Consider the following 121,896-nt stretch of genomic DNA (forward strand, 5'->3'; position numbering starts at 1 on the left):
TATATTATCATGCTGTTTACAACTACATGAATGTGATTTATTACTATTACTGAAGTTCCGCGGGTCTGAACCGTAGTAAAGGACCTCTGACTAATACGTCGGTTCCGTGTTGGGCTCGTAGCCGAAAACTAGCTTTACTTTGTTGTCTGGGTCAACTTTGCTTGCGAGAGACAGAGAGAGGCGTTGAAAGGCTGCTCCAACGGAACTTATTGTTTCAGAGGAAAACACGAACACAGCGTACAGTCGAGTCTTAATAGCTTACTTACAACTGGGCTCGTCAGGCACTCTTCTTGGCTGCAGTGGTTATTTACATGCTTCCAGCTCCCGTTTTTGCTCGATGACAGCTCGTACTTTTCCACTCTCCTTTTTCTCCCTCCTCGCGCTCACAGACACATAACGTGTATGGCAGTCCATTCTCCCTGCAGCACGGACTACACTGCCCATGATGCTACATTCTTTAGAGCTATGTCTGTAGCATTCTGCCTATTAGCTTAGCACAACAAAAAGGCCTCTCTAACCCAGGAAACACGCAGAGAGAGCGTGTGTCACCATGTAACCATGGCAACCGTAGTGCTGCCGCCTGGAACAACAGAACGTAGCTGTCAAACAAAACCCAAACAGTCCTGACCCGCCACAATATGAAACAGGAAAGTACTGCTGTGTAATCCATTTATTTCAACAAAGTAACTGTATTCTAAATACCACCTTTTTAAACAGTAACTGTAACGGAATACAGTTACTCATATTTTGTACTTTAAATACGTAACGGGGGTACATGTATTCCGTTACTCCCCAATACTGGTTACACAGCAATAACTCTGTGCATTTAGGCGTGTAGATATGGTCAGCACAACCTGCTGACCTTTTGCTGGTGCCACACAGGCTGGGCTGAGTATTTCAGAAACTGCTGATCTACTGAAAAGGGGAAAATATCCAGTGATTGTCAGTTTTCTGGTGAAAGAAAATGACTTGTTAATGCCAGAGGTCAGAGGAGAATGGCCAGATTGATTTGTGCTGATAGGAAGGCAACAATAACCACTCTTTACAACCAGGGTATACAAAAGTGCATATCTGAATGCAAAGTATGTTAAACCATGAAGCAGATGGACTGAAGCCTCAGACGACTACACCAAGTGCCACTCCCCATGTCTACAATTTGTACAGGCTTATCAAAATTGACAATAGAAGATTGGACAAGTGGTTAAACAATAAATAGGAAGCAACAAACAAACATGCATGGATCCATGCGTCAGTGGTTCAGACTACTGCTGGAGGTGTGATGGTGTGGTGAATATTTTCTTGGCACTCTGGTCTCCTTAGCACCACTTTAACATTATAAGCCTACCTAAGTACTGTTGCTGACCATGTCCATCATTTATGACCACAGCGTGCCCATCTTCTGATGACTGCTTCCAGCAGGACTTGAGCTTTGTGTCCTGTGCCCCAAAGCTCAAATTTGCTGAAACTGGTTTCTTTAGCATGACGATGAGTAACCAAAGGCCTCCACAGTCACCAGTTTTCAATCCAACAGAGCACCTTTGGAATCTCTGCATAGAGTCCTGTTAAAATCTCAGTTAACTAGAAAAATTTGCATTTCCTGCGAAAATGCAGTGTGGATGCCTTAACGGCTGAAGATATCTGCTGAAAAAAGCTGAAAAAGTTGAAACAAAAAAAAAAAAAAGATGCCCTGAGCAGGATTCGAACCTGGCCCTCCTGGTCAAAGGGCAGCTATTTAGCTCACTGAGCCAAACACTTTCTCACAAAGAAAAGGTGGAGAGATTGACAATTGTGCTAGCAGAATTTGGGCAAAAAAAAGGGGGTGAAAATTCTGCTGAAAAGAGTTCAATCAGCAGAATTTCTGCTGAAAAGAGGTGACTGAGCAGAATTCTGCTGAAAAGAGGTTTTTGCTGAAAAAGAGCTGAAAAAGTTTGGATTTGTGCTGAAAAGGGGTTAAAAAAACTGAAAATTTTGCTGAAAAGGGGTGAAAAAAATGAAATTTGTGTTGAAAAGAGTTTAAAAAAAGTTTAACTGTTAAGTGAAAGAAATGTTGCCATAAGCTGGATTTGAACCCAGGCCTCCCAGTCTGAGAACGGATGCTTATCTCACTGAGGTAAAACACAGCTCAGCCCATCATGCAAAATCAGTGACCACATTGATAATGTGTTCCATTCATTTCAATGGTCAAAAGTCATAACACACATCAGCAGAAATAGCAGAATTTTTTAAAGTTTAAACATAGCATTTCTGCTAAAACTTAGTATTTATGCTAAATAATATTTTTTTCCTGCCAAATCATAGCATTTGTGCTGGAACACAGAAAGTTCCACCAAATCATACAATTTGTACTAAAACATTATTTATGATTTAGCAGAAACATTGGGACTTGGTAGAAATACTATGATTTACATAAAATACTTTGACTTAGCAGAAGTACTACAATCTAGGAAAAAAGTACTAAAGCATAGCAGAAATTCTATCATTGAGCAGAATTACTAGGATTTAGAAGAAATACTAAGATTTGGCACAAACACTGATGTGGCTCAAGAACCTTTATTATGCAGTTATACTATGATTTGGAAGAAATACTATACTTTGGCACAAATACTATGATTTGGAAGAAATACTATGTTTTAGCACAAATACTATGATTTGGCTCAAATACTATAACTATCCTCGGTCAGAAGGAGAGGCTGACATCCAGGGATTAGATTACCACGAGGTGGAGTTTATTGCGGTCAGATGGATGGTACAGGGAGGTATGGCATACAGTAGGAGGATGTGGAGAGGTGATATGGTGTGGTTTCTATGATTAAGAACAGGGTATGCATTACAACATGCATACAGATTAAAGATTAAGAAAACTGGTAACAAATTCCTCCACTACAAATCAGTCTGATGCCACTTTTTACAGGGTTCCCGTTTACTAAGGCACTACCCAAAAGGCGCCACAAGAGGGCACTCCAACACAAGAGATGACCTATTTACACTGATGCACTTAGTAAACAGCCCCTACTTAGCCACTACATAATACAGTGATATTACAGTATACAAATTCACACAAATACTATGATTTGGCAGAAATACTATGACTGAGTAGTAATACTATAACATAACAGATTTCCTAAAAAAAACTATTAAATTGCAGTAATTCTATGACTTGGCAGAGATACTACGTTTTAGCACAAATACTATAACAACGCAGAAATACTATGACTTAGTAGTAATACTATAACATAACAGTTCAATGTTCTTGCACAAATACCACAATATGGCAGAAATACTATGTTTTAGCACAAATACTGTGATTTGGTATAAATACTATGATTTGGCACACATACTATATTCCGCAGATACACTATAACATAACAGATATTCTACAACTTAGTAGTAATACTATAACATAACAGAATTATTATTTGGGCACAAATACCACGATTTGGCAAAAATACTATGATTGGGTACAAATACTATGATTTGGCAATAATACTGCATTTTAACACAACTACTGAGATTTAATTGAAATACTATGATTTAGAAGAAATACTATTACTCCATACAAATACGATACTTTGGGACAAATACTATGTTTTGGTTCCAATACTATGATGTGCAACAAATACTATGATTTGGCACAAGTACTATGATTTAGTACAAATACTATGATTTGGCAGAAATACTATGACTTAGTAGTAATACTATAACATAACAGATTTCCTAAAAAAAACTATGAAATTGCATTAATTCTATGACTTGGCAGAGATACTACGTTTTAGCACAAATACTATAACAACGCAGAAATACTATGACTTAGTAGTAATACTATAACATAACAGTTCAATGTTCTTGCACAAATACCACAATATGGCAGAAATACTATGTTTTAGCAAAAATACTGTGATTTGGTGTAAATACTACGATTTGGCACACATACTATATTCCGCAGATACACTATAACATAACAGATATTCTACGACTTAGTAGTAATACTATAACATAACAGAATCATTAATTAGACACAAATACCACGATTTGGCAAAAATACTATGATTGGGTACAAATACTATGATTTGGCAATAATACTGCATTTTAACACAACTACTGAGATTTGATTGAAATACTATGATTTAGAAGAAATACTATTACTCAATACAAATACGATGCTTTGGGACAAATACTATGTTTTGGTTCCAATACTATGATGTTCAACAAATACTATGATTTGGCACAAGTACTATGATTTAGTACAAATACTATGATTTGGCAGAAATACTATGCCTTAGTAGTAATACTATAACATAAGAGATATACTATGGTTTTGCAGACATACTATGTTTTTGCACAAATACCATGATTTGGCACAAATGCTATGATTTAGCAGAAATACTATGATTGGGTACAAATACTATGATTTGGCAATAATACTGCGTTTTAACAACAACTACTGAGATTTGATTGAAATACTATGATTTAGAAGAAATACTATGACTCCATACAAATACGATGCTTTGGCACAAATACTATGATTTGGCAGAAATACTATGACTTAGTAGTAATACTATAACATAACAGATTTCCTAAAAAAAACTATGAAATTGCAGTAATTCTATGACTTGGCAGAGATACTACGTTTTAGTACAAATACTATAACAATGCAGAAATACTATGACTTAGTAGTAATACTATAACATAACAGTTCAATGTTCTTGCACAAATACCACAATATGGCAGAAATACTATGTTTTACCACAAATACTGTGATTTGGTATAAATACTGCGATTTGGCACACACACTATGATTTGGCAGAAATACTATGCCTTAGTAGTAATACTATAACATAACAGATATACTATGGTTTTGCAGACATACTATGTTTTTGCACAAATACCATGATTTGGCACAAATGCTATGATTTAGCAGAAATACTATGATTGGGTATAAATACTATGATTTGGCACAAGTACTATGATTTAGTACAAATACTATGATTGGGCAGAAGTACCATGTTTCAGTACAAATACTATGATTTGGCAGGAATACTCTGGTTTAGCAGAAATACTGTAATTTGGCATAAATACTATAATTTGGGATAAATACTATGATTTGGCACATATAATATATTCAGCACATATATTATAAAATAACAGAAATGTTTGGCCCCAAAACCATGATTTTGCACAAATACCATTATTTTGCAAAAATACTATGAATTGGCAGAAATACTATGATTTAGCAGAAGTACTAAGACTTGAAATCTATAATGATGTCAACCCGAGAAAGAGCCACTTGCCACTGACGCATTTAAATGCCGAGAATGTGTTTGCGCGTCTGTTTAGACCGTGTCACTACAAATGACGGCACCGCCTTCTCCGCACCTGATGCTTTCTCCACTAAACACTCACCGAGACTTGTGGCTATTCATCATCTTGTCAGCACCAGTAGATATCCATCATCCACTTTCACTGTGTGTCTGTAGCTCTCGCTTCCTTTCACGCGCACGTGCACAGGGCATGAGGGTAGTGAGGAGGGCCCTTCAGGCTGACACATTAACAGGGCTCCTGGGAGATTGCATGGGTATGTGTGAAGGATGAGTCGGCTAACCATCTCTGTACTGGTGTTTTCATTTCCTCTAGCCAAAGTGCTGCCTGTTTTTTTTCCTCTATATTCTAACAGGAAATAGTGGAAAGTGAATAAAATGCTGATGCCGGTGAACGGTCCACATTAGGCCTGAGTGCGCCACTAAAGCTTGGCAGGGTCTGGGTGCACCTTTATTCATTTTTCATGTTTTAATTTTAGCATAAAATATACTCTGCATCAGATGCCTTGGAGTTGGGCTAATTTGTGATTGTGTTCTCTGGGAAAGCAACTGGAGCAAGTAGGGTTCAGAATGAAAAAAGGAACAGTGTCTAACAAAGATAATGAGCTCATGAATATTCTGCAGTAGGACTTTATTTACTCATCTCTACATTGAACTGTAAACAGTATTTAGAAGTGTTTTGTTATCTGCAGTATGTTTTCCTTTTTCATGCGCATAAATTAAAAAAAAAAGGGAATGTAATTTAAGGGAATCTGTTGAAGTCAAGTTATTCTCGAATATAAGTGAGTTCCAGGAAGTTTTTACTGACACAAGATTGATTCAGTTGGAAGGACCAGAGTCATGGCTTCATCACAAAAACGTCTGAGTGAATTATGCAAAGCACAGTCTATAAAAGATTCTTTTTTTCCCCTTTTTTTTTGGAAGAAGTTCTGCAGGATAGATGAAGTTTAAAATGAGCTGTTTGGTCACAATCCCCAAAGGAGTGTTTGGGCAGTAAAAAGGTGCAGCATTTGATGAACACAGCCCCTCGCCAACTGTTAAGCAGCAGGGCGTAAATATTATGCTATGGAGTGTGTGGCTGCCAGTGGCGCAGGAAATATTACAGGTCTGAAATGAAGATGGATTCCACTAAGTTCATTCGAGAAAGTAAAAATGGAAATAAACTGGCTTCTTCTGGGCCGAAACTTACTTAAAAGTCCATCATTAGAAATCTTGCAGCGCGAAGACACCAGCAGTGACGGCAACAAGCTCTCGGCGCACATCCACATGAGGTAAAGAGACCTCACACAGAAATCCTTCAAACCGAAAGTATTATAGAAGTACTGACTGAGAAAGGTACCCAGACTTTTGCTCATGGTGTAATCTGTGCGTGTGTACGTCATCGTGTGAGGCATTTTTTAGTATTTTGGAAGATGTTTGTATGTTATTCCCCAAATAGAAAATTTACAGCTCTCTCTCTCTCTCTCTCTCTCTCTCTCTCTCTCTCTCTCTCTCTGTGCGTATGTATGTGTGTGTGTAAATACATGTTAATAATGTGTCAAACGTGTTGTTATATTCCTTAAAAGGCTTTGTTTGATTTTTTTTTTTAGACAAGTAGAGAAGTAAATGACAGTTAAAAAAAGAAAGACATTGACTCTTTTGTCTATTTAAGATTTTAATGTGAATTTCTTCAGTTTTACTCCCAATTTAAAATCAGCTTATCAGATCAGATTTGGCACACGGTATTTCAAAAATATTCGTGATATTTAAAAATGTAACAAAACATATAATAAAGGAATATATATATATATATATATATATATATATATATATATATATATATATATATATATATATATATATATATATATATATAAATTTCTTATTATTATTTATTTTTTAGTCCGTGACGCCGGTGAGGTTGTTTTCCCACAATGCACAGCGAAACAGCCACGTAAACCATCGTAGCATCAGCGCTGCCTGCGGCTTGCCTAGCTGCCTCAGCTTCCTGTATAGCTACACCTTCCAGATGTGCAGATGATGATGCAGGACGCATTTCCCAGGTATTATATTATTGCTCTGGGTTGCGGATGTGCTAACTAACTAGCTGTTAATCGCCGCGCTGATTAAACTAAGGTTGAAGTTCAATGCTGTTGGTGAACACGCTAATAGTTAGCTGCTAACCTTTGCTAGCTTGTTAAACTGTCCTGTAGATTGTAAAGTCTTGTTTCCACACAAGATAAATTGATCGTTAACACCACCGGCAAACGTTAAAAGCAACGTGTAACGTCAGGTAATCTACCAGTTTATTGTTCGCACATGTAAACATAGCCAACCATTAGCTAATGAAACACTGCTCTTAAAGTTGGGATTAAAGTAGCCGAAAGGTGAGACAGTTTGTCTCCGCAATCTAGTGTCGCTGCCTTTTTTTTTTTTAGTTAATCCAGGACTTAACGTTGTACTCGCGCCTTTTATTTGAGTTGTCTTGAAGTTCTGAGTTGTCTCGCCTTTTTCTCTGGGTGCAGTGAAAGCACTTAAAGCCTCAAATCGACTCCTCATAACCTTCATTCAGTCCGTGGAGCTGTCCATGGTTCTCACATGATGTTTATTGATTACAGAAAATTTACGTGAAGGCCATAGTTGAGTAGAAGAAACCTTTGTTTAGAAAGCCAGTGACTAATGAGACAACATTTCACCAGTCTAGTGGTTTTAGTCTTTCTACAGGGTGCTGAATGTGCATCCAGATAGGAGAAAGTGAAATTCCCAGTAAAGGCTCACCTCAGTTTCCAGTGAGACATCAGAAAGGCAGCCAAGCTCAGTCAGATTTCTGCCAACAATCTTCGTCCATAGTTTGACTTTCTCCATGGTTTGTTTTTTTTAATCAAGGTAAAGTAACGAAACTGGCAGATGCATTGCAAAGGAGATGAAAATGTATAATTAACCATTTCCTAAATCTTCAGTGCTGGTGCAAGATCACCAAAGCCCCCAAAATCAATTAGAATACGCTCAAAATGAGATTTTTACTAAGTAACTTAACACGTAATGAAACTTGCTTTATGCTTTTAGCAAGTCATGTTTGGTAGTGATTGAATTTGGTAACAAACGGACTGCAAACGAATAAACATTTCCTTTTTGAGGCGCTGCTTTAATTTAGAAAAAATGTCTGTTTATAATCTTCCGTGTGTTGTAATTTTACATTTTTTGGCATCCCCCCCCTGGAAGTACTCACACTCTCACTCTATGCTGCTTTTGTATTACTCACAAGTAGATGGCTGCTTTAAAATATTTATTATATAGTATATCTCCACGGACGACACTTGGCGTTAATATTGTTTCTAAGTGCTGTGATAAAAGCATATAGAAGATATTCCCCGTTTTGTTTGTCTTCTCATCCGACCTTGGTCTGGTTTTGAAGGTAGTTCTTAGTTGTGGTACCTGACACTTCGCTGATTCTGCTCACGTCACGGATCCTGTGGACTTGTCAGTCAAGGAGGAAGGAAATTGACCGGAATTCAAATCGCATGCAGGAGGACAAACGTGGAAAGTGTCCCGCTAACGCACATTCTCAGCTTCTCAGTAGATACCAGTGATCGGAGATTTTGAATGCTAAAAAAATTAGTTAGTTTAAAAAAATATATATATATCTATATAAATAACTAATTGCACTGTTGTAGCTTGAATACTAAAACAAACTGTTAAATATTTCATGTTCAGATAGATGAGTGTGCAGACATTATCCATTAAGCAATCAAGTGAGGTTAGAGGTCACCACAGTAATCTATATTATCCTGAGAGGAAAACAGTCAGTGTCTGAGTGCTCGGTGTGTTCATCTCAGTTTGTTATTAAACCTCCCAAAACATTGTACATTTACAAAAACCTGATATTTGAGAATTTAATAAGGAACTGATTTTTTTTCTGCCATTTGTAGAGTGATAAATGGAAAGCAATGCTGTGACCAAAGACTGAGTTGCAACTTAATATAATTTTCATTGTTTCTTTTACTGAAGTATTAGTCATTTAGTCTAAATTGTCATGAAATCTATAAAGCTTTGTCAACACATCAAAATCCCAAGTTCAATGATGAAAAAGCAGAACATTTCCTTGCTGCACTCACAGATCTGTGCCATCTCCCTCGTTTGCAGGCCTTCAGCGAGACTGCCAGAGCTGTAAGATGTCGATGGTGTTGTTTGCCTCTGTGGTCCGAGTCGGGGACGGCCTGCCTCTCTCAGCATCCACTGATTATGAGCAGGACAAAGAGCTTCAGGAAACAAAGAGGCTCCTCAAAGGTCTCTCCAAGAAACTCGGCCAGTTTCCTGACCGCTGCACACTTAGGACTGGACCATACAACATCAAGTAGGTCTTTACTCTTAGCAAAAGATCCAGTTATTCTGCTCTGTTAAATGTTAAATAACTTTTGGTATTAACATGTTTCAAATGGGCCGTTTTGGTGTAAAAAAGGTCTGTTTGGCTTGAGTAAGATAATATCAGTTTAAAGGTGTAGGGTTAGTTTTTCCTTCGATTTTGACTAAAACCTCTTTTGGACAAGGGCCGAAATATTCGCGCATTTTTAAGCATCTGCATTCACTCAGTGTATCTTCAATTCCCGGTATAAAACCAAAATCTAGACAATGCATTTTTAATGACCCATGGGTGGTGAAATAGCCTGCTGTTGACAGTTTTACTGCTTTCTTTCTGACCCCTCTAACACACATGTGGTTAAAGAAAATACAGAAAAAGCGTTTAAATTTGAGCGATTTGACAGCTCGGGCTTCATTTGAGGTGTCAGACGGTTCCTGAAAGCTCTGCTTGTGCTTAGGGAATGGCTTTGAAACTCTCAAGCATTGTTTGTTAAAAGCTAATTAGTCTTATTACGACAGAGGACATGACCTTAGAGAACCTCACCGCCAACCATCAATGGGCCGGCTATACCTTTCAACAACCACAGAGTCTCCTTTTGATACGTCTCTTTAATCAGTGAGAGCTCGAAGCTTCTGAGGAGTGCGGACGTCTAAAGGCTGCTGAAGTTCAAAATGAAAGAGGCGGCGTTTAAAGTCACCGGTTAATCTGTCCTGTGATATTCCCGGTTCTTCAGTGGCCCTTGTCATGTCTGTAATATTTGTGTGTTGTGAAAGCTAGATGAAATTCCTTTTTCAGCAGATTTAATCCAGGAGGTTTTAGAACATCGGCTCGCTTGCTTAATGCCCCAAGTTTTACACAGTGATTTAGAGAATGCACATCACTGGAAGCAATTTAGGGACTAGTTTACTTCTGTAATATTTGAACATACTCGCACTGTAAGTCACAGTTATGAATCATCAGTTATATCGTGGGATTTAATCCAGTTTTATTTTAGCTGTTACCCACAGTGGAGTTATGATTTATTTTCTAATATTCGGTGAGGTTTTATAGACACAGTCAGGCAGCTCCGAGACAGATATTGGTAAACGTATTTGTCCAGGGGTTTATTGTAAAGCACATTGCAACTTACAGGTTCAATTCAGTGTTTATTATATATGCACCAGCAGCTTGTGAAACTAAAGGGCACAATAAAAATGAATCCATCAATTCAAATTGTGGGTAAGGGGCCCGCCTCCATCCCACCCTTAAACGTGAGTCATTTGCTTCAATTTCTGATGCGTATGTATGTGGCTACTCAGATCAGATTGACTCTCATTCCTCAGATATCGTCAACACCGCGAGTTTTTCTTTCCATGATAATCATCATATTAGTCTCAACTCTTTATTGACATTCAGGTTTCATATCCATTCAGATGCGCTCCGAGCTATTCTGGTAATGTGAACGTCTTTGTGTTTGGGGAATTTAATTTGCACTTAGTGTATCAATTAACACTGCAAGGCCAGCACATAGTTGTTTCTGCAGAGGTGGATTTGGATGCGAGCCATTGTGTTAAATTAACTGTGAAAGTGTGGCGTTGAAGCAGAGATGCGCTTAAATTGTGTTTGCTCTGTGTTTAGAGCTGCAACCTGCAGAAGTCAGAAATGCCTTTGTGTCCCTGGATATAGCTTTGTGTCCTAATTACAGATTCCCAGGGTTTCTGTCGAGAGGAAGAGTGGCACGCTGCATTAGAGCAATAATATTTGTGTTTGTGTGTTTCAGTTTTACGAGCTCGCTGGGCGTTGGATACCTGATGGTATGCACTGCAAGTTATCCCAATGTTTTGGCCTTCTGCTTCCTGGATGAGCTACAGAAGGAGTTTATTGTCACCTATGACACCAAACGGATCGAGAGTGCTATGCGGCCCTACTCCTTCATCGAATTTGGTGAGTCCGTGGAACTGTGTGTTTCAGCCGAAACGACCATGTGGGAAATATGATGTCAGCTTTTCAAATTAAAACGGGTGCCATGTCTGATGGTACCTATCAGATGTAAAATTGGCCTCATTCTTTACAATATTCAGTTTTTAAAGTTTCTCCTGGGTAGTGCACAAATTTTACAATACGGGGTCACAGTCAGTAAATTTCAGATACAAAAAAGAGAGTTTGATGGCCTGGGACTAGTCAAAAAGTATTTTATGCTAGTTGATTGGATAGTTAACCTACCAAACCTACTTATGACTTCACCTGCGAAACAAAAGCACTACATCAGTCATCGTTACCTAAAAGGTTTTTTCCTTGCCGTCGTTTTAAAGAGGCTTTTGAGGACGGGCCTCACATATTACTCCCAATTACAACAACGAAAACCAATCTCACCAAAATGAAATGAGCTCGAGCTGTTATTGGTGTCAACCATCAAACAAAATTTGAAAATGATCATTTAAAAAACTTGGATGCGAGACAACTAACAAATAGACAAACAAACAAAACTGATTACATAGTCCCCCCCACCCTCCCCCCCACCGCGGGGAGAACAAACTTAAATATGATCTTATCCACCGATGTTTGAGTTGCACAGAGACAAAATAGCAGTTTTAAGAAAAGCTGTCTGTATTCACATAAACTGTCAGCTCAGTTTGTTATGATCTTTAAATTTGGCCACTGCGCTGCAGGCTGCCAGCAGCTGTCCTACTTTCTGTCACAGCCATACCTGCAGGACGCAGGGGTGAGTCTACAGGGCAGCATGGAGCCTACTCAACTAGATTTACTTCAGAGCTTTGGTAACAGTATTTTACAGATGTAAATAAACATAAAGACATGAATAAACAATTTTAAATATAATTAATAGACTAAATTAGGTTTACATATAAAACATTGTTTTTGTGGACAGTAAAACTGAGACACTGGCCCAGCGTATGAAATAGCATTTTTGTTATGTAATATGTGATATGCAGTGTTTCTGTCTATTGTTGATCGAAAATGTTTTTGTTTATTCAGAAATCATTTTCCACTTCCACATTAACAGCATCTTGCTGTGTCACACAAAGGGTGCATTTGGTTCTGCCCGGCTTTGCTCTTTGTATTATTAATCAGCTCTTTGTTGTGCTGACTGTTATCCCTCAGACACCTTCATCCAGAAGACCAAACAGCGCTACAATAACCCTCGTTCCCTGTCCACCAAGATCAACCTGGCTGACATGCAGACAGAGATCAAGCTGCGACCGCCCTACCAGCTCTCCCCTGAGGACCTGCGGGCTATCAATGGATTCTCAGTGCACGCACCTTCAAAGTACAAGGGCATAGGTAGGACATAAGCTGCACACGTATGCGTGCAAAGTATGAGAGAGGCTTGTAATGAATTTATATACGTACAGCATTTAAAGATGCATTTATTCATGTGCATAAATATATATACAGGGTGTGCATGTACATTAAATTTAGATATTTAATCTTATTATTTGTATTAATTTTTCATTCTTAACATTGATGGTATTGACCACAAGACTGTGACATGATGTACATAGTTGCTTTTCCCTCAAAATGTTCCTGGAAAAGGAAAACAGGAAGTGCTACATGGCTTTAAAGACTTTCAAAGCAGACTCTGATGAAGACTTCAAGTTGATATGCGTTGCTCTGTTTTGCTTGCTCATTTCAACCTAAACAAAATGCCTCAGGAAGCATCTGTTTTTTTATCCTTTATCGAGGTTTTTTGGACAAATCAGAAATATTAACCCCAGAGTTCAGAGCAAGTTTTATACCCCTGCCATTAGAGCTGGGCGAAATGAGATTTTTTCATATCACGATATTTTTTTTTCATTTCAGGCGATAACGATATCTATCACGATATCAGCCAAATAACTATATTTGTAAGATTTAAATGTGCCGTTGCTCACAAGTAAAATGTGAAATAATCAGCAGCTTGTTTTTAAATATTTATTTCCCATAATAAGTTCAACAGGGTAGATGTACTTAAGGAACATGAGACTTTTTCAGATAAATAAAGGCAAATATTGCAAACTACACAAAAGGCAGCCGCTAAAGCGTTTAAGTTTCAAAACAGAACAAACGAAACAGACTAAATTGTCAATTCCACTTAGAAACAAAATATTAATTCTAAAAATAAATCTTAGTTTGTTTTACAGAAGAACAGACAAAACTGACTAACTTTTGTCAATATCAAATAAACTGAGAACTAAAAGGAAATTCTCAATCTCTCCTTGTTGTATAGCTGAGCTTTTCAAACAGTTTTAACAGTTACTTTAGTCTGACAAAAGCCGAATGACGAATTAGCGCTTCCAGTCAGAGACTGAGGCTACGTCCACACGTACACGGGTATTTTTGAAAACTGAGATTTTCCGTTTTCGTTTTAAAAAATAATCCCGTCCACACATAAAGGCAGAAATGAAGGAAAACGCTGCTATGAACATGCCAAAGCAGCAGGTGGCGCTAGATTCCTAACCGTGCAGAAATGTTGGCCAATCAGAAGTCTAGAAGCCTCGGTGGGAAAAAGTAAACAAAGCTGCGGCATAGAAGCAGAACCGAGTCGTATGTGTGGACGGACAGTAACTGTGTGTATATGTAAGCATTTAAACACTGCAGAGAGTAGAATTAACAGTATTGTAGAAATTCATTTCACCGAAACAATAACGTGGCGCACAGTGTGACGCATGCACCAGTTTATTGTATTTCCAGACTTGCTTTCGGCACAATTTACAGTGCACGCTACTCTGTTTTTTGTCAGACTTGAAATAGCCGAAACACCTTCACACTACGGAACTTCTATGGCTCTTCCGTTCGACAATCTCTCCGGCATTGGAACCATCATCCGTTTTCTCTTCGGTCACGCTCGGTTGATTTTTCTAGTCGGCACACTCATTTCCTCCATTACGCGCTGGCTGCTTCCCAAACAAACACACGTGCGGCTTGGCACTTGTGCTGTACGTAACAAGTCACGCGACGTGACGCTGCGGCTGTGATTGGTTCGGCTCTGCGCTACCTAATTTGGATTGGCTGACCTTTTTTTTTTTTTTTTTTTTTTAAGAGGACAAGAGCGGCGAGGTCTATCGCGATAGCTTAATTTCTCTATCGAGTAAAAGTTATATCGCGATACATATCGTTATCGTTCTATCGCCCAGCTCTACCTGCCATGGACGCACGTTTTTCTGTGATAAACACATTTCCCTGGACCCAGGGCCTCTCCACAGGATCCTAGTCCCTTTTGCTTTTTGAGCTGTTTGTTCACGCCTCTTTTGCTTTTATTAAAATGTATTAATATGCAGTTCAGAACCAAAATGATTCCTCATCGCCGTATTTTCCTGTATCTTCAGTGGATTAACAAAGACATTTCTTAATTACCGTAATTGTCGGGCTATAAGCCGCTACTTTTTGCACAAGCTTTGAACCCTGCGGCTTTTAGTCAGGTGCGGCTTTTCTATGGATTTTCCATGATTTTTGTCATATCGTAAGACGATTTGTTTTGTTTGTTCCGCTGTTGTACGGCACTACGTTGCCTGGCGGAAGGATCGGGGTTCAAGAGTGGTATGTTAGTCACATGTCCGTCCGCCAGGCAACATAGTGCCGTACGAAGTAGCGCGAAAAACAAACTTCAAAGTAGCGCTACGCATTCAGCGGGAGTCGTGGATGACGAGCGGCGATAAACTTGCGAAAAGCAAGTTATGCCCAACTCCACCGGTGGATTCTGACAGCGTGGAAAAGTGCGAAAACATCCACGATCACCAACGGATTTTGAAGGGCTGGACTGCTGCATGATGGAGAGGAGGACACCGCCACGGCCCTTCTGAGGGTGTTCGACTCCGACACTGACAACGAGGATTTCTTTGGTTTTGAAAGTGACAACGAAGGAGAGAAGCGGAGAGTGGATGACGAAGCCATCCTGAGCCTGTTCGTTTCCGACATTGGAGAAGAGGACTTTGGTGGTTTTAGAGCGCAGGAAGAAGAGAAAGATGGTGAATGACTGACTTTTCTTCTTGTTAAAGCTGTGTCACTGCACCTGAGCATAAAAGGTAGTCCGAATCTATTTTCTGGTGTGCTGTAGGTTACTGTTATGTACTACATGTGCAAATATGTACCCATAACTTGTTTTTCAAAATATTAATAAAAGGGGTGTGTCCCCAAACAGCCGTCTCTTTCCTGACAATTCCCTTTGTGCATATTCTCTTACATATGATGAGTCAACATTGAAACACCTGCGGCTTTTAGTCAGGTGCGGCTAATGTATGTACAAAACAGGATTTTCCCCTGATTTTAGCTTGTGCGGCTAATATTCAGGTGCGCTTTGTAGTCCGGGAAATACGGTACAAAGTCTCATTTAAGCCCTAAATATTGAAATATTTATTGAAAGAAAAAAACAAAACATCCGCAGCAGAAGTCATTCAGCTGCTTAAATTTGAAATGGTTACTTTCTGGTGGATTATAAAGGGCAGAGAGAGACTGTGTGATGAGATAGTCATTTTCAAAATGAATCCATTCCGCTGTTGCTTCGTCGTAGCTCAGACCCCGTGCTCTTTACATCGTCCACAAAAACAACCCCTTTTCCCCACTGTCACACCTCAGTTGCCCCAAGCTAAGCGATGCCACCTCGGGTCACTTGTAGCTGTTGTGTTTCCCCCTGACATCCGAGAGAGCAGCTCTCCACGCTCTGCTCACTCTCCGCGGACCTTCCCAGTGTCTTGTTTTTCTGAGAACATAAATCATTTTATCCTGAGGGATGAAGTATGCTAATCTGATAATAGTGACACATTAATTCTTTTACTCTACAAGAATGTTTTGAAAGTGAGATTTGAGAACAGCACATTCTTGGCTTATCTTTGACATTCAGGGATTTATTCCCTTTGTCCTGCACATAATAGCTTTTACATGTGTATATATATAAATGAAATTTTGTCAAATCTAGTTGCTTTGTTGTTCTTCGGAAAGCAGATTTATCCGAGACCTGCGTCCTTGTTCTCTTACAGCTCCCACGCAGATGCTGGAGCCGGTGACTCTCCCGGGAATCGTATCCTGTGTGCTGAGCATCCTCTGTGGGGGGCTGAACCTGCTGCGAGGGGTCCACGCTATAGAGAGCATACTGCAGGTGAGGGCATTCTAGAAACGACTCTCAGATTCAGTTTCTCTTAAAGGGAAATGAATGCTCAATGCAAGGCTGGTTCTAGTTTGATACTTTTAGCTGTCAGTTTTATTTGTAGCAAGAAACTTAGAGGACGAATGAATTCCCGAGGGCTGGGAATGTAGGTCCATCACAGAAAAGCAATCAGGTAGTCAGGAAACGCAGACTTTAAAGGTGGTGGGATTTATTCTAAAGAGAAAATGATGGCAAAGACTTCACTGTAAACATTCATCCCAGTTTACTAATTATCTGCCTGCCTCAACTTTGACGTCATGAGCCACTAATATCTCCTGACTAACATAAACTTATGACTGATTATGGTCTGTCTGGGCTCACGTCACTACCACATGCCTGCCATTGTGTCCCTTGATAGAGCACCTGTCACATCACACTCTATGAACTAGATTAGATCACAGTACATGAAATGCATGAATAAAGATACCTCAACATGTTCTTGTCATATTGGTTTCTTTTTTTGTCCCTACATAAATGACTAGCGCTTCAAAAAACAACAAAAAAACCCAAGCATTTTCTCTGTGTCTGCAGAATGATGATGAAGACTTTAATTACGTGATTGCCTTCTTCCTCGGCACAGCGGCCTGTCTGTATCAGGTAAGTGATAGTCTGCGGTAAGGGGAGCCCATCACTGGCTGACTAACAGCCCTGCACTTTATAGCTCAGCAGCTTGTCAGCTACACATTAGCAAAAGCTCAGTGCCTTTCGGTCCAGTACCTTCTCTAAAAGATTTTGCTCAGCTTTTTTTGTGCAGCTCCTGATACTAAATGGATCACCGCAGACTGGTAGACACAGTGATGGGCACAGAGACATCAAATGGGATTTCTTATGAAAAACATCCCCGCCGGTCATGTGGTCTGCGCATCGTTCACGCTTTCTGTCTTTCTCCTTTCAGTGCTACCTGTTTGCCTACTTCTCAGTCTGGAGGAACAGCAAGTCCTTCCTGGCCTTTGCACTCATCTGTCTTTCCAACATGTATTTGTACGAATTGAGGAACATCTGGCAGATCCTCTTTCACGTGGCGGTGGGCGCCTTCATGACCCTGCAGATCAGACTGAGGCAACCGCTCGGCAAAGCACCGGACTACAATGTCTGACAAAAAAAGATCTGAAACTCAAAGGATAAATGGACCTGTAGTCTGAAAATACTGGAAACAAAATAGAGACAAAAAACAAAAAACCAAGCATCTCGATTCAGTGAGAAAAGCCAAAAGCGATCTCGCAGCAGCGCGGTAGCCCTGTTCAATAAACCCCAGCAGCTGTGAACAGATCTCAGTTTGGACTCTGCTGCAGCTTGAATCATTTATGGACCTTACTGGGAAGCCACTGCCCGATAACAATTTTCGACTTCCTTTCAGTGCATCCATCCCACCTGCAGGACGGATGGAGTTTTGCTCCCTCTGCAAGCACCAAGTATTGAAAGCGACGCCACTCGCTGCCAAATGCATCGGCTAAACAATCACATGAACTTCAGTTACTTGTTCAGTTATTTTTCATCTTCTATGTAAACCCACTGGTTCTCCATCAGGTGCACGACTGGTTTCAGTCATGGTTTAAAACTTCTGCACGTGTGTGTCCTCTTATCTTATTTCGTAAGTGTTTGTCATCGTTTAGACCATTCTGCGTATTTATTTACCGACTGATTTCTCTGACGAAGAATTCTCCAGATTTTATGAATTTTGCTTGGTGATCGCTCCACTTTTATGTACACTTGTGTCTTTTTTTAGTCGCAAAGTAGCTCCTGTTTCAGCCGACGCAAACAGGCTGTTTGCATTCGTACCCTACTTCCTCGCCTACACAGCCTCAAGCATATGCCAGTGTCAAGTGACTGTGTTAATAAACAGGTCTGTGTTGGCAGCGGTATAGATGCATAGCTGCGTTGTCAAAGCCAGAGGCGGCCTGTATCATCTGAACAGCCTCTGGCCTGTTTTTTTATTTTATTTTCCCCTCCCACCGAGCCCCTCAGTTCAGACTTGGCTGCCATTTCTAAAAACAAAAACAAGAAGGAAAAAAACAAAAACTCATCTTTCACATTTAGCCTGTATCAAGGATATTGGCAGTGTTCACATTTAACACGATTATGACACAAAGATGCCATATTTATCGTCATCGGGGATTTATGGAGTGATTTCCCGGCGTTCCTGCATCATCCCAACAACTAACAGCAAACAAAACGAGAAGGGGAGAGAATTGAGTTGTGTTTTTCTTTTTTCTCTCCATGAGCAGTTTCAGTTGTGCCGAGGCTGTCATGACGTTTTTCTTTTTTAATTTACATTTTTTATTTATTTTGGATGATCCCTGTCTCACAGGAAGAAGTGAAAAATGAATCAGAGCATAGACGCGTACGCAGCTTTGCTTTCACGTCCATCTGGCATCTGCACTATTGTTCTGTCCAGAGACTGCTGTAACACTTCATTCTCATGTGATTCATCATCTGAATGTTCTCTGCTTTCCAGCATCGGGTGCCACACCTACATGACCTAATAGCTCCTTTTTTTTTTTACCCTACGGCTCAGACTTGATTGGAACTGAAATGTGATTCGCAAACTTCTAGATTGTTCAAATGTTTTCCACAGCAGTAAACGTGTTGTGTGGGTGTGTGCTGTAAAATAGGAAACTTGAAAGTCAAAGATTTAAGTAATCCAAGTGTGGAACATGAATGTGATCATTTACAGGTCTTTAAATGGAATTTTCTAATCTAAACTTTGAATTTATTTGACACTAGAGACCTGTTATGATTAGAATACAAAATCTTGTTAAATGTTAAAGTTATGAAATGTGGAAAACATTGATTTGATTTGATGGGGTAAATGTGTTGGAACGCTAGTTTTAAGCCAGTCTTAGTAGCTCCATATTGGCCATTTTTGTGTGTGTTGCACGTGCACATCATGATGTGATCTGGTCCTCAATTTGAAACATGAGCAAAGCTGTGGAACACCGAACATTAAAAAACATTTCCATTACAATGATATCTTTTTTTTTTTATCATAGCACTGTCAGTTTCATACCAAATTCAGGGATATCTGGTACATGTTGCAGTAATTGTGAAGACAAAAATCACTTTTGTTTTAAAACAAAAAAGCAGGGATGCTTCTCCTGAGCAGGAAGTGCTCCCATTTTCACAGATATGTGCTGCCTGACCTGCACAAATTTGAACTTGAATGTCAGCGTGGTGACGATGTGATTGTAGCAACGCTCACATAGTTAGAGGCCAACAGGTTGGCTGTTCAGAAAGGTCACATTAATTAAGTCTGGAGATTTTGTTTGCACTAACATGGGTTTGAATTCCCGGAGAAAAGCAGAGGAAACACTGTTGTTCCTGCAGCTGCTGCATTACAGTCGACGACGATTCTTATTTTATCCGAGCGTGCTCAGTTTAAATTGGGAGGCTTCAGTTTTGATTACAGTCTGGCACTGCTATGTAAATGCACAGCAGGAGTGACCAAGATCTTAACTGATTCCTGTTGGAGATAATAGCCACTGATTTGACTTATAAATACAGATATTAATACCATGACGGATAATGTAACGGGCAGAGCGTTAATCAGGAGATTAGCATTTTTCCTCCTTGTCCTCCGTCATATAAACAATAATCAGTAATAACAAAAAAGAAGACAAAGGACCTCATGCGTAAAGCCTGTCATGCAGTGCTCCTGCCATCTGTTGGTGAGCTACGTGAACATGTAAAATGACTCCCAGGATAGAGTGCAGTTAAAACAGAGGAGACACCTGAGCTTTCCACACATTTAAACAAACCTTTTGTTTATAGATTTTGGCTTTGTGCTGCTGAAAGAGGAAAAAGTCTTCCTCAGCCTGTGATATTTTGGACAATGCACCTTTCCAAGCTACAGCATGTCCACATACATTTGGTCACTTTTGTTTCTTATTTAAGTCCGTAGCTTTGGTATTGTGTGCCAAAACGACAGCTTGCACAAAGTAAACACCAGCATCAATCTAGATCCATAAGAGACCTGACAGCACAGCAGAACATGAACAAGAATCAGATCTCAGGGTACCTGTGAAACCTCTCAGCAGTTTATTTTACTATAAAAAAACAGCATAATGTTTAGCATGGCAACAAAAACAATCCACAGTTTTGTCTCTGAAGCCATTTGTGTCACAGACACGGCCACCTCGTGTCAAATAAAAAGCGAATGAGAATGCTGTACTTTGTAAAGATGGATCCACTCAGGCACCTTGTAGTCACGCCCCTCATCTCTGGTCTGTGCCTCTCCAAGCCCCTCGTGTTCCCTAATGGCACATTCATGCACAGTGAACAGTAGAAAGAGGGGGGTGACGTGGGTGTAGAATGGCAGTGCATCCAATTGGAATCATATGGAATGACACCTATAGGTATTAGCCGGGGTGTGTGAAGATAATGGTTGCAGCAGTACAGTACATTAACAAAGATTAAAAAAAAAAACGCCAGAGACGACCAGTGCAGGTTTTTCCCCTTCATTCCACAGGCTCAGAATCATAGTGCCATTTACTCTTTAAAAAGGAATGAAATTCAAAGGATAAGGCTAGTGCTAATATTTTTGGGTCAACAAAGTCCCATGAAACGACCAAATTTCCAGTGGACTAAATTCTGATGTTGTTCAAAAGCAACGATTAGTGAGGCAATTATTCCATATAATCATCATGGGCACTTACTGAGCGCGTCAAGTCTGAATTAAAATAAATTAATAGAGTGAAACAAGTCTAACTTGTTAATAAATTGTTTCATTTGCATGTGTTACTCAATACATACTGAAAGATTAAATATTAGTCCTAAGTAACTGATTCTCTCCTCTTTAAACAATATTTTTTTAAATCTTTTAATAAGTTGGACTATTGCTGGGACTGCCAACAATATCTGACTCCCGCTTAAACATTTATAGTTTCCGTAAACTGAAAATCCGCCCACTGAGTGGTAGAAGAGCTCTGATTGGCCGGAATTTGACAACACATTTCTGTGAGTTTAAATAATCTTTTCAAGTTCAACTATCAATTTATTAATATTTTTTTAATGGAAAGTGTCCAAATTAATTATTTTCTGACAGCAGTTTAAAATTAATACATTTATTAACCTCCTAGGAGCTGGCGTCCACATATGTGGACATCACATTTTGGGTTATTTAGACCAAAATACTGAATTTTGGGCCTGATATCCACTTACGAGGACATTACACTGTCACTGTTCTATCAAAATTTTAAATGAATATCCTCCTATGTGGCTCTCATTTTTCTTAAAAACAAAAATAAGGCAAAAAATAAAAATAAATGTAAAAAATTAAAGTAATTCTTTGTTTTTACATCCATCGGGCCCCAATATGTCCAAATATCAAAGAGAAATTAAAAATGCATGCGGTGGAAGAGTTTGGGTCTTAGGAGGTTAATATGCAGGATTTAAATAGAACCTGAGGCTAGTTATTCAGATAGAAGTCCATAGACTGCAGTTCATTTTGAGTCCACTTAATACATACAACATCGTAGTGAAGTAAATACTGATCTGCATAGTAAGTTTTAAATAACTTCACGCACAAATTCAGTTTGTTTTCACAAGATGCAAGTGGAGAGAATATTGCAGGCATTACTTAAAATGTTAATTTTGCTCTTTTCATGAGATCAGTTGACAGTTATAATAATATGACTCTATATAAAATATGGACATAGCTTCACAGGTCTGAAAATAGAAGCCAATGCAGTTTAGGTGCCTTAAACATGCTTTTCATGGCCAGCAGGGGGCGACTCCTCTGATTACAAAAACAAGTTTGATTTTACTGGAAGAAGAAATCTGGAAGGACACTTACTAGGCTCCAGTTATCTATGACCTCTGTAAGCGTTTTCCTAATTAGTTCGTCTTGATTGCTAGCTTCAAGTGTCTAAATACAGCACGATATTGACTACTGACAGTCAAATAAGAGAACAAAGCAGAGCATGATCTTCCTTGCGATTGACAACCAGATGAGCGTGCGGTGTTTCTAAGTGAGATCCACCCCCAGTGGCCTCTAAACTGTTAGCTCAAGGCTTAACAATACTTCACAAACCAATGGGTGACGTCATGCATGCCTACATCCATCTTTTATATACAGTTTTCTAGCCTTATCCTTTAAACTTGGTTCTGAAGTTTTCTGGATTCAGTATTCTCAGGTGAAAACATTTTTCTGTCCATTTACGTTTTCCTGTGACAAAACAAACCAAACCAGGTGAAGTATTTGGTAATATCATCATTAAAAATCACTTGAGTTCATGAGCCAGCCAGGTCAGTTTGTCTGATGACACGCTGAATAAAGATGTAATACTGAAGAGAACTGCTCTGTTAAGGAAAGAAAACAGCAGATAATTGGGCACATGTCCACATGTGCTTATCTGTCCCTGTCCACAGGATGAGCATCATCACCGTCGTCAGTACAGAGTCCATGTTAAAGGCCTCATCGGAGATCATCGGACATTCATTGGGTCGTACCATCTGATTGAGCAAGCGAGTGGGGAGCTGTGGGAGCAGAGCACAACAAGGTGGACGGCTGAAAGCACTGGAGTGCAAAAAGAAATGGCTTTTGAGCACCAAGGCTGATGCATTTCCATCCTCTAGTCCGTCATTCAATGTACCGCCTTGCTCGGTTTTAAGACTTGCTTTTCGCTGTGAGAAAAGGGCAAGAAAAGAGGCTATTTGGGGGGAGCTGAAGCTAAACGGAACATCAGCTGTGATGCAGTGCTAACATCAGGCAACACCAGTGAGGACGTCTGAAATCCCAACATGAATTATACAGTATGTATATCTGAATATGTATAATATATATATTCATGTACAAAATATAGAATCTTAATATATCTCATAGGGTTTGTGTTTCGAAGTTAAAATAGAAAATGTTAAAGATTAGAAAAAGCTCTTTACTGACATCCTCTTTGTTTTATGTGTTTGTGAATATATATATATATATATATATATATATATATATATTATGCTGTTGATACTACTGAGGTTGTGATATTGCACATCTGGCGGGAAGCTTTCTGTAAACACTGTGCAGCGTTTTCTTTCTGTTATAAAAGGAAATTCATATAATCTCAGGAAACCCGGTTACCTGTAGGACACACTCTTCAGCAATAAAGACTATCTCCTCCATGAATCTGTTAGTTACCGATGTGATTAGATAATGACACAAGGACGGATAGTGCTGCAGTGCTGGCTTAGTGTCCATACTTGAGAGATTCATACCTGCATCACAACATGGACCAAAGGTATTACAAACCATACGTGAAATTCTGTACATACACATAAAACTGTCTGTGTTTTACATGTACATACTGTATATACTTCAGCAGGAGCAAGGCAGAGCGAAAGAGAAGAGGTAATGCAGCTTATGTCCTCCCGCAGGTGTGTCCAAAAACCCATCGGAAAATTACGGCTGATTGAAGCAAATCAAATTTCTTATTGACCATTTTTCCTTCAGGATCCAGACTCGCACAGCTGACCAATAATCTGTCTTTATGCTCTGACTGGACATCTTTGGTCTCATCGGCTGACTCGTAGCGAGGCTTCTCCGACTCATCGGCTCCCCCACAGGCTGGGCGTTGGGATGAACATTTTCCTCATCCTTTATGGCCTCAGGTTTGAGATGGGTTCAGTGCTGTGAGAAAAGTTCAATCTCAGTCCACCCTAAGCCTGCTTTGTATGTCGTAAGGCGTGTAACCCCCTATGTGTCTGTCACTTAGTGTGGGTTAACTGCTGGAAGGTCCACTGGTGAGGAAGTAGGTCATCATCTCTCCTTTGCCCTTGACTGTGACCACTCCTCTGTATTCCAGTGTGTAGTTATAAGAGCTCAGTACCTGGTGCAATTCTGGGGTCACCTGAAGGCAGATGGAGAATGGAATATTTAATTCCCTGGTCAGCATTTTTGAGATTTATCATTATTTTGCTAATAACTCCTAGTGACCAATGATTTGACAGCTTGAAAGTCAAACATGCTGTGTCATTGATTAAGATGGAGTTTAATGGAACCATAATTTCTAGAAAGAATAACTTTCAGTCAAGTTGAACCCAGTTTAATTTGACTACAGTGCTGTCTTAAACTCTTTATATTTTGCTACGAAAATTGGAAATAATCAATAATGTTGAGATCAGGAATCTGGGGAGACCAATCCATGTCTCAATATCAAACGTGCCCAAGGATAATATTTTACCTTGATTCTTAGCTGTTTTTTAATGCTTAAACAATTCATAGCTCAGTGTTATGTACTCAACAGAGAAAACTTTCTCTGGTCAGATACAAGGACTCATCTGAAAATGAGTGAAAAATTAGCCAATGTCCAACGATAAATGTTGAAAGACCTTCAGAAAGCTTGGAAAATTACGAAACATGCAAGAAAGTCTGGCTCCTTGGGAGTGCAAGAGCAGCTGGCCCTCCGCCGATTACCAAGACTACTTGGAGTACATCTAGAAGATGCGAAATGTAGCTACCGTCACTGAAACTGATGATCACCATGGCAGCAGTGATACCTGAAGCCTTGGAAACTGCGAATCAAAGACTCACATCCTTGGCCAGCCACTTGAAGAGGTATACCAGAGAGCTAGAAGGCAGGAGAATAAACCAGTTGTACTCCACTGAACCATTCAAGGGAGAAGGACACAACCCATAACGGCAATGCTCAGTGGCTAGTGGCTCTAAGAGCAGACCACAGCATCCTTCCCGAACAGGATCCAGGATCCATGGCAGCGACAGACATCCAAGAAAAGGTCCAGTAAGAAGCACCAGGCTCTAACATGATTCATGCCTACTGGCTGAAGAAGGTGACTGCACTGATGAAGCAGTCCTAGATGACACAACAAACATCCATGAGTACATCAGGAAGATGGCCACAACTGACTGCTTAGTGAATACCTCAGGAAGCAGAAATATGAGAAAGAAGAGGAGCAAGAAGAAAAAACATCATGGAAGGACAACCCCCTGCACGGTATGTACCATCGGCAGATAGAGGAAGTGGCTTATATCAAGCAATCCTACCAGTGGCCGGACAAAGCTGGACTATCTTTCATTCTGGAGGCTCTAATCATGGTAGCATAGGAACAAACTCTGATCCATAGAGGCTGGGGTCTACCACACCAGGCAAGACCCCAGGTGCAGGCTGTGTAATAATGCCCCTGAGACAATCCAGCACGTAGCAGCAGGTTGCAAGGTGCTAGCAGGCAGGGCATACATGGAACGCCATAACCAAGTGATCGACAAAGTATACAGGAACATCTGTATGGACTGGAAGTCCCAGGGTCAAAATGGGAGACGCCCTCTAGGGTGGTCGAGAATGACCGAGCTAAGATCCTGTGGGACTTCCAGATACTGGTGATGGATAACCAACCGGACATAGTAGTGGTGGACAAGCAGACAAAGGCGGCTGTAGTGATAGATGTAGCTATACAGAATGACAGCAATATCATGAAGAAGGAACACAAGAAGCTGGAGAAGGGCTCAAGAAGATGTGGAGGGTGAGGGTAACAGTGGTCCCAGTGGTAATCGGAGCACTTGGTGCAGTGACTCCCAAGTTAGGCGTCCAGCAGATCCCAGGAACAACATCAGAGATCTCTGTCCAGAAAAGCGCAGCAAAGATACTGTGCTGGACCCTCTAGCTCCCAGGCCTCTGGTAGAGGACTCGCGCTTGAAGGATAAAGTCCGCCCACAGGGGCGAGAGGGGAATTATATAGTTTATGCACACGTCTTGTGATCTGTAAATCACCAATGGAGTGTCTAATCAGTTCTCTGTGTTGTTCTTCCTGAATTAGTGGTAATAAACACATCTGATGCCATAGTTCTGTCAATAACATTTTGTATTAACTCCTTATGCCTTTTCCCCTGATTTATAGTCATTGGCTCGATGAGTTTGGCTACCTCCACTGGGAAATATTCTATTATTAGAGTTTTAATACAAGTTTCCAACAAAAACAACTGCAGAAGTTACAGAAAGTTACAAAAATGAAACTCATAACTTTACTAATAAAATGCTGCTTGGAGCCATTTGGTGTTCATTAGGAAGCAGCAGCTCATATTTTCTCTTTTGTCACTTTTTCCTGCAAAAAGGTGGACTGTAAAGAGATCGGATGAAATTAAAGAATTCAATCTGTGTTCATATTAGCTTTGAATTATTAAGCTTTAATGATTGAATATCTGATAAAGCAAAACCAGTAGGGCCATTTTTAACGATCATTCTTCATTACCTTGAATACACTCCTTTTTTCCTCCCTTCAGTCGACAGATAAGTGTGGTTTTACAGAGCTTATGCACACTGGATGAATTTCAAATTTTTCACCAAAATAGACTGAAGGAGGTGGGAGGGAAGGAGTTCAGAATAATTTACTGATGGAATGCAAATTTTATAGTTGATTTTAAATAACTTACTGATTATCTGAGTACACAAAATCATCAGTGTGAATTTAAATGACGGGACATATAAAATTGTTACCTGGATTCTCTCTGGTACACCTGTGCTGTCCATGCGACTCGCCACATTTACAGTGTTCCCCCAGATGTCGTACTGAGGTTTCCTGGCCCCGATCACCCCAGCCACCACCGGGCCAATGTTAAGACCTAGGAAAAGAAATAAATATAGAATAATTAAAACTGCCAAACAGAGGTGCAGGTTAAAAGATATGATGTATATATCCTACAAAATCAGATCTCAGAATCTTTTCAATTTGGAAACTGGTTCTTTAGTTCCAATTGGGCAAATCAGTTACTTTTACTGGAGCTGTAGTCAACAACAGTCAACAGTCTTACAAAAAAAGTCCATTTTTCTTTCCTGCTACCCACCTATTTTCATCTTGAAGTTGTTAAAGGAGTGTTCATTGATGTATTTCATCTGGTCCATCAGCCTCATGGCGTAGTCAGCGAGAGCACGGATGTGTGACCGCCCGACCTTGTCATACGTGGAGTCATTGAGGCCGGAGGCTGCCATGTATGTGGAGCCGATAGTCTTGATCTTCTCCAGCTGGCGGAACTGATCCTCGCTGATGATCTGAGGATAGCAGAACGAAGGTTTGTAATATCAGTGGCCATATTTAGCAGAGTTTTGGGTCCACTGGATTCAATAGTAACCAAATAAACACAGCAAACAGTAATTGGATGTTATCAGAGCCGTTGTTCTGCATTCATACATTCAGACAGCTTCCAACTGGAATAGTTCAGATCTTACCTCATCAAAGTCGGCGATGATTTCATTAAGCAGTCGCAGGCACTCCACTCCCTCATTGTTGCCCTCCAACTCTACGTAGAACTCAGAAAAGTTACTAATAGAGGCAAACATAACTGCAACACACTCGCACGACTGGTAGTAGAGCTCATCGTTCCGACGTTCCCGCTGCAGGAAGTGAGCAGCCACGTCTTTGGGAAGGATGTTGTGGAGCAGACGGCGGTTGTAGGCTTGCAATTCCTCCATCTCCTCCTTTTCCTCTGTGGCCTTGTGAGGAGTTAGAGAACAGGATTAAAGATTAATACTTCATTTACAACTGGATGGATTTTTTATGACATTTGGCACAGATATTGAAGATGCCAAGAAGATGAATGCTAATGAATTTGGTGGTCCCCTAACATATTATCTCGCCCCACCAGCAGCATTCAGTAATATATCCTGACAGGTAATCACCACTAAGTTGTTATTTTTTAAAGAAGGTTCAGGAAAAAACCCTTTTACCTATCACTAAATTTCTTTACTTTGTTTTGGTATCTCAGCCTCACAAAACTGCAAATGGAGCTTGAGACTCACAGCCTTGTTTTTTACTAACCATTGGTGACAGCAGTGAGCTGGAAAATAGAGAGCCCTCCAGCAGCTTTTTTAAATAAGTTTTTTATCCACTTGACTGGATTAGCAACTACAAGCAGAACAGCCTGCTTCACAACCTTCAGAAAATGCCAAAGAAGCCATGAACATCCCTTAAGGAATGTTCTTATTGTCAAATTGATACTGTACTGAATATTATTTGGTTATTATACGCACACTCACACACACACGCACACACACACACATACACCCTCTGACATGTTTGTACTTTCTCAAATAAGAACAAAAAGTTTCTTAACAACAGAATTTGGTAAACTATCTCAGTGTTTATTGGTGAAGCAATGATTCATGTTAGGGGATGCAAACTTTTCAGAGTCACGTTTTATACTAATCTAGGTACACCTAAGTACATGCTTACAATTACGAGTGTAACCAATCTTACCGAGCCAATAAAACACACTTGATTACTGAGATTAAGATCATCAATCATTGTCAGCAAGTGTGAATACCTCTATGAAAGCAGATGTTTTGGCAGTTTGTTGGTCCTGAGCAGTCAGGTGTGTGTTAACAGTCTTCCCAGACTATCCAAGAAATCTGCTTGACCATTCTTATTATCCATTAGGGTCCCTAATTTCATTTTTCATTTTCTTCATAGCCAGTTCAATATTTTAACACTAATGTTAAGTCTCCATAATGTATTTTTCAATCTGTTATTCAGATTTACAGTTAGATGAATAATATTATGATCAGAAATATCTCATGTTGAGCACTTGTTCACCCTGTATGTGTCTACATGGGAGCACAGTCTAGGTTTGCAAAGCTGCATCTGACTAAAATGCACATCGCCACCTCATTTCAGCTACCAAGCACGGTAGCGGTGGTGTTTTGAATTGGGCTTCTTTTGCATCCACGGGACCTGGATCGAACATGAACTCCTCTGTACGCTAAAGTATTGGAGAGTCGAATGTGAGTCCATTTGTCCAACAACTACAGCTTGGCCAAAGTTACAACAGATGCTGATCCACAAAACAGCAGTAAATCTACAACAGAATGGCTGAAAAAGAAAAGAATCTAAGTGTTGCAATGGCCCAGCTAAAGTCCAGACCTCAACTCAACTACAATATACTGCAGAGAGTGGACGGACTCTGTGATGCTGCCTATTTGCTCATTTCTACAAAGCTTTAAAATTACAGCACTTAATTGTTCTCATTGGCTTCTGATTCCAGCCTTCACCTTGACAGGATGTCTGACCCACATTTAAAGTTAATTTGTTGTTTATTCCTATTATCATCCTTTAAAGGAACACAGTGAGACATCATTTGCATTTCTAACAGATCTATGCACAACTGTTGTGTCCATGCCTGTTTAAATATGTATATTTTCCCTGTCATGCTGATGACGATATTCAGGTACTGCCTAGCCTCATCACTTCTCAAATCACCAAATATTTTCACTTAAAGGAAATAAATGGAAATCCACTTCCTCCTGACAAAGTCTAAATCAACTAAATCAGCTGTTAAATGCCACATTTTAAACCAACTGCAGCTCATTTAAATCATAACATTCTGCATCAAGTGGCAAGTTGGGCTAGCTGTGTTTATTTTCTTTCAATCCCAACATGTTTTTGAATTAAATTAATTTCCTAGCACAAAATAATAACAGCGATTCCCTTCCTAAAAATGCAAATTTATGCTAAAAAGCACACCAAATACGTATCTACAAAGTCACATAATGACACTTAACTCGGATACCAGGAGGAAAAAAAACCAAAACTACTTTTTAAGCATCAGAGGCCAATGGAATCATAACTATACAAGGGGAAGGGGCAGCAATGCGCTATAGGTTCTGTTTACTCTTGTTCTCACACACGCGCACGCACACACACACACTAACCTGCAGTTTCCACAGGAAGTCAAGCCTTGCTGTTGACTCCACCTGCTGGGCGTGAAGGTACAGGGCAAGGACGAAGACTGTGATCACCACTGGAGTCATGATCTTTAGAGGCACCTTGTCTACTCCACACCTGGAGGTCAGCACATACACATATTAGTATTACAGATAGATTTTATGCCGAGTTACCCAGCTACCACAATCACTGATATATGCAGGTATTACACAGAGTTAAAGTTGTACTCTGCAGGAAAATAACATAAAACACAAAAACAAGCTGCCCTCTAAATCTTGGCTAATTAGCGTTAGCATCTGTTGCCAGCAGGTCATTATAGTTCCATTTGTGCCAGAGGAGTGATAATGATGCTGTTAGCGTAAACAGATGACAGAGACCACTTTGGGTCCCGCCATCAGTCTCACCTTGTTCCATTCATGGGCTCACTGTGAGGGAGGAACAGAGAAGAGCCGGTGAGCACTAAGAACATCTGCACACCTTCGAAGCTTTAATCATTACAGGCATGAAATGACACACAGAGACACACACAGGTGTAATAAAGAGACTCACGCGTTGTTGATGGCATTGGCCATGACCAGCAGGTCCTGGTTGTCAAAGAGGCTCACTTTGGGAACCTCCATGATGAGAAGGTAAAGCAGTTCGATGAAGAGCATGAGGAAGAGCTTACCGATGCTGCTGACCTGCAGGAAGACGGAACAGGCCAGCAGGCTCAGCAGCACGCAGGACGAGAAGTACTGAGGGAGAAAATGCAAAGAGACTATTGTTTAGTGGCCAGGCTTTATATGCTGCAACAGTTCTGACTGAACAAGCTGCATCTGGATGAGTTATAAAACACACGATTAACCCACATTTTCACTGCTTAACTTCTAATTTGAGCACGAGTGTGCACACCAAATGTTAACATTTACAGCTGCAATTACCCCCACTTAGCACCCATTTGTTCTGCTCCCAAAATTTCGTTTCATGTCAGAAGTCTCACATTGAAATCTTACAGTTACGTGTGTGTGTGTGTGTGTGGTGTTCAAAAAAAGCAATGCAGTACTTTGCAAGACAAATTTTACCCAATTTTAACCATGTGTTTGCTCTAACAGTGTATGGTATACAAGGTGATTTCATTACACCATTCGTCACAGCAGAAAGCAATGATTAGATGTCATAATGCTCATTAATGTTCTATAAAGTACATAACTTGTTTAAGCACATGCATTTCTCTCTTTTTAGTGCTTGTGTTTTATCGTTGCTTTTTATTTTATTGCTTGCAGTTTTAATATTGTTGTGCATCACCTTGAGCTGCAACACCTGGTTGAAAAGTGTTGTATGAATGAGATTCTGCCCACATTTTATCCCTATGAGGGAAACTTGGCAGCAGCACCTGAGTCGTATTTGTGTCTTATTTAAGTCCTGGACTCGTGCCATTGGCTGTTGTTCAGTTTAGGATTAATAAAATTAATTTGCACTTATGCGGACAGCCCGCAGGTTATCCATCAGCTCCGGTCTCTTCTGTTTCACCTCACTGCCCAACCAGCTGCAACAGATGGCTGACCTACCTAAGCCACAGTCTTGTTCTCCGTGCGGTGTTTGCTTATACCGATTATTGGATCAATGAGGTTTGCTCTGTAATATTATAGGGTTTTTACATTACAATATAAAGCGCCTTATGATGACTATATATGTTATGTTACGCCCATGGTATTCAGCTGGAAAAGAGTGGAGGGTCCACTCTGGGTCAGGGAGGAGTTGCTGCTTAAATGTGGAGGAATTTGGGGTCTTGTTTACAAATGAGTATAGCGAGAGATTGATACATGGACTGGGGCCATGTCGCTGTACCAGTCATTTGTGGTGAAGGGAGAGCTGTGCATAAAAGCGGAGCTGTTGATTTACGGGTCATCTGATGTTCACAATCTCTGGGTAGTGACTCAAAGAGACACACACAAGCAGCACAAATGAGCTTTCTCTGAAGGACAGCTGGCCCCTGCCTGAGAGAGGGAGTGAGGAGTTCAGTGAGTCAGGAGGAACCTCCTGGGCACTTCTTGGGCGAGGAAATCCAGGCATGTCCTGCTGGGAAGAGTTCTTATGGGTAGACCCAGGACTGGAGAGATTATGTATCTCAGCTAGCCTGGAACCACCTTGGTGTTTCTTCGGATGAGCTGGAGAAAGTGGCTGGGGAAAGGGAGGTTCGGGCTTCTTTACTGCCCCTGTGACCTGGCCTCGGATAGTGGCAATGGAAGGAAGAATGGAAAGAGGGATGGATGGTTGGATGGAAGGAACTTAATTGATCTATTGAGGCCTGATGTAATGTACTTTAGTGAGTTGACCAGCAGATTTTAGTATTTAAACTTCAACTGGCATTTTCTGAAAGGTTATCTTTTGGCTGTACTTTTTTTAGACAAATCATCCGCCTAACTTTCCTTAGTCTTCAACAAACTTGGATCTTCTTTTCTTTGTTTGTTGTGTCATACTTTAAAAGGATACCTGTAAATTTATTGATGAAATAATCTAATAAATAAAACAGATAGGCCATAGATAAAACAAGGCATCTGTACCTCAGGAAAGCTGCAGATGAGGCCATCATGTCCACAGGGGCTGTGTTGTGTGTCCAGGCTGTAGTTGAGGAAGTAAGCATGGCAGGCATTGACACTGTCCAGGCTGATGTTGTGCTGTGCTTTGATGCAACTCCACAGGTCATGGCTGCTGCACGTGAACTAAAAAGGGTCAAAATTATTGCGAGACTTTCAAATCCAGACACTCAAAAGCATCATAGTCAAAAACCTCTCCTTGAAACATTGACCCATGACAAGAAAATGGGAATTTGGGAATCCTGTTAATGAAAACTTACAATGTTGATGAAAGCAGAAAGAAAGACGATGATGATGGTGAAGACACCAACCAAGGTGCTGTTTAGTCTAGACTGAACTATTCTCTTAGAGAGTGTCTGCAGAGGCACTGGGAAGATCTGGAGGACAGAAGAATTCCAACAATTAATATTCAGTTTTAATTGAATTAACTGACTTCATTTTCTCAGTCACTGGTTTCCAGTTTGACCATGCTTTTACAGCTCTGTGTAAAAAAGAGGCTCTGCTTTTTTTTATATTTTGTTTTTAAAAAAAAGAGCCATGACTCACCGTTATGGAAACCTTCAAGCAGCAGCTCTATTTTTCTCTTCTCAAACCTTTCCCGTTTCTTGTGAGTCATCAACAGCAGAAAGAAAACTGATCGACAAAAGGATTTACGGTCTCACTGCAAATCTTATTCGACAAGGCCCACTTTATAGAAACTTGTGGAAGAGATTGTGAAAATTTGCGAACTTATTAACTCCAGAAGAATGTACCAGATAATTACATTAGAGGCAGCGCAACAAAGTAATCAACTGAGCTGCATGCTATTCTGTAACTGTCTTTATTACAGCACAGCGCCCAGTACCCCTGTGTTTACTGAACAGGCACCAAATACGCAGCTGAAGACGTAGTGCAAAAAGAACATCAGCTGCTTCTGTTAAAGCACAATCTGTTCTTTGCTAAAGTCCACACAAACAGATCAAAACTGAGAACAGAGGGAGGAAACAGCTACCTAAACATTGGGAGATTGATAATATTTTACTAAAATACTATTCCTTAAGTTATCCTATGAAATGCAATTTTTAAAAAATGCTGTGTTAGCTGTTATTTAAAAATGAAAACTCCATAACATTTTACTAGGATAACCATGTGAAATATCTTCAGTTTTTACCTGATATTTAGAGTCACAGGCTTTGTTAAGGGTACAGAGTGTAAAATCGCACCACTAGACGTAAATAGATTGCAGTTGACTGCGAGTTTTTAAGGATATCCTAAACTTTTCTGTGGGTAAACACTGCTGTTAGCCTCTGTTAGCCTCTGTTAGCTGCTGTTAGCCTCTGTTAGCCTCTGTTAGCTGCTGTTAGCCATCGTCAGTGAAGTGTATCTAACATGGTTGGACTTAGTGAATAAACTCTGATACAATGTGTGGTTGTAATTCGGCGGTCACGAGAGGGAAAGTGGGATTTTTAGGACACTCGAGCCGAACATTAGCTTGTATAATGTTAGCTTAAAACCAGCTGCTGTTGTTCAGCCGGCTCATTGTCAGCTGTGTGTGGATGAGAGGATTGCATGTCTAATCTGCTGACAACAAGTAAGTGCGACAGTCATGAGTTAGAGCTCTGTTTTCAGTTCAGGGGATGAGGCTAGCAGTTAGGAGGAAGAGGATGATGTTTTATTAAGATGCCAGTCCTGCTGTCTCTTTCCTTCATGTTCAACTTCACATACTGTAAGCATGAGCCTTCACATCTTGAGCCTGAAGGTGCAGGTATGAATTAACATTTGCCTCCTAATGAATTCCTATGAGTTCTCTTTTCCCCGCCTTTGGCAAACTACACATGTGGCTGGTCTCTAGCTGAACAAATAAAACCTGATTTGGTGGAACCGAGATGTCCGTTTCGGCAACTGTGTTGAAGATAGCGAGGCAACATGACAGCTTCCACAAATTGGAGCCTGCTCCTATTTATTTTAATGGACTAATTCTAAGTTTATGAGAATGCATCAGTTTGTTGGAATTACATATTGCATGTAAGTACCCACTAATTAATGTTTATCTATGAGTAGAATCATTTTTGTAACTCAAAAAACAATAATTGCACCTTTAAATACTGATCAAATTGACAGCAGAGACTGCTGAAAGTTTATGTTGTTGCTGTTGAAGTTTATAGTCTAGTAACCTTAGGCTAATATGCATAAAGTTTTATAGAACAAAGTTGAACAAAGGCTCCCTTCTGTGAATAATCTTGTGCAAGAATACAGACAAACTACAGAAACATGAAACGTATCCTGAATTATGTTAGATAAAGTAAATATGAGATGGAGCAGCTTTTCTCAAAGACTCACATAAACACGAGGGAAACTTAACAATTTTTAATTCATATAATAGATACGCACCAAGGGAGTCTGTTGTAAAAATGTAACAGATTCTGATCAAAAAGAACTTCCTTTGAGGAGAATATCTTTCATTTTCTAGATGAAGGATTCTCTGACCACAATTCATAACAAGTACAGCATCCAAACCACAGCCCGATAAAACATTTAGATTTGTCTGAACGATGTCTTACGCTGAACTGAACTGAAACGAGGCAGCTATCTTACGGGATAACATTCTCATAAAAGCATCTATAATCGCTTGTATTGGTTATCACTTTGCCGAATGCCTTATATCTGCAACAAATCTGAGCAAAGCTCTGAGTTTCTCTGTGTCATTCATTACAAGCATAGACTTCTCACCCCAAAACAGCAGTACACAGCTGAGACGAACATAACAGCCGTCAGGATAATGAGACAGGTGACGAAGAAGCCGATCATCAGTCTGGAGCTGCAGACAACAAAGAGATTGGATGTATCTACTGCAATATTTATTACTCTGCAATTCACAGTCAGTGTGGCATCTGATAAGTTAACACTTTCTCTTTATAGTCTACAATCTTGTGCTAAATACTGTGGAAGTAAACATCTTACTCGTGGGTGTGACGGGAATGAATAACACCAAAGAGAAGAAGCATTAAGATTAAGAGGGTAAAAGCGATTATAAAAATAGATTAAATAACAAGGGACATGAGATGTGAGGAGGCAGCCTATGTGGGACTTTAAGGACAGGATTAAAAGACAAGAGAGGAGTGGTGAGATGAAAGTACTGAGGAGAAAGGTTAATAAAGAGGCAGGCTAAAGAAGATCAATACTAAGAGATGGGCAGGGAGAAACCTCTGAGTGCAGTTTGCAAAAAAAGAAGAGAGAGAGGAGGGCTCGCTTTGAGACAAAATCTGACAGAGCTTTAAAATCTGGCCAGTGCTCGGGTGCAATTATGCTGATTTTGATCTGATATTCTTTTTTATTACTCATCATCTTTTATTACTCCTCTATTCAGTGATTCATCTTTATAAGTCCTGTTTTAAGGATAAAGGCTGAAGAATTTGGAAGAGAACTTGGAACAGACAGCATTAAGACTAAAGCTGTGCCGAGTTTTGTAAGGCTCCAAAGCCTGAACGCACACACTGACCACTAACAAAGACATAGTTTCTAAACAATTTATTAAAACGCATGTATTAGTGCTTATGAAATATAAGGAGATAGTTATATTTGCCTAATAAAGACAGCTTTTGGGATTATACCATGGGAGTACTATTTAGAAGACCAAGCAATTCAGTTTCAACTTGGAGCAACTTCTTATATATACACCCACTGGCCACTTTATTAGGTGCACCTTGCTAGTACCAGGTTGGACCCCCTTTCGACTTCAGACTGCCTTAATTCTTCATCACTATCAGCCTGAACTGATGATGCAGCACAGCACAGATCATGTTAACACCAAATTTGATGTTCCAGCAGAAACTGAGACTCATCATACCAGGAAGCACTTTTCGGTTTTCTTCGGTAAGCCTGTGGGAACTCCAGCCTCAGTTTCTTGCACTCAGCTAACAGGAGTGGCACATTGTGTGGTCTCTAAATTTACAGTCCATCTGCTTTTAGTTTTAATGTGCTGTGAGTTTAGTGATGCTTCTTGGTTTTAACGACTGGTTATTTAAGCCTTAATATCAGCTTACCATTCTCCTCTGGCCCCTGGCGTCAAGTTCTCCCAGAGAACTTCGGCTCACTGGATAATTTCTCTATTTTCAAAGCATCCCGTGTTAGCAGATTCTCAAATACTCAGACCAGCAACATTCGGAGCCACCTTTTATCCCCATTTGATGCTTCTTTGAAGTTCAGCAGGTCGTCTTGACCGTGTCTAAATGCCTAAATGCTGATTGGATGATGAGATATTTGCATTAACAAGCAGCTGAACAGGTGTACCTAATAAAGTGGCAAATGTTGACCTACCCAATTTTGATTGTGTAAAGCAGTAGTTCTCAAACTAGGCCTTGGAGACGCCGGGGGTCCAAAGCCCATGGCCATGAAGTTCACAAAATAATTTGCAATGAATATTAAAATTGTGCTGCATTATTAAAAACTGCATTTAGACCAAAAGGAATATTTATTACCCCGTCCCACCCCCACATTATCTTTTATGTATATTAAGAAAAACCTTTAGTAAAAAGTGCTCTTTCTCCAAAGTTCTAGTCCTAAAAGTTTATCTGATTTTAATATATAAATGAATCGTGTGGCCGTTTAAGCTCACTTTGTGTACTCTGCACTTATTTATTTCATACATTTGAGCTACAATTGTTTAAACTGTAATCAGAGTAAACTTTTCAAAGTTGTGAAGTAAATCTCAAACTTCCACGGTCCTATCTGTGTATTATTTCCAAGTGTTGACTCACGGTGGCACGATGACAATCTGGATGAAGCAGATGAAGAGAAAGACGAGGGAGGCGCAGGCCACATAAGCCCCAAACCTGGAGTCCACCTGTTTGGAGTACTGCAGGAGGGAAGGAGACAGCAGTTCAGTGACACAGACTTTTCTCACATTCTGTCCCTCTGACGGCATGAGGGGTGAAAAACATACAAAACAACCAACAAGATAAAAAAGTATGAAAAGTCTGACTCAATTATGTCTCTCTGGGTATTTTGGAACGAGTACGTCAACACCACAGACGCTTGTAGCAGAGCTGTACTCGAGTCAGACATAAATCACAAAAATGACGAGTTCACACTTGACATGGGTTTAACTAGTGTAAGCCTCGACTTTTATTTATTTCTCTAAATACTTCCTCTTCATTCGGAGAATCTGGGAACAGCTGACATTTAGCGCAGATGACATTTAACTCCGTCAAGATTTGAGGCTGCTTTGAAATCCCATTTGAAATTAGAAAGCACGAGCTTGAAATACTCAAGCTTTAAGATAAGATAAGATAAGATAACTCTTTATTGTCATTGCACAGTCATACATAGTACAGTAGTACAATGAAATTGGAAAAACTGTCCTACGTCGGCACTACATATAACACAACACGACACGATATGACACATCACAACGTAACAAACAACACAACACAGTATATTAACTTAGTATAAAAAAGAAGAATAAGTGTATGTGTATTGCACACTGTTATTATTGCACATTAATTATTATTGCACCTTGTTATAAATATAAATATTATTGTTATCGTTTTAAACATTGTTACCTCCCCCTAAAAAGTCCAGGGAGGTATCCAGTCAGGTCAGCTATTTACATTGATCAGGGCTATTGCCCTGTTGTAAAAGCTGTCCTTGAGTCTATTTGTTCGGGACCTCAGCAGCCTGAACCTCCTGCCAGACGGCAGCAGCTTAAACACCCGGTGTCCTGGGTGTGTGCAGTCCCGTAGGATGCTGCGTGCCCTCTTGAGACAGCGAGTGCTGTACAGGTCCTTCAGGGAGGGAAGAGGATGTCCAATGATTTTTTGGGCCATGTTGATGACCCTCTGGAGTGCCTTTCTGTGTGCTGTGGTGCAGCTGGAGAACCACACACCGATGCAATATGTCAGCACACTTTCAATGGAGCAGCGGTAGAAGACGGTCAGCAGCTCCTTCTTCAGGTCCATTTTTCTGAGGATTCTCAGAAAGTGGAGACGCTGTTGGGCCTTCTTTAAGACCGCAGAGGTGTTAGAGCTCCATTGGAGGTCTGTGTCTATGTGCACACCCAGAAACTTGAAACTGGAGACCCTTTCCACGCACTCCCCGTTGATGCTGACAGGCTGCAGCTCGGACTTCCTCCTTCTGAAGTCAACTACCAGTTCTTTTGTTTTGGTGGTATTGAGGTCCAGGTTGTTGTCTGCACACCAATCTGACAGCCTCTGAACTTCAGCTCTGTATGCAGTCTCATCTCCCCCTGAGATGAGCCCCACCACAGTGGTATCATCTGCAAACTTGATGACTGTGTTGTCTGGGTGGGAACTAACACAGTCATGTGTGTACAGAGTGTACAGTAGGGGACTCAGTACACAGCCTTGTGGAGAGCCGGTGTTGAGGCTGAGGGCTGAGGAAAGATGAGGCCCCACTCTAACTCTCTGTACACGGTCTGAGAGGAAGTCTCTGATCCAGCGGCAGGTGGTGGAAGGAAGTCCAATTTCCAGCAGTTTATCTATTAGTCTGTCCGGGAGTATCGTATTGAAAGCAGAGCTAAAGTCAACAAAGAGCAGCCTGGCGTAACGGCCCTGCACTTCCAGGTGAGAGATGGTGGTGTGGAGCGTTGTAGCAATGGCATCTTCAGTTGATCTGTTAGCTCTGTATGCAAACTGGAGCTTTGAACCAGTCAATAAAAAATTAGAAAAATAAAGACAACAAAATGTAAAAATATGACAAGAGTTTGAACAGTTGATTCTCACGAGCCTGCAGAGCACAGGCATAATTTGTTCGTGCAGACGTAAATTCTGACTTAGACTTTCGTATGTGAGAACAATGGCTGAAAGACAGTGAGGTTTTCAAGTGAGTATTGATATTTCAAAGCTGAAAAGATTGTTTCGTGATGTTTGGTGAAGTTTAAAAAAGAAAAAAAAAATTGGTTATTGGCGTTTTACAGCTGAAAAGAAAACCATATCCCGATATCAAAAAACTACTTACGATCCTTAAAAATGAAAGAAATCTTAGCAACTGATCCGTGTCTGGCATGTGCAGCGGCTACTCAGCTGCTATCCTGCAAAAAGTTTATTTTACTGGATAAACTCTAAGTTGAAATACTCCTTCTGTATGGCCAAGAGAAACTTGTTTCTCCAAACTTGGAGATATTGCTGTGCCTCAAAATCAAACTGTGGATCAACAGGATTTAAAGATTGTACACGAGCCTAAAGGCAGAAGTGGTCTGACAGACATGGAACCGGAGGCTCTCCAAAATTCCTTCAGATCTCACTTTCACCGTACACGAAGCAAAAACTCTTTTTCCCTTTTTCCTCCCAAATTCCTTTTATAACAACCCAGCTGCAAACCTCTTCTCAGCCTGCCATTCACTGTCTGAAGCAGTTTCTCTTCTCCATTTAAACCCCTGCTTCCTCTCTTTCTGTGTTATACTTTGCTTTTGAGTGACTTCCCAGAGGGACCGAAAAAGAGAGAGCTTTTTGCACAAAGAAGATTGCTTGTCACGGCCAATTATCTTTTGCTATATTGGCAGTTGGACTTTGTGTGTCCGCGTGTGTGCGCGTCTAACCTTTTTCTCCAGGTCAGGCTCTCTAAAGGTGAGCAGGAATTTCTTGACGTGTTCCGAGCGCAGACGGTCGATGCTGCGCGCGTCGATGGCCCGGCCCAGAAACTCATCCACCTCGTCCTCTGGGTTTAGGTTTTCCTGTGTGTTTCTGAAAATAAAATGCCTGAATAAAACAAGAGGAGACTGATTGACATTTACATTTCATGCCGAGTCAACAAAGACTGTTTGGCTTTACTGCAGCTAAACTTTTTGATCCACTGCTTTCTTAAAGAACTTGTCTGAAAATCAAGCCAAAAGACTTTCTTAATAACTATTGACTAAACAGAAGTTTACTAAAACTGTTCGAGGGTCACCTTAACAACCCACTGTAACCTGAGGTGTAGCTGCAAATAGGAAATCATACACAGTGCTGCGATCTGATTTCTTAGGGGCTTTTTTTTGCATACATCATCAAATTAGTTTGATGATCAGAGATAAGCTTTCTTTTTGAAAGTTGACTTCAATTCAATTCAAGGCCTGATTACTACAAGACCTGAAGAATTAAGAAATCCCTGTTTGACAAAGTGAGGCAGACTCAGAGATCTTAAAAAATGGCAACACAATCATGCCACAGTCTAAAGAAACTCAAGAACAGATAAGTAAGTGATTGTCATCCATCAGTCTGCAAAGGACTACAAGGATATTTCAAAGGCTTTGGGACTCAAGTGAACCACAGTGAGAGGCATTATTCAAAAAATGAGCAGTGTTGGGGAGTAACGGAATACATGTACCGCCGTTACGTATTTAAAATACAAAATATGAGTAACTGTATTCCATTACAGTTACCGTTTAAAAGGGTGGTATTCAGAATACAGTTACTTTGTTGAAATAAATGGATTACACAGCAGTACTTTCCTGTTTCATATCGTGGCGGGTCAGGACTGTTTGGGTTTTGTTTGACAGCTACGTTCTGTTGTTCCAGGCGGCAGCGTTACGGTTACCATGGTTACAGGGTGACGCGCTCTCTTTGTGACTGTGTTTCCTGGGTGAGAGAGCGCCTTTTTTTGTTGTTGTTGTTGTGCTAAGCTAACAGGCAGAATGCTACAAACATAGCTCTAAAGAATGTAGCATCATGGGCAGTGTAGTCCGTGCTGCAGGGAGAATGGACTGCCATACACGTTATGTGTCTGTGAGCGCGAGGAGGGAGAAAAAGGAGAGTCGAAAAGTAGTTATCGTAGCAGAAACGGGAGCTGGAAGCATGTAAATATAATAATAACCACTGCAGCCAAGAAGAGTGCCTGACGAGCCCAGTTGTAAGTAAGATATTAAGACTCGACTGTACACTGTGTTCGTGTTTTCCTCCGAAACAATAAGTTCCGTTGGAGCAGCCTTTCAACGCCTCTCTCTGTCTCTGGCAAGCAAAGTTGACCCAGACAACAAAGTAAAGCTAGTTTTCGGCTACGAGCCCAACACAGAACCGACGTATTAGTCAGAGGTCCTTTACTACGGTTCAGACCCGCGGAACTTCAGTAATAGTAATAAATCACATTCATGTAGTTGTAAACAGCATGATAATATATTAAGTAATCGAAAGTATTCAGAATAAGTTACTCTCATTGAGTAACGTAACGGAATACATTACAAAATACATTTTGGGGCATGTATTCTGTAATCTGTAATGGAATACATTTTAAAAGTAACCTTCCCAACACTGAAAATGAGAACATGGAAACAGCGGTGAAGCTTCCCAGGAGAGGCCAGCCTAACAAAATTACTCCAAGAGCACATAGGCAACTCATCTGAGAGCTCATTAAAGAACCCAGAACACCATGTTAAAAACATCTAAAGGTCAGAGTTCATGATTCACAATGACAAAGAGACAAGACAAAAATAGCACCCATGGGAGAGTCCCAAGAAGTAAACAGCTGCTGATCAAAATGGAAACAAAGACTCATCTCACATTTACCAAAAATCGTCTTGATGATCCCAAAGGCTTTTGGGAAAAGATTCTGTGGACTGATGAGAGAAAATTTGAACTTCTTGGAAGCTTTGAGTCCCATTACAGCCGGCATAAACCTAGGCCCAGTCAAAATCTGCACTTAAATCTGATTGAGATGCTTTGGCATAACCTTAAACAGGTCAATCATGCTCAAACTCTCCTGGCTGAATTAAAATAATTCTGCAAAGAAGAGTGAGCCAACATTCTTCCACAGCAGTATGAAAGACTCATTGCCAGTTATTGCAAATGCATGATTGCAGTTCTTGCTGCCAAGGCTGGCGCAACCAGTTATTGGGTTTAAGCAGCAACTGCTTTTTCACGTATTGTCAGGTAGAGTTGGATAGCTTTTTTCCCTTAATAATTGAACTTATCATTTAAAAACTGTATTTTTTTATTTCTTTGGGTTATCTTTGTCCAATATTAACATTAAGTGTGAAAACGATGGAAGAAACTGAGAAGTCAGGAAGATTTTTCACACCTCTGACCTGAAAGATCACTGCAGCCCTCAAACTTGAACAGTCAGATGAGACAATTTGTCTAAAAACAATCACTAAATCTGCAAAACGCAGATTCACCTACATATAAAATGCATTTGACGGTTAGTCTGGAATACTGTGTTTGGATTTAACAATACCCAGAAGTTGAGCGATTGGAGGCAGAATTTTAGGAGTTGTTAAGTAGTTAATTGGAATATTTTGTGTAGACATGTCTAACTTTAAAGGTTTTGTCTTTAAACACTTGTCAGTTTCAGTGCTGTACTGTAGCTCTAATCGGTGGCATTTGAGGCCTCAACAAATCAGAAAGAAAGGATTGGTTTGTCTCTACGATGTCAAGTCTTAATATACGTTACATTCACTGATTTTAAGACAGATGGAAACAGATTTCCAAACTGAGCTGTGACATCGTATCCAGTGTAGCAGTTGACGAAAAACCCAGCATGTACTTCCTCTCGACTCTAAAAACCTGTCAGTCTGCATAAGAAGTAAGATCTGTGCTGTAGCCTGCGGCAGAGGCAGAGGCTTGGATGCTGCAGCTCAGAACAAACTCACATATACAGAACTATTTGGAGGAGAAGAGGAGGACAGCTTCTCCATAAACGACAGCTCCTCTTTGATCACTGAGAGCCTTTGGCTTAACTATCCCTTCCTCTGCCCTGTTTTTTTTTTGTAAATCTTGGATGAAACAGTTGATACTGCAACACATTAAGAACATAAACTCTGTCCAGCAGCAAAAGACTCATGGAGAGAATCAGAATTTAGACACTAGCACTCATGCAGGTGGATTATACGACAACTGCAAGCATTCATCTGCTAGAAGCGATCCTGGAACACGTTTAACCTGCCCTCCAAGAAACGTTAGATGACTTATCGATCAATGATGCTTAAAACTGTGATTGCAACCACCAAGCTCTGATAAGTTCATATATTGATGGACGCTGGCACACTTTTTTATTATCTTAGCTGTGTACACAACACATATTCAAGCTACAGCTGCATGATAAAGGGTTAAAGTGCAAATGCAGACTCCTGCATTACCTCTTCCATACAAAACTGCCCTAATTTTCACTTTGAACCTCCAACATGTTGAAAACTGAACTGAGCCTGGTTCTTCCTATTAAAAGGGAGTTTTTCCTTCCCACTGTCACCTAGTACTTGCATAGGGGATTGTTTGATTGTTAAGGTTATCTCTGTATTATTGTAGGGTCTTTACCTTACAATATAATATGCCTTAAGGTGACTGTTATGATTTGGCACTCTGGCAAAACCGAATTGAAACCCCCCCCCAAAACATTTTAATTTAAACTGATCCTTTACCTGGACACTGACTCTCATACAAATCAAAGATCTTGCACATCATCTTATTATTATGCCATTTATTCTGACTTTCCAGTTAAAATTACCAGTGACAATCATATTTGTGTTTCAAAGTGCTTCTTCTTGTCTTTCAGCTCATTTTCAGGATCATTGCCTATCGTCTTGGGCAAAGCAAGAACAAATCCTCTAAGGTGGCACACAGACAAAACAACAAGCACAATGAGTCACTACTCACTTGTCTTTGGGGTCTTCAAAGCCCTGCAAGAGAGAAAGGACAACAGGAAATAGGATTTTTAGAGCAGCGCGTGGTAAAGGTGTTTAATCTTTTCAAACCAGATTGGTTCTGCTTTCTTTTTCTTTACAGCTAAACGCTCTTTTAATACAACTCAGAACAATCACATCAACATATCTGGTGATTCACTCAATGAAAGCATTTTTAAAATGATAAAATGAATAACAAAGCAAAAACATCCAATGTTCTGCAATATTTAGAAGTTGTCATTCTACATTAAATATCTGTCATTCTGCAATGTTTGGACTAAACTGCTTGACGATCAGTGTGTGCTCTGGCTGTTCTGACGGTGATTTAGAACAATTTTTTCAGAGACTTCACAGATAACAGCCCAAGCAATCTCCCAAGACATCTTCAGCTAATGAAAGGTACCTCAGCAACAACAACCCCCCAACACACACACACCCCACACCCACCCTTCGGACGAGTTATATCACTACAGTGGTTTAGATCCTTCCTGTGATTTTCGGGATTTATATACACCGCTTAGAGGCGGTTATTGCTTCGGTTGAACCTTGCTACAAATTATTTTAATTTTCTAATTTTCCTTTTCAAACTACATTAAGGAGCCTCAGCCTATCATCATTCCTCTGACTGAAGCTTGTTCAATTTAACTTCACAAATAATGAGCAACCGCAACGCTGCCATTAGACAGCTATTGGGGGCCTGATGACATAATAATTACCCTGAGCCAAATGAAAAATACGCTTACAGGGAAAGGTTCGCTGTGGCTGGAAACCAGCAGACACGGGGGGAAAAAAAAAAATCACCCAGATCACTTCAGGTATGAACCGAATAAAAGACATTTGCATCTAACTCAGCTCAAGATTTGGACCGTTCACCCACTGTCAGCTCTATTCGGCGAGAAATGACGGCTATGATTGACGTGAAATTAAACATTTTTGGTAGGTTTTGAGTTTTTCAGCAGAGATAAACCGACAGAATGAGCAAAATAAGAAAGATGTAAGAAGTGGAGGCTTTGTTGTCGAGCAGAGGTAAACAAGACAAGTTTCAAATGTTATTTTCACCCGTTTGAAATGCAAAGATAGAATATGTCTATAAACAAACAGATGCAAAGCACACAACTTTAACACTTTGGGTGAACTGTCCTGCAAAACGATACAGTGTGCTGTGTCATGGAAAAAAATGTAATATATTTTTTAACCTGTTTTTCATTATGAAGTCACATTAATCATATTTTGTTACTCAGTTTATACTATGTTCAGATTGTCACTGTCATTAAACTATTTGGCCATATTACAGCATTACAGAATACCAGCTTGTAGATATTCAAATTGCTCTACCTCCCTCTTGTGGCGAAACACACAAATGACTATGCTGAAGAAATATTCAGCACAGCTAACCCCTGCATGAAAGTAAGGGGGAAAAAAATCAAATAGGAAAAAGTGAAAGGTAAAAACGAAATTATTTGCATTCCTGCCTGCTCCACTGCTTCCTGTTTGCAAAAGCAAGAGGCTGAATGGGCAGCAGGAGTAGAAGTACATGTGTAAAATCCTGAATACCTCCAAAGTCCATTCTGTGTCTGACAGACATAACCAGGTTTCCTCCCGGTCATATAAAAACCCTCCCTCATGCTCTCTGTGCATATTTGATTCCTTATTCTTTACAGCTCTGTTTCAAAGCTCGCTCCAGAGCTTGCTGTGATTAATGAAGACTATGGAGGTATGAAGATATGGGGTGAGAGAGTAATAGGCAGAAAGAAAACTGAGGCTGACAATGAAGGAAGGCAGAGCTGCAGCAAATAAAGTTGATGTCAAAGCGTTCGTGTTTCTGCAAACTTTTATAGGACTTTGGTGACACACTCATCTGATATTAGGAAAGAAAAACAACGCAGCTGCTGATGTGATGTCAGGACGAGTAATTGAACGTAGTCATCCAGGACGATGAGAGATAAGATGATTTTTGTGCTGAGCAGCCTTAGCTCTAAGTGCCAGAAGGATCCAATGTAAATCAATGCAGCATTAATTTGATGTTGTTTCTTTTTTTATGTGCACACTTGTTGTAGCATTTATGCTACACAGAGCTCCAAGTCAGCTACAGAGCCCCCTGTGGGTCACATAAAAATACAGAAAGTAATACTTAACTGTGCAGACAGTTTATTTTAATGAAAAGTAATCGTTTTAAAGCAGAACTGATGTTTCTTTCAAAATAAAAGCACACTGGTTAATACGGGCAATGGGGAGTTTGCATGTTCTCTCTGTACCTGGCGAACTCTCCTGTGCATTGCCTCGGTCCAGATGCTGTACCCCAAGTTGTTTCCAATGCTTTGGTCAGAGTGGGATTGTTACAAAGAACTAAGATGTAGAAAAGGGTGTTTGTATATTCACGAGAGAGGTAAGCTTATTGTTCTGTCTGGCTGTGCTCACAACCTGACATTACACTCATTTAGTAGACAGATCGATCCAAAATAACTTTTATAAAATGTGCTCAACCTACCTATAAACATGACCTAAATATTATTATAAAATATTTGTATCTGTTCTCATTCTATATGTCTGACATCAACCATTAAAGTGGTATTCTTGTTTTTTTTAGTCGTGCATCTCTATAACACTGAGTTCAGTACTTCCTTATGTCCAGATTTTGATTTTCCCGCATTGGAAGTGAATAAAAATATCCCACTGAAAGCTAAAAGATTTGCAACAAACGGCAAACTACAACTGTAAAGCAGCCTTTCCATTACAAAAGTGCAGTTCATTGATGATGCCACAAGCTGAGCAGGACTTAATAGGATGAGAAAACTACAGAAGCAGAAAAAAAAGCTGTGCTTGCTGTTATCTTTTCTGTTGTGGTTATCAGATTGATTCATCTTGTTATGTGGAACTAAAAGAAAAGGCAGATCTCGTTCTCTCTCTGAGATGTTCCCAAGCATAGCAAGATATTACAAGAAAAAAATAAACCCGTTTTGCTTCTTGTGATCACGAGATGCGTGCGGACAGCTTGGTAGCCGTGAAGACGACCTGGCTGTTTGATTCAGGGACTAAGTACGGGTTTGTTCTCCGGGGCGCTACAATTGATAGATTAGATCAACACTGAATTTTCTGTATTACAAAGGTGAGAAGGCTCAGCAAGAATAAAACACACGCTGCTACTTTTAAGTGGAGTAGAGATTAATCAGCCTGATGCACGTCAATAATAGGCTAATTATATGCATGACCCATGAGGACAACAGCACAGGGAAGAAAAAACCCTTTTCATTCCTCATGTCAATGAAATCATTAACTTGTTATTGCGGGAAAACCAGATTTGCTTTACAAGATATTTAACCGCTTTTCACATGATAACATAATTACAAGCTGTTCTGATCTGATCTGAGAGAAAACTGCTCTTGATGTGAAAAAAATGATGGGATTCACCTTTTAATAGATACTTTTTGTGAATATTACCAATTTTAAAATAAAGCGTGTAGAACAGAATCCATTTCCCCAATATATAACAGCGCACATGTTGCCTGGACTTCATCGTCCTCTTTCCTGCCATAGATACAGTGAGAGGTGAGTGGATTGGGGATATAAGAAAAACAGGCATAGGTGCATCCATTCGCCAAGTGAGTCACTACATGCAGGCTCGGCTCAGCAGGAAGTGCTACGGTACGTAAATAACAATCAGTCTCGGTGAGGTTCCATCTCTCTGCCGTTGCTACATTTCCCGCTTAACTGCGGCCGCCTACATGTTGCTGTTGTCCCCCTTGCACGAGTGCTCCTGAGAGCCTCTTGGATCCAGGGGTAAGGTGTGAGAGGCGAAGTGAGCTGCTGCTTACCAGGACTGCAGATCTCAGGATTATTGTATTAACAACAGGTTGGCTTCATCACCAAATGAGAGCCAAGATGTGATATTGGCAGGAGAGTCACCTGGCTTTAGCACTCCAACAACACCAAAAACAGCAGCACTACAAAGCAGACCATTAGAATGCTTTTAATCTATCGATAAACATTTGTTTAAAAAAATCTTGTCTTACCATCCTCTTCAGATCTTTGGAGATCTGATTTCCACCTAAATGGTTGTAAAAGGGACGGTCGGTCCAGTGTCCACTGTTGTGGGTGACAGAGTTGGTCCTCTGCCGGTTCATTTTGGCAATCATGGCCTTTTCCTCTTTCTGTAAGACAGAAAAAGCAAAGACAGGTTTTAGAAATAAAATTTACACATACAAGTTCACACATTTTGCGAGAGTTATAATAACATATTTTAGGATTCATCACCTTTTATCAACTGCAAATTATATACTTGTGAATATCTCTTCTATCCAATAAGATAACGTTATCTCACAGTGCTGGCATGATTATCAGTCGTGCCAACACTGTCACCAAAACCTGCCATGAATGTTGCCTTAAGACGGAGTCATCTGCTACCAGTTTGTGAATGAAAGTGGTGAATCTGGGAATTCCATGTAATCGGTTTCTAAAAAAAAGCAATTAATTGGGACAAATCATCAAAAATCGAGCCTTGCTCCTGAATTAGGAAGTAGCTGTGTCAAGCTAAGCGTGTCCAGTGCTGAATGATTTTATTTGGTTGATGTAGGTTTGTTTGTCTGACACTATCTGAGGATGGGGGAACATAAAATAAACCCTCAATGCACATCATCCTTGTTAATAATAAACAAGTAAAATAAGAAAAAATAAAAGAAATGAACAGGGGAAGTCAGCAAATTTGTAAGCAGATGATGATAAGGATGAAGGGCAGGGGAGGAAAAGAGAGCCTCATTTTTCATTATGCCTCTTTGTAGCATAACAGCCGCTACTTTGGTACAAAGAGGTGTGTGTGTGTGTGTGGATGCTGGAGTTCGAGCCAGGAGTGGTGGGATCATGATGTGAATGGCTTCACCGACAAAGATTTCATCCAAATATTTCAAATGTCGAGGGCCACTTTTAACTACGTCCGACAGCCAATTTCAACGAGACTCTCGTGGCAAGACATTCAGATGAGGCGGCTGATGTAACAGTTACATGACCTGGACTGACATCACACAGGAGACAAAACCATATTATATTTTTGCACACATGGAAGTGGCCCAGGTCAAATATATATCAGAAAAATATCAGAGGGTAATCTTCTCCTAAATGCAGAAGAAGTAAAAACATCCACCAAGTGTAAAACTGTTACACTGATGAAAAATATTCCTTTTCTCCTTCTGGTGTTGTGTTAAAAGCTGGTTTCCTGAGATGGTAATCTCTAGTCATTTTATTTCTTTTTACTTTTATTTCTAGATCTGCATCCTGGCTTTAGGATGTATTCACAAAAAAAAAGAAAGAAAAGATAAAAGTAACCAAAATAATTAGACTGCACAATCTTCCTTCTGTCTCCCAGCAATGAGCAGCAAAATAAGAAGACAATATCACTTCACATGATATGCTATCTATAGTCGCAGCTTGTGATGATGCTGGAGGACAGACAGCTGATAAAAGTCTGGTCATAAACAAACTTGAGCTCACGCAGCGAAGCAGAGACGAACTCACTCTTGGATGAAACAGATTCCCGGTTTATAACACAGACGATAAAACGATCAGTTTTTCAGATTCTGTGATCTAGAGAAATGTCACATACGGTGATTCAGTGGAATTCTGGGATGTTACATTATACTTTTTCAACCTTGACAGACGTGTGCTGTTGACCCTTGACCTCATCTTTAAATCGTGTCAGGCTAATTTATTATATTATATAGGTCAACAATGGGTTTCCTTGAAATTTAAAATTATTATTGAAAAATTCTGCAGCTACTAAATGTCAAACAGGAGTAAAAAGACATAAGAGCCATAAGAATAAACAATAATGTGTCCCACTATAAGCCATAAATTACAGCTCACAGAGTTTCTTTTCTGCCCCCTCGTGTTTAATAATCAGTTAATGCCACTTTAAATCACTTTAATGTATTTTTGATGTATATAGTTGTACTATAAACAGTAATAAGTGAAATACCCTTTTCTGACTGCAGCCCACAATGAGGTAGGTTTCTATGTTGTGCTTCTTCAGGTAGGCATTTCTTTCTCCTCCTGTTCCCGGTTCCACATCATAGTCCCCATTCAGGTAATTCAGAGTGGCTTTAGTTATATGGATGCGCCTAAAATGAGAACCACACACACACACACACACACACACACACACACACACACATTGATTATTCAGACACTGTATATTCATATCTACAACTCTGTGGGCTGTTAAATATAACAGTTTTAGCAAAATTGGTTACAACTCTATTTGGCAAACCCAGCTTTTGTTGATAGTGGAAAATATAAAACATTAAATGTTTAAATTGAGATATTTTAAACGTGAAAAATATTAGCACATTTTTCATTAAACATCTCAAAATAAGTTGGAGCGGGGGAAACAAAAACGCTGAAAATGTAAGTGTTACTAAAAAGCAACAGCTGGTTATCAAAGAACATCTTCAGAGTTTCTCAGAAGTGAGGATGAGCAAAGCTTCAGCGATGTGCAATAAGTTGTAACCATGAAATCACTGCATGGGCTTAAGGAGGCATTGTTACTCGTCCCATTGATACATGCTTGCTAAAGTGTTTTTACGCAAAGAAGAAGCCACATATGATCATCCAGAAACACTGCTGTCTTCTCTTAAAAATGTACTGAGACGAAATGGAAAACTGTTCTGTGGTTGCGTGAATCAAAATTTGAAATTCTCTTAGGAAAACAGTGACACCACATCCTCTCGGCTAAAGAGGAGAGGAACCCTCCACCTTGTTATCAGCACTCAGTTCCAAATACTTAATCTCTGCCGGTAAAACTCCAGCTGGTCCTCCTCAGTTCCCAGACGGTTGTTAAAAGAAGAGGGGATGCTACACAAGTGGTAAATGTTTTTAGACGTTTTGCTCCTAACAAATGTTAAATGAACTAATACTTTGGCACATGCCACATTTTCTCAACATAAACAGGTTTATCACATTTGCAGATGATTCAATTATTTTTCTTCTTTAAGTTTTACACAACATCCCAACTTTTTTTAGAGTAGGGCAGTCTGAACTTGAATATCATTGGAGAGACATACCCTGCTTTGCCCCCAGCTTCCATCTGATTTGCTAGCGTGACATCGTTGGACCAGACATCAAACTGCCACTTCCTGAGCCCCAGCACCCCACAGTGCACTCTGCCACTGTGGATGCCCACTCGCATGTTGACGTTTACCCCAGTCACCTCCCGTACCAGCCTGCAAATAAAAACAGATAGCATTTTTAAGAGATAATTTACAAGTTAAGCTTTTTCGTCACCAGTGTGTTGATGTTAGGGTATCCCAGGGATCACCTTTTTTTCCAGTGCATCTTATATCTCTGCTTTTGCTTGCAAGCAACTTCCTGTTTCATCATTTTAATCCCTACATGCATACCGGATCGTTTTGACAGAGTTGTCCGTAAACTCATAAATGTCCATATATGTCATCCAACACTTTGGGAATCATAACTTTCATAAACGAATGCCTGCATAAAACTGAAATCCAGGTTACATGCTACGAAGAAAATGGAAATTATGTGATTTGGGTGAAATTGCTCTTTAACAGCAAATGTATTTCATTTTTCTGCAACAAGAAGGACAACCACAGACATTTAGCCTAATCTGAGGATTATTAATCTGACTCAACAATAATCATCTTAAAAACTGACAGAGAATATTTCTGACTGTGAAGTTGCAAAGAGGCACTGACAACAGCTGACAACATGGTCACAAACTGTTTTTAATGGTTTCTGGAAATAAAGTGATGTTATTCATTACTACTTTCATATGTGGCAAAGTACAGGGTGGGCCATTTATATGGATACACCGTAATAACATGGGAATGGTTGGTGATGTTAAAGTTCTGTTTGTGGCACATTAGTATATGTGAGGGGGCAAACTCCTCAAGATGGGTGGTGACCATGGTGGCCATTTAGAAGTCGGCCATCTTGGATACAACTTTTGTTTCTTCAATAGGAAGAGGGCCATGTGACACATCAAACTTATTGGTAATGTCACAAGAAAAACAATGGTGTGCTTGGTTTCAACGTAACTTTATTCTTTCATGAGTTATTTAAAAGTTTCTCTTTGTTCACAGCCATTGACATGTCGAAGAGGTTAACACGTGAGGAGCGGATCGAAATCGTGTTGATATCTGGTGAACGCAGTAACCGGGTCATTGCAGCAGATTTCAATGCAAGACACCCTACGAGACCACCCATCTCCCATGCTACAGTTAGCAAACTGCTTGCTAAGTTTCGTTAAACTGGTTCAGTGTTGGATTTGCCAAAATGTGGACGCAAGAAAACTCACTAATGAAGAAACATCAGTGGCTGTCCTAGCTTCATTCAGCAAGAGCCCACAGCGTAGCGCTCGCCGCATGTCACTGGAGACTGGCATTAGTCGAACATCCCTTCGGCAGATATTAACTACTCAGAAATGGCTCCCTTACAAACTCCAGCTACTGCAGCATCTCAACGAGGATGACCCAGATCGGCCACAGAATTTGCAGAATGGGCAAAACAAAAATTGGAACAGGACCCTCAGTTCACGCAGAAGATTTTGTTCAGTGATGAGACAAACTTTTATGTGAATGGTGAAGTTAACAAACAAAACCACCGCTATTGGTCTGACACTAACCCACATTGGATGGAGCCCTCCAAGACTGTTGGAACAACAAAAGTGATGGTTTGGTGTGGTATATGGGGTACAACGATAGTGGGTCCATTCTTCATCAATGGAAACCTCAAGGCCACTGGATATTTGAAATTGCTACAAGATGACGTGTTTCCCTCTTTATGCACTGAAGCTGGCACGTTCCCTGAGTTCTTCCAGCAAGATGGTGCACCACCACATTATGGGTGCCAGGTCCGAGCATTCCGAGATGAACAGTTTCCTGGAAAGTGGATTGGTCGTCGTGGGCCAGTTGAATGGCCCCCAAGGTCTCCTAATCTGACCCCCTTAGACTTTTATCTTTGGGGTCATCTGAAGGCAATAGTCTATGGTGTGAAGATACGAGATGTGCAGCACCTGAAACTACAGATACTGGATGCCTGTGCTGGCATTTCTCCTGTGGTGCTGCTATCAGTGTGTGAAGAGTGGGAGAAGAGGGTTGCATTGACAATCCAACACAATGGGCAGCACATTGAACACATTTTATAAGTGGTCAGAAACTTGTAAATAACTCTTCTTGTGACATTACCAATAAGTTTGATGTGTCACATGGCCCTCTTCCTATTGAAAAAACAAAAGTTGTATCCAAGATGGCCGACTTCTAAATGGCCACCATGGTCACCACCCATCTTGAGGAGTTTGCCCCCTCACATATACTAATGTGCCACAGACAGGACTTAAATATCAGCAACCATTCCCATGTTATTACGGTGTATCCATATAAGTGGCCCACCCTGTATATGGAACATCAAATATAACTAAAACTGCATCTGGAAATCATCCATTTATTCATTTGCCCCACCTCTGTCTGCTATGTGCACATATTTAAGCATTTTAATTACAGCCACAGATGCCTTGTTACAGTCAGGGGGCAACTTACGAGATAGCCTCTATCATGTCCAGCCCCATCTCCACACAGCAGTGGGCGTGGTCGGCCCTCGCCTCCGGCAGACCAGACACGCAGTAGTAGCAGTCTCCCAAAATCTTGATCCGCAGACAGTGGTTCTCCTGTCACGGGAAGCATGAGCACAAGAAAGAGCAACTTACTGGAGAGGTATCCTAGAAAATAAAGATGTTATTGCAATGGGTTTTAGAGTTACTTCACTTTTATGCAATTCACCGATGGTGGGAGACCTTTGGGAGCCAGTGAAACAAAGACACACAGCTATAACTGGATCCACCTTATGATATCCTCTCTTCATCTTTCACCTTACTATAGTATCTTGCAATTCAGTGGACAAAATACCTCAGTAGTTTCCAACTAAATCAAGTAGACAGAACTGAGGTAAGACAGGCCAAATCATATGACTGATAAATTATAACAAATAACAAAAGACTTCCTTTCCTGCTGTTGAATAAACTAATGATTTTTAAAGTTATTGTTGCACTGATAGAATAATTTCCTACCTAATCCTAAATATAAAACTTTTTACCAGAGTTCAGCTCAATGTTTTGTTTGTATATTCATGAACTTATTAGAAGCTATGAAAACCTGGTACTCAATTTCTTCATCCCCTTACTGGGACTTGTGCATTATTATAAATGTGATCTATTTTTCATTAGTGAAACAAAAACTGACAAAATCAATGTGATCAAACTAATAAAATCCCAAAAGTTCATCTTTTAGACATCTTTAGAATTTGGACAGCACGGCTAAAAAAAAGTCCACCAGCTGTTTCCTGTGACCGCTAACTGCACAGTGATGATTTTGTTTGTTTCTTTTGACATTCAACAGTCATCTTTAAATCATTCCACTGGATTTAGATCAAGATCAGATTTTCCACAAATTATCCTTTTCTTTCTCTTGATTTGTTAAGCTTTGGGTGATGGCCTGCTGCCCTGACAGAATAAATAAATAAATAAAAATAAAAATCTTAATATCAGTTTGCTTTCATGTGATTGGAACTCCCCGAGGAAAGAAATTAGCCTCAAACCATGATGACCCTTCCTCTATGCTTTACACTTTCGAAGATTTTGTTTGTAGTTTGTAAATCTGCCCAACTATCTTTTATACATTTGTGATGTGATGATACCAAAATGTTTTAGTACACATTTCTGATGGTGTTTGGCTTTTAGTCCTTGTTTCTGTTTTTCTCCCCTGCTTCCCCTACAATGCTATGTAAAGATTTTTAGAGCTAAAACTAAACAAAACAATGAAACTAGATGAAAGAAGAAATAGCCTGAGATTGAGAATTTTTTTCTTTTGGCAAAACTTATTGTAACAACTTGCCTGACAAGTTTTTGATCCACATGTTTATTGAGACCATTACTGAGACTAGGAGTCAGTTGCTTTCAAAAAATTATCTATTTGTCATTCCAACACTTATGTCAATTTTCCTAAATTCTCTTTTATTAAATGAATGCAGAAATCCTGGTATTCCACAGAGTTCAGAAACTAGGATTTCCACAATAACCAAGTATAGATGCCTCACATTTGCCTTAAAACTTTTAACTTTTAGAATCATTTAACAGTGTGTGTGTTTGTTTCTGTGTGCGCATGTGTTTGTCTGTTGATCCTAAAGGCATAGGAGAATATAGTGTCTCGTGATGGCCACCTGAGTATCGCTCTAGCACATGGGACTGAGAAACTACAATGAGCTCCACTGTGTAAGAAGCACAGAAAGAGAATACGTGCGGCTGTGTGTGTCTTTGTGTGTTTGCAGAGACACAAGGTACCTCTGGCATGGACCTAAAAGTGTCAGTTGCAACCTGTCTGGTATATAATGCCGTTATTGGCGTTTCACTATGAAATATTAATTAGCTTTTCACCTTTTAGAAACAAATGGTATATATTGAGGTTTAGCTGAAAAAACAAAGATGTTTTTGTCTAAGAAAAAAGAAAAATCAATGTTCCTGAATGTGCGTCTATGAAACTGCGGTTCAGACATAAAACAGATGTTATGGTGTGCTTTCTAAACACTGGAACTCTGCGCTCACGTCTGTGTTCACAGCAGCATTCACTATGTATTTAATGACCTTTTCCAGCTGCCTCTAAGGTTACTTTACTAATTCCTGGTGTCTAAATACTGTGGACTACACATACATGCAGTTCTTGCACCTGTAACCAAACTGACCAAATCGATAATGATTTTCAGGCCAGCTGCAGAAAAGTATGAGTATTCAGTCTTTGTTAGAACTTGCCCGCACCGGCAGCATCAAAGATGATGCTTTTCTCTGAAAGCTTCATTCATTTTTAATGGAACACTGTGATCACTGAGCACGAGGGCTGCAGTTGCATTTGATTTGTTCTGAGTTTTCTGTATCAGGACCTCCTTTGTCTCCACGCGCTTAGAAATATTGTGGTGAATGCAGACCTGGAAAATAAGAACTATGCTGTTAAGCGCTATACCACCAATATTTTAGTAATACATTAACCAGAGAATGTATGAGTGTCCTACTGCATCGTTGGGGACACTTTGGGGAAGCTGGGAAATTTTGAAACTTTTGGTTTCCCAGTATTTAAACAGTGGAGGAAATAATAATTTGATCCCCCGCTGAAGTTTGCTTGCTTACAAATAAATAAACAGTCTCTAATTTTTGTTGTAGTTTCATTTTCATAGAGAGTGACAGAATATCAACCAAAAATCCAGAAAAAAAGTACATTATATAAAATAAGTATTTGATCCCCAAGCAAAACTTGGTGGAGAAATCCTTGTTGACAAGCACAGCAGTCAGACATTTCTTGTAGTTGGTCGCCAAGTTTGCACAGAGGACGGTTTTTGGCTGACTCCTTTTTACAGAAATATTCTAAATCCTTTAAATTTCTTGGTTGCTGCTTGGCAACTGGAAGCTTTAGCTCCACAATTTACTTTAGTACTGAGGTCTGAAGACTCGCTCGGCCACCCTATGACCATCTTTAGCCACTCCACTGTTGCCATGGTACGCTTTGAGTCACTTTGGGTCATGCTGGAAGACTCATCCACGACCCATCTTCAGTGTTCTCATCCAAGATTTTACGGTACATGGCCCTGTCCGCTGGGCCCTCCGTGCGATGACGTCGTCCTGTATTCTTAGCAGGAAAAACAGTACAAAGCATAATGTTTCCACCTCTGTGCTTGACTGTGGGGATAGTGTTCTGTGGGTCATATTCAGCATTTCTCTTGCTGCAAACACAGTGGGTCAGGTTGATGCTGAAGAGCTCGATTTTGATTTAATCTGACAGCAGCACTTTCACCTTTTGTTGAGACTGAGGGATTTTCTGGTTGATATTCTGTCTACTCAAATATAATGGGCTGTTCCTTTCTTTGTCAGTGACCAAACTTATCCCAAAAATGATTTCCTCCTCTTTGTATATCATTCTTTTACTGCATTACTGAAATGATCCACTTTCACAAATGTAGTTTTGTACTTCAGGATAATGAAATTGGAGTCAGGTTTGTCTGACCACTAACAAATATCAGATAAAAGAATAAGGGCAAATATTTTCAGAATTAACACCCACTGGGCCTTTCGTTACACAGACATTTTTCCCCTGACCTCACATGCATCTCTTTTTCATACCTTAGCTCCTCTTTCTTACAGAGAATGCGAGCAAGAAGTGCACAGAGGAATCAAACAATGAAAAAGCCCCAGCTCCAACGGCAGCTTCAGGGGCCTCAGTTATTTTTATGTCCAAGTGTAGCATTTGTATGAGACATCCTTAGATGAAAACTACATATCCTCTCATCGCTTCTTGTCTCCTTAAAGCGAAATGAATAGAAGGTCCTGTCTGATTGCCGAGAAGAAATGAATTAGCCGTTAATTAATATCAGTGCTTTTCTAAGTTCTTTACTGTTTTCAGATTTGTAATTTGGATACATTTAAACTGTCCTCAAAATGAAAGAAACTTTTTTCTTTTATCATACCTATAGGAAGTGTGCATTGATGCATTTATCTGTCCTGCTATATTTTACATTTTTATTCTTCATATTTTGCAACAACACAGGCAGGAGCTGTTTAAGGCTATCACCCAGATTACACGGCTATCTTTCCTCTCTGTGTTGTTTACACATAAAAACCTGCAGGTCAGTGTCTGTTTAGTCAGAGGTGAGGGTGAGCTAAACACACACAAACAGACGAAGAGACATCAGATGAGACGAAGCACTTTGGCTGCATTCACCAACAATCAGGCAATGAGCCCCACTGTGGGTTCAGCTTTGTAGGACCTTACATATTATATATATATTATACTTCCATGTATGCTTGCACACGTTTCCAATGAATCACTGCAGCTATTTCTCATTTTCCTATCAAAAGACTTTTGCACAGCTCTTTACATATACATGCAAGCGATTACATCCTTACCGCTGCCAACTTGTCAAAGCGGGCGAACAGTTCATTGAGAGTCATCACCAGCTCCTGTGCTGTGCACTGCGATGCCAGACTGGTGAAACCCTCAATGTCCGCAAATAAGATGCTGCAGAAAGAAACACAAAGACAAAAGAGACAGAATTCATTCAGAAAAGCGTTTTTCTCATTCCCTGAATTCTCTATACTGAAGTGATTTCCCTGCTGACCACACTTTTACCTGAAGAGGCAGAAAAACAAGATACTGCATGCTAACAAAAATGAGCAAAGGGTATCTTTGAGTACTACTTTTCACATCCCTGTGATGAACTTCACTACAAAGTATAAATCCACAGAAATCCAGTGAAAGCTAAAATAATTCTTCTCTGGAGATATGTAGAAATGTTTTTGCAAACCACTAATGGCTTGTAAAGACTTGCAGGGTGACTGAAACAAATATCAACTATGTGTATGTCAAACATGTTGATGAGACTATGAAAGTATGCTCAATTCAGCTGTCAGGATGTAGGCTGGAAACAGGAATGAAATACAAAAGCAGGAGCGACAGGAGTACGCTTGTTCACGTAGCATTTGGAAAGCATAATTTTAGCTCTACTGCACCCTCCTCGAGGCTGCCATTGTAGCTACGACACTGTCGCTTTGCTGCTGCTCCACGTGTGATCTAAATAAGCTCTTATTGTTTGAACAAGTCAGAGGACTACCGGGAATCAAATCTCTGTGCCACCGGTGGCAAGGTCAGCATTATTCAGGACAAATCCCAAACTGATTTGGGATTGTGGGAATAATCTATTCCCACAGTGCAATCAGCACTGTGGGAATAGATTATCCTAAAAACAACTCCATGTTTGATTTCTAGCAGCTCGGGCCAGCATGACTTCAAGCCTTCTGAGCCCACATGTTCCATCCACAGTTCAATGAGTGTGACACTAAAATGCCCACAGGAGCGTGAGCGTGACCACTGGCGTCAGCCGTGTTCAGCGTATACCACACCTCTAGACAAATTGTCAGCTGTGGCGCTGAAGAGGATAAGCAAGTGTTGATGACAGACGGAAAGCAGTTTCGCAGCTTGGGTAAGAGCTTCTGTCTGTGTTTCAGTGTGACTCTAGTTCAACAGCATGAGTCTTTTATGTGTTATAAATAGTTGGTGGACAGCAACTGAGCTGTCATTGAGACAAAAGGTTCTATATATCAGTTTATGATTGGATAAGTTAGACGATAAAGTCATTTCACAACAAGTTTTCAAACTACACAGATGATGTGGCTACTAATAAAGCTCTGTAAGACTACACTCTGTTTACTTATATGCAATTCAAAATATGTGCCAATGCCGACAGCTGTTGTTTTTACTGAATTCACAAAGAAAAGTAATACAAAGCGTTCAAATGAATTGATGGAGATGGAGACGAGAGATTTCAAGATGTACCTTGGAGCCACTGATGCAGATGAAAGGTGTGAGACTGCGGCTGAGGGGGCTTTGCACCGTCATGTGTAATACAATGGCTTTAATCTGGAGTTTAAACGAGGTCTGTGCAAAGTGTGTGTGTTTGCATGTGCGTTTGTGAGAGAGAGAGAGTGTCTAATACATGTGGAGTAACTCTGAGCTTGCGAAAAGTTAGCTGGGAACAAGGTAAGATGATACAGCACAGGCCTTTCTGCGATTGAGGCATTTACTCTACTGACACTGGCACAACAGCGGGGCTGATGATTTCACCAGGCTGAACCACTGAAAGAAACAAGGACAAAGAGGCCAGGCTGGCAGATAGAGGCAGTAATAGGCTCGGCTTTAGCTCTGGGAGACAGCGAGATTGGCCTCACGTACACTCAGATAAAAGCCACGAAAAAGGCTTGTGAATGGCTGAAGTTGTTCTGTGAAACATCGTAACCCACAGAAAGTCTTGTTTCACGCTTGACATTTCTTTCTTCAATGAGTGTAGTTATTCTCTGATGTCCTCATGGGGTGAAACATGTGATGAACTTCATTACTTCATTACTAACTTCATTACTTCATTACTAAGGGGATGAGACCGTGCCTCGTGTGCTGCAAAAAACAATACTGCTTAGCAGGGTTTTTCTTACAGCAGCTGTAACAAACACTCACTTAAGCTTAAAAAATACAACACATCTATCTCCTGCTTTAATCTAGGAGGGGAGGTGGGTGAACAGGCATGAACAGATTTTAGTGGATATAAATAGTTTTTATTCAGAGATTTTTTTATTTTTTATTATGACAGTCGTTCCCAATTTAATGCAAAGATAAACCTTGAAGGACAGCCTGGAATTTGCAGAGCTCAAAAAACCAAGTCCTGCAGGGCCTCTCAAATTCATTTTTATCCTTTTTTATGCTTTCTTTATAAGTGATTTAAGAACTGTTTTCTTTGCCTTCGCCTCAACAAGAAAAATATGAAAAATAAGAAAGAATAAAAGGATGCACACTGTGTTTTTCTTACCCGCTCCGAAAAGATGATTTCTGATTGATCCAAACTGCAACGTTTGAAGCTGACCTTTGCAGCACATCACTGCACTACGCTGCTTTTATTGCAATATAAACATGCAGTGTAATGTACACTTTATGACACACATGGGCTTGAGCCAGCTAATAACGCCCTGAAAGGAAAGCTAAACTAATCTTCTGTTAAAAATATCTGACTGAAATATGAAAAATCTGGCTAAAATCTGATGTTAGAAAATATTAGAGGAAGTGTTAAATGTTAAAAAAAAAAACAGCCCCATATGGCATAACAGGTTTTTCACTCCAGAAAAAGGAGATGCTAATATTTAAAGTCGTTATAAAAACAAATTGTTACTTCAGTATGTACAGTCACTTACTACACTTGTAAACACCTGTTTAAATAATGCTCACAAAGGACTGTTTAAGAGAAGAAATCATATTTGGCATACATGTTTACATCCTGTATGTCAGAGAGTTCACTTTACTTAGTTTCCAAATCTTCATTTCACAGCAGAGGACTGGAAAACAACTTGTGCTGTAAGTCATGGTCAGGTGGGGAATAAAGACCTCAGATTAATCCTATAATTTATTAGAACATGTGTCATTACATTATGATAAAACTGTGCTGCCGTACCAAATGCACAGAGCCTAAAGGAACATCACAGTGCAGAAAAATGTGGTTAAAAAGTAAAGGCAGATTAATGCGAGATCATTCAAGGTCGTTCATTCTCGAGAAATTGTTTTTTTCATACTTATCTGTGAATATTCATGTTTTCTTCAGTCATTGATTCACAGGTAGACTCCATATTCCTGACATATTTCAATGTGTTTTATCAAATACATTCTAATGTAAACTTCAATTCACTCATTTTATATCATTTTTAACTTTTGCCTTTTTGCCTCTGATATAATCACAATCACGTACAAGTTCATACATTGTCTGCAGCGATCCGATATTCAGCTGTGCAACAACACCAGCAGGCAAGAAGCGTTGTCATTGTTTCACATTATGAGGAGCAGATTTAATCACTTCCCCGACTATGTACAATTAGCTTTTCAAATTAAGACCCTCCAGGAAGGAGAAGAGGATGCTATAAATAAAGAAATGTTTTAGACCAAACAAGCTCACATGAATCTCACAGGGTAAGTGGCTGTTACACAGGCGAAAGAACATGGTGTGTTTGTACAGTATGCCAAGACTGGCCCTGTGGTTGCTTTGAGGTGAGTGTATTTCGGGTATGTGAAATTCATTTTGTCTAAGCGTTATACCAGTTTGTTTTTGTTTTGTTTTTTGTCCAGGGTTCACATGCTACCTTTTTCTCTTGACTGCTCATATGTCAAGAGCGCTAACGTGTTCTAATGAACTCCAGCTCCAAAATTCCTAAATTTACTCAATTTGGGTCTTAGGCTGCAAAGGATTAAGAGTTCCCTCTCTGGGGTACACATTTCTGAGAATAATTGATTGCTTTCGGTGAACTGTTGCATGGGAGGTGAAGTGAAACCAGACACTTGACCGATGTGTCTGGACTCAGCACAGGTCTATCTAATTGGGCAGTGACGGTTAATGAAGGAAAGCGGGTGACTGTGGGATGGAAGAAAGAAAGACAGGAAAGTCTGACATGTGCTACAGGTTTTAAAGTTATAACCAGGGGTGCACATAAGTGGTCCGCAGGTAAATAAAAGTCGCGCACCAGATAAGAAGTTGCAACGCACGTTTGCGTACATATAAAAGGCACTGTTTTTGTCCGCTAGAGTAGGATTTTCACGGCATATTCTGCATCGCATCTCTGTGCGTTCATCATTTGTTTGAAGCCAGCTCACCTCCTGCAACCACTTTTCCGAGAATACGTGCTTCTTTTGCGGTTCGGACTCCTTCTGACATTTCTTTGGAGGTGGAGGAACACCAAAGTAATTGCTTAAAGGAGCTTCTTCGACATCTTTAAGAGTTCTAAACACATGTTTGTCCTCCTCCAGAAAATCTTATGCACGCAAACGCGCGTTGCAACTTCTTATCTGGTGCGCGACTTTTATTTTGACAGCGAATGCGCACCTGCGGACCACTTATGTGCACCCCTGGTTATAACACTGCGATCTAATTAAGAACATGTAACCACAACAGTCAGGAGAAGATGTTATTTCCATTTGCAGTAATATGAATTAGGTGGACTGGTTTGTCTGTCTTGTCTCTTGTTGGCCAGCGTTGACAACAGACTTGACATTAAGTCATGAGTGAAAAGCTGTGGTGGAGTTGGGCTGCAAAGCAGCTTGCAGGTTTGAAGTGACTGTGACCAAGCTAAAGTAGCTGAAACTGAGCACCCAATTAATGATTGGCTATTAGGATGCACAGAAGCATCACCTGAGCAATCACTTCATGTTGGCTAGCTTTTGGGTGTAAATGTTATATACTTACATTTAACAATTAGTAGAAAAGAAACCCAAATGGAATATTATCTGGAAAACCTATTGCTTCTCAGTGTAGCAGTAATGGTCTATGAAGTCATTTAACATGGCACTGGGTTCTCTCACCGTCTGCAAATAAAACTGTATACTGGGTTTCTTATGGCACTCACTTAACAGACTGACTATTGCCTGTTTCATCATGTTCGTCAAAGATAAGTAAAGGGAAGCAGAACTGCTTTACCCTCTTTAGTTATAAATAAACAAAGCTGTCCAGTGGGACACAGACCTTTACAAGTAAAAAAGAAAAGACTCACACAATCCAAAAAAGTAGCCGATGGGCCAAAAATGTAAGCCTGGATTTAAATTAGTTGTATCTAGTACATCACTAGTAATAATAGTATCACAATTTTTTTAGGACTGAGAATATTTATTATTTATTCAAAAAATATATGAACTATCCTGAAAATGTGGGGTTTTATGTGTTTCACAAGAAAGGCAGAAGAATACAGAACGTAATTGAAATGACCGATGTGATTAAAGAAAACTCCCTGATGATGTCGTGGTCCTGGGTCGGTAACCCAGCGCTTTGTGTTTACTATTATTCTTTTCTAGTTTATTCTGTTTTGTATTTGTTCTTAGGGTTTGAGTCGTGTGTTTAGTTGTTCCGATCATCCCTACCTGTGTCTTTCCTCTGTGTTCTGTCCCCGAGTTGGTGAGTGTGAGTTTCCCGTTCTAGGTTTGTCTCGTTATGCCCATTAGTTCCAGCTGCATCCCCTCCTCTGTGCCATTTCCTGATTACCTGGTGTGTGTATTTATACGGTGTGTCTGCCTGAGCTTCACCCTCAACCTGCTGTGCTTTTTGTCTCCTGCTCCGGTTTAGTATTTCTGTTCCAGTGTTTTAGTCCTTAGTTCCTCTGTCCAGAGTTTTGTTTGTCTTTTTGGTGAGGTTTCTCCCAGCAATACAGCTGCGCTTTAAGTTTTACTTCCGTGTCTGAGTCCTGCATTTTGGGTCCACCGCTCCTGCCTGCCTGCCACACTGCACATCATGACAGATGATGATTTATTTGTTTAGTAATGCAAATAGTTTTTTTTCTAAAGTACTTAATCTGTTTACAATGTACAGATCTTGTCAATCCCTCCCCACCCCAGTGACCCAGAGGCGCAGAGAGCAAGGACTCTTCCGGATATAGCATGAGATGGAACAGTGGGTGGTAACATACAAAACAACAAAGGGGAGAATAAGTATGCACAAGAGACAGTGCCCTAAGTACCACTTAATCTTTGCTGTGGGTGACGACTGGCTCCTTAAAGTTCAACGTGAACTCTTACCGATCTTTAGTTTTGTGACAATGATTAAAAAGCAGATCATGCACTAGATGCTACGGTCTCGAAGAGGACAAAGTTTTACATATTAGGAAATAGTAAACAACGCTGGATTATAAGGACTACACAGACGTGGGGAAAAAATTATGAGAGGAAGTTCTTTAGAAGAAGAATCAGAGACTTTGGTTTCAGATCAGTGAATGTTTTTACGGTTATTCCGAACACAATCGGGGATTGTTGCAGTGGTAACTGAGGACAACAGATCAGACTGATTGCACAATTTAAAAACCAAAGATAAATTTACAGTATCCTCAAAAAGCATCCAGGGCCAGGTCGTGGGGGCAGCAGCCTAAGCAAAGAATCTCTCTCTCCCTAGCCACCTCCTCCAGCTTGTCCGGGGGAACACCAAGACATTCCGAGGCCAGCCGAGAGATATTTCTCCTGCATGTCCTGGGTCTGCCTGGAACACCTCACCTAGGAGGCGCCCTGGAGGCATCCTGTCAGCTGCCTGAACCGCCTCAACTGGCTCCTTTCGATGTGGAGGAGTATCGGCTCTACTCTGAGCCCCTCTTGAATGACTGATCATCTCACCCTCTTTCTAAGGGAGGGGCCAGCAACCCTTCAGAGAAAGCTAATTTCTGCCGCTTGCATCCTCAGTCTCATGGTCACTACCCAAAGCTCAACAGTCACAAGCTCTTGATTTACTGCTTGATTTGCATCCCTCGCCTAAAACAAACATTTAACTAATTATGTGCATAGCTTACCTGGTCATAAATAAGAAATAAGCTGTGCAGGCTTCATAGAAACAATATGTTCTGCATGTGCCACATGCCCAGAGTGGTAAAAATCACTCAGTCATAACTGCACACTGTAAAGAGAATATTTTCCCCTTGTTTATTATTGGGGAAACTAAAACAGTACTTATAAAGTGTTTGGTGCAAGCGCAGACATTAATGCTGAAATGTCTGCAGTAACTATTTAAAGACAGGATTTGAATGCATGATGTGATTTCATGGTGGAAATTTATAAGATTTGGGATAGAACAAACAGCTCCTCCAGTCTCTGCCATCATTGCTTCTCTGCTTTTGTCTCTTCCTTTTTTTTCCAATTTCTCCACCACAGTTTTCTTAATTTCCTGTTTTTCCTTTTATTCCTTTTTTCTGCAAACCATACACGTTTTCATTATTGAACATTATTAAAGTCTTTTTGTATAAAGACTGTGAACATCAAATGTGTTTCCTGTTGTTTGCTGCATACATGTATGTTGCTGCCTATTCACTAAAGACGTATTATCCGGTCAGGCATGGACCCAGCAGCATAACCAAAACCTCTGTTCAGTTGTAATTCTTCTGTTTAAGTCAATTAGAATACGTAAAACAAACATAAGGTCAGTTCCTCTAATTATTCCATATTCTTTCCATGTTTTTATCCTCAGACTGACACATAAGTGTCCCATCAGAGTAGATCCAGTTACACTATTCTGTCTGGGGATATCTTAGCAGGCTGGAAACATTGAGACTTGTACTTGTACATTTGTATTGTATTATGTGTATTAAGTGCTGGCGTAACACACATTGTAATGCTGGTTTTCCTTGTTTTACTGCCGTGCAATTAACATTATTGTTGTTATTATTGTAAGATTTACCCCAGAGCCCTCTTACATAATCCCTCAGTCAGTGCATATTTTGGCCTGGTTGCTAAAAGCCGGAGGATATTACTTTACTTCAGTGGCAGCAACACGACACCTGTACTCTCCCATCAAGAACACAGTGGAAAAAAGAAAAAGTTTCAGGTAACATAATGGCCACCATGACTGAAGTTCCTCCAGCCAGTGAGGGTGAGGCAATTGCTCCTAAGCTGTTCTACCTCCAGCAGTGAATGTACTATTTGTTGAAAGTCGGTACAATCAACCATACTAAATATTATTTTAAATGTGAAAGGGGAAACAGAGACAGCAAAGAACAGCTGCGGACCCAAAACAATAAAAGACTTGCATTGGAAAACAACTAATAAAGGCCTGCTGAAATCAGCCGAGCTGCTTAGTCCTGTGGCAGCATACACACATGCACACACTGATATTTCTAGATGGTTGCAAAAAGATAATGATTTATTTTCTTATATGTTAGTAAATCTTAGGTTTTGTAGATATTGCAGATATGCAGATTGTTTTACAGACTTGTTTTTGAATCAAACTTTCAGAGTTTGCTGCGGAAATCTTGGAAAATTTCCTTTCAACATCTGCACAACTTGTAGATAACTTTCCATAGAGCATAATAAATGTCTTCAAATCCTTTGTCAGATTCATAAGCATCTGTTTTTTTCCCCTCTGGGGCTGAGAGAGCACTATAGGTTCATACATGATGACAATCTGCAATTTAATAGCAAATCGTTGATGTCATAGAGTCGGAAAGGTTCCTCCCTAAATATGTTCTAATCATTGACACCTAATCTGGAAAACCTGAGACTAACTGAAAGATAAATGTAGGAGTGTACTTACTTGCTCAGTTTGACTGTTTTTGTCCCTATTAGAATTGTGAATGTAAAAATAATAAACCAATAAATTTGGTTTATTATTTTTAGTGGTTTATTCTTCACTATTTTGTGACAATAAATAAAAAATTAACTTGCCTGTTCTTGCTTCTGGACTTTGGACATTACAATTTGCTGATGAAGACCGCCTGACTTTAGCCTCACAGTCCTGAAATCGTTTTATCAGCTTCCCTATAAAGCTTACGAGCAGCCCTGCAGTGTAGCGCAGCAGCCAGCGGCACCGCCACAAGGCCCGACTCTGCACGTCTTCCATCTGCTAATTGTGTTTAGTGAGGCCGAGCTGGAGGCGCCGCTGCTTGAAATTAGTCGAACCTGTAGGCATGTTTTCCCCACACGCTACCTTTAGTTAGGTAGCTGCGGTTCAGGCTGAAATGGTAGAAATGTGTCGGATCTACGGATGTAATTATATGTCTTTCACAGTCCATTAACTGAACCGCTACCCTTTGCGTCTGAATTCTCACGACGGAGGGATGGGTAGAAATACTGCAGACCCTAATGCTATTCTACAGCAGCAATAAGCTCCAAACCCAAAGTGACTTCCTCTCCACCTCACTGCCTCCAACTGTTTCCCCCCTTGCTCTTTAGTGGTAGCAGTGGGAGCTGTCACTTCTCTTCCTGTTGTTACTCGGCCGCTCAGCAGAGCCCCAATTACCAGCAAACCACTGCCCGCTCCCCGAACAGGCCAGGTCACACTCGGTTAGCTCGACAGTAAATTTACACCGCGGAGAGAAGTTAGCCAAGCTTAGCGGTTGCTAATGTGCAGCATACTCCCCAGTGAGTCGCATGAAAACAGGACATCAAAGCTCTGTCTTCATTCTTCTCCTGCTTTTGGAATCCAGTGTTGTAGATTTATAATTACATAAACGCTAACTTCTTCACAGGTAAGCATGAGTCTAAGGATTAGTGATGGGTCGTTCGCGAACGAAATGGCTCTTAGAGCCGGCTCTTTGACGTGAACGACGCGAGCCGGCTCCTTATCGCGAGCCGTCACGTGGTTTGTTGTTTTTTTTTCTTTCTCTCAGCCTCTCTCTCGCACTTTTTTTCCGCTTCACTCTGCACGCGAGCCTTGTGCTTTACGCTGGGCAGAGGGGGGAGGGGCGGTAGTTACACTCAGTAGCACAGGAACAGAGCCAGAGAGAGAGAAAGAGAGGCATGGACAACAACATTAGAAAGGTATAGTAATCATCCACAACTATTTTCGGTTGCAGATGATAAAGGATTGAGAAAGTTTATTCATGCAGGTCCATATGACAGAGAATATGCATGTTCTTTTAGTTTTCATATTATAATTTATATTTAATTGTGTTGTGGTTTGCAGTGTTTTGTGTTCTTTTCACTTTAAATTTGTGAAAGGAAAAAGCTGAAAATGTAAATAGTTAAAACTTGAAATGTGAATAGTTGATTTTTGTATTAGATGATTTATTTATTACATTTTATGTGGAGTGAATAAATAAAAGTATATTTACGGTGGCCCCTAGAGACAAAGCACATACAAACTTCAAATCACGTACGAACTCTGAAGCATGTACAAACTCCAAAACACGTAAAAACACGTACAAACTCCAAAACACGTAAAAACTCCAAAACACGTAAAAACACGTACAAACTCCGAAGCACGTAAAAACTCAGAAGCATATAAAAACTCAGAAGCACATAAAAACTCAAAACACGTACAGAAGAACAACAGAAGTGCTCCAGGATGCTGGGCGCAGTGTTGAGCCTTTGTTATCTTGTGGCTACACAAGCCAGCAAGTACCAATGACCGGATTTGGTGTGTGGTAATAACAGGTAAATGAACTTTTTTTTAAATTATTTGAATATATATATGAGTGCCTGTGTATAAATACACAAACAATACACACATGCTTTCAATTGTGTCATTTAAGTGATCTAGTAGCTCTGCTTTGGAAGTTCAGTTCATGCTAGAAATGTGTTTTGGAGTTTGTACGTGTTTTGTCTCTAGGGGCCACCGCATATATTTATATATAAACATATATAAATAAAACCACTTGTTTTTACGTTAGTAATTCCTTTTGTGCATAATTTTATATTATTGTTAATAATAAATTAATTAAAGCAACAAAACAACCTGAAGAGCCGGTTCGGAGCCGAAAGAGCCGGCTCTTTTTAGTGAGCCGAACCGAAAGAGCCGGTTCTCTAAAAAGAGCCGGAAATCCCATCACTACTAAGGATGCAGCATTAGCTTAACCTCCTAGGACCTGGCGTCCACATATGTGGACTTCACTTTTTGGGTTATTTAGACCAAAATACTCAATTTTGCTCTACAAGGGCCTGATATCCACTTACAAGAGCATTATACTGCCTCTGTTCTATCAAAATTTTAAACGAATATCCTCATATGTGGCTCTTATATAAGGTAAAAAAAAATCTGGTAATTCTTTGTTTTTACATTCATCGGGCCCCAATATGCCCAAATATCAAAGAGAAATTAAAAATGCATGCTCTGGAAGAGTTCGGGTCTTAGGAGGTTAAAGCATTAGCTGTTTCTACTGTATCTACGGTAAATGATCGTGACTATCCTGATGTTTAATTAGCAATTAGACAATACGCTCATTCAAATGCAGACTAGCCTAAGTAACTTCTGTCACATGCACATCTTCTTCTTTCTTTCTTTCTTTCTTTCTTTCTTTAATCTTTGCCCTTGCTCCAAAAACAATCCGCACCATAAAAAAGATGATTCTCAATGACGATCGCATTAGCAGCGATGAAAAGAACTTTTGTGTACAAGAACACAAGTACGTGACCTGATGCTCCAACCCATGAAGTCTCACGGGGACACATCAACGTGATAAAGCACTTCAATAACACCTATTATTTATGGAGGTTTGGGCTGCCACCTGACTGCAACAGCTACAGGGAACAAAACTCGGGCTGCTGTTACCACACCAGCAGACACACACACATGCACACAGAAGAAGAAAGAGTCTTGTTTCCGTCATCTCAGATGGCATTGTACAGATGTGCATTTATTTCTTTACCCTCACCATAAGCACAGCTTATCTAACTGCAACCGTGACCATCAGACCGGATTTGGAACTGATGCTTTGTGATAAATTATGGATACCTGATTTTTGTCCCCAAAATGAGTGCAGAGCTCTGAAGTTTAACTGATGACACATGCAGGCTCCATCCCTGCAATGTGGGTACACTGACACAAATGGATGTAGTCTTTTCTTACTCCACGAGGTGGTGCCAAACCTAACATCAGTTTCCATTGTCCTACACAGTTTACACAGTGTTCACAGCTAATAGAGCAAAGCCACATAAAAAATAAGTCAAACAAACTGTGTGTTAAGAACAGGCTAGAACTGTTACAAAGTGGGACTGAAAAAGACATAAAGAGAAAGATTTGGGATCTGACAAACACGATCAGAGTTCCAGATATTAAATCCACATCAAGTGCATCATTTCTGTGTAACAAAAATGATGCAGACATCCATCTGGTTAGTAAAGCTCTGTGGTTTAAGGCTGAGACGGCCAAACCCTTCACTCCAACTCCAGTTCAGCCACCAGTCTAAAAGACAGAGGGCGTTAAATGCTGTAAAATTTCTAAGAGAAGCAGGTAAGCTTAATCAGTATCGGTATAAAAATGGTCACAGTAGTAACTGTTGGTCTCACAGCTGTTTTGGTCTTATGGTGCTACATGAAACAATACTAACATGTTGAATATTCTTCACAATAACAGACAAAAAAAACAACAACACACGAGTACGTGTGTGTCTTCCTGGGTCTTGTGAATCAATTAATGCCTCGCTGACTGCATCAGTCATCAAACTGGGCTGTGTGTGATCTGTGAAGTAAAATGAGTTTGATGGCCCTGGATCACGGATGGATGCATGGATCTCGTACGTAGAAGCAGGTGAAAAATATTCTGTCAAAACAGCATACAGCTCGTTGCCATGGCAGCGTCTGCACTTCCCCCTACCTCTTCTGCCATCGTCTGTGAGTAGGCAGCACCGTTCAGGATTAACTTGGATTAAACGTCATTTATTCAGCACTTCTGCTGCAACTTCCTTACGTGTGTTTAACAGTGTGTAGATTATATGTTAATTGTACATATTAGCTGCTCCCAGCACCTCTACCTCCCCCACATAAAAGGTGTGAGGGTGTAAAAACGTCCCGAGCTATTGAGCATGGACAGCAGATGTTGTAGGTTCACTCACAGGCTGCGAAACTACAATAATAAGCTCAGATCTGGCAAGTCTGTGTTCTCAGTTGTGTTGAGATACTTTAGTTCAGTCAGTTCATCAAAGAAATGTGTTGTGATTTCACAGTAATCAATAATCGACAGCAGAAAGTCTACATGTTGCTAATTTTGTAAGTTCAGATTGTTTACTAATAATCAGTAGGTTAATAGCAGCATTTGAAGGCTTTCAAAGTCCAGTTTCAATCACCAAAATACTGTCTGAAACAAAACATAAATACATTAAACACTAATGAAATATGAATTGGGCCTCACGGGGCAAACATGCATTGTTTTTGTGGAGACTGTTGAGAAAATGCATTGTTTGTAACAGTGTATTCTGAAGCTCTCTGAGTGCTCAGTCAGACTGGGAGAAGTGCTCTAAAAATGCCAGACCAGCTCCTCCCCGTGACTGATCAGCCCCTGATCGTTACCTGACGTTGTCGTGCTTTTGGATGTAGATCTTGTGAAACATCATGTCTTCCTGCTTGGCGTTTATGTCAGCTTTCATCTCCATGGCAACATGGCGAGGAAGCACTGAGAGCAGCAGACGTTCCTGCAGGAAAGAGAAGGAGCCGTAAGTTCAAAGGTCAAGTGAGCGTGTTAATAGATGAGGATTGTAGCCACATTACGGGAGACTCAATCTGAATAAGTAAAGAAGGAAACGCCGATAATTTAACGTTGATTCCAATTTGCCAGTGCGAGCTCAAAGTCATTTAGAGAGGGCCGTGAGAAGCTTCAAAACTTGTCACTTCCTTAGTGCGAACTGAGAATATTTGTCCCAAGGTCATTTGTGGTTGTGCTGATTAACTTGCAATATAAAATCTGGACATTTTGTTCCCATTGTTCAAAAATAATAATAATAATAATAATACAGTATAACCTTCAAAATGCCAAAGACAGCATGACCTCTTTCTTTGCTGCTATGGCGAAAAAATACGGGCCATACTCTCAACAGCTGAATTACAGACGTTATCAGGTCATGACATTTTGAAATGCATGAAAAGATGAGCTGCATATTTTTACTTGAATGTCAGGTAAAAAATAATAAAAACCTATACCAAAACAAAACAATAAGCAGTTTTAATTCCTTCATTGTTGGATTGCAGGTGAATGACGTGAGAAAATGAGCTGCAAGACGAGTTTCAACCTGAACAAATTTAATTTAAAATTATAAATGAATAGTCTGTACTGTATAAAAATGTCATGCTAAATTATTAAGGTGACAATAATACTTCTTCACTAAAGATTCTCTCTCACCCTGGAGCTCATTTCCTTTTCTTTCTTCTTTTTTCCAATAACCATCAGTTCTATATCAGTCTTTGGCTACGCATGTGTCTCATGTTTGCACAGTATCGCCTAATCTCTTTGCACCACACGCTTCTTGTTTAATTGTTTGCATTGTTGTTTAATGGCGGCTGGCAAAAAGCTTCTAAGTGCATTAACGTAATCTTCTAGTGGGCATAGGACACCACTACAGGGAGAAGGTAAACAAGGGCAAAAGCGATATTTTAAGACAAGAAATAATCACAGTATCATAACTTGACTTTGAACCTGTTAATATTACGACCATCCCTGTGAACACAGTTCCTGTCTACTGTTGATTGTTCGATATAGCGATATAAATGTGTACTCACTATAAAACTTTGTGGTGTTTGACATAATTTTGAAGCACATCATGGGTGGGATGACATTATTATATGTGAAGCATTTCTTTAATAAAAAGTTTGCTTGATTTAATCAAACAAACTTTTCTTTTGTCACCAGAGCTTTCTCTCTCTCTCACCTGCTGCTGATTTTCCCTCTGGGAGTGGAGGCGAGCCTGGATGCATTCCCTGGTCTCCTGAAAGGCTTGCCTCTGGGAACCCTCAGCAGGGTAATGGGTGCACACGCCCACGATGTTGGTGCAGGAAAAGATCAGCACGTTGGACACTATCTGTGGAAGAAGGTGGGAGTGAGAACAGGGTTTCCATGTGAGCCAGGGATGAAACGCTCCTACTGTTGCTTGTCATTTCCCTTTCTCCCTACAACGTTACTGAAAACTGACTCTTGGCCAATCAATCAAGAACATAAGTAGATATTTTTTCTTACACTATAATATAATGATTCATTTGAGTCCCAGTAGGTGCAGCTCACTTAGAGTGAGCTATACAATACAGACAAGTGAGGTCAAAAGTAACCTCCCAGTATAGAGGAAATGTCTTTTGGAGGAGCGAAACACAAAATGACTCAAACAAAATACAGAGAATACACGTGCGTGCTACTTCATCTCCTCAGGTCTGGGTGAAACTTTGGTGCCGCGATATGAAAGCAGTGTTTCTTCATTGCACCTTTGTGTCACTCGTGAGTCGCGCGTCTGAAACTGCTTGTTCTACTCGCTGTACAAGACTTGCTAACATATGACGGCCAAAAACAGAAGGAGGCACAGTGCTAAACTCGGCGGGATTCCTAACTCAGTGTGCATGCAGGTGTTATTAATATTATGCAAAACTGCACCTGGCACAGAGTTCTTAAAAAAGCAACGGAAACAGCACTAGCAGATGGAGAGGTGTGATCCACACAAGCTAAAAAGAAAAATGAAGGGAAAATATGTTACAGTACTTAAGAGTATTAATTCTGCAAGTAATGTCTGGAAAAGGACTTTTACACTCATACAATCATTCACCCTACAGATTAATTTGCTATTGCTATATTTCTTATGTTTGCTTTCATGGAAGAAAATTGTTAGTATTTAAGTGGAATCTTTTCTTTTTAAATCACATTAAGAAACTGTATTTGGTGTGCAAATGATTGCACAGTCGTCAGAATATTAGTTTGGGCTATTTTCAGAGTGGGGTGGTGATTAGTAAGACGTCACAGCGAGAAGGTCCGGGGTTTGAGTCCACCATCTTTCTGTGTGGAGTTTACATATTCTCCCCGTGACTTCCTCCCCCCACAGTCCAAAGACATGCAACTAGTGGGGTTGAGTCAACTGGTGATTCTAAATTGGCCGAATTGTGTGAATGAGAGTCCCGCTGTCTCTCTGTGTTAGCCCTGTGACTGAAGACCTGTCCAGGGTGTAGGTGTACCCTGCCGCTCGCCCTGTGCCAGCTGGGATATGATTCTGAGAATCCAATAAATCCAATAAACTATAAACTTCTTAGTAAAAATTCTTAACTTATGACCAAAAATGGCCTCACGAGGTTATAGTGACCTTGGCCTTGGAATATCACAATTTTTTTATCAGTTCTTTGAATCCAAGTGAATGCTGTATCAGCTCCAGAAGAAATTCCCTCAAGGCAGGAGCGACAGATGGACAAACAAAGAAGACATTTAAAGAAGTCAGTGGATAAGCTGTCGACTATTTTCTGACTTTTTATTGACCAAATATAGTCAAATATAGTTATAGTGCTAATAAAAAGCTGCAGAGGGGTAGAATGGTGAGTTGCGATAATGAGAAAGTGAACTATGGAAATACATAGCTGATCAAAACTTTTAGTAAGTATGATCTCAAATATGTAGTTAAAGGCAAACATTTTACACGAATATTAAGTGTTTCTTTTTTAGAGGCTAAATGAAAATGCAAAGTAAGGATATTTACACTTTACATATGCAAAAGTGACATAAACGACTTGAAAAAGGTAGAAAGCGGTGTATATTTTCCACATGTGCCTTTGTTTTCCCTCTAAGAGCAAAGGCACTCTTTGTTTCCACGAGCTCCACTGATGCACTTCCTTCTCCTTAGGCAGGACTGAGGTGTCACAACCTGCTTTTTTGACTTTGACACAGCTTCCATCAGATTATCCACCTAAAACCCCGACAAGGCGCTGTCTTGTTTCTGATTAGAAGATTCAACAGAGGCCAACTCACATGATCCCAGTGTGAATGTTTGCATGTGATGAGGCAGAGATAATCAATGTGTTTATCAGTGGCACTGCACTAACACAGGGACAAAAACAACACTTTCCAAAGCTGCCATCATAAACGGCAAAAACGTACAAAAACTAATTGGTGGTTTTAAACCCAGATCTGCGCTCAGTGTCGAAGACCACGAGAAAGAGTTAACACGGTTAACGCTTGTTAACCGTGTTAACTGTTGTTAACCGTGTTAACTGCCTCTGTTCAGATAAAATTTGCATAAGCCGAGTCTATAAAAGTTTATCTAACGTTTAACATGTAACATCGTCCTGAGAATACCCAGACATTTTTAAGGCACCTGGTTTACTGATAGCTTTCTGTACCCTGACTTAAAAACAAAACACAAAAAGTATTAATTGTTAGTCATGGAAATGACTAACTGGGCTTTTGATCATGCAGGATAAAGACTTCAGATCGTTTGCCATTGCTGCTAAGTCACAAGATGAAAGGAAATTTGACATTAGATGAAAGTAAAACCGAACCTCTTCAATATGGCTATTTGCATTATTAAGATACAACATCCATCCTCTAACCAGGCTTTCAGCTTACGCTTACACAAACACTGACACATGTGTTTTATGATCCCTTTGTGAACGGGATCATAAAGCAGTATATTAAATCTCTACTAAAGCTAAAACAAGTAATGAGTAATGACTCAGAAATAAAGTAAGGTTTACAGAGAAAACTGATTACTGAGCCGCTGCATTTAATGCAGGCTTACTGTAGTGACACACTGTCCAGTTATGTTCCTAGCATCCAACAGTTAGTAGAACAGGAGAGAGAGCTGTTCATCTGTGGGAAACCCCGTTCTGAGGCACGTTTCCACATCTAGGCCTTAAGAAAACTCGATTTATTTTATTTTATTTTTTTTAATTTACAGGAAAAAAGGCGTCTCCGGGTTTCATTGACTCTGTCCAAGTTTCCACCTATCAAACAGCTTCGCAAGTTGCCGTGTGCCCAAAGCACCAGTGCTAAAAGACATTGTTTCCATTCAGTTGCAGGCATACAGTGAGTCCTGGGACTGGCAGCCAGCAGCAAGCCACAGCCAGTGGGCCATTCTTTTCTCAGAGTTATTTAATGGGTTGAATCAGCCAGCTGAATCACATTAACACCACAGGCCTCAGTGTTGCCGGAACAAACACAGCACGTCTTTATCAAGTCAAAAACCCCTCAGCAGGTCTCCATGCAAAAGAAAAAAAAAGGGAAAAACAACCAGACTCATAAGGAGGAGTGGCTGGCGGAAGGCAAACCTGGAAGTGACCCACAGCCAACAACAAAAAAAAGAAAATGAGGCATGAGACATGAAAGGTGCTGAATTTAGAAAAGGTTGCTCTTTGCCATTTCTGCTTCTTGTCTAACTGAAACACTGTTTAGATGAACTGGACCAAACCAAAGAAGACTAATGACTTTTTAGATAAAGTCAAGAGTTGAGAAGTCCTCCTGCCCACAAAGGTTTGTTTCCCATCATGTTCCAGCTACTGGTCTTTCAGCTTTTTCTGCTGATCCTTTATCATAAATACTCAAACTGTTACAGTGAATTACATCGATAAACTTTACTCAGTGCATGCATATGAACATGTTTAGATGTTCCTAAAACCTTTACAGAAAAGCTGAATGAAAAAAAATGAACGAAGAACTGAACGGATTTTATGATCCAGTTGAAAAAGTCTTTTTTTTTTTTTATCCAAACCTTTCTTGGAAACAGGTTGTACAAGACTAAAGTATCAAATTTTGCATTCAAATTATTATCCTTCTTCAACTAATATTACTGCATGCAAAAATAATAATAATACAAATTTTGTGCTACAAAACCTTAAACCTGAAAGTTTTTCAAAGACCCTGACATCACACAAGTGAATACGGGTGTATTTGACAGCTGGATCGAAAGCATTTCATAGCAACCATTATGTTTGTGAGCCTGAGAGGGTCTCGTTTGCATAACAAATGTGTCTGAATTTACAGTGGAGTGAGTACTTATTAGCTGTACGAACAATTGCCGTGTAGCATGAAACCCTTGATAGCTGAAGCCTCACTGCTACAGTAGGGTGTCGAGATCTGTATGTTTCCCAACACTCTTGCTAGGAAACGCGTGTTGCTGTTTGAAATTTGACATTTAAAAGGTGGGCTCTTGCTACCTGTGGCGTAGCTGGTTAACGTCACTCTAATTATGATTTACTTGAAGCTAACCAGCCAGCTAAAGCTGCTCATGGATCTCCACGGAGCCCTTGTAGCATCCCGCCCCCCACACTGCCATAGAAACAGCACGGATCACATAAAGTCTTTCAACAGGTCAATAGAAATTTTCCCCAGCGGCAGTCTTATTCTATTAATACTGCCAGCACTCACCCAGACCTTATTTGGAAACCTATGGGCTTTTCCTCACCACAGAGGGAAAGTGAGAGTGCAAAAAAAAGGAAAAAGAAAGAAAAAAAAGGGATCCCATGTTTAAAGCGGAGCTCATCCCCAGGGAAGAACACAGACATCTATCATCTAATAACTACAGAGGAAAACATAGCCAGCCTAAACTCAGCTCAAAGCCCCCACATGATCAAGGACCTGTGATGCTGCCGCAAGCAAGACGCTAAGCATCATCACACAACAGGCAGATTTCAAGCTAGGTAAGAAAAAACAGATAAGACACTCCTGTTATATCCTCGTTCGAGGGATCAGCTGATTGATGGAGGCCACTGCAGCAATCAGGACCAGTCAATATACATGTTGCATGTAGACAACACTCAATACACTCAGTGTGTCTCTGTGAGGTCTCATTTGTAAACAGGGCCAAGCGGCTCACGAACACATTATCACAAGAGGTCTATAAAACAAAAGGAGAGATTTATGGGAAATCAGATGCACAGCATGTGATTTACTGCATGCATAAATGAACATTTTACAGTTTTACAACTATTGCTAACTTTTCCCAGAAAGCTGCATTATTTTTGAACTGATTTCATTCTGCGAGAACAGTTTCCTAATTTAAAGATGATTGAAATTATAAGAATCTTTTCAAAATTTCTAGGAATCAAACTGGAATCAAAAGACTTTTTTCCCCTCCAGAAATCAAGTTCAGATGGATTTTCTTCACGTGACAGAATGAGCATCACAAGATACAGATGACACACAACGCAATGTGAGCAGCGAGCATCTCTGAAAACCAGCGACAGAAGCGAACAAAGACCTGAAGATGAGCCCTTTAGTTTAAAGTCCTGATACAGCATCAACAGATTTACTTAATTACTTAAATGTGCTTAAACTACAAGGTGTTTTTAATACTTTGTCTACTGTCTAATGGGCTGTATTTGGGTACAGTTGTTTCAATATGTGCACTAAAAACTATTCGTTTTAAACACTGGTTTATTATGATTGTAGTGAATTTTGTTGTCCATGTCATTAATTTTTAGTCACTAGCAAACTGAGACTTTGAGCTGTTTTTCTTGAATGCAATACATCAAATTGAGCATGAGCACATTTACAAATATATACTAAATATATAGTTATTAATAACTGCAAAATCATTACTGGAAAACTATATTATCAAACTGCAGTCTTACTCTTATCTTCCTCTTGTTCCAAAGCATCACATGTTCATCACATGAATATGTTTCCTGTATCTTTTGCAGTCATAAAGCAGAAACATCATTCATTTCATTAGGTTGACAGTGAGGTAAACCAGCAGGAACAAACCATACAAAAACGTTATATTTTCTCTAACTTGGGTAAAAGCGGTGCAACGATATCACCAAGAAAAAAGCCAACCTTAGACATTAGTGACTGCACATGCGATGCATGCATAACTTTTACTTTTTTTAAGTAGGTGATTAATAATTGCCAGCAGAGGCCATAAAAACTGAGTAAGATCTCGTAGGCGTCAATATTTACCCACTAGTCTCCCACACCTATCTTTTTTATTGCTTCAGAGGTGTCAGATTTCCTCTCTACTCGTGAGTTTTAGCTATGCTTCTAGTAGACTTTCCATATATGTTCATGTATTTCAAAGATACCTGATATAGTGTTTGTAGCAACAGCTAACATCCAGCCTTGACCAAAATGATGTTTTTCATGCGCTGTTTCAGATCCATTTGACTTTCTCTGCAACTAGCGCTGGTGTAAGGCAATATTTTGGAGTAATGCAAAGATTTGACATAACATAAGCACAACTTCACAGAATTTGGCAAAGAGTACTATAACAAGTTTGGTTTCGATGGCAGATACTTTCAGTTCATCTCATAGATGTGATGCCTTTGTAAATAATGTGATGGGATAAAAAGCAAATTGATTAAAGCTGAAGAAAGGTCCCGAGTGCGTCAGCAAATGGAACAGTGGCAAAATCGAAAACCACTAGTTTAATTCCATCTCATCCAAGAATGCTTACTGTACCACTTTGCAATGCAACAGCAAATAAGCAACTGCAGCTTCTGAAGGGAAAGTAAGCTGCCAAGGAATTAGGCAAACTCAAATGTGCTATAAGGAGCAACAGAGCTTACTCAAGCATTCTGGACACCAAATAAATCAATAAATAAACTAGTGATTTACTCATATTTATGATCACTGAGCACAGATTCATTTTAAAATTCTAATTATTTTGAGGGAAAAGTCAGCGAAAGGAATAAACAGTCTCACTGCCGTGAAACACTGTAGGTCTAATTATACCTTTAATTATGATTAAAATATCATATTACCAGTTTACACCCCCTTTGGTTAGAACACTGAAGTACATTGTGTGCTGTAAGGATAAATGCAGGTCATGTGCTGCATGCTGATTACTGTGAGCAGCCCGCTGCCAGCCTCATTCTGCAGGGCAGTGTACAAGAGGGTCTCTCACGTGATAGCCTGCAGTTGTTTGTTGCTGGATTTCCCCTCAAAAGCTGTCAGCTGGTACATTAATGCCTTGGTAACCAGGAACAGACCTAAGAACCAAACTGCATGGACCAAAGACAGACTTTGTCACACCAGATGCAAACAAATGCAGACAAGTAAACGCAATTCGTGGTGCACAACAGTTTTTCTTTCATATGAGCTGCCGTTCATACGCATGTTTACAAAACTAAATTTCGATTTAAAATTAAAAGCAACTATCAAAAAGAAGTTCTTCAAATTCATAATCATGAAGGCTACAGCTGTGAATTGATCAACTTTCAAAGTTGTGACAAATAACGACTTTAGCAGCGTTTCTGGAGAACACATTTTTGCCCTCACAAGACAGCAAGCAGCCGGAGAATAATAGGAAATATGTGAAAAGAGAAACCTGCAGTGACAGACAGACGATTAGTCTGGAGCTTCTTCAAAAAAGTGAAGCTGCTAAGAGAAACAGAAAGAGTACAAAAAAACAATATTACACAAACTTCATGAGCACAATGTGGACTATTATTTGAAGCCTTAACCCTGGCATCTTTGGAGTTCTTGTCTCGTTTGGGGGGGGATGAGAAGCGCAGGAGTCCTAAGTTATCAGCTATATCAGTGTTAGCTATATTTGTTACCAAAGTGCATCCATTATCTGCTACACTTTTTCAAATCCTTGTTTAGTTATGTACAGGCGACGCACGTTGCTGCCAGTGCCCACATGATCTAATTACCAGTTATACATTAAAATGCAAATTCTGTGCCTCAGCTTTAAACAGGTGAGGTATTTAAAAAAAAACATCCTCTGTACAGCTGTCAAAAAAAGAGAAAACAGAAGCTTTTTAAATTGAGCATTATAACGCACCACTCTGTGGGGGCTGGCTTGTATTTGGAGCCAGTCTCAAGTGTTTCACAAGATGGTGAAATCATCACGTGGGCCACAGAGGTGGATATAAGGTTAACGCTCTCAACAGAGTGGAGCCTTTGGGCATAACGAATGACAATTGCACACCTAGGCTGGGGTGACAATAACTGCTTGTCTCTTTGGTCAGCTGGACTCTGATGAAGATATGGCACAGCTGAAATGTTAGCCTGTTTGTACAATTACAGGCTGAATTAATCACTGCGCTGGAGTCTCGCTCTCTGAGAACAAGAACAGCACTTCATTTGGAGGCGCTGATGGAGCATCACAAGCCACACACTCAGACATGAAAGCTTTTCATTGTTTTAATCCCCTTCCCGACAACTCGACTTAAGTCTTGATAGAGACTCGAGAATCTGATTCTGAACTCGTGTGTGAAAACACCCTTCATCATGCCTCTTGCCTGTCCTTGGACTTCCAGGGTCCCGGCGTGAGAACATCTCTAGAACCTAAAGACAAATTCCAATATAAACAGAATGTGAAGTGTAAGCCATTTAAACTGAGTTAGTCTCCAACTGCAAACAGTTCTGGAGTTTTTCTTTAACACACTGCAGCAAAATTGCTTTCAAGCAGCCCTGATGCTTCACAGGAGACGCTGAACTCCTGGTTACTGAAAGGTCATCATGTGAGTCATGCCTTTGAAGAAGAAAGACAAGCCCACCGATGAACAGAAGAAAAAGCATGTTTAATTTTTCATCTCACGCTTCAAAAGAGAAATGACAGTGAGGGGACACTGACTAACTGTAGATTCTTCCAAATATAGCGTCTGGATTTTAACGCAGGTCATATGGGAGACAAAGCTGTATGGCAGTCTTTGATGTCAACGCCTTGCACTCAAATCTATTCCCCTGCAATGCTTTGAAAACTCTTGCAGGAAACAAATCCATTTTTAATAGCAAGGTATGTCAGCTTTGATGAAAGGAAGAAATGACAACGCGGTTTTCTTTGGCTGTACAGGTTTATTGAGAGCCGTGCAGTCAAGGATTCAGACCCCATCTTACCTTAAATGCTTCCTTATGAAATAGTCTACAACAATAGCGCAAATATCCGGTAACATCCCCATCACCTTATTACTGGAGAAGCCATGAGCTTACATAGAAAAAAGAGAAATGGCCTGAGAAGGCGTCCCCTTGTCTGCCTCAATGATAAAACACAATGAGAAAGCCTAATGTGTGTCCTAGGACAGCTGGTGCTGTAATAATACTTGTCATGCATTCTCTGGGCTATTGCCACAGAAACTGTTTTTCAGACAGATACATGGCAAACCCTTTCAGTTTGAAAACGGAGAGTGATGTGTGATCTGCACAAATGCACAAAATTTAGAAAGTACAAGATTACAACATAGAGCGTGCACCACATTAGCAGAGAAGTCTCTGGTACTCTGTGTCAACAAAGAAGGAGTTTAGGAACAGTACTGAGCTGAGTCACCTGTGTTTTTGATGAGCTCAGAGCCCGATGTGCAATCGCTCGAGTTACATCGGTACAATAGAGGAAAACAGGAGTTGATTGAAGCTGAGGAAAACGAATAAAGCATGAGGCGCTGCACCACCAGTGTAGACGGATGGATTGAATCAAACGGGAGCACAACTGCTCAATCACATGACAGAAATGTGTGTCTCAGACGCTTTCTGTGTAGACGGAGCTTTCAAATTTCCTCTGAATTTAATGAAAGAGTTGAACATTTTAGCAAACGCGCTCTTATGTCTACAAAGCTCATCTCAAACAGACCGTAAGCACTTAGGATAAACAGTGGAAGCAGGAGATAACAGGTAGAATAACTGCAAAGACTGTGAACCAGCTTTTCTAATCTCACCTAATATGCTGTGCTTTCACAGGGATTTAGATGCTGAGGCTCAGACAGGCCTCATGTATTTAACATTTAAAGAGCTATACAGAGCTTTAGTGGTGATAATAGAGACTTAAAGTCAGTAAAGAGAAGTATTTATGCATGAATCTGCTTTTTACAGTCGATAAATGCCATCCTGTTTCATGTTACTATAAACACGGAGATTACATCTATAATGGAAACTGCAAGACAGATGTCAGCGACGATTCTATTTCCACCACAATAAAGATAACGGCACTGAGCTTATTATTCAAAATATATTCACAACATAAGATAAGATAAGATAAGATAGAACTTTATTAATCCCTCGGGTGGGTTCCTCTGGGAAATTCGACTTCCAAAAAAAGCACAGCAACGACCAAAGTTACAGTTACAGAACTGTTATATATATATATATATATATATATATATATATATATATATATATATATATATATATATATATATGCCTGCCTGCCGCCGGCAGTGAATACCTCAGGCAGCAGAAACCCAAGAAAGAGGAGGGAGACGAGGAACCATCATGGAAGGACAGAGCCCTGCACGGTATGTACCACCGGCAGATAGAGGAGGTGGCTGATATCCAGAAATCCTACCAGTGGCTGGACAAAGCTGGACTGAAAGACAGCACAGAGGCACTAATCATGGCAGCACAAGAACAAGCTCTGAGCACAAGATCCATAGAGGCTGGGGTCTATCACACCAGGCAAGACCCCAGGTGCAGGCTGTGTAAAGATGCCCCAGAGACAATCCAGCACATAACAGCAGGGTGCAAGATGCTAGCAGGCAAGGCATACATGGAACGCCATAACCAAGTGGCCGGCATAGTGTACAGGAACATCTGTGCGGAGTATAACCTGGAAGTCCCGAGGTCAAAATGGGAGATGCCCCCAAGGGTGGTGGAGAATGACCGAGCTAAGATCCTGTGGGACTTCCAGATACAGACGGACAAAATGGTGGTGGCTAACCAACCGGACATAGTGGTGGTAGACAAACAGAAGAAGACGGCCGTAGTGATCGATGTAGCGGTTCCGAATGACAGCAATATCAGGAAGAAGGAACACGAGAAGCTGGAGAAATACCAAGGGCTCAGAGAAGAGCTCGAGAGGATGTGGAGGGTGAAGGTAACGGTGGTCCCCGTGGTAATCGGAGCACTAGGTGCGGTGACTCCCAAGATAGGCGAGTGGCTCCAGCAGATCCCGGGAACAACATCGGAGATCTCTGTCCAGAAGAGCGCAGTCCTGGGAACAGCTAAGATACTGCGCAGGACCCTCAAGCTCCCAGGCCTCTGGTAGAGGACCCGAGCTTGAAGGATAAACCGCCCGCAGGGGCGTGCTGGGTGTTTTTTGTATATATATATATATATATATATATATATATATATATATATATATATACACACACACACACACACACACACACACACACACACACACACACACACACACACATAAATACAGAGACAAATATAAATAAAATATACAAAGGGGATAAATAGAATAAATAGGAATAAAAAATAAAAATACAAGTGAATTGCACATTTCAAGTATTGAGTCTATTGCACTGTTGACTATTTACAAAAAGTATTGCACAAGGTATTGTACAGTGAGGTGCAGAGGCACTACAGCTTAGTTGTTCCCCCCTCCTTTGTCCTCCTGTTTCCCCTCCCTCTCCCCTCCAGAGAGGAGTTAAACAGTCTGATGGCGTGTGGGACAAAGGAGTTTTTAAGTCTGTTAGTTCTTGTCTTGGGGAGAAGCAACCTGTCACTGAACAGACTCTTCTGATTGTTTATGGCCGTGTGCAGAGGATGCCCAGCATTGTCCATAATGTCCATCAGTTTCTTTAACGTCCTTTTCTCTGCCACTGTCACCAGAGTGTCCAGCTTCATGCCGACCACATGCTGTCAAATAAGCATTTGCAAGCAGTGAATGAGGTGGTTGTCGTCTCTCTGCACGTCTAACACTCAGGGTCATCTTCAGTTGTTTGTGGTAACTCATGATATCACGAGTGGGCCTTATTGTATCAGGTTAAAGTATTTCCATTCAGTTTCAAGCATAGCTGGAATCTAAACAACCCAGGAGCAGTTGTTCAAATATACAGAAAAGTATGTATGAGGACACTGCTGTGGTTATGATTTGTATTTTTGTGTGCTCTGTTCTATAAATACACATTCTCGTGATATATGTGATTGAATGTAACCCAGAGAATGGCTAAAGCATGCTGGACCTTGATTTTCATAAATGCACATGATAAGAAAGTAATTTCCATGCAAGTATGCAATTGGACATGCACCAAATGTACTTGAAGCCAAACATGTGACTGGACACATACTGCGTTTGTCTTGCATACACAACTGAGCAAAGCAAAAACTCACAGACTGGTGCACTGAAGTGAAAAACAATGCAGACAGACGCTAGACAGTGAAAAAGTGCGTAAAGTGGCTAAAAACAGAAGATCATGAGGAATGGGAATCAAATCAATGAAATCGATTAGTTTGCTTATTTGTTGGTTATAATAGAGTCGTAGGGTTTGGTTGCGTCCCCAAAAGGTGTGGCCAGAGCAGAAAAAAACCCTCCAAATGCGTCTACCTTTTAAAAACATTTTTGTTTAGTGAGCAGCCATAAATCGTAGGACTCCACCTACACATAGGTGTTACACCTGGGAGTTCAAGACAATCTGAGCAAAGAACGAGGAGTAGAAAGGTACGGACAAATAAAATTCCAGCTCCATGTTTGGTTCCCAAAGTGGCCAGCCAGAGCATGAACTCTGAGACCTGTATGTGTTAGATGTGTTGTGTATAACTGCGCTATATCCACTTGGTTCACAGTTTTATCTACACAGCCCCGTTCTTCCGTGTCTGCCCGTCTGTTGCGTTTGGGTGTCTGATAGCCATCTGGGGCTAGCGGACAGTGCTGTCTGAATGATCAAACACACCCACGCTGTGATTTCCACAGCGCCAAGCCAAAACAGACTGGGAGCCCTCAGAGGCTGTTGGACTGAGTCTCGGGTACAACTGGCCTGTTCAGTGACAGTTTACACTGTAACACCTTTCAAAATATGCCAACTGCACCGCTGAGCCTGCCAAAACCCTTCAGACTGTTGTTCGGTTGTGTCAACATTCCCTCGCAAACATATCTCCACATATCTACAACTCCATATCTGCAAAATACCAAGTGAAGTGTGCCTGGTACAAAAGAGGAACTTTATAATGACCTTTTGGTGCTATTAAGATATCGTCTTCTTTTAACATAATTTGAACAGGGCACCACTCGTAAAGCTTCACCGCGTATGATCTCAGGCATATCTCAACACCATTTGCACTTCCACGCTGAGAGGCAGTCGTTCTAAAATTGGCAAGGCCGTTTGCTTCTTTTTAATTTTTTTATTTAAAATGTGGCAAGCTGTATGTAGGAAAGCCTTAAACCTCTACTGGACACACACACACTTACATAGTATTACATTGCGTACCAGGTATATGATATATATAGTTGACCACAGGACTTTAATTCATCAGCCTGAATGCAGATTTGATGTTCTTCCTGCAGCTGCTTTGAGGTAAAATGATATAGGCTCATTCAGACACTCAGAACAATAGAACAATCAAACCATCTGCAACAACAGTGCGTTTGTTCTGTAATTTCTCACAGTTCAACCTGGGAATTAGAAAGACATAATCAACATAGCAGAGCAGCAAAATGTCAAACACATCTTGATGTTTTCATGAAACAGCCTCAACAGCTGTCTGAAGACTTGAGTGCTAGACTGATGGCTGGGTAAAAAGGAGGTAGTGTTCACCATTTATGGAGGCAGTAATTGCTTAATTTCATCTTATAATGCACATCTGACACCTTTTAATAGTTTGATAGCACCATGTGTTAGTCTTGCGGTGTAAATGAAACCGGGAACATTATGCATTATTCAAACCATCCATTAGTGTGCATTATTAAATGTAAGTAAGTAAAACTTTATTTATATAGCACCTTTCTAGATAAAAGATCTCAAAGCGCTTCACACAAGGATAACAAAGAATAAAACAAAACAGACAACAGTTAACAAAATGCAAATCTAAAAAGATGTGTTTTTAGTTGTTTTTTTAAAAGAAGCTACTGAGTCCAGAGATCTTTAGCTCAGTGGGAGTGAGTTCCACAGTCTGGGAGCCACAGTGGCAAAAGCTCTCAGCCTTGTATGATGAATGACAAGCAGACCCTGATTACATGACCTAAGTGACCTGCTAGGGACATAGGGCTGTAGAAGTTCAATCTCCAGTTCAGTAAGAGATACAATAGGGCTTTAGAAATGTTTCTTACGAGATAAAAGCAAGACCGAACCAGAGATTTGACGTGAACATCCAAAGTGAGAGCTGAGTCGAAGGTTACCCCGAGGTTCCTGATAGATGATTTAACAAATGTTCCAAGGGGACCAAGATTCCTTATCTTAGGTACATGTCTGTCAGGAGCACATACAGGGACTTCAGTCTTTCCTTCGTTAAGTTGGAGGAAGTTGTCAGCCATCCAACCTTTAATGGAATCTAAGCACTCATTCAAAATCTGTAGCTTAGAAACATCTTGGGGCTTAAAAGAAATTTATAACTGATATCGTCTGCGTAGCGGTGATAGCTGATGTCCTCAAAGGGGCTCAAAACATGCTGGAGGGGAAGTAGATATATTAAGAACAATAAAGGCCCCAGCACAGAGCCTTGTGGCACACCATAAGACAGGGACGTGGAAGATGACCTGTATTTAGAAAATGCCACAAAAAAAAAATATACCAGAGCAGGGTCAATGGTTGCTGAGGTGCATATTGTGCAGAGGTCTGCAACTTTCTGCAGAGTCAGTCACTGAAACTTCAAGTGAGAAACATACAGAGAAACAACAAAGAAATCAAAAGCAACAAATATCGTATCCAGTGTGTATTTGTGCTTTCAAACTCTCAGATGGGTAATTAGAATCCCCAAATCAGTACAATAATTAGTAAAAATTATCTGATTAACTCTAGATTCATTTTAAGGCTGGACCCAAGAGCTGTACTTTAAAACATAACGCCTGCAATTCCGGGATCTTCGTTGGAAAGCCGTCGAGCAGGATTAAATTTACAAGCAGAGACATGGATCAGGGAAGCTCTACGAGGATGACAGCTAATTCCATAACCTGTAGCCCGTGAGCAGCTGTATCTAGCTCAGCATACAAAGCAGCAGACGTTCAAACTCCATCCATATAAGGCCAGGTGGGGAGACTATGAGTGTTATCACACCCTGTGTTCCTTTACTGCTCTGCCTCACAGTCATAACACATGTGGGCCGCATCGCTGGAGAGGGATCAGAGTGCTGAGGCTTTTCTTTGACAACCAGCCACAGAATAATGATAACCTCATTGCTGAAAGACAGCTCTTCTGGGCCCGATTTGGACCATCTGTAATTTCAGAGCCAGTTTTAGCTCAATGTAGCCAGCCCTTTCTAAATATAAAAAAGAATAAACAAACGTGCAGACACACTCCTCTCTCACTCGCTCTCTTTCCAGTGAGAATAAACACACCCATACAACAGTTTGTTTCTCTCAGGGAAAAAAAGTATCACTTTGTATTACTTAAGAAAGCAGTTTGGTAATTGGAAATTTTAAAAACAAATTTAAAATTTAAACCATAGTTAAGGGACAACCAGCTTTTATCTGCTTTTCTATGTTTGAGCTGTGGGTCAGCTGAATTTTTGCAACACCGTGATCAGCATTTGTTACTATTTCCTGACTACATTAAACATTGAAAAACAAAACTCTATAAAAAATAGCTTCTAATTGCTGTAGTGAAACAGTTGAGAGAAGTTTGGCTGACTGTCACATGCCTGGTTACCATATGGGACATATGTGTCCCAAATGCTTCTGCTTCCCACCAGTACTTGCAGTGGGAATGCTTTCCCATATCCAGTCTCTGTCATGAATGGTAAATGGTAAATGGCCTGTATTTATATAGCGCTTTTCTAGTCCCTAAGGACCCCAAAGCGCTTTACATATCCAGTCATCCACCCATTCACGCACACATTCACACACTGGTGATGGCAAGCTACATTGTAGCCACAGCCACCCTGGGGCGCACTGACAGAGGCGAGGCTGCCGGACACTGGCGCCACCGGGCCCTCTGACCACCACCAGTAGGCAACGGGTGAAGTGTCTTGCCCAAGGACACAACGACCGAGGCTGTCCAAGCTGGGGCTCGAACCGGCAACCTTCCGATTACAAGGCGAACTCCCAACTCTTGAGCCACGATCGCCCCAAATGAACTCTCACTACAGAGCAGACCATAAAAATAATAATAACAATAAAGGGAAGCAGGAGTGAGGCTTAATAACATGCAAAAGTGGACAGCACAACACTAAAACAACTGTCTTAAGCAAGATTTCCAGATAAAATATATCAAGACTGCTAGACATAGTGTATCTCTAAACAGGCTTCATTATCAGATCTATACGTATCACACCGAGCGCAGTTTTTCACACATTGCACTGGTGAGTCATCTGTAAACACCCCAAAAACAAAACAACAGCATATTTTTCTATCTCGATCCTTTGGCGATGTGAAGACGGGATAATATATTTGCATTCATTACTATTGATAATGAAATTATTTTCCACAATTAGCATAATGGCACATAATGGGCTCAATGGGCTCTTCGTGCCACCTTGACAATGGCAGTCTGTGTGGTGCGCTACACAAATGTGCATGCAACAGCACTCTGTGTGCGGCACACACACTGTGCGAACAAGGTCAGAGCTGTGCGAGCTGTTAAAAAATGATTTGGTAATAGTCAGTATAATAGTTAGTAGTTAGTATGATGCTGTCAGTGGTTCAGTTTACATTGTACTGTTATTTCTAACATTGTACTGTGTTAATGTCCATAAAAAGGTTATTACTGATACTGAGTGTATCAGTAATAATAATATCAGTAATAATAATAAGTCTTTCCTTCAGGCTCGGGTCCTCTACCAGAGGCCTGGGAGCTTGAGGCTCCTGCGCAGTATCTCAGCTGTTCCCAGGACTGCGCTCTTTTGGACATCTTCCTGATGCTGCTGTCATTCGGTAATTATAAGAATTAAGAACTTCAGGTATTTTAAAGGAAAGGAGAAACAAATTATGCAAATGCTATTTTAAGTATTAGAATACAGTATATCCTAATATTATATATAATAATATAATATATTATATATAAAGTAATATAGTATATTTCCCTCTCTTACATTGTCAGTATACTGTACATTTCAGGCATGTGCTATTTTATGGGGTTATTGTGGATTAAACTTGTCTAACTTCCATGTATTTTACAGGAAAGGGGACACTCTTTATGAAAGCTATGCTTGAACAGTGACTGAAAAAAAAAATTGAAAAATGACTTGGATCCATCATTGTAAGGCAGCAGTCCCCAACCCCCGGGCCACAGACCGGTCCGTGAGTCATTTGTACTGAACTGCAAGAGTTGAGGGTCGGGTGTGACATTTATGGTTTTCAGGGTCTTTATCGTTTTCTATTGTTATTTTTTTATCATTAACTCAGTTTCCCTGGGTCTTTTCCCATGAGTTATAAATAAATCTTTGTTTTTTTGGTACCGCTACTGGTTTTATTTTGTTGTATTTATCAGCGACACCTTAAAGGCCGGTCCGTGAAAATATTGTTGGACATAAACCGGTCTGTGGCGCAAAAAAGGTCGGGAGCCGCTGTTCTGAGGCCTGCTTTTTCTTTAATCCACTCCATAGTATGGCGCCCCCAAAAAGTATAGCATATTAAGATGGAAAAATATTGTTTACTTTTCCTCAAAATGACCATAAAAATTGCACAATACTTAGATTTACAGTATATTTATTTCTTTGTTTCCTGTAAAACCCTGGCTTGTTACCCCCTTATTTTAGTTTGCCTACCATTACATATCTCTAGGTAAATGTAATTAAATTGTAATTTCAAATAAAAGACACTGAAATTCCTATTTAATTACAGGGGAATTACTCTGTTTGTATTATAAAGGGTTAACCATCATTGTACCCCCCAAATCAGTTCTTTTTGGTTGTGAATGATGACAAGGTATCCTGCAGAACCAGCTTCCAGTTTGGGCTTCTTACACAGACACCATCTGTGCTTTTACTCACTCCCATACTTTTTCTAAATGTCCTCCTCTTTTCTTCCTACGGCTAAATGATAGTTAAACTTCACACCGTTCTTGTTTACAAAAAGATCGGCGACCACACTACACACCCACAACAACCAGAGTTTGACCACATTAACAGCGTCACAACTCAGTTTGCACTTGCCGAAGAAAAAATAATGCACAATTTTATATTTAACAGTAGCCTCCTGTTAATACTTTTCTACCTTTAAGGGTAATAAAGCCTTCAGCTGTAAACAGAAATTTTTTTTATCACTAAACAACTTTCCTTTAAAAATACACAACAAAAAAACAGCAGTTTGTTTATAGAGCATTGTTAGCTCTCACTGCTCTGATCAACCACATTTCTGGCACCAACACAAGCTGTGATTATCAAACTCTATGCTCATGCAGGAGCACTCTGGCAACATTGACTTAGCAACAAGTGGATAAAAACAGTGGAGCAACAGATAAGCCAGATATTGAAATATGAGAGAATATTGGACATAAATTCACAAACAAAGCTCCGAATACATGATAATGTTACACAAATATTGTGCAATTTGCTCTGAAGTTCGCCAGAGTCCAAAACACATTTAATGTTGGTTCAAGGGATTTATTTGTGCGCTTAGTGCAAATGTGTAAACACGCTGTAAAACAGCAAAAGGGCACACTACAAATGAATTAAACACAAATGTGGTCCTGAAATCTGAAAAAAGGGGAAAACATGGAATCTTTCCAAGGATCCACAGTGTCCAGTCAGTGGCTCTGATTACACTTGGATACATATGGCCAGGTAGAAGAACAACACAGTAAATCCAACCGTTTCCCTGGATATCATGCACTCTGGTTGTTTTACACATAAGGTTTGAGACACAAACACACACACATACACACACACATCAGAATACAAGTTGTATTCATGAGGTTCAACCCGGGACCCGATTCCTCTTCCAGCTGCAGCTATTATCAGCACGGAGATTTAGCATCTCTGTTCATGGAGTGCCTCTGATTCATTGATTATGAGGCGAGCCGGCAATCCCCTATGCAGCTGGCAGAGAGGGATACTCAACTAATAAAAATGGATGTGGTGAAGCACGCACGGTCAGGTCAGAAAAAAACAATACACCATGTCCCCATTTTATGCTGGGTACATTAAAACACAACTGAGCTGCTGCTGCTATTTATAAGCTATTCTACGGGCAAAAATAAGTCACTATTCCCAGATCTGTGCACTTAATCTGTCTGCCAAAGTACACATACAAACACCAGCGTAGTGCCTTAGTGTACGAGGACTCTTCTAGGAAACGGGCACAAGCCTCTAGGAAACAATTGCTCATGTCACGCTCCAGTAGTTATTAAAACTGATTTATTTGGTTAAACAGCAACAGAACTGCAACATCCAACAGCAAGCATCTGTGCGTGATGCCAAACTAATGGAAATAAACACAGAAGTCAAAGCTTTTTTTCCCACATTTGGAGATACAATTGTAGTAACTAACCAGCATTCTGTGTATCAAAGTAATGAACATTGTATTTTCTTAGTAAAGTAGTTTAAAAAAAAGAAAGAAAAGAGGACGTCTACAAATGATAACCTCGAGTCTGGAGATGCACAATGCAGGAACAGGGGAACACGGCTGCAAATGACAAAATTGGACTTTCACATGCTTCAACAAGGAGCGACCTAACTTCCATTAGTACTTAAAATGTCACCACAACTTCTCAAAGAGACCGCATATAGCAGCGGCCTTTTGAGTTGTATTTTCTTTCTTTATTTCCGTAATTTAACATCAGAGACTAAAGCTACCACCTGTTGTACTCACAGCTGAATGCAAGAACTATGCAGACTTATTCTATTATTGTCCATCTAATCTCCTGTTAATTGCAGACAAATAAGTGTAGGCTCTGCAAGGCTGGGGGTAGTTTAACTAGTTCATCATTTTATGCTTTATTACTATTGAAGCTAAGCAATATGGTTGTTTAACGTCGGGAATCGTGAGAATTCACAAGAAGCAGCATGTGTTTTGAAACCAGCGAAAGCTGCAGTACCTTAGGCTCCAGTTTCAGCTGTAGCTTCTTGTGTAGTTCACTAAACTGCAAACAAATGACTTCATTTTCTCCACAGCTCTGTTTTAACTTTGCTGAAAAGATTAATGAATAAATATCCTGCTTCAAATTGAGCCACTGAGTCACTACTTTGTATTCTGCTCTCCCATTCATATGAAATTCGCCTTCCTAATTCTGAGCGTACCACCAAGAGGAAATAATCTGCAAACTCGCTGATGGCCGCGTTACAGATAAGTGTAGAAGTCGGCATATTTATGTGGGGATATTTTTAGAGGTCACTGACTTCATTAAATCAATCACTCGTTCCTAAAAGGAAAAATAATGATAGGAAGGAAACATCTACTTACTTTCCATCATGTGAAAAACTAAGCTGTCATCAGCAGGCAATAAGAGAATGAGAAACGCACATTAGCTGCCTGAGAGTCTCTCACTATAGCAAGTCATGAGAGTTTGCAAACAGGCTCAACCTGAAGGGTCTTTTGCCACACACTAGTTAATAGTGTGTGGCAAAAAAATAAATAAATAAAATAAATAAAAAATAATAATAAAAAAATATCAAATTTATTTAAATGCAGTATAAGCGACATTTAAAAAAAATGCACTGATATACAGAATCATGCTAAAGTTTTCAGCACTTTGCACCAAATTCCTCCTGCAGAGTCAAGCAGAAGCAGGACTCCTGTAACAGGTCGTATTGATCCTACTGAACATTTATCCACCACATAATTTTTCTATGCACGCTCACTTTACTTTTACTCTTACCTCAATGGTTTGAGCAGCATGGTACATTAAAAACAAGAAAAAAATGAAAGACATGTTTTTAAATCACATATGCATAATCACATGTACAACTGATTTTCCTTTATCTGAACCTCTCTGGGGCTAGAGTGATAAAATACGAGTGCAAGGGGGAAAAACACTAATCTGTAGCTTTTTATTTATTTCTCAGCCCACTACAAATTATTCATCTGTAATACTAGAATACCTTTAATACGTGTCACAGTGCTCCTGTGCATCTCCACCATTTCTCCTGGTCCCCTTTTGTTTTTCCTCTCTCCCTCTCCCCCTCTCTCTGTTTGTGGGCTTGCTGCTCTGTGTGTGGGTGTGTTGACCTACTTTGCAGGATCCTCTCTACCTTCTCCTGGACGCACCTGAATCAATCAAGCACCTGCAGATCATCTGACAATCAGCTGTCTGCTATTGAAGCTGGGTTCTGACCTTCAGTCTTTGCCTTAGTGCTGTCTAACTGTGGTAGTCTTTACCTTCTCTCGCTGTAAGTCTCTGGTTCGGTTTACTTGTTGAAGATTTCTAATGCGTCTCTAGCTGTGCCTAGGACAGTCCAGCAAAGTTATAAGAGAGTGCCTGTTGCTTAGCAGCGTTAGGAGATTCTGTTCAGGAGACTGAGAGGATCGGGGACTTGCATACACAGAACCTTCCTTCCATTGGATTTTGGTACATATTGGACTTTAGCACTATCTGCACCAACACTAAATAAACTCACTGAACAATCATTCCTGAGTTCAACCTGACAAACCATGACACAAAGCGAGACACTGCTTTCAAACGCAAACTCCTGCAGTCTCCAGGTCCTTTTTAAAAAGCGTAGTCGTCATCACACTAGTTCGCTAATGGGTTTAAGAATGCATTTTGGCAAATGCAATTCCTCTTTTGCTCTTCACACATGTGCAGCCAACGCCTGCTGAAAAGGTCATGGATTAATAGAAAGCTTTCTGATCACAGATTCTGCACATCCACATTCATTTATCTGTTCAAAGATTACAGAAACTGGAACTGGCAGGCTTTAGCTTTAGCATTGGTCGCCATTAGGAAACGTTTTGGTTTCAACCAGATTGTGATATGAGGTCAAGTAAGTGAGCAGAAGCCATGGATCCAATGGAATATTAGCACTTTATAGTGCTTTTAACCTCCGCGCGCTGTTTAAAAGGCACTTGGCTCACATAAAGTTAAGATAAACTGCTTGAAACATGGTGCTCCTCTTGCATGAGACATTTTATCTGAGAAATGTTTACTTTTCAGCAAACAGTGCTGAATTTATCTCGATGGCAAAACTAATTATTGTGTTTATTTAGATGTCAAGAAACACAGTTACATTATCCAGAACGTTTGGAAAAGACTAAAAGGCCTGAGGCCACTTTACTATGTTGTCTAAATCTTTAGAGACAGAAGTGGTGAGGGGAAAAAAAAAAAGACAAATTAGTAGAGCACGGCATTGTGATAGTTGTGTGAGGATATTGTATCAATATGGGGAAACCAAATATCGATATTCTATTAAATAAGTTAAAATACTCTTGGAATAGCTGGTAGCTCGGATAGCCTTCAGATCTGAATTGGATTAGATGAGAATGGATGGAAGGATTCTTAGATTACTAGAAACAAGAGGGCTGGCTGGTGTTTCTAATGAACTTTTTCACATTCTGCAGCCGATTGCAACTTGTGGTGAGTAAATAGATGGGCAGTAAAGCATTACTGTAATCCGATTACTTTTTTCAAGTAACGAGCAAAGTAAGGGATTAATATTGCAAAACAGTAATTAGATTACTGTTACTTTCCCGCAAGCATGCTGCGTTACTAAACCGTGATTTTGTTTGTAAGAGTGTCTCTTGACAATGACATACGAGTGTGCGACGTCCATGGCAGCAACAGACGTGTGTAGATCAACAATGGATAATGTGGAGTGCGGGAGAGAGTACGACCATGCGGCGTTTAAAGCTCGGAAGTACTGACATTACTTTGAGTTTGAGTCCGTGAAAAGGGACAAAAACATTGGCGTCTGCTGCACAGTGAAACTTCAAATCTGAGCAGCACCTAGCACGCTGCCACGGGAATGTGAAATTCACAGAGAAACCCCCGGATCCTCCCACTCACATGACCGCTGCAGCACCAGGCAAACCTCCACCCGCCCCACTCCTGCTAAACAGGTGACAATAGATTTAAGAGTGACAGGACTTAGTGCCGTTGAATCTTTGATTTTTATCTATTTTTTGCTGTGTTTTACTTGCATCTATTTGAAAGACTGAGTGTATTCACCAGTTCATCTTAACTTTCTGTGAGCCAAGTGCCTTTTATTTTATTTTATATGCTGGAATGTGCAGAAAATAGGTTTAAATGTTAGACACATTTCTTCAAGTCAAAGACTGTTGCATATAATTTCATTTTTGATTGATGGAATGTGCATAAAGTTAAAAGATTAAAACTAATAAATGGATCTTTAAAAAGAGACTTTTTCACTTGATTACATTTTCTATGACAGATTATTCAGAAAAAACAGAATTGAGCTGAAAGGTCTGTTGCTTTATAGCATATTCAGGTTGTGTATCGTGTTTTTAAAAAGTAACTAAGTAATAAAGTAACTAATTACTTTTGAAAATAAGCTAAAGTAATGGGATTATGTTCATGGAGAAGTAATCAGTAATTAGCAACTAATTACTTTTTTCAAGTAACTTGACCAACACTGGGCATAAGGCTGTGCGATATGACCAGAATCTCATATCCCGATATAAGAATTCTATCGTCCAATAACGATATAAATCACAAAAATGTAACATTTTCTGTAAATTCTGTGAATCTCGGGCAGCTCGACTTGCGGGAAGTGTTTCCAGCTGCGTGTCGTGTACCTGGACTCGAGTGTTTTAACCGATGCATGAAACGATACATTTTTAGACATAAGTTGTAACGGCCGCCGTTTTCTTTGTGAGTATTTATTACACGGCGTGCTGCGGGGAAAAAGCCTGTTCTAATGTTTGAGTCTAAGGTCTATTTTTTAGCACCTGGCGGCTCTTTTTTACTTCTCATCCGTAAATAATCTGCTCTTTCACGTGATTCAGTTTATTTTGAAAAGTCTCAACAGGATCTTGAGCTTTATTGTGAAAGGTTTATGTGGAACATAAACAAGCAGACACGCGATGCTGTTACCCTGGCTTGTTACCATAAGAGAAAGAGAGAACTTTAAGAAATTAATATAGCCACTACAGTGACCATTAAAACCATGAAAAAATATTGCCGTAAACAGTTTATTTTGTGACACCACGAAACAAATGATAGCGTAAAATGAAACGATCGACGTTTTTATATCGTCATCCGATATATATCGTTATATCGAACAGCCCTAACTGGGGGTGAGTGATAGGAGGCAACCTTTGTGAAAACAGTCACTTGAACTGACTGCAGTCACTATTTGTGAGATTGTTGATTACAGTTTAATTTATAAATGCAGACAGATGCCAAAATGTTGCCATCAGTCTGAATGAGTCTTTGTAACTGAGCGCAACTGTAGACAACAACAGATATGTGATTTTCTACAATTTATCACAGTTAACTGCTGTTTTATCAAAAAAGATTACATTTAGTCAGCACATCACAAAATGTTAAAAAAGTGCAATAATATAGTATCGTGAGTTAAGAATTGCAATTCTACACAGCAAATTGAAAAGTGTTAAATTTTTTGGTGTTAATAGTCTCCTTGCAAAAGTAGAGTTAATTTTACTCTAAGTAGAGTCACATTCTTTTAATGTAACTCTGAGGTGTAAAATGATAGTAGTTAAAATCGAGTGTTAAAAATGAGTGTTTCTAGGTCAAATCTGGAGGTGTTACAATGGAAACATTAACTCTTGACCTCTTAACTCTGAACTCCTACAGGGGCTATGACACCAACAGAGTAAATTCACAGACTCCGCCCCCAGCACCATAGGCTCCAATCGAAGCTGAAGTGAAGCCGTTTCAGAACATTTGCTCTACATATTTGAGTTGTTTGCCATGCTTGGTAAGTCATTTTTTCAAAGATTGTTTCAATTATTATTATGAGCTTTTACTTCTGTGGCTCTTTGGAGTTGAGACAAAGCTGTGTGAAAGGCATTAGCCATGTTGCTCGGTGATAGCATAATATTCTGTTTTAGCTAGCTGAAAGGTATTGTTTGCGGGCAAATACCACAGCCTTGAAAAAAAGCTTGCATGTGAATTTTCAGTCAAACTTTTGGTCAAATACACCTAAAACAATGTCTAGAATGTGAAATGTTGGTATAATGGTGCTACTTGAAGCCTGAAAACGATCGCCCATAAAAAAAACAAACGAGCAAACAGCAGTAGCAGGCGTCCTGACTGGATTCTACGTTAGCATAGATCCCTCCAGAGTTTTGTGCACACGGTTTAGGTAAAAATGAAAAAGGTTGAGGTTTTACATTTAGTTCAGTATTACCTGGCTCAAAGAGGATTCCTTTTTTTTTACTGTGCTGCAATTGTTTACTGGATTATTTGTGCCATTAATTAGTGTCAACTAATTTTTATTCGATCTCCGCACAGGATATGCTTGTGAAGATGGAATATGGGGGAGAGCAGAAGTGCGTTGAAGTTCCACAAAGGGATGAATGAAGGACATGCATATTGTATTGAAGAAATAAGTGTTGAGAATGCTGTTATTTGCATTTACCAGCTCACCTATGTCAGACCTTTTGATAAACACAATTCTAATGAAAGTGAGAATATGTACACTGTTACATCTTTCAGAAAATGTTTTGAAATTGTGGTGCACAGTTCAGAATAAATGTTTTTCAAAAACCATTGCATCTTTTTAGTAAATGTTTATTTCCAAAAGAAATTTCTAGAAGTTCAGAACAGTAAAATTCCCGCTTTTTAGAATGAATTAGAAGATAACTCTTACGTAGTTAAACTAAAATACTCTTTGAGAGTTAATATATAAACTCTTAACACCAAGTGTTAAATTATCAACTCCAGACAGATTTGGTGTTTAACACTAAATCAGAGTTAACGTACCAACTCTCCAAAAAGAGTTAAATTAACACTCTCTGGTGTGGACCCATATAGACACTTTAATAGTGTTGAAATCAAATCCGACAGTGTTAATTTGGACATGCTGGATTTGCTGTGTATCATGGGGTGTCTAGTAATTTCTACCTCTAAGAGACAGAGTGATACTTTAGAAACAAAACAGTGACTAAACCTGTAGCCTCACAGTTTAGACAAAACAACAACACAATGCAACCGATCGTGTCAGTATGTGCTCTGCTCTGTGCCAAATATGCAGCAGTGTCACTGGCTGAGGACTGACATCTGTTGTTGCAGAAATTCTGTTATCAGTGAAAAACAATAGAGCGAGCAATGTCACATGTCGTTTTCTTTGCTAACACTTCATCAAGAATAATGGTTCCCCCATCACTGAAGAGCAGATCAAAGAACTGGTAGAGCTTTTATTAATCTAGCACAAAGAACCCTCAGTGTCAACAGTCCCATGATAAGAGTCCTGAAGGAGAAACTAAAAGGCACATGACCAACTATTTTTAAGGTGTCGAATGTATGAGGCTAGCAAACTAATCTGTGGAGAACAGGCAGCGGAAAAGCTCTATCACAAAAACATCTAAGACTCTGGCTGGAAACGCTGGATGTTTTCATGGTCTATCTGCACTTTGTACAGCCTCTATTACTAATTACCAAAAATGACTGGGAAAGGAAACCTGCTGTGACTGTTAGAAAGGTGTAGATTAAGAACAAAAAACATATTCAGTGTCTATTTGATAGCATACAGCAAGTCGGCGATGAAAGCCGCTAACAAAATGTAGCCAGAAATGACGTGTCCTCACAGAAGCAGCATTTATATAAAACCTTTTCATACAGCACAACACACAAATGACCACTCTAAGCTTTGAACCAGAAATTACTGGACAAACTGAAGTAGAACTGTGGGTATCAAACCAAAGACATAATCTGCACTTATATCTTATGATTCTTCTGAGTAACTGGATCACTCAGCTACACAAACCGTAATCCCAGACTAACACTGGATCTATACTTTTGTTTTGAATCTAAACCATATATCTAGGCAGCTGCAAAACCCTTACTAAACTGTGAACCTACCTACCTAATAAAACGTTGCAATCAACACAGCCGCACAGATATGAATTCTCACAGCAACCAATCACAGGCTCTACATATCTTCTCCATCAGGAAGTGGGATTGCGAGCGCTGTCACTCGTTAGCTTTTAGTATGCAGAGGACTGCAAATGTGTTAGCTTCTGCACAGAAACCCTAAGGAACAAACACCTTTTGAAAGGTGAGACTCCTTGGAGTGTAACTCATTCTCCAGTCTACTTGTAGTGTCACCTATGCCAGTATAAAGGCAGAAACAATAGAATGTGTTTTAATGTCACAGGAGATTCAACGTGTAGCCAATAAAGCCCATATTATGAAGAAGGCGTGAGTCCTTTTAACCTAACTAAACCCCATTCTCGCTCCACATCTACCACTTATTGTATAACTACCTTTCTTTTCTCTGATAAATCTTCATGTACTCTTCTTTGTTTATCGTGTGGGTAAAGTTTGGACAGCTTTATTGCATCTCAGTGACCTTTAGACGCCTTACAGAGAAATGGAAAGCGTTTTACTGATAGTCTAAAAAAACTACAGGGTTACATCATCACTTTAAACCATCATCAGTAAGTTATGCTAACCACGCAAATTACCACAGACTCAACAAGGCTGAGACATAAAATAACATTCTCATGTCTGACAGTAACCAAAGTAAACACACAGAAATGTCCCATGAAAGCAGGAGAAAAATAGCTCATTGAATGGAGAGGATTTTTATGTCATTTAAATTTCCCATGCCAGCATAATCCTTTAAATTCTATGATCCACAAAGCTCCGAATGCCACTGACATATGAGCTTAAACTGTGAGCTATCAGGCAGGTGGCAGCTATGGTTAGGGTTTCCTAGATTTTGCCCACCCAATCAAAAATTATTATTACTATTATTATTATTATTTTTGGCTTTGTCGTGGAAATTCTGTTTCCAGTGGGTAAAATAATTCAACACATATTCCACCTCCTCTTTTTAAACAAACAGAGGTTGGGGTGGCTGTGGCTCTGGAGGTAGTGCAGGTTACCAACTGTCTGGGAGGTTGGTGGTTTGATCCCTGGTTGCCCCAGTCTGCATGTCAACTATCCTTTGGCAAGACACTAACTGCTAATCTGAATACAGGCTGGAACACCTTACTGTTTTAAATGTCGCATTTTAGTTAGGTTTTTGTGACGGATGGGGTAGAATAAAACTATTTTAATAAGGAGGAGATGACAGCATTACCTCAAACCCCTGTTATAGGCAGCTAAAACCTGTGCTGCGCCCTTCTGTGATAAACATCATTTCAAAATGATTCTGACTGACTGGATTTAGTTCAAGGCAAGCTGCTGCTGATCAAATGCACTTCATAATTTGATCATAAGCAAGTGTGAGCATTCAGGTGTGTGCTAACACAATGCCGAGGAAAAACATCCACAATCATCTTAGAGAAGCCATTGCTGTGGCCATCAGTCTAGGAAGTGGAAAACATAGTTGCCAATCTTCCTATTAACTGACGTCCCAGCAAATTCACCCCAAGCTTAAACCTTCTGCTGCTCAGAGAAATTGCAAAAAACCCAAGAGCTACATTTCACATTCTACAGAGCTCACTTAGCATGTTAGATGTTAAAGTTCATGAGAGTACGATTAGAAAAATGCTGGACAAATATGGCTTGTTTGGTTCCCAGGAGAAAGCCTCTTTAATTTAAAAAGAACAAGGCAGCACTGTTTAGTTTTACAAAGTTGCATCTGAACAAATTGCAAGACTTTCAGAATGTTTGACCATGATGCAAGTGCCGTGTTCTGGAGAAACCCAAACACAGCACATCAGCACAAACACCTCATTCCAGCTGTCCAGCATGGTGGCAGCGGTGTCATGGCCTCAGCACCGTCAAGTAATTGACCATGAATGCCTCTGCATAGCAAAGTCAGTCAAAGCTCGGCTGGGAGCTTCATATAAACAAATAGTCACAGATCTGAATGAACTGATGCAACGCTGTAATGAAGAGCAGGCCGAAATTCTTCCACAGTGACGTATGAGACTGACAAGTTATTTCTGCTAAAGGTAGTTCTGCAAGCCACTGGACCATGGTGTGTACTTTGGCACCAAAAATGTACACACATTGTAGCCTCTGCTGAAAATGAAATGCTTGCATTTTAACAGCATTTTCAAAAGTCATATCTAATGAGATGAGTAAAAGGTGCATAACAGCTTGCTACATGTTAAAGCAGATATACAAGTGTCTGCAGTATTATTGCAAACAACTAGTGTTCCTCAAAACACCACAACCTCAGGTTCAGTATTTCTTTAACTCCATTCCACATATTTATGTCTTTTGCATCCAACACTAAAAAATAATAAAAGCATTAATAGTGTTATAGTTTTACACACACACACACACACACACACACACACACACACACACACACACACACACACACACACACACACACACACAAATGATGGAACTGCTTTAAGTAGAAACAAAGTAGTGCTGAGCTAAGTCAGAAAAAAATGATGGAGCTTCATTTTTAACTAGACTAAAGTCAGTCTGCCTGCGTTAATGCTTCATTTCACAGTAACTGTGTGAACTTTCAGGTTGTCTTACTGATAATAACCGTTAGTTCAAGACCTCTCCTCCCGATTAACTATCTGTCAAGCATAATTACCTGTAAACCTTCTTCCCCTGCCAAGGTGAAAAGGTTTTTTAGCTTCTCTTTCATTCATATGTTTGCAATTAAGACTGAGAATAAAGGTTTTTTGGCAAATCTTGGTGCAAATCTTGACTCCAGCTTTAAAAACACCACAATGTTCTTTAACACAATTTTTAAATTTAATTTTGCTTATCTGAAGCATATTTTAGGTTTGCATCTGATGCTTAAAAAAAGCTGCTAAATAAATGACTTTATGTCTCCTCCCAGCATCAAACCAGAGAACTTGTGCTTGCTGGGCAAATGTGTAACCCACTACGCTATACAGCCACTTATTCAAAGCTTAGACTGATCAAGTTTAATGAGATTCAAACCTACAACTCTGAGCTTAATATCATGAGAACTGTTATATTCCCAGTGGAACACTCCTGCTGCCACAGACCTGATTGTGGCTGATTATGCTTTGGAAGGATTAAGGAGGATATCCAGAGCTGTGATGAAACATAAATATGGGGTCTGTTTAGCACAGGTAGTTAACACTGAAAATAAGCTGCAGGCTGATACAGATATGTGGATAAACTAACTTGGTTCTTGACGTGGAGGTCAAATAAAGATGCATAAGATGCTATCAGTGCTCAAACGAATGAAAAACAGTTGACAACAGCTGTAATTCGCTTCAGTCATCAGACTGGAAAAGACCTGTTTTTGCTTAAAATTATGATCTATACAACTGTTTCCTCACATAACAAAAAAAGAGAACAACAACAATAATCATCACAAAAATGCTCTGGTCAGCAAGAATCAATACATGATTACAACACAAGCCCTCAGAGTAATTACCTTGCCTTGCTATAAAGAATTGCATGATTGAGAGTATATCATAATTATTTTTAATTTCCCCTGAAAATACTATTGCCCCGAGTCTGATTTGCAACATTGCAAACAAACTAATTAAAGCTAATGAATGTCAAATGAGCAGAGTGAAGCAATGAAGATCCCAAGTATTTCCACTCAGCTCACCACAGTGGAAACGCAACAGTGTAAATAAGGAGGAAACTATCAATCAGTTTTATATTTCTCTGTCAAATGATGCTTCTGTAATTACAGCAACATACCGACATTAAAGGAAGCAGAATCTTTCATTATTAGTCCTCCTAGACTATGGAGGCACGGCTGTGTCCAGCATTTGGTCTATGTTTCCATCCATAGTTAGCTCCAGTGCTAAAACTTTGGACTAATTTGCCTTGTGACATTCAGCACAAGTAAGAAAAATGCCTTGATTAGCTGGAACATAATGCTGTACAAATATGTTTTAGTCAGCCAAGAGTGATCAAAAGCATTCAATTTAAACTATACTCCATAAAAGCACTATACACACTTTATTTTTAAAAAATGTGAATAATATCAACAATTAGCAATAAATAAGGCATTAAAAACAAATAAGATCAGTTAAATATTTTATGTTTTTAACCCTGAGTCACTTCAAAAACTCCGTTCATCTGCAGTGAGTTCACTCAGATAAGAAATTGACTCTGGGCAGCGTCTTGTCTGCTCTTTATCTCAGTTGTCAATGCCGGGTGAGTAGTGTCCATATTTCTTTATTCTGGAGGAGGTTGTAAAACTTTGTGAAAGGAGTCTGAGACAAGCTGACAAGTCAGTGAAGCTGACTTCTGACTGATGACAGCGATACTGAATACATCCTGAAATTTTATGTCAGTAAGTGCTGTTGTTAGCTGCTGTTAGAGAAACCTTCTGTGGGAATGGCCAAATTTATAAGACTGTGCTGATTAGGACAATAATGATCAGAAGGATTCTTTTGCATGTTCTCTCTGGATACTACGGCTTCCTCCCACAGATGTGCAGGTAGTGGAGTTGGGTTAAATGGCGATTCTAAATGGTCACTAGGTGTGAGTGTTGTCTCTCTGTGTTAGTCCTGAGACAGACTGGTGACCTGTCCTGGTTGTACCATCTCCTCACCTCTGAATGCTGGGATGAGCTCCAGCAGCCACTTAAATAAATTTGATATGTGAAAGAAAAGGGGGAGGGGTCGTTTACATTGTGATGAATTTTCTCCAGGTTGATTTTTATGATCCTGAAGTCCTACAAAAACCTCACAAAGAAGCTAAGAGAAAAAAATTCTACTGTCAGGAAAGCAACGAAATGAAAAAACGCACACGTCATCATTGGTCTTTAGACATAATATGACAAAAAAGAAAAAATACACACCGTATTTGTCCACCTAAATCCAAACTTGTATCTTTAAAACGTGTATGGCCATTTCTCAAGATTTCTACTGAAATTATGACCCAGCAGGCAAAATGACGCGCAGGCCAGGTCAAAATGCTCAAGCTTTCCCAGGAAAGCACTGAGAGAAGTTGGTGGATATTTGTGAAATAGAAGCTGTTGCTAAGTTACAGGAGTATTGAGCACAGTTTTTCTGGACTCTCGGGAGAGTACATCAGCAGTGGTCTCTGATAGCTACTCATTCAAGGTAGCCCCACATCCACGTGTAGTTCAAATACAATCACCGACACGGCATCATCGTCCGTCGCTCTCCTCAGCCTCAGGGTGCTCGCATTCTCAAATACAACAAAACATAAAGCAGCTGAAACTATAGATTTGGATGCTGCCACAGGGGATGGAGACAAGGCAGTAAACCTTGCCATGGGAAATCTGATGTTTAGATTCTGATTTAGAAAATTTTCCCAGGGGCCACTTCTATCTCATCGCTCCAGCTAGTTCTGGGGAAGGAAAGTAGATAAAAGTCTGTCCGCAGGGGACGAGGGAAATTAAAAGCTTGTTTGGAAACAGGTCAGGACCAGAAGGGATGGATGTAACAAGGCAGGTAAAGGAAGGAGGACAATGTGGACATCTGTTTTCAATTTCCACACATTACGAGCAACAGGCAATTCAATCAGATAGACAGAAACCCTGTTGCCACTGGAATTCTGCCAATATAGGACTGGTCTGCTTACATGCCCTCCTCTGTGCGCTTGGAGAGCGAGCAGCAGAGAATGGAAAGAGTGCTTTTCACTCCAGCAGCCTTAAACTCTAAGGGGGGGAAGCTCAGTAAACAAACCCAGGAAGTATCTCAGGAGCTCATGAGAAATCCCACAACTTATGTTAAGAATGTTGAGTACAAGGTAAGTGGAACCAGCAACACATTGTATGTGAACACAGGCTAATAACAGTGTTCCTCATAAGTGATGTACAGAGGAGAGTAAGAAGGAACAGAAACAATCGTGCACGTCAAAGTTTTTTGGGTTTTTTACACCTTTTGTGGCTCCAGAGGGAACTATGTGAAGTGACAAAGTGTCTTAAGTGGCATCAGCTGGGGCTAAAAAATAATGCAAGTTTATTAAAAAAAAGAAAAATCATCAAATTTATCTATTTCTTGTGGCAGGATGGCAGCTCCTGGCTGCATTTACTGGCAAGTGCATAGCGAACGACAATTTCATTCCACCTTGTGTGCCAAGTTTTGATAATGTAGAGCAAAGAGCGGCACAACAAAAATCAACACTCAGTCTCGGCTGCATCTTTACATGAAGCACAATGATTTCTTTACTCAAACACTTTATACAACATCGCTGATTCATCCACACAAACACTTTTTATGTTCTATATCTTAGTGATAGTTGCATTGGGAGCAACTCAGGGTTCAGCTTCTTGTTCAAGGATACTTTGGCATGATTACTGGAGTAGCCAGGGATTGAACCACCAACGGCCCAATTAGTAGATGAGCTGGTTTACCTGCTGAGTTACCACAAACGCTGACACTGAGAACACTGATATCAGCACCAGTGACTGCTTCCTGGACACGGATGTCTGGCCTATCACAGACAGGCTGGTATCAGCATATATGCTGTCAGGTACGTGCAGATATGACAGCTTAGGAGGCTGTGGTGCAGCGTCACAAAGAGTGTTATGTATAACAGGACAAATCCATTTTCGCTCCAGGTCCTCCACCTGCAGTGGCTCCACATCCCACAATTCGGGCCAGCCCTGCAGTTTCAGAAACAATGACTTAACCGAACATGCATGCTGTCGCTCCCACACATAGGCTATCCTCGGGCAGGCATGTACACTCTAAAAAGTAATTCAGAGGTTTAGTAAATATCACTATAATTAAAAGTTAGATGACCTTGATTAAAACTCTGAATATCACTTAAGTGATTAGTTGAGTCTGATATACTGAAATAGATGTCTAAAAATGTAAGAGATGCTTTTGTGTGTAAGGTATTTTATTTACATTTATTTCAGAGAAATAAAACTGTTTGAAACAGAGTCAAAACATTTAAGAGATTGGCATCTATACGTTTCAGCTGTCTTTTGGCGTCGCGGCACAACGTGTATGTTGGAGGAAACTGGACTTTTACCTATCAGTGAAAAAAATTTAAAAAAATAATGAAAAGGTTGTTACATGTTCTTTTGTATGGGCGAAAGCCATAAACATAAGCTGTCACAGGTAAGTTGGGCTGACGCTGCTTGGGCCAAGTCTGTGGCTTTATACCATTTGGATGATGAGTATGGGCAGCATGTCAAGGTTTTTATTGTCATCTAATATAAAAGGCCCACATCACTAACACCTAGCACTGTTTTTATACCAATTAAAGCCATTTAGAAAATACACTTATACTGAGAGTAGCCTGATGCTAAGAGAAGAAAGTCCAGTCCTTACACCAAGCGGAGGAGATAAAGGTAAATACTCAAAGTACTTCATGAGGATTGATGTGTTAATTCTGAAATCAAGTTAACAAGATATTATAGTAGATATTAAATGCATATAGACACTGAGGGTTTTTGGGAGGAGCTGTGCTGCTCTCTTTCTTGGCCTTCAGACAACAATTCTGATGGCTAAAGATCCAAACGGGACAGGCAAAAAAACAAACAAAAAAACAAACAAACAAAAAAAACCCAAGATATTATAGTGCTTCATGCAAGAACAACATAATGATGTCAAGCAAAGATTTAATGTTGGTTTTCTGCTGATTTTTTAGATTCTGGATACAAATATCAGCTCTAAATAATGACTATTTTCAATTTTAATTTAAAATCTGAAAAACTAAAGCTACGACGTAGATAAGAGAATGGAGAGCTTGTTACCAAGTAGCTTCACATTTCATGTGAAAAACACTTTTTTTGTGTGTCCATATCTTGAAATATGTGGGATAAAAGTAAGCTTACTCAGGTTCTTTGTTATGTCTACAGGAGGATGCTGTTGATGTCTGTGTTCAAGAAGCTTTGGCTGAGGAGGTGATGAAGACTTACCTGTTGCAAAACCGAGACAGGACAGTCAAACCTACTGATGTAGGGATGGTTATTTAGGGCAGGACTGTGCTCAGTAATCTCAGGGATCTCAGCAGAGCCTGTTGCTTTCAGGGACGTGCTCCTGTGCTCCAGATCTAAAATACCCCAAGAATCTCACATATACTTTTAAGGTATATCAAAAATGATTCCTAGAGTTGGATCCTGGATCCCTTTCAGTAAAGGATCAGAAACTGAAAATCACCTCTTTGCATTGTAGATGGCAATATTTCACCAAACTACTCCTAAAGCATGGGACTAGGGCTGGGCGATATGGCCTAAAATTCATATCGCGATATAATTTGAAGCATGTGCGGTAACGATATATTTCACGATATATTCTTTTCTTCTGTATAACGTGTTTTCCACACTATAAGGCACACTTAAAATCCTTTAATTTTCTCAAAAATCGAGATTGTGCCTTATGTATGAATTCTGGTTGTGCTTACTGACCTCGAACCGATTTTGGTGTGCAGAAATCTGTTAAAAAATGTTTTAGTACAACTTTGGTAAGCCGCACTGCTTGATGGATTGTCAGAGCATTACGGCTGCCGTAGTGAGGAGCTTCGCGGAGTAATCTGGGTCCAAAACTCCGTCCATTTCAGGTCCCAAAGTCAAACGAACACTAAGAGTTAAAAACGGATGGGGCGCCGTTTGTAAAGTGAAACATGCTGAAATTAACGGCAACATTTTTCCACATTTAGCTCAAAACAAGTCATTTTTTACAACATTTAGTAAAATATTTGTAACTTTTCATTTTTAAAACAGAATTTTAAATGTTAAATCTAAATGTTATATTTAAATCTAAATGTTAAATGTTAAATCTAAATATTATATTTAAATCTAAATGTTAAATCTAAATGTTAAATCTAAATATTATATTTAAATCTAAATGTTAAATCTAAATGTTAAATCTAAATATTATATTTAAATCTAAATGTTAAATCTAAATATTATATTTAAATCTAAATCTAAATGTTAAATCTAAATGCTAAATGTTAAATCTAAATGTTTAGGCTAACATGCAAATTTATTGCACGGATCAGCGGAAATACCAAAATAAAAGCTTTCCGAAAACCTCCGGTGCAAAAGTGTGCCGGTAGTGGTCAGACACGTTCTCACTCCCAAAGCGTAATAATTTTCGCTAGGTGACAAATTGTCAACATTTTATGCTTTCGGGTACCCAACACGTTCCTAAATTACGGCAACGGAAAAAGGAGAGCACATGAGAACCGTTTGGACTCAATCTGCACGTTCGTTCATTTTCTAAAAATCGCTTTGGAAAACACTATTTTACGTCATTTAACTGCTAGTAAAGGTTAGGAATAAGGTTATAGTTAGATAAGGTTAGGTTTAGGGCTGGAACACATGGCTGGAACGTCTATTATGGCGGGACCGTCATTCCACTGGAATTCAGCCATAACCCGACCATGAGAAAGCACGTCCGGCGATTTAGCTGAAAACATCGGAAGATCCGTTTTGTCGGCCATCCAAAGGTTTAGCAGTAGTGCACTCTTAGCAGCTGCAGTCTCCACTTCACAATCGCTGCTGGACATGCTCGTAGGCAAGAAGTGAAGCAGCACATGGCGGGGAGAAGCGAGGAAGAGAACAGACACAATTTTGCACCAGAGGTTTTCGGGAAGCTTTTATTTTGGTATTTCCGTTGATCCGTACAATACATTTGCATATTAGCCTAAACATTTAGGTTTAACATTTAACATTTAGATTTAACATTTAGATTTGACATTTAACATTTAGATTTAAATATAATATTTAGATTTAATATTTAACATTTGATGAAAAGTTACAAATATTTTACTAAATGTTGTAAAAAATTACTCGAAAAAATATGTTTTTGTAAGGTTTTGAGCTAAATGTGGAAAAATGTTGCCGTTGATTCCAGCATGTTTCACTTTACAAACGGCGCCCCATAAAAAACGGTCTAAATTTTCATCTTTAATAAAATCATCAGCGTTGCTGCTTTACCAGGTGTAACAATTAAGTTTAACATCCAGGCATCCATGAAAACAGAATTTATTAAATTTAACGGAATTAGAAGTTAACAGGAAGTTAGCTCGCTAGTTTCCACCTAAACATGACATACCATGTTCTGACTGAGAGATTTTTGAAACTAATTCAAACATACAGCTCTGTTATCACTTCCAACATAAATGCAGACAGAAAACTAAACAGCAGTGGTGTTTGCAGGGTTACTGAAGTTGGACTACCTGGTATATAATGTTGTGCTACGTGATTGCTAGCGACACAGCTATGTTAGCATAACATTAGCACAGTGAAGCTGGAGGATGAACGCCAACTTTTTTCCCACTCGATAAAAGTTAACGTGAGGGATTCTGGTGGTCAGGGACAAATGCAATCGCATAGCAGGCAACACGGGCCAAACTTCAGTCAGGAGAACTATTGATATTATTCATCCACAATACGAGGTTAGTTATCAATATACTGCAACAACATGGGAACAGAACAGCTGCGAGAGAATTCAACATTAATGAATCAATGTTACGGAAGTGGAGGAAGTGCAGTTTTTGGCTTTCCCCATATTTCAAAAGTGTTTCATCTCTTTGCTATGACTGTCGGCATAATTTGCAGATGATAATGGTTTTAGCCACTGCTTTCGGCCAAAACAGGCGCAGCTCGATGACATCATCAACATGCGCTATCGCAAAATCTATCGTTGGCCAAATTTATACAGTTTCTATCGTATATCGTTTATATCGCCCACCCCTAATCACGGGACTTCTTAAATGGACGGGCATATTCATCAAAAGGTTTAGTTATTTAGTCATCTTTGGACCATCTTTTAAAAAAGCAAAGGTAATTGTACTAAAAACGAACAATAACCTGAAAGTTGTTTGTCATGCAGGTCATTAGCCTGAGGGAGGGTCTGAGCTCGTCCTTGTGTCATGATGGTTATTGTGTAACTTACTGGGGGATAAAAAAACAAACAAACCATGAGCCTTTTTTATTGTTTTGTTGATTTTGTTTCATAATCTAAGCTCTCGTATAATTTTTGTGTTTGCTGTCCAACTTGGCCATTTTTCCTTCAAGTGGGAGAGGGATAAGATTTTTTTTTCTTTTTAGTTTTTGCACTTCACTACAAGAGCTTTACTTTCAAGACAGCTTTTAGTCAAATTCACACTAAAATGATTGTTTTTCTGTATTCAAAAGCAATTTCAAAACAGTAAGAATCTGTGATCAGCATGTTTCCTTTTCAAAACATGCATCTATAGTTAAATGTTATTGCCATGTCTTATTATTTTACTGGTGTTCGCTGTTAGGTCACCTTCAATGATATGAAGCATCGTTGTTGACTTTTCAAGCTATATGCATAATCCAGTTCAGTCCGAAGCTTTTGCCATCCTGGTAATGTCACGTGGCCGCAGTAGAAAAAACAAAAATTTACAAAACATCAGCAAATTAGAAACTATTTTCTATTTTCAGCATCGTGACATCAACATATACAACAACCATAACACTTAAAATTTCACAGATAAAATGTTCCTGGGGATGCTGAATTTTGATAATTGTCTCACAACATTAACAAAGGAGCTCATAAGTTACAAGGTAGAGAAAACGAGTCTTAGCCTGACCAACCTTTTTTTGTTGTTGTTGTTTTTTGCATTTTGAACATGGTAAATGGACTGGTTCTACTCTACTCTGGTTCTTTTCTACTCTATCTGAGCACTCAAAGCGCTTTATACAACAAATTCATTCACCCAATCACACCCATTCACCCAAGCACTTTTTCTAAACTGTTTAGTGCTTATTGTCTAACATTCATACACATCCACACTCTGATGAATGCATCGGTGGGCAACATGGGGTTAGTATCTTCCCCAAGGACATTTGCCATGCAGACTGGTGGAGCCTGGGATTCAACCGCCAACCTTCCGGTTAGTAGCTGACCTGCTCTACCACCTGAGCTACGGCCACCCCGAACATGTGGCTCAGAACACTCATGACACATTTTTAGGCACGGTCACACTACTGCAAGTTTTTTTTTAATATATTTTTCCCGTGTATATATTATATTTTCTTGTTTTCTGTATGTTCTTTTTCTTCAGTTTGCACTGAGTTCCTTTGAACGTCATATGTTGGTCATAACACAGGCACATTTTCACAAGCTCATTGGCAACAATTAGCCAGTTTAAGCAGCCAACAGTTTTATCTTACATGCAAGTTGAGATTCCCAGTCATATTTAACAGCGTCTGATGGCGGGACATGCTGGAACTATTTTTATATTAAATGAGTCTGGCTGTCAGTTACCTTTACCAAGCATTTCAGTATTATCTGCTCAATTTTTATGTGGTTTTCACTAACACTTAATTTCCTAATTTTTAGTTATACTTACTCAATTTTATGTGGTACTACTACTAATTATTCACAACTTAATTAGTTTTAGTTGTAGTTATTCGACTAATAAAGTCTATTTAAGAGATTTGACTGGTTTCCAATCTATTTAATATTTTTGAGTGAAAAACTGTTGGCATGTCCTGTATCATCTCCGACAACTGAGGAAGTTCAGGGTCTCTCCAGGGATCCTCAGGACTTTCTATACAGGTGCTGTGGAGAGCATCCTCACACAGAACATCACATCCTGGTACAGGAACAGCTGTGTCAAGGATAAAAAAAAGCCCTTCAGAGAGTGATCCGTACGGCAGAACACTGCTGAAGGGCTGCTCTCCCCTCCCTACAGGACATTTACACCAGGAGATGCTGGACTAGAGCAGCTCAGATATTGAAGGACCCATCACATCCCAGCAATAAACTGTTCCAGCTTCTGCAATCAGGCAGAAGGTTCCACACCATAGAGGCTCAAGAGGAGCCTGATCCTTCTGGCTTCACTACTGCACAAGACACTTTAACACACTACTACACAATGTACAATCTCAGATTTCGAACTTGTGTTGCACTCGTATAACTATGCACGTGACAAATAAAGAATCTTGAGTCTTGTTGCAGAGATTTTAAGCAAATGTTAGTTTCTTTTTACAGTGTAGTCACAGCTGCTCAAGAAAGTTTTGCAATTTATTTTCATTTTGTCAGCTGTCTGAGATAACAACACCATCATTCTACTATTGAGCAATCCCCTCGCTTTCATCTTAAAAGTTTAGTCACTGCTAACCAGCTCGTTTCTGTCTTTCCCCTTCTAGTGTTTCCCTATGGGCAGGCTGTTCAGACTGCTGTTGCAGCACTGCTCAGTGTCATTCAGTCTCCCATGGCAGACTGGGATGGACTCTGGCAATGATGTCCTGGAATACATCTGGCGACAGAAGTTCTTGCTCTGCTTTGGAGATCCACTGCTGGAGGGCCGCTCTCACCAGAACACACACATAACATTACCAGCTGCCACCTAGTAGTGATGAAACTTATCCAAGGGATGAATACCTCACTGGACAGGCAGCTAATTTCTGTTCTGGTATTTATTGTCATAAAGCAAATATTGTGCACCTCTATTTACACGCCCCCTGCTTTTCTACATCCACACATATAATCTAATTTGGCCAAATGCATTTCAATTCCACCCAGCTCCGCTATCTAGCACCACCAGAGTTTGAACAGCATTGTGTTCGCTCGACCAAACAAGCCATACCACACATACACACTTCACAATGAATGGATGATAAAAATCAACATCACCCTGGCCGCGCAGACTTGTGGGTTTTCTGGCACCACAATGTCCACACATGAAATCGAGCATTAGAAAAGATTACAAGATTGACTCGCTGTTTTTTTGTTGTTGTTTTGTTTTTTAAAAACTGCCTGCAAAAAAATCCAGAAGACTCAGAAACCCGATTATCTGAGGATCTCACAGCACTCGTTCCACTCAGCAGAGAGCTGGCTCCTGTATAAACAGGAGAGAACAGATTTACTAAAAACAACAGCGTGGCAAGGAAAGAACAGCAAATACAGCAGCTCGTTCCCACACACTCACATCAGCACATCAAATGACAATGTTGCTTTTTGAGAAAACACAAACTTGCGGGGTCACATGCCACAGACACAAAAAAAACTAATAAATCAGTCTGAGTTTTGCATATAAGCAAAAATTAGATTCCAAAAAGAAATAAAGGGCATAAAAGAGTTCATCCTTTCTGGTGTTTGTGATAGCCGTGGTGGGGAGTTTACAGGGCTGCTCATGTGAGATCATGGTACTCAAACTAAATGTTCTCCTTCCAAATTAGGATAAACCACTGATGGCCCACATACAGTCAAGGACATTTCCTTTTCCGTTTTTTTCTGGATCACCCTCCTAAAAGTATCATAATCTACCCTCTATCAGGATTTGTCTTCTTTTTTTTCCTGAACAATTTACGGGTATATCGACACCAGATTGCTGAAAATGTCATTTGAAAACCGTGGACGTGACAACATCAGCCACCAGTGTTCTGATTTCAGGCTTTACACAAGATTTCAGAACACTGGTCAACAGGATTTGCACCTGGACCCACAAATGGCGTGGCTGCATTGCATTTGGGCTTAGTCATGGCTGATGGAGAGGATCCGTGGCTAATCTAACAGGTGTGGCAATCTCAATCTCTCCCGAGTCTTGATGCTTCAGGTTTCTTTCTGACACACCGCCGTCTCTGATGTGTGCATCTTGTTTGTTAACCACTTGAATAAGAACCTGCTTCAAGACTTATCAAAAGCTTCCACTGAACATTGCAAACTCAGTGAAGAAAGCGGCGCTGTCGACACTGCAATGCTACAAGGAGACACAACATATAATGCTCTATTAATAGTGAATGCATTGATTAGGAAACTATTTAAACAAAATACACTGAACAAAAATATAAACGCAACACCTTTGTTACTGCTCCCATTCCCCATGGGATGGACGTAGAGACCTAAAATTCATTCCAGATACACAATATAACCATCCCTCCCAAACAGTGGTCACAAATCAGTCCAAATGTGTGGTAGTGGGCACATCTGCTATATTGAGATAATCCATCCCACCTCACAGGTGTGCCACATCAGGATGCTGATCTGACATCATGAGTAGTGCACAGGTGTACCTCAGACTGCCCACAACAAAAGGCCACCCTGGAATGTGCAGTTTTGTCTCACAGAAAAATGCCACAGATGCCACAAGCAATGAGGGAGCGTGCAATTGGCATGCTGACAGCAGGAATGTCAACCAGATCTGTCGCCCGTGCATTGAATGTTCATTTCTCAACCATAAGCCGTCTCCACAGGCGTTTCAGAGAATATGGCAGCACATCCAACCGGCCTCACAACCGCAGACCTCGTGTAACCACACCAGCCCAGGACCTCCACATCCAGCAGGTTCACCTCCAAGATCGTCTGAGACCAGCCACCCAGACAGCTGCTGGAACAATTGGTTTGCACAACCAAACAATTTCTGCACAAACTGTCAGAAACCGTCTCAGGGATGCTCAACTGCATGCCCGTCGTCCTCATCGGGGTCTTGACCTGACTCCAGCTCGTCGCCGTAACAGACTTGTGTGGGCAAATGCTCACATTCGATGGCGTCTGGCACGTTGGAGAGGTGTGCGCTTCACGGATGAATCATGGTTCACATTGTTCAGGGCAGATGGCAGCTGAGAATGTCCCAGTTCTTGCATGGCCAGCATACTCACCGGACATGTCACCCATTGAGCATGTTCGGGATGTGCTTGACCGGCGTATACGACAGCGTGTACCAGTTCCCACGAATATCCAACAACCTCGCACAGCCATTGAAGTGGAGTGGACCAACATTCCACAGGCCACAATTGACAATCTGATAGACTCCATGCGACGATGTGTTGCACTGCATGAGGCAAATGGTGGTCACACCAGATACTGACCGGTTCTGGGTCCCCAGACCCCCAATAGCGCAAAAACCTGCACATTCCAGGGTGGCCTTTTGTTGTGGGCAGTCTGAGGTACACCTGTGCACTACTCATGATGTCAGATCAGCATCCTGATGTGGCACACCTGTGAGGTGGGATGGATTATCTCAATATAGCAGATGTGCCCACTACCACACATTTGGACTGATTTGTGACCACTGTTTGGGAGGGATGGTTATATTGTGTATCTGGAATGAATTTTAGGTCTCTACGTCCATCCCATGGGGAATGGGAGCAGTAACAAAGGTGTTGCGTTTATATTTTTGTTCAGTGTAATTAATTGGAAACAGTTTAAAGGCAATCCATCAAGTATTAAAAAGGAATATATAGTGCAAAATTCTTGAGCCACCCCTCGTGTCTTTATGTTTTTCCTCCAAGCAGCCAGACTTTCTTGTCATTTTTTAAAGTGGTCTTCTTTTTGACATTGGCTACTTATTCACTCATTTTCAGTCCAGTCCTTGCACCTGACCATTTCCAAAGGAAAGACTATTTGTTGATCCACTTAACACTGACCTATGAATCATTCAAGCATAAAAAAGGCATTAAACTCAAGGGATGAACCAGTCTTGTGTCTGCACATAACAGCCACCTTAGCAAAGAATCAATTTTATGGAAAATGCCAAAGATAACATAGTTTGATATGCATAAAATAGTATTTTTGCACCAACAAGATAAAAAAGCAAAGCAAAATTAGCTTAAAATGTTGCAACTCCCATGGTGTGTAGTGTGTTCTTAAGGATTTTGAAGAAACTGGACAAGTGGAGGACAAAAGAAGACGTGAGCTGGAGATAGACCCCTTGTCTCTTCTCCTAGATCTGTAATCTGCATATGAAGGATGGATGTCAAAAGCCCCTAATAAGCATGGATTAAAATAACAACAGAACATCTCCCATTGGACTTTCTTGTGTTATACATTCAAAAACATGCACTCCCCCCCCCATAACCGTAAAAGGTTGATGCGGTATTGTTGTCACCCTGCCGGGCAGGCAGGCGGGCAGCATGGACACCCAAGTTTGTGATTGGAATAACTCAAGAACAAAGTGACATAGGGCTTTCTTATCATAGGTGTATGCACTAAAAATGTTGGACGAGTTTGAATCTCATTACTTCGACATCACGCATCAGAGGTCAAATTTTCTGAAAATCTTGTCAAAGCGATAACTGAAGACGTATCTGCTATTCTATCCAGTACTTTTCACTGATGGAGCAAATGCCTCTCTTTATTCCAGACTCATAAGCAGCTGCTCACTGTTCTGTTGTGATGTTGGGTTTAAATCCAATAAAAACTACAAAACAAAAAAAGGTGTTTGAAGGATGCATTGTTTAAATGGATAGGATTTCACCTGCGCAGCATACGTTGAAAATGTTGTATATTTTGTTTCATATCTACCCAATACTTTCAGTTCATGGAGCTATGCTGCTGCACATTGTAGTTTATTGTCATCCTTCTGAAATAAGGAAGCTCAAATCTGGGTGGCAGTACATATGTGGCTCCAAAATAAATAAACAAACTGCATGCTTATCTTACTATTAAACTTTGCAGTCTATTGCAGTCCCATCACAGCTTATTTGAAATATATTGCTGGCATCAAATTTCATGTGAGCACATATTTAACTTTTTTAAAAACTGCATTCTCCTTTTATGATACAATTTAAGCAATCCATCTTTATGCAATCAATGTCATCCTTTGAGTTACAGTATAGTTTAAAATGGAAGTGCACACTATAACATAAAGATTTCCTCATTATGGAACATGCCCCAACTATTAAAGTGGCCTCTAAAAAAAGTAATCCACAAATTTACTGTAGTTCACGATTTAAGGATGAATCCCTGTGGAGGTTCTTCAGCTATAAATAGGCATCTTTCTCCATATAAACTCTGACATCTTTATAGGAGCGCTGACTGTACATGAGCTACGATGTTTAAGCAGCACACAGCCTTGTAAAGAAAAAAAAAAACAGTAAATGGGTTAACAACAAAAGGCACCATGCAAACACGTAACAGAGAGCAGTTAGGAGTTAATAGAGCTTAGTAGTCAACACAATTAAGTGTGCCTTTAAATAATGGTGGAAAATTAAACTCATTTGCACGAGTGCATTTATTACAGATAAAGTCCACCAGCCAAATGTGGACAAATGTGTTGAACGCAATACTGACGTTGTAAAAAAAAAAATAAAAATATATATATATATATATATATATATATATATATATATATATATATATATATATATATATATATATATATAAATAATAATAATAATATCATCCATTCATCCCACGTTTGTCCAAGTGGGATAATAATACCAACAGCGGAATTTGGATGTTATGGGAAACATGGAAGCTCAGCAGAACAATAAAACAAGATCCCCTGAAACTATCAGCTGTAAGCTTATTAAGAGCCCAGATGATGTAAAACAAACAATCTGAAATCAGTTTTTCCAAAGCTAAGCCCAAACACTTTTTTCCTTCCCTTCTGTTAAACAGCTTTGATTTCAGGTGTTTAAGCTGCACATTAATTCTTTATAGCTTCATTAGTCCTAAATATGCAATAGCTCTGCGGTTAGAAAAGTGTTTTCAGTGTTTTACTAATTATATCATGTTCAAATGTTTGATAAACATCCTCTGCACAGGATGTTTACCAGACTGTTATATGAATGCTATAAGTCAATAAACAGGGGTTAACTCCATCCTCGCAAACCCACTGTGATCAAGTTTAGTAAGAGCTAAAATGGCAAGACTAAAATACGGAATATTCAGGCATGTGTCATAATGAAACAGAACAATGAAATGCAATAAATTTGGATATCGTAACAAAGGATCACGATTTCACTTCTTTTAATTCATAACTGTGAAATATGTCCAGGTGTCAGACTTTTTCTGATAGTATTTGGCATTAAACCAGGCTCTTTGCGCACTGTTAGTTTTGCTGAACAAATGAGATTTTATGAGGCAAGTGAAAACAGAGAATTCTAACTGCAAAAGGAAAAAGCTGGCTGTATAGCTATACTTGTGCTGAGCCCACAGTTGCTGGCACCACTGAAAAGCAACAAGCCAGCTGCTGTTTCCGTGCCAACCAGTGGCTTCGCTCAGACTGAAGTGTTTGTCTAACCAATCACCAGCTCAACTTGTCAATTAAGTCATTCGGTGTTGGAAAGACAACCAGAAACCACAAAAAAGAGAAAGGAAAAATATTTCAAGTAAACACGTTTCACTTTTTTGTTTGTTTGTTTTTTCGCATCTAGGAGTTTCCTGACTCTGACTTAACCACAAAGCCCCCCACACAGGCACTTTGGTTAACATAATAAACTTGCGGTCTCAGATGCTTCAGATAATCTAGATCAGATCACAGCTGAAGGCAGAAGTGTTTACACCCTTTTAATGGCCACACTCAAAGACCCTCTCTGATCTTTGATTGTCTTGGTAGATCTGACATGAAGAATCACACACTTTGGACAATCTGTCCTTGAGAGCTCACACAGAAGTGATTTAAGTGGCTTTGAAAAGGGTCCCCCATTTTTTCCCCATCAGAGAGACTGTGCTTGCCACTGTGTGTGTGTGACATTTATTATCCTACAATTTCTATTACTTCTCTATCACTTTTGTTCACTTGATCGTGAGAGAAACGTTCAGCACCGGGATGCTTTGAACAAATGTGTGTAATGTGCGTTATTGCGCGCAACGCGTGGCTTCACATCTCTGCGCAGACGTTTAAAAACAGAGCGCATTCTTCGACGTACCTGTTTCCACAGAAAGCTGTCCGTTTCGTTTAACATCCAAGAAATGGCCACGTGGATGGCGGAAAGAATAACTCCAGTGATGACCGCAGCTCGCATCCTGACGGGAAGCAGAGTGTAGATGACATGGATGAAGAACACGGTCCACCAGATCCCCTCCGAGGCACTTCTGGGCTGTACGAGCAGTACTCCAATCACCTGGATCACCAACACCATCAGGATGACCACATAGCACACGACCCACATGTGGTCCTGGTGAAATCCGTTCCTGTTGCAGATTACCATGAGCACGAGCGTGAGGAAGATGGCCACAGAAAATACCACCACGTACGTTACGCTCGGTCCCGATCTCCCACCGGAGCAGTGAAAGCCCAACATGACCGTGTACACCAGCACAAGTACGCCCATGAGCATAGTCAAGCTGCTCTGGTTGAGACGGAAAAAGTAGCGCTGGTAGAGCCGCTCCAACTTCTCCGACTGGAATTTTTTGGATTTGAAAATGTGCATGACGCTGGTGCAGCACGCCACGAAGGAAAAGTTTACTTCGGGCATGACCTCTTCCTCGTCGGTCCTCGGCTTGGCTCTCCGCTCTTCCAGACCCAGCTCCACGGACTTGGGTCTCACCTCGCCGTCTGGACGTTTAGAGGACGCGCGGTTGTTGTCTCGGCTCTCCTCTCCATGGTCCTGCCAAGCCGACCTGGACCTGAAGCTGACCCTGCTGACGGTCGTGGAGGCTCGCCCGGGCGGCCGGTGGTCCAGATCATCCTCCTCCGTCCACCGGCTGTTGGTCCGGGTGAGCTTCCTGCGCGGAGATCTTGCTGAGTATGGGCACCCGTTGGCCACAGACTGAGACTCTCCCCAAGCTGATCTGTGCTCGGTCCCTCCCCTCAACCCGGGAGCACCGACTCCGGGTGGGCTGACACTGTTTGATCTGGACATAGTGGAAAAGTGGATGCAGTGACAGAATGTTATCTAAACAAATATAGGAGACAGGGGAGGGAAAAAGAAGTTTGTTCCACTTAAAAGAGGGAAGGGAACTATTTAGTCCCAAGGATGAGTCGCATTAAATGTCTTTTATTAGCTGAACTTTCCATAGCTGATCACGCTTCAGACAGCCCGGGGGCTTTGACTGTAAAATGTAAAGTTAGCAGTCAGTTTAATCGCCACTTTCAGAAGCAAACAGTCGTCCTTAAAAGCCTTTACAAATAAAATGAAATCACCAAAAGCAATAGCCGAGAATAGCGAAAAGCTCTGGGAATTAAAAAAAAACAATTGAACATGCGCAAAAAGTCACAGGGGAGCCACGAGAGGAGGGAACATTAGATCCAGGTGGATTTGGCTCTACATCATTGGGCCCAATTAGCCATCATCCACGGAGGTTGCAGGGCACGCGCTGCAAATGGAATAAAACCATTACACAACTCGGATAGTTCCCCAGAGATCATAGTGCAAGCAGCAGCATCAATTGGCCAATTCCAATCCGTTATATGTGCAGATACGTTTCCTGTATCCTTGTCAGCGGTTTGCAGGCGGAAAAGACGGAGGTGGGATGCCATATGAAGGTGAATGCCATGGTGACGGCTCTGATCACGTCCACTCAAATCCTGATGCACCTGTACTGAGCGAACATTGAAGCCTGCTCGGCAGCGGCGGGGGAGCCTCACGTTTGGCCAAAAATCAGCATCACGATTCTCTCACACTTGCACTGAGCAGAGAGGAGAAGTCAGCCGCTCCTCCTCCTTCTCCTCATCTGACAGCCACAAAAGACAGCTTCTCCGTCCATGGTTAAAAAACCCCAAAAACAAACCCGCGTTACCGCACTGTTCAATTCACCGTCAGCCGCTGCGCCAAATCAATGTCCAACAGCTGCCCATCACTGTTCAAATCCCTGAAGAGCGACCCCCCCACCCCCGACATGGTTTGCAGCGACACTCCTCCTGCGCACGGCCATTTCGCAAAGTGACTAACCGGTGCAAAAGTGCGCTCCCGGCACCTCGGACAATACGCTCGGTGTGCGTTTGGAGCGTGGCATCATAACATATTTACCGCTGATTGCTGCTTTAATGGTCATTCAACCAAGTTTGCTTCCTTTGATCCGCCTCTCCGGCCCGCTTCCATTGGAAAAGAAAAGGGGTGAGTCACGCTTTGACGCGCTTTCATTGGATGACAGCTCGGTCAATCCAAATCAGATTCTGCGCGACCCCCGGGCGCTTTCGATGAATGGGCGGGACTGCGCTCACAGCTGGATAGCCCGCATGGCACACCCCACACGTACCTTACAGCATGGGTTGAATTTTATCTCAGTGACCCCC

General features: G+C 40.2%; 2 protein-coding genes across 3 annotated transcripts; one reads left to right on the forward strand and one right to left on the reverse strand.

Moving 5' to 3' along the window:
* The first annotated feature begins 7,227 nt into the window (after window positions 1–7,227).
* sec22a (SEC22 homolog A, vesicle trafficking protein) lies at window positions 7,228–19,093 on the forward strand. Its single transcript, XM_085384757.1, has 7 exons — window positions 7,228–7,357; window positions 9,438–9,648; window positions 11,414–11,577; window positions 12,754–12,933; window positions 16,605–16,723; window positions 17,303–17,368; window positions 17,667–19,093. The coding sequence occupies exons 2-7, from the start codon at window positions 9,467–9,469 to the stop codon at window positions 17,865–17,867; spliced, it is 912 nt and encodes a 303-aa protein (XP_085240883.1). The 5' UTR covers window positions 7,228–7,357; window positions 9,438–9,466; the 3' UTR covers window positions 17,868–19,093.
* Window positions 19,094–23,661: 4,568 nt separating this feature from the next.
* adcy5 (adenylate cyclase 5) lies at window positions 23,662–121,669 on the reverse strand. Of its 2 annotated transcripts, none has more exons than XM_085383642.1 (21): window positions 119,588–121,669; window positions 73,245–73,394; window positions 71,893–72,014; window positions 58,530–58,641; window positions 54,127–54,254; window positions 51,634–51,792; window positions 50,550–50,691; window positions 48,595–48,732; window positions 44,559–44,581; window positions 40,535–40,679; window positions 37,737–37,834; window positions 35,710–35,797; window positions 33,261–33,377; window positions 32,968–33,126; window positions 30,974–31,158; window positions 30,829–30,849; window positions 30,412–30,541; window positions 27,934–28,197; window positions 27,552–27,756; window positions 27,205–27,329; window positions 23,662–24,603 (listed from the first exon to the last, which is right to left on the reverse strand). In XM_085383642.1, the coding sequence occupies exons 1-21, from the start codon at window positions 120,521–120,523 to the stop codon at window positions 24,475–24,477; spliced, it is 3,576 nt and encodes a 1,191-aa protein (XP_085239768.1). In that variant the 5' UTR covers window positions 120,524–121,669; the 3' UTR covers window positions 23,662–24,474. The 2 variants fall into 2 exon arrangements, with proteins under 2 accessions (XP_085239768.1, XP_085239767.1); XM_085383641.1 differs by having other exon boundaries at window positions 40,535–40,694.
* Between the last annotated feature and the right edge of the window lie 227 nt (window positions 121,670–121,896).

Source organism: Rhamphochromis longiceps, linkage group LG16 (assembly GCF_057381845.1).
Source record: "Rhamphochromis longiceps isolate RC_006_pf linkage group LG16, R_longiceps_female_GT1.1, whole genome shotgun sequence".
In the NCBI taxonomy this organism is placed as follows: Eukaryota; Metazoa; Chordata; class Actinopteri; order Cichliformes; family Cichlidae; genus Rhamphochromis; species Rhamphochromis longiceps.

What these genes read in the sequence shown, in the direction of transcription:
- sec22a (XM_085384757.1), top strand. Translation starts at nt 9,467, where the DNA reads ATGTCGATGGTGTTGTTTGCCTCTGTGGTCCGAGTCGGGGACGGCCTG. An exon ending in CTACTCCTTCATCGAATTTG is followed by an intron (nt 11,578 to 12,753) that starts GTGAGTCCGTGG and finishes GTTATCCCTCAG; the next exon opens with ACACCTTCATCCAGAAGACC. An exon ending in CTATAGAGAGCATACTGCAG is followed by an intron (nt 16,724 to 17,302) that starts GTGAGGGCATTC and finishes CTGTGTCTGCAG; the next exon opens with AATGATGATGAAGACTTTAA.
- adcy5 (XM_085383641.1), bottom strand. Translation starts at nt 120,523, where the DNA reads ATGTCCAGATCAAACAGTGTCAGCCCACCCGGAGTCGGTGCTCCCGGG. An exon ending in CTGTGTACTGCTGTTTTGGG is followed by an intron (nt 33,378 to 35,709) that starts GTGAGAAGTCTA and finishes TCTGTCCTCCAG; the next exon opens with ATCTTCCCAGTGCCTCTGCA. An exon ending in CAACTTCAAGATGAAAATAG is followed by an intron (nt 27,330 to 27,551) that starts GTGGGTAGCAGG and finishes TTCTTTTCCTAG; the next exon opens with GTCTTAACATTGGCCCGGTG.